At 33.8% G+C, this 115454-nt stretch overlaps 9 protein-coding genes across 12 annotated transcripts; 3 read left to right on the top strand and 6 right to left on the bottom strand.

Annotated features, from left to right (window-relative positions):
* Nucleotides 1-20167: 20167 nt before the first annotated feature.
* Nucleotides 20168-32078, top strand: LOC110735656 (carboxypeptidase SOL1-like). Its single transcript, XM_021915846.1, has 15 exons — nucleotides 20168-20459; nucleotides 20702-20738; nucleotides 20902-20997; nucleotides 21269-21299; nucleotides 21380-21436; nucleotides 21605-21700; nucleotides 23760-23882; nucleotides 24660-24764; nucleotides 25860-25906; nucleotides 29292-29417; nucleotides 29567-29669; nucleotides 30311-30373; nucleotides 30463-30546; nucleotides 31299-31362; nucleotides 31570-32078. Exons 1-15 carry the CDS (start codon nucleotides 20348-20350, stop codon nucleotides 31881-31883), a joined length of 1458 nt encoding a protein of 485 aa, XP_021771538.1. The 5' UTR covers nucleotides 20168-20347; the 3' UTR covers nucleotides 31884-32078.
* Nucleotides 32079-32122: 44 nt separating this feature from the next.
* LOC110735657 (tryptophan aminotransferase-related protein 4-like) lies at nucleotides 32123-36872 on the bottom strand. The gene is made up of 5 exons (XM_021915847.1): nucleotides 36452-36872; nucleotides 34196-34496; nucleotides 33139-33434; nucleotides 32541-32821; nucleotides 32123-32413 (listed from the first exon to the last, which is right to left on the bottom strand). Exons 1-5 carry the CDS (start codon nucleotides 36742-36744, stop codon nucleotides 32184-32186), a joined length of 1401 nt encoding a protein of 466 aa, XP_021771539.1. The 5' UTR covers nucleotides 36745-36872; the 3' UTR covers nucleotides 32123-32183.
* Nucleotides 36873-42107: 5235 nt separating this feature from the next.
* Nucleotides 42108-45833, top strand: LOC110735585. Its single transcript, XM_021915775.1, has 3 exons — nucleotides 42108-43257; nucleotides 43646-44554; nucleotides 44728-45833. Exons 1-3 carry the CDS (start codon nucleotides 42108-42110, stop codon nucleotides 45831-45833), a joined length of 3165 nt encoding a protein of 1054 aa, XP_021771467.1.
* Nucleotides 45834-47430: 1597 nt separating this feature from the next.
* LOC110735655 (tryptophan aminotransferase-related protein 3-like) lies at nucleotides 47431-49499 on the bottom strand. Its single transcript, XM_021915845.1, has 2 exons — nucleotides 49089-49499; nucleotides 47431-48451 (listed from the first exon to the last, which is right to left on the bottom strand). Exons 1-2 carry the CDS (start codon nucleotides 49330-49332, stop codon nucleotides 48234-48236), a joined length of 462 nt encoding a protein of 153 aa, XP_021771537.1. The 5' UTR covers nucleotides 49333-49499; the 3' UTR covers nucleotides 47431-48233.
* Nucleotides 49497-51977, bottom strand: LOC110735584 (tryptophan aminotransferase-related protein 3-like). The gene is made up of 4 exons (XM_021915774.1): nucleotides 51850-51977; nucleotides 50780-51077; nucleotides 49731-50026; nucleotides 49497-49569 (listed from the first exon to the last, which is right to left on the bottom strand). Exons 1-4 carry the CDS (start codon nucleotides 51975-51977, stop codon nucleotides 49497-49499), a joined length of 795 nt encoding a protein of 264 aa, XP_021771466.1.
* Nucleotides 51978-53327: 1350 nt separating this feature from the next.
* On the bottom strand, nucleotides 53328-60660 carry LOC110735583 (probable S-adenosylmethionine carrier 2, chloroplastic). Its single transcript, XM_021915773.1, has 12 exons — nucleotides 60634-60660; nucleotides 59316-59450; nucleotides 59085-59156; nucleotides 58906-58988; nucleotides 58619-58709; nucleotides 56562-56615; nucleotides 56388-56483; nucleotides 56136-56225; nucleotides 54876-54927; nucleotides 53918-53979; nucleotides 53729-53809; nucleotides 53328-53570 (listed from the first exon to the last, which is right to left on the bottom strand). The coding sequence occupies exons 1-12, from the start codon at nucleotides 60658-60660 to the stop codon at nucleotides 53466-53468; spliced, it is 948 nt and encodes a 315-aa protein (XP_021771465.1). The 3' UTR covers nucleotides 53328-53465.
* A 4429-nt stretch (nucleotides 60661-65089) lies between these two features.
* Nucleotides 65090-69063, bottom strand: LOC110735654 (probable choline kinase 1). The gene is made up of 8 exons (XM_021915844.1): nucleotides 68847-69063; nucleotides 67608-68027; nucleotides 66924-67045; nucleotides 66596-66791; nucleotides 66388-66505; nucleotides 66181-66228; nucleotides 65728-65828; nucleotides 65090-65594 (listed from the first exon to the last, which is right to left on the bottom strand). Exons 2-8 carry the CDS (start codon nucleotides 67953-67955, stop codon nucleotides 65463-65465), a joined length of 1065 nt encoding a protein of 354 aa, XP_021771536.1. The 5' UTR covers nucleotides 67956-68027; nucleotides 68847-69063; the 3' UTR covers nucleotides 65090-65462.
* Nucleotides 69064-71152: 2089 nt separating this feature from the next.
* Nucleotides 71153-75702, top strand: LOC110735653 (dehydrogenase/reductase SDR family member 12-like). Of its 2 annotated transcripts, none has more exons than XM_021915841.1 (10): nucleotides 71153-71391; nucleotides 71499-71560; nucleotides 73447-73566; nucleotides 73681-73780; nucleotides 73952-74032; nucleotides 74172-74221; nucleotides 74315-74465; nucleotides 74550-74606; nucleotides 74892-75013; nucleotides 75284-75702. In XM_021915841.1, the coding sequence occupies exons 1-10, from the start codon at nucleotides 71335-71337 to the stop codon at nucleotides 75492-75494; spliced, it is 1011 nt and encodes a 336-aa protein (XP_021771533.1). In that variant the 5' UTR covers nucleotides 71153-71334; the 3' UTR covers nucleotides 75495-75702. The 2 variants fall into 2 exon arrangements, with proteins under 2 accessions (XP_021771533.1, XP_021771535.1); XM_021915843.1 differs by having other exon boundaries at nucleotides 71354-71391; nucleotides 71499-71578.
* Nucleotides 75703-76066: 364 nt separating this feature from the next.
* LOC110735652 (type IV inositol polyphosphate 5-phosphatase 3-like) lies at nucleotides 76067-96269 on the bottom strand. 3 transcript variants are annotated; one of them, XM_021915838.1, is made up of 12 exons: nucleotides 96053-96269; nucleotides 95888-95941; nucleotides 85719-85764; nucleotides 85321-85555; nucleotides 83811-83883; nucleotides 83620-83724; nucleotides 82470-83331; nucleotides 81031-81215; nucleotides 80740-80848; nucleotides 78359-78501; nucleotides 77498-77732; nucleotides 76067-76615 (listed from the first exon to the last, which is right to left on the bottom strand). In XM_021915838.1, exons 3-12 carry the CDS (start codon nucleotides 85752-85754, stop codon nucleotides 76592-76594), a joined length of 2007 nt encoding a protein of 668 aa, XP_021771530.1. In that variant the 5' UTR covers nucleotides 85755-85764; nucleotides 95888-95941; nucleotides 96053-96269; the 3' UTR covers nucleotides 76067-76591. The 3 variants fall into 3 exon arrangements, with proteins under 3 accessions (XP_021771530.1, XP_021771531.1, XP_021771532.1); XM_021915839.1 differs by having other exon boundaries at nucleotides 85321-85465; nucleotides 96053-96268; XM_021915840.1 differs by lacking the exons at nucleotides 95888-95941; nucleotides 96053-96269 and having other exon boundaries at nucleotides 85321-85465; nucleotides 85719-86481.
* Between the last annotated feature and the right edge of the window lie 19185 nt (nucleotides 96270-115454).

Genomic DNA, 115454 nt, shown 5'->3' with positions numbered 1-115454 from the left:
CGTTCGGCCATGTAAAACAGTCGGTCTAGTGAACAATTGGATATTAGATATGGAATAGTTAGACAAATTTGAAGCAAAACAAAAATTCATTTAAAATAAGCCGGTCATTAAAGACCAGCAAAATATTCAAAGCCCCGGCCCCCTGGCCGGGTAAATACAAAGCAAACGGCACGCAGGCCGTGGAAAGAATACATAAAGCTTAAGAAGGGGGCAGTTCAGTATTAGCAGCTGCCGCCTGGTCAGCACTCTTCTTGCTGGACTCGGCTTCAGCTGCATCCTTTTTTGATGCCTTACCCCCAAGCGGCACAAGCGCCACTACCGGCTCCTCCTCCTCCGACGCCTCCCCCAACGCCTCTTCTTCAGCAGCCGCCAGGATCTCTTGATTATATGCATCCGAAAACTGGCGGTACGTTCTTTCCCAAGAGGCAAAGTCGGCACTGGGGAAGAGGCGGCCCCAGGTCATGCGCTGGATTTGAGCGGAGTCTTCCATCATCTCCCGGACCAGCTCTTTCTTCTCTTGCTCGGCCTTTTCCGAGAGCTCTTGGGTAAGACTGTTCTCTTGGCTCACCAGGCGTTCTTTTACGCTGGCCAAGGATTTCTCCATGGCTTCGTAAGAGTACATTTTTAGGCGAAGAGGTTTCAGCTCGACCTTAAGATTTGTGATGGTCGCCTCCAGCTCGTCATTCTTCTTCTGGGCCGCCTCTAACTGAGCCCGAACAGCGGCGGTAGCCTGCGCATGATAATAAAGAATATCAATGGTCAGTACTTCATTTTGGGCAATTTGAAACATTGCCTTATCACAGTCAGAGGCGGCCATAGCTTTTGCAGCCTTTACCTCTTTGTTCTTCCGATCAAGCGGCTTGCGAAGGCCGTTAACTCGGAGCAGGGCCTAAGTACAAAAAAACAGGCGTCAGTTTCCAAACAAAAAAGAAAACAGGCGTCCAGAAATTCAAATACTAAAAAATATGCTAAGTATACCTCAGCAAGGACCCCTGCAATCCCGTCAAGGTCAAGGGTGCCGACACCCCTGACCGCCTCCCTTTCAGCTGGAGGAACTGCCCTGATCATAGACTTGGCCATCTCTACCAAGTCAATCTCCTGGGGGCCGGCTGCATCAAGCATAAACAAACGGATTAGACTTAGTAACAAAGGGAGCAAGTCTAAAATTTACAAGGACAACTTCATACCTCTAGGCGGCCCAGTTGGAGTTTTAGAGGAAGTGGCCGGCTGTTTCTCAGCCGCCACCTGTTTCCTGGCAGAACCAGGAGAGCTCCCAACAGTCGTCTTCCGGGCCTTGGGGTCTGGCTGTTGAGAAGATGAAGCTCTTGGAGCACCCGTCTAAAAAAGAAGAAAAAAGTCAGTATATGCATAAACACTCTAAAAAGAGGGTGAAAGGTTCGGAGCTCACCAAGGGTGCCCCCTTCTTGGGGGAGTCGGTTGAAGCTTGTTGCATAATAGAGGCCCGCAACATGGCCGCCGCAGTCTTGGAGGCGGTGATTTTGCTCATGGCGTCAGCTGCAAAAACAAACAGCAAAGTTAATAAAAGATAAACAACAAATGTATGAAACAACAGAGTATTCGACAGGCCAACTACCTCTTGAGCACCGACTGCTGAGGCCGCAGGCGGCCAAAAAGTACTCGTCATAGAGCCACTTAAAGCTCGGGACGCAGTGCAGGGGTACTTGCTCTCGTACCCCTGAAGTAGAGTCGACCCTCGACTCTACTTTAAAGAGTCCTTTATCAAGGATCTCTTTCTTAGCCTTGGGGGGAACAGGCGGCATGCTACGGCCGCCTGCAAGAAGGGGCGGATTCCTGTTCCACCTATTGAAGCGCTTGTTCTGCTCAATGTCAGAACTCTCAACGATGAGGAAGGTGCTCCGCCAGTCCTTCCACTTGTTTGCTTTACCTCTTGTCATGAGGTAGCCCCTGTGGCTTGTCAATTGATACCAGCCGGTACCGCCTGTCTTAGGGGTCCGGCTGAGATAGTTCATATGGGCGAAAGCCTCAAAGCTCGGCTCTACCCCGTGCAGTTCGCATCCGGCCACATAGCCGAGTACGTTGACCCAGGAGTTTGGGGCTAACTACCATAACCCCAACTCATACCCATCCAAAATCCGCTGAACAACCGGATGTAATGGGAAGCGAAGCCCTGCCTTGATGGCCGCCTCGTAGCAGCCAAAGCAGGAGCTTTCATAACTGGAACCAGCCGGCCAGACGACTGTGTCTTCTGGATCCGGCACAAACACTAGAAAGTCGGGGCCCATGGTGTGGTTTGCAATAAAGCTCTCCACTTTCTCTTGCATGGCTGTGATTCGGCCCCGAGGTACCGTGCAGTAGTAGGGGGTATTTAGCTCTCGGTAAGAGGCGGATGGTTCCGCCCAATTGTCCCCCTTCTCAACTGCGTGAGAAAGTCTCGCCTCTTGCAGGCGGCTGTTTTTCTCTTCTGTACCCAAAGAAGCATGGCCAGAAGAGCTTGACTCGGAATCGTCCTCCGACGAGTCTGAAGAGGACGACTCCTCCCCTCTCCCGGAGGGGCCCGCCTCCTCTCTTTGAAAAGGAGCAGATTTGTTAACTGTTAAATGAGAAGGGGTCACTATGACTCCCCCAACAGAATTGCCGGCATCCAGGCCGCCTTGTTTCACTTCCACATCTGGCGCCTGGTCAGATGTTTCACTAATCGGCACCCTGTGGGAGGAGCCGTCTGAATTTGAGATCCTAGCTGTCTTTTTCGTTCTGGCCATCCTGCTCTGCATAGACACAGATACAGTCGGACTTTGTATAAAGGGCAAAGATGGGTCCGGAAAAGGGCAGGCGGCACTCCTAGTCCTAGATTCAGCCGTCCCCGGTGACCGGCTGATCACTAACCTAGGTCGTGTCGTGTGCTTCCGTGGTGCCATTTCAGAAAATAAAAAGAAAATTAAGAGTAAGAGAACTGAGTTACCTGAACGAGTGACGGTTGATGAAGTTCTGGAAATCCGGTGCAGTCGGCTTGTCAGAACAGGCGGTAGGCAGAAAAGGTCCAAAATGTCAAAGCAAGTTCAGGGGTCCGAATGTTCTCAAAAAGTTCTCAAAGTGTGAAAATGACTCAAGGCAACTCTCCCTTATATAGGCGAAGTGAGAAGGCGAAGGGTCACTTTCAGAATTCAAAATTTGGGCGGGAAAATCTCTCGTCCTTTCGCCGACTGACACCTGTAGCAGGCCGTCGCCTGTTACAGTGCGACACCTGTCACAGGTAACACGTGACCAATCACGTGCCACCTGTGAGGGGCAAATGATTAGGGGATTTTGCTCCCACCAATCGGAATGCGCCACGTGGGCCAATCAGGACCTGCCAAGTGTGCCCTAGTTGGAACTGTCAGGGCTTGCCACGTGGCACGCGCTTATTCGTCCACCTTGGACCTGTTATGTCACGACATGTGGCATACTCCATGCCTAATGGAGAAACCGGCCACCCAGGCCCAACTTCCGAGGGAAGCCCAATCGGCCCTAGGTTAACCTAAACCTAGGATGGGCACGTTTCCCAAGGTTATAAATACCTCCCTTAATCCTCATTAAGGGGGATTACGAAAAACATTACGGAACAAACACATTAATTACACACAGTAATAACCGGCTGATCTCGCTAACAAAGCAGATTACCTACATTAAACACTCTCACCTAGAGAGACCTAATCACTTTAATTTCCGCATTAATTACTCCTTAATCAGGTACTAACTTGACCGTTGGAGGCGGAGCTCACAGGAGTCTCCGTTATTTTGCAGGTACAGGCGTCCGGTTCCAGTCTCGGAATTGTAACTCTCCCGCAGGACATCAGAAAACCCCGAAACAGATGTAGTAGTGTTGAAGTGGGGTAAAAGTATAAGTTTTAGAGAGATAAAGTTGACCAAATTTGTTTTTCATAAAAATCTAGGCGGGGAGTTTAATTTTTTGGGCCAAAATATCATCCCGCCAAAATTACATGGAAAAGATTAGAAGAATCACCTCTATATAAGCATTGACATTCCAATACAAACATTATAAAGTAGATTTCACAACAATTCTCCATAAATATACATTAAACTAAACCCATAAGAAAAAAAAACTTATGATAAAAAAAAAAAAATAGAAAAGAGATTTTGGAGGTTAAATGACAGCACTAGGAAGTGTCACGTGTCACTTCTTGGTGTTTATTTTAATATTATGTTATTGATTTTTTCCTAAAGACGAAAAGTAGTTCTCTTAAGAGAGAAAAATGTTTTCCTTTTGAAATGAAGATATGCTATATTTTTCTCCCTACTTCTTATATCTCATACTTCTCCTCTCATTTATCTTCTCCATTTCACTTTTATTTCCCTCGTCCTCTAAAATTTTTGGGAAATTCTCTTTGGTACCGTAACACTCTGTTTTATAAGTTTCTCTTTGGTAAATTGTAAAAAACTTAGGAAAAATACACTTTAATAATCCCAACTATGGACGATTTACTTGTAATAATCCCAACCAAGGTTTATTATCTAATAATCCCAACTTCCTAAAAAAAAAAATTCTAATAATCCCAACTATGGAGTCAGTTTGCCTCCAATAGTCCCAATGACAGGTAACCTGTTGAAAGAGGTTTTTTTTTTTTTTTTTTTTTTTTTTTTTTTTTTTTTTTTGTAATAGCCACGTGTCAACATGTTATTTTAAAAACCATAAAAAAAAATTAAAAAAAAAAACACAAAAAACATCCCAAAATTCTAAGCCACCCTTTCCCCATCGTTAAACCCTAACCCCACCCCTAACCTCGCCAGAAACCGGCCAGCCACCCCCCTTAACCACCTAAACCGGCCGGCCGACCCCCTTTGACCAACCCCCGACCCCTGAAACCACCTCCCAGCCAACCCCGACCCCAAAAACTCGAAGGATTCAAGCTTCCTCCAGCGACGATAATGTCACCTCTGTCTGGGACTTCGCCGCCTACTCCAATGCCATCGCCAAAGAACACGCCCGCCGTCACACCACCTCCGTCGACCAAAAAATCGTTGCGAAGGTGTGACTACAGATGGTTTTTGGGAATCAAGGTTGGTTGGGTAGGTGGTTTTAGGGGTCGAGGTTGGCTAGGCAGGTGGTTTTGGGGGTCAGGGTTGGCTAGGCAGGTGGCTTTGGGGGGCCTGGGTTGGCCGTCTGTTTGGTTTCGGCGGCTAAAAGGGGGTGGCGGCCGGTCCGGCGAGGTTAGGGGGTTAGGGTTTCACGGTGGGAAAGGGAGGCTAGGATGTTTTATTTTATTTTTTATTTTTTTAAAATTTTAAGGACCTTGACACTTGTCATGGTGTTGACCGGTTGGGACCATTGGAGGCAAACACAAAGCATAGTTAGGTTGGGATTATTTGATAATAAACCTTAGTTGGAATTATTAGAAGTAAATCGCCCACAGTTGGGATTATTAAAGTGTATTTTTCCAAGAACTAATTATCTTCGGTAATCTTAAACTTATTGTACTTATTACTTATGACATTAATGATAATTTTTTTTATTAACTTTTAATTATAACTGGGTTATTTTTTTAATTTACAATTAAATTATTTTATAATAATAAAAAAATTTAAAATAAACCCACCCCTGCCATCAGCCCTCTGCCAGCAGGCCCCCTCCCCTTTGCTGCACTTGCAACCGGCCCACTCTCCTTTGTCGGTCGTCAACTTGATAAGTCTATTTACATATATATTTATTCCCCGTCCCAATGGTCACAATTGTGTTTATTTGAGCTCTATGGAGCTACTTTTGTTACTAATATGCATTTCTAGTGTTTTCGTAGATTTGGTATTGTTTTATAGGAAATTGCAGATTTTGAGCATTTTACTGGATTTATTAGAGCCACTACGAGCATTGGAGTAAGGCCGCATTTATATGACCACATTCCGAGGCCCAGGACCGGTAGGAGTCATCAAAGCGGTGATTAAGGGCTCGGCGAAGAAGAAGAGTCTGGGGCAATGGACCATGTATGTAGAACCCAAAGAGGAAATGCGAATTGGACTAAGAAACGGCCCAATTGAAAAAGTCCAAGTCTGCCGGGAGCTCGCTCGGAGGCGCGACCGGCAGGGCGAGCACTCGCCCGACCGGGTGCGTGTTTTTATTAGGATTTTTAATTATTTTATCTTTTTCTTTAATTAGGATTATTAGTTTAGTATAAATACTTTTTGTTGCCAAAGATTGTTTTACGTTTTTACACATTGACGATTACGTCTTTTCTCCCTAGATTTAATTCCAGATTTTGTTTGAGCTTGTTCTTGATACTTTTATTCTCTCTACACTCCTTGATTTATGCAATTCATTATTTCCTTTAATTTTGGTAACGATTTCTTCCCTCTTTACTTTCAGTAATTTAATTGCTTTGATTTAATTATGTCTTGCTTTATTGCTTTGATTAGTGGAGATTTAATTATGTGTGAGTAGTTTAATTCTAGGGTTTGTGGGGATCCATAAATAATATGAAGGGGTAATTTATATTGTTGATTGTTAATGTTTTGGTTAATTTCCTATTGATTGATTTACTGCTATGCAATTAGATTAGCGCTGGTTTAATTGTATGAGTTATGCAATATTGATTCGAGATTCGAGAGATGAGAATTGATGTTTAGGCTTAGTTTCAATAGGCAGGTTAATTTATAAATGGTTAAGTCAAGATTTGAGAGATGCGATTTAATACCGGTAGATTAATTTTGTGATTATAATACATTGCGAAAACCCTTTATAATCTGATTAATTTATGCATTGATGATTGATTATAATGTTTTAACTTGGAGTATTATTTATTGGTGAACATATACCCTAGACCTTTTATTATTGATTATTCCCTTATTTAATTTGTTTAGTTTAATTATTAGTATAATTCACACAATACAAATTGGTTACTCGATAATTTAGATTTTAATATTTAATTAGGAATAAAAAAAACATTGTTTCCTTGTGGATTTGACCCTACTTCCCTATCTACTTTAGTTAGAAGACTTAGGAATTACTTTTGATTAGGTGATACTACTAAAGCCTGTCACAATTCCTCCCCCGCCGGCGAGATTAATCCCGACAACCCCCAGCCCCACTACCCCTCCCCTTTCCCTAAATCGACCCCCTCCTCTTTTCCCCACCCCAAAACCCACCCCCAACCCTAATACCTCACCGAAAAGTCCGAAACCACCTAAACCCTAACAAAATTGCATTATCGTGAGGTTTTTGGTGGTTTCGTGTAGGGGTTTTGGGTTGGGGGGAGCGGCTCGAGGTAGGGGAAGGGGAGGGGCTCATTTTGGGTGGGAATTTGGGTGGCGTATTTTGGGTGGTTTCTTTTCTCTTTCTCTCTCCTATTTCTTCCTTCTACTAGTTCAATTATCAAAGAGAGAAACAAACAAACCTTCGAAACCCTAGCAATGGCAAAACTACATTCATCTTCTTCCTCATCACAAATTTTCTGATCATCTACCTTTTAGAAAACCATCAAAACGACACAAAATTGATTCGTTTAAGTACCCTTTTTTCAACGGTTGGTTAATTTAAACTGGCTATGGCAGACACTGTATTATCGACAGCTTTCTTCTTCTCTGCTAGGGTTTCGACTTCGTTCGTGCGCACATATCTCTTGTGTTCCTACATAAAAAAAATGTCATTGAAAATCGTTTTTTTCGTTAATTTATTTAAATTTATTCAGGTGTTCTTCGAATAAGGTAGTGGGGGTGTCGGGATGGAGGACGTCGGAGGGGTAGGGGGATGCTGGATTGGCAAGGGAGGGGGAGGGGGAGGGGTGGGGTTGGGAGGGATGTTTTTTTTTTTTTAAAAATAATTTTATTATTAATAAAATTAAAAAATTACCATGGTTAATGATTTAATTAAAATAATTATTATAATTGGTAATCAATAATACAATGTTACCAAAGATAATAATTTATTTACAATTCACCATAGAAAAACTAAAGAATTTTATGTTACCAAACAGAATTTCCCAATCTTGTAAGGATACAAGTGAAACAAAGGAAAACTATTTTTACAATTGTGTTTTCTCTTTAAAATTATTATACATAAAAACTCAATATTTTCCATTAAAACAAATAGAGTCGTAACTCTATAAGTTGATACGGAGTAACTCCTTACAAATCATACAATATATACTACGTATAAATTACGCTGAATATGTGAGTTGTGACTTGTGAGATCTAAAAAGTAATCTAATACAGTATACTTATACTTCTAAACAAGCCAAGCCCAAACTTCAATGAGATGGACAATATATATTCTAGTTTATTTAGCCCAAACAAATACTTTAACCCACATCATTACACGTCTACATTAGTGAAGTGGCAAAATGACCAAAATTACCCCTTGGCCCTTACCATACCATCTTACATCCCACGGATCATCAACTTCACCCCTTGTTTCTTTTACATATATAGTTATATACCAAGCAGGCAACCACCACCACAGCACCGCCGTCGGTCTGTCACTTCCCCACCCGAGGAGCTCTCTAGAACTAACACTTATAGAATGTCTACATGTATAGGCAATGTAGCATTACATGATCACAATGCTAGCCTAGTAGAGTAGTAGCATGGTCCATATAGTATATGATGTCTTTGTAATTGAGATAATCAATTAAGGCAGAGGGTACGAAGGGGTGTAGTCACCTTTATTGAACTACACTTCTACCTCTGTCTCTAGGGCTATATAGTTTTATTTTATTTAAATTTATTTTTTTTCATTTTTTTTATACTTAGCGTATTTTTTAAAAATCTTTTTTGTTTGTTTTAAAAAAAATGTTTCTTATTTAGTTGACACATTTTTATTGTGATTTTAACACTAGTTACTTTAGTTGGTGTGTGATTTCATGTTGAGAATTTTGCCCTGGATTAACAAATAGAATTAAATGTTGTGATTATATAATTTGGTTTTGAAGGATATTATGAAGGTTGCATTCTCTCTAAATATTTAAAAGATAACATTATATATTTTAACTTTGACTTCATATTGTGATTTATATTTAAAAATATAGTCGTTTGTGTCTTGGTAGATTTGTTTTAGTGTATATTTTCAAAATATAAACGTGACTAACTAAATGTGTCAACTAATCTGATAAAAAAGGATACTAGTGTCTAGCTATGCAATCTAGCATGACCACAGCAACCGCTATTTAGTGTATATTTGGCCTTGTCTTTATCTTGGTGTAATCCCCCGTAATTTTGTGAAATTTAAAATTACATTTTAACATATTTTTGTGAATATTTGATTATAGTTATTTATTTACATAAATTATTTTACTATGATTTAAGCAAATAAATTTAATGTTTATAAAACTATTTCATTAAATTATTTTCCTACCCATATTGTAATCATGCATTAATATGCAAGCCCAACCCATAAATTACTAAACCCATTCTTTTACCTAAAACCCACTTACACTTAGCCCAAACCTTAATCTTAGTTTTATTAGAACTAGAAAAACTAAAACCCTTATTTCCCCCTCTAATCTCACGTTAAAAAAAAAAAAAAAAAAAAAAAAAAAAAAAAAAACCCAAGCTTTCCCCCTCATACTGCATTCACGAACAAACAAAAAAAAAAAAAAAGGTCAAAGCTTGTTGCCACCATAACCACCACCGCATCACCGCCCAGGACCCTTGTTGCCGCCTGACCACCGTCGCCTAACCACCAGGCCGCCGGTTTTCTTTCTTCCTCCTTCCTTCCTTGTTTCACCTTCTTCCTTATTATTATTAAAGATTGTTATTTTAATTTATATTGTTAGTTTTAATTACTTAAATCATGTTTAAATTCTGTAAAAACATGAGAAATTATCAAGCTTATAAATTATGATATGTAGTTTAAATTTTCAGATTTACATAATTTGTGAAATTAGGGTTTAAAACTTGATTTTCATGATTTTAGGGTTTAATAACGTGTTGCTAAAGTTATTCAATTTAAGCATGATTTTGTTATGATTTTGCTATGAATATAATGATGTTTAATTCAACAGTAAGTTCTAAATTTTTCGTAATTAATTTCTGAATTTCGTTCGAAATTTCCCTTAATCACGTTTTAATCACGTCTTGACTCTAACTCGTTGGATTTTTGCAAACAAATAGTGTTTTTCGTGTGTAAACGATGCTCTAATTAAAACTCACTACCTTAGGTAGTAAGCACCACCTTCTCGTGGCCAAATTTAGCCTCTAAATATGATTTTTGGACAGTTTTAGATTTTTATCGAATGATTGATGTTATAAATAAATTTTCAGATTATAATCCTACTTTAAAGTTGCTGAAATTTTATGCTACAAGCTGTATTTTCATGATTTTAACATACAAATTTGTAATTGAACTTTGAATTATTAACTTTGATTATTGTGAGCAATTTAAAGGCATTAATTCAATAGTTTAAGGGGTTTTAAAGTAGTTTGGTATTGCTGTAAATTATGTTGTTTGGGTATTAATTGAGCTATTGTTGTTTTGTTTAAGAGAGGACTTCGTAGAAGATGACTTCTAGTCTTAAGGTGGCCAACCAATTTGTGTACTCAAGGTACGTACAAGAATACGAGAAACCTTGATTTTAGGAGCATGTTTAGGGACTTGGAAAAACCTAGAATCATGCTAGGGAACTTGTGGATTGGTTGAAATTTTTTGGTAATGAGTTGATTGATGATAAATGTGATGATTGATTTAATTTATGTATGAGAAAATTTGCATTGATTTTCCTTATGAGCATTATTTATGCAATAATTTGCAAAGTGAGCTTGGAGGCAAAGCTACAAGTATACATATTGAATGAATCATTTTAATTACTTATTCATTTGTATTGAAATGGAATGAGTAAAGGAAGAGTTAAAGTCTTATAAGACAAGATTGTGGATATGAGGTGCCTTATGCATTAAGGTGTTTATACACCGAGGTAGTTAAAGGATTCAATAATAAATGTTGTTTGTCACTGATAAATTAAGAATCAAATTGGAAACTTGAATGATTTGAATGATTGATGTATGATTGGTTGTGTTGTTTGCATATGAGTCATCACAAAATTTAAACTGGTAAATCACGTAAAGTGCAAGAAGGATGAGCAATAAAACTCTGGATTTGTGCACATCTAGAGTAATGTCAAACAGGGGTTGGGGTTCACGGGGTATTAGCCGTGTACTTTTCAGAGGCCGTCTAATCTACGAGTCTCTTGTTTTAAATTCTTTTAAGATTATAATGAGTTAGATGAGATCTCATACTAGCTATGGCCACGGAGTCGCGCCCGTCTGCCATTGGATGTTTATTAATGTCTTCCGAAAGGAGGCATAGGGTTTTCTTATTTGATGTTCCGAAATGGAGCACAGGGGGACAACCAAGTCTATTGCTTAATCCAATCAAATTAATGAAATGATCAATGCTATTTAGTGAAGACTTAGTAATGATCGACAATTGAGTCATGTGTTCGAGTCAATGATTATATTGTGAGTGTATGGAATGCTTGATAGTATCATGCTAAGACTCTTTACTTTATTTCGTAGCTTGTATGTACTCAGCGTTGCTGATTGCGTGCTTTTGTGTGTTTCTCTTGGTCATGGCCTTCGCCTTTAATGACCCTGTAATGATCCAATTCTTACACTTGTAATATTGGGGAGCAGACTAATCACAGGTTTTTGCATAAACTGACTTGCATCGGGATTTGAGTGGAGCGTTGGTTGATCACTTAGCTTATTTCATACCATAGATTGAATTTTATTTTGGTTCTAATTCCATTTACTTCCTATTTTACTGGATTTTGAATAAGGGCCGTTATGGTTCCAACTTGTAAGACTAAATTGAGTTTTGACTTTTAGTTTTGAAACTTATATTCTTTTAAAACTAAGTTAGTTTTCCGCTGCTGATTTCTGAAACTAGCCTTAACATTTGAACACGTGGCGGTAGCACGCCAGTAATTCTCTCACAGGTTATTAAAATTATTTACAGGTTACTACAGGTTATTACAGGTTAATACAGGTTTTAAAGAGAGAATTATTGGGGTGTTACACTTGGTCCTACAACGACCCATTTCCAATGGCGAGTAGTGGGGACAAACTAAAGAGAAGCTTTTCAGGTGATGAAGCACATTCATGATGGCATGAGTGAAGAGCAAATCTTGTTTAGTTCCTATAAGGATATGATGTGTTTATTTGCTTTGATTATTATATATATTTGCTTGTGAGACTAACGCAATGGTTTTAAGTGGTTATTGGTTTTAAAAGGGCCTACAATACCTCATAATTGTAGGTTGACTTTGTTTGACTTTGGTTTGACCTTACTTTCGTTTGGTTGACTTTTGAAGTTGGTTTTATTTTGAATGGTTTTTAAAACAAGTCTTCCGCTGTGTGTCTTTGATAATTGCATTAGTCGTTATCACGGTGACGATAATGTCTTAGAAGTTCCTAGTTCGTATTTTAAAAAGGGAAAAACAGGTATTTTAAAGGAAAGGAATTTCTAGGGTGTTACAGGTATTGAGCAAAGTGATGTGACATTCTTTCCAAAGCAAACAAGGGCTAGCTTAGGATTGATAGGCATAGGCTATGTTTAGTTCACTTATGTTTACATTATATATTATATATATATATGTATATATATATATATATATATATATATATATATATATATATATATATATATATATATATATATATATATATATATATAAGACAAGCAAATCAATGTGAGGATGACAAATGTCACTCTCTCATTCACTTGTCTTATGTGTAGAAAAAATCACTTTATTAGGAAAAATTCATGGGAATAATCCCGCCTTTGGGCCATTCGTTTTTAATAATCCCACCTTTGGATTATTATTTAATAATCCGACCTTTGGGTGCCTTTAATTTTTATTGGTCCCAATCGGTCATATAACCTATTATAGTAGGTTACATGACACGTGGCGGCCTGTGATTGGTCAAAAAATTAAAAAAAATATAAAAAAAAAACAAAAAAAAAATGAAAAAACAACTGCCCTTCCCATCTTGCTTTTCCCTCCCCTTCCCTTTCCCCTTCCCCTTCCCCTCCTGCTTCTCTCTCTCCCCTCTCTCTTCCTCCATGCTGAAACCAGAACAGACCCCGACATCCACCCTTCCCCCTACCCCACCGCCGAAACCACCCTCCTTCCATAGCCACTTGACCAGAACAGACCCCCTCCCCAGCCCCACCCCCAAAATCGCCCCTAACTCAAACCCCCCACTCCGAAACCACCCAAAACCCTCACCCTAGTAATCCACCCCCCTCTCTTTCCCCCACCCAAAACCTTTCCCCCACCCCTCGAAACCGGTGTTTTAGTGGTGAAAGACCACCAGATTCGATTGGTTCGATGTGTGCGACAAGTTTCGATTGAGGTTTCTGACTAGTGGGGTGGGTTTCGGTTCGAGGTGGCGGGTCTTGGGGTGAGGTGGGGTTTTGGTCTGGTGGGGTGAGGTCAGGTGGAAAGGGGTATGATTTTGGGGTGGCAATGAAGGTGGGGTGGGATTCGACTCAGGTGGTCGTGGATGGTGGGGGTTGTGGCTAGTTTTGTATTGGGGTGGAGGTGGGGACGTGGGGTGGTGATGAGGTGGTGCTCGGGGTGGTGATGGAGGAGCTGCAGGGCTTTCGGGGGGAAGGGGCGTGGTTGAGGGAGGAGGAAGAAAGAAGGGGGTGAACTTTGGGTGGTGGTAATGGAGGAAGTTTTTTTTTTTTTTTTTTTTTTTTTTTTCGGTGTGAGGGTGGCTGGATGTGATGGTGGTGAATTGGGTAGGAGGGAAGCAAAGAGGGCGGCTGGGTCTGGCTTTTCCGGTGGACGACTGGGTCCGGCTGGTCGGCGACGACTGACCCTCCCCGCGAACACCTAGGAGGAGGTGGCTGGCTGATGGTGGTGAATTGTGATTGTTTTTGTTTTTTTTTTTTTTTATTATTTTGTTTTTTAATTTAAAATTTTAGACAAATTGTATAGTGACACGTGTATTTTAAACAAAAAAAAAAAATTACCTCTTCAATCGGTTACTAGTCATCCGGGACCAATAAAAATGAATGGGGGGTAAAGGTCGGATTATTAAATAATAATCCAAAGGTGGGATTATCAAAAACGAATGGCCCAGGTGAGATTATTCCCATAAATTTTTTCTATTTATTATTTACATATTTTACTGTAATGATTTTTAATAAACTTTAAACTTAAATCTAATATATCAATTATTTAAAAGCAAGTTTCCTTACATTATAAGGTTTTCATGATTTCCTATCAAAATTATTGATTTCATTGTTAACAAAAAGATATATATCGCAATTCTAGAGCAAGCTTTTATACATAAGATTAAATCTTTATGATTTCCTACCAGAAATATTGATTTCATTGATAACAAAAAATATACCTTTATTTTTAACAAAAAAAAATGCTACATGTATTGTAAATCTTACATATTAATATTAATAATGTAACTAGCTATACTCAAATACTACAATTAAATTATAATTTCTTTTCAATATTTAATTTACCCCGTTAATAATTTCAAATATCATCAAGTTAAATTAAAAATAATTTTAAAAAATAGAATAAAGTCGCACAAGGAAACTAAATATTTTGTATAGTAAAAGTTTAATATTGCTATTTTGTTGAAAATTATCAAAATTACTTTAATTTAGTTTGAGATTAATTGCTAATATTAATGAAATAATACGGAGAATCATTACCAAAGTAATCAATAATATATTTGTGAAAATTATTTCACACATTATATTTAGTACTGATTATTTCCCTTTAATATAGAAAAAATGTATTCAAACTTTTAACGCAAGTACGTTTTACTATAATTCATTAAATCAACATTAATTAATAATTTTTTTTTTCTATTTTAAAAATTATAAAGAGTGAAAATCATTAAATCACCACTGAAATATACGAAATAAGATTTTCATTTCAGTATATTTTTTAAAGTAATGATAAGAAATAAGGAAGACTTAATTGGTTATTATTTTATTAAGATTAAAAATTGATTATAATAAACATCTTACGCATAATAAAAAAAATGATGGATGTCTAAAAAGTAAATGCTAAAGCATGCATCCAATAGAAGAGTTAAGTACGAAGTTAAAAAATATTGACCTTAATTTGTCAATTTCTTTCGTCAATTTAATACTACATTCACTTTTTTTTTACATGTCCTAAAAACAAGAATCTATACTATATAAGCTACAATACTAGAAGCTATATTTATTATTAAAGTATTATTTCCTCTATATTTTCCATATAGGTTGTTGCCTTTTTTTTTTTTTTCCTCTTCTTTCAAAAATGTAGAATTTTAACCCTTAATATTGTTAGTTGTTTATTAGTAATATTATAGAGAGTTGGTGCTGTATTTCGAAACTATACTACGCTATTACTATTAATATATAAATTTAGCTTGGTGAAAACATATTAAAAATACTTAACATTACACGGGTTATGAATAAAATTATGCATATTTCTACAGGATAATTTATAATTCCCATTCAAGAAATTATATGCAAGCAAAATTAGATGTTAATGAATAAGGTAATTTACAATATTCTTGTGTCATTATATACTTCCTCTGTTTTTTTTTAGTTGCATCACTTTACAAATTGCGCACTCCTAGCTACTTTTTGGAGATCGGAGAGATAAAGAGAATAAAAAAATGGACCCATGTGATAGGAGAGAGATAAAGAAAGTTTATTAACTAAAATGAAAAGTGAAACAACTAATTTAAATTTTTTTTTTAGGCCAAAGATGCAACTAAAAAGATACGATGGAAAAATATTATTATATGATTAATTTAGATATATCAATGAGGCAAAGTTATAAAAATAATTGTCTCATACTTGTCCTTCTTAAACAGGAAGAATAAAAGTTAAATTAGGAGGGTGATGAGAAAAGATAGGAGTAAAATGTACTACTCGACAATTTTTTTCTTGTATTGAAAAAGTCATTTCTATAAATAATTTTGAGATAAATTAATATTGATTTAAAGTCATGCATCGCACGGGTGCTGTGCTAGTTTTAATTATAAGTAATAACTAATAATTCAAAAAAGCTTAGAGGGGAGGGGGGAGGTCGGGCCTTGCCCGTCATGCTATATAGCCAAGATCCAGTGAGGCAGTGACCCCTAAATTGAATATGTACCATTATTCTTTATGCGTTAACAATTCACCTATTTTCGATCTATGGCTTATGATTTAAATTCAAAAAACTATTGATTACTATTCTAGATGTAGGCCAAATAGACTCTTAAACTTTTCACTCGAAAAAAAGTAGCTATTCATGCGATATGACTATCTCATGCAAATTGAGCAAACCAAGTATACATTGTTTTCACACAAATTGGACAATGCATGTTGCATGTAGCAAACACTATTTCACGCAAGTAGTATTTGTCCTAGTAAGTTAATTATATGAAAAGGTATGATCAATTCCTTCAAACTGCATACAAATTGGATAGATTACCTAATAATGGTGATAATGGCAGAACAAAAACATTTTTTAAAGAATTATTATGTTTAATTTTTGGTCAATTTCTTGCGTACATCATATATTTTAAGTTCCTGATACGCAAATAGTATGACCAAACTGATTTCAATATCATATTGCTCGCATGACACATTGCATGAAACATAATTAATAAGCAACATATACAATATTCAATACATAATACGTGTTGTGAATTATGCATTTGCTACACTTTTATGATTTTAATTGTTGGTCTTAATTTCCCTTTTAATAAAAAATTAAAAAAATTAAAAAGAAGAGAAAAAAAAAATGAGGTTCTTAGACTAATATTTAACACTTTTATGTATCTAACTGACCACTTTTAAAGTGTAGTATAAATTAAGAAAGTTCAAAAAATTGTCTCAATAAAAAAGACAACAAGAAGGTTTGATGTACTATCATTAATAGTGTTTGAATCACAAGGTGCAAGATTTTGTGTTAGCTCAATTTGTAATTTAGTATCACACATTATAGGTAGTTTGTTTTATTTTATTTTATTTACACGAAGTAATTTTTTTAAAGTGTGAGACGGCTTCGATAATGTAAGGCTAAATGTTATATAGCTTTATAAGGTATTATGTGGTCTGGCTGATCTTATGGCGACTTTAGGTTGTCTCATATAAACGAATTTAGAAACAAATCAAACAATATCATTTAGCTTAACTAATAGTTCCTCCTTTCCTTTTAACTTGACCAGTTTCTTTTATCACGCTTGTCAATGCACAACTTTAACCATCAATAACTTTACTTTTCTATAAATAAATATTATAAAGTTATATATTGTGGTAATACTTATTAAGATGATTCCCACATGAATATGTTTTTTTTACATATACTTCATAAAACAGTCAAAAGAGGGATGGTAAATAGTGTAAAAATTAAAGCAGATCATGTAAAAAAGAACAAAGGAAGTATAACATTGGAGATAGTATCTAGGAGTTTGAAATTGATTGGAAAATGCACAATATTGAAATTGAGCTCAACTGGAACTTGAAAATCTAATTCGACTCAATTCAAGTTAATTTTGATAGATCAACTATCAACTATCATTGAAATTGCTACAAAATTAAAATAATATTTCCAAACATAATCATATGTTTTCAATATAATTATTAACATAGAAGTGTCAGATTATATAAAACTCCTTAATTAGAGTGATTTCCATTGATCAATATTTATAGGGTTACATTGAGAGTCCTAATCATATTAGGTAACTAACAAGATATGTAAAGATATTATAAAGATGTTCTTATACAAAATATATCCTAAACCTAAGAGAAGAATATTCTACAGATATTCTCTACCACACCCCCGCAGTTGGAGTGGGAGAAAATCGGATGCTCAAACTGAATCTAAATTTTGCATCGAACGACGAAGGATATTATGGTAACCCACGATCAAAAGAGAAGCAGCCAAAGAGTGCCGGTGATGACGAGGAGAAGCAGTAGCCACAATCTACGCATAAGATAGAAGAGTGCTGCTAGACCAAGGAGAAGTTGAAGGGCCGTGCACGGATTGCGAATTTAGTCCATGTTGCAGATCTGGAGAAAAAGAGAGGATCGGACCACCGTCGAAAGAGAGCACTAATGCTGCGGGAAATCACAATTGAATAAAAGCAAATAAAATTGCTAGGGAATATACTAAAATCCCACCACTTAACCAGTTGAAAACATCTACCTCTAAAGAAAAAAATGACCACACAAGGAGATAAATCCTACCAAAAACTAAAACAAAGTAGTGGCTGCATTTAGAGAATGACAAAGCCCACCACATGGATTAGTTAGAAAATTAAAAACAGATTAAAAAAAGGTCAAAGTTTCATTGGCAATTTGAGTAAAAATAATCATCTCCCAAGTCTTTATATTGTATGTGAACATAGCCCCTAAGAGGAAAGATGGCCACTGTCTAAATATCTTCGCTTGAAAGGATGGCTTGGAGTGTGACGACAATTAATAAGGAGATGGAGGGAGACTCTGCTTTTGCTGATGTCGTTACTGAGGAAGGCGTTGCTGCTGCCGCTGCCGATGACGTCAAGAAGAAAAAAAAAATTAAAAAAATGAAGGGTGATTCATCTCAGACTATTATCGGTCGTGATACGTTATGCAAGATTGCAAGTCACTCACAGATTTGGCTAAACAAAGAGGACTATGAGTGGGCTAGGTGACGTATTAGGTGGAGAACCAAGAGGTAAAGGTGGTGCACAAAGCTCCTGTGTGTGGTGGGAAGTTGGAGCATAAGAGGGGTTGTCGGTGATGGTCAACCATCGTACCCCGTAATTAAATTGCGGAAACACAAAAAAGTGTGTTTTTTTTTTTTTTTTTGTGTAATCGTTTGTGAATCACGCCGGTGGGTTTAATTTCTAACCCACCGGCAGGGGAAGAGAAATTTTTAAATCTAAACAATCCCAAGATCTAACCTAAGCTGTGATACCATGTTAGATAATATAAAATTCCTTAATTAGAGTGATTTCCATTGATCAATATTTATAGGATTACATTGAGAGTCCTAATCATATTAGGTAACTAACAAGGTATGTAAAGACATTATAAAGATATTCTTATATAAAATATATCCTAAACCTAGGAGGAGAATATTCTATAGATATTCTCTATGAAGAAAAATCTCAAAGAGAGTTTCACCAAAGGTTTTTGAGTGGTAGGAACTTCATCGTATGAGGTACAACCATTTTTTTTTAATGTGTTCACAAGGTATAAGTACATGAGTAAGCCTGTTCTTGAGATTTAGCTTAAGGATAAAGTGAAGGATTTATGTCTTCGTCAAGTGCAATTACAAGATGTATCATGGATCAATATTATGGAGATAATAAGTTCATTCTTTTGGGTCGTCATTGTCTGTTGCTAGATATGATAAATGATCTTTGAGCTAATCAAATAGTCCAAAACCTAATAGAATGGATCCTATGAGGTCATACAAAAGGGTGATTGATTGAAAAAAGTAAGAGGCCCACTAATTGGGCCTCACATGGATATGACCGATCACATGGAGAAATAAGGAGAGAGTGGTTTGGGTTGGATTAGGAGTTTGGGCTTCATTAGGATTCTAATTATACATGAGATGTATAAATAGACATCATGCCTAGGTTAGGCATACACGACACATACATAACACTAGATCAGTGAATTGTGAAGCAACCAACCAAACCCTAATCCTCCCTCTCTCACACGCCTCTCTCCTTTCTCCCTTTCCCGTTCGTATGTCCGTACGGACCACCGGCACACGGTGGATCGTGGTGGTTTGTGGCTCGGTCTTCTCCTTTCCTCTCCGTAGAAGGTGGTTCAAATCATTCGTGCCCAACTAACTAGCATTAGTGGACGTTCAATCGCAGCCCATGGACCAAGTAGAGGAATCGCGTTTGAGGTCCTTATTCTCCCAAATTGTTCTTGATCGATCACTCGTGGAATCACGCTTCAAAAGGTATAATTATGTGTTTCTTTATGTGTAATGCATATATGCTGTTTTAGATGCTTATGAATATGATTCATGCAATTCCGCTTAGAGTATCTAAATCCCTATAGAAATTAATAAAAGAGCCCTATAAATTTAATTGTTATAATGCATAGTCGAAGTTATAAATTCTCAAACAAGCATATTGAAAAGTTATGCAGAAAGATAATGAAACAAACAAACATAGGGAATTTCTATTTGTAATGTATTGAGTCCATCTTTACCCGATTTTACTTGTAATTGATTTTGATCGTGTCGAACTTAGCGACTTTGACCCCCAATGCACGGCCGCATGGGCATGGGGGCATTAACTAAGCTACAAAATGGCGTTACTTGTACTCATTGCGCTTTCTTTTTTGAAACACCGATCTGTTTAAAACTTTAAACCCAACTCTCAATGAATCGAAAAACCGTATGAACTAACAAACATGAAATCCCTTTCTTTGTACCTACTTTCATTCATCACTATCATTCTTACCTTCTTGTGTTTCATCGACCTCGCATTTGCTAAAGGGGGGGCTCTCACCTCTGAAATCCCAGGTAAGATCTTTCCTTTTTTATTTTATAATTTTGGGTTTGTTTCAATTTTTATACTTGTATATTTTTTGAGTACATTTTGTTTTTGCACTACTTTAGAAATATATGAAATGGGAGCAATTGTAAACTGTGAATTAAGATTAATATGATCCTATAATATGAACTGTAAAAAGAGGTGAATTATTTATTTATTTTTCATTATTTATGAACTGGGTTTTGATTATTCTAATTTCAAATTTGATTAGGTAGGAGATTGTTGGATGATGACTCCTCTAAACCCAGGTAATTTGAAGTATCATAGTTATTTTTTCTTCAGATTTTGATTATGTATTGTGTGATTTGGTTGTAAATTTTAATTGATGGGTTTTTTTGCTGCACTATGTCACTATTATCAATATTAAAGAAAGGATTTTTATTTTTAATTATTTTTTTAATATTTATGTAGGATTGATGTAACTAAGGGATACATGAGTAATGAAGATTTAGAGAATGCTATTATGGCATTTGGTGAAAGGTGCAGTAACATTTCGAGGATATACAGGTGATTGATCGGGCTTTTTCCGCATTGATTTCTTTGTATCTTGTATTGTACATGATTGAAATTGAAAAAACTAAACTATGATCATAAATTTGAGTAATGGTTCTCTCATGTACAGAGGAAAATATTTTTTTTTGAACAAAATCTTTTTCACCAAATCATTTTGGGACTAAGGCTTTGTTGTTGTTGTTGTAAATCTTTTTTCCAACCCAAAGTTGAATTCACTGACCTGAAATCTTTCTCTCCTTGAGGGATTTTACATATTGCTGCTCAGTATTGGAAGGAGTGTCAATGGATTTCCACTGGTAGTATTCTCTCTTGAAGTGGTTTCGTTTTGTAGTGTGTTTAGCATTGACTAATGCCTGGTTGGTTTGGTTGCATACAGTGGGTGATAGAAATTTCTGATAAACCAGGAAGCGAAGAGCCTGAACCTGCATTTAAGGTGAGTTGTCGATGTTTAGAAAGAGAGTTTTGAATGGAAGTTGGTCTTTCTGCTTGCAGTCAACAATATTTGGTGCATCCTATCAAATGTATTGAATAGCGTGCAAGATGAGGGAAGGTGCATCTTTTTAACTTGCTAATTCGTCGACCTATTATGTCATTGATGCAGTTCATTGGAAATGTTCATGGAGATGAACCTGTTGGACGTGAGCTTCTAATACGTTTTGCAAATTGGCTCTGTGATAATCATGTGAAGGATCCACTGGTATTTCTCCTTACATTCTCGGGTAGGCAGTTATTCGACTTATTATCTTCACTTACTATTTAGCTGTGTATTTTTCTAAAAATATGCTTTTGCTGTGATAAATTTCGCAAGATAAAAAGTTCATTTAGATTATACTGAGTCATTTAAATAAAGCCTTACATAAGTGAAAGATCCTTGGAAAATTCTTAGAAGAGCAGCACCAATTGGATGTAGGGTAGTAAGGAACACCTATTCTAACCCACAAATCCTATCTTACTTCCAAATCCAGCTATTTTTTTTTTTTAACAATAAAACGCTTAGAACACCCAAACAAGCTCCTGCCTGTAAATATTTCCTCTCGAATTTCTTCCTTTCAAATCTCTCATAAGAGGTGTGTTAATGTGATGAAAAAGGTGGCTAGGTCAAACCTACTTTATAAGCTTATAACCATAATTCCAAACAATCTGCCCCAATAATATGCAACCACCTCACAATGCAAAAAAAGACAAGTCTTTACCTACAAACTTTGATGGCACGATATACATACAAACAGGTTTTTAAGTCTGCAGGTCATCAATAATGTTAATCCTCCCTTAGTAAGTTGTCAACATAAAGGTTTGATCTTTTCTGAAACACCTGAATTGCAAATGTAGCTGGCCTTCCTTTTTCATTACGGAGTATTTTTATATGTGATCGAGATTTTGCCCCACAGATGCAAAGGAGATGCATGTGGAAATTTTCTCTGAGTGATTATAGACGATATTTCCAAGTATACAAGCCAGCAAAATACCCCTACCACATCTTGATGAATGTCTCCTACTTTGAAATTTCTAAAGAGGATGTCACTATATTCAAGAAGAAAGTCTGGTGTTAAAGGGAAGGGAAATAGACAAATAGATACTGCTTCCTATTCAGTCTCCTCCTAAGAGCTGTCATCTAGTTGGGTAATATACTGTCTTAATTTGAGATTTTTTTTGGCAGTTGAGCTTACAAAAGAGTAACTGGTGTAGGATATTAAACCAAATCTGGAGGCTGAAAGGAGAAATGTCTATAAAAGCTGGTGATAGAAAACAGAGACTTCCTTTAAGTTTCTGTGCGTTAATGATAATCAATTGTAGCCAATTTGGGGAATTAGAAAGTGCATGAAGTTTCTGTGTAATATTAAGAAAAAGTGCATGAAGTTTCTGTGTAATATTAAGACGCATATACTGCAATTTGGCAATCTATTTGACCTAATGTGACTTTCACATGTATAAACCATGCACAAATGGAGATGGTAATTATCTATTCAGGAGAAAAATAATCTTGGGAATTTGGTTTAAAATTATAGATTGAGACGTGATGTTGATTGTAGGTTTAAAAAATTTAGTTTGAGGTATGTGAAGTTGGTTAAGAGTGAGATTTGTAAAGCTGACTATTGTTGAATGAGGAGATGGAGAGGGAAGAAAGATATTGAGTGTCTCCTCTTGTACAGCTCCTACTTAAATAATTAACCCCCACATGTAGAGAATCTCCGTTATAAAGAAAGGCGTAGGCTTAGATGTACAGTACATCTAGATGTACAATGGAAATCACCCTGCAGTAAGTTGCTGGAATTTGGACTACGGATGACAGTTGTTTTGCCCATGGATCAGGTGACTGCAAAACGTTTTTGGTCACCTTTCTATTTTGAATATCATACTTTTACTTGTCCATTCCCATTTCTTTTAATGTCTTCCATTAAGGGTGCCTTGTGAAATTTCCACATCTCACTTGCTATTTTTCATTGAAGAAAGGGAATGAGAGAAAAAGTTCTACAATACGCAACTTACATGTGTTTTCACTTTTCAGTATCTTTCTCTTTTACAATAAATTCATGAATGTCCAAAGAAAAGAAAAGAAAAGTATAAACATGGAATTTAATTGTGAGTGGATGAATAGAGTTGGACAAGACATCCTCTTAAATTGACAAAGTTTATGAGCAAACGTTTTATATGATACTTTCCGTGTTATATATATATATGTACCTTGCCAGCCAATACACGATAGAGAAAATAAAGAATGAACAGTTTGAAAATTCACAAGATTCTTGTGTTTTCAGGCAACATTAATTGTAAAAAATGTACACCTTCATATACTACCATCAATGAACCCAGATGGATATGCTCTTAGAAAGAGAGGGAATGCCAAGAATATTGATTTGAATCGAGATTTTCCTGATCAGGTATGTTTTAGTTTGCCTTTTTCATCCTCATTCTTGGGTTTGGAGTATGGACAGTTAGAGTTTTTTTAAAAAAGAACACCATGCTAATTATAATTCTAAGAGTCACAAAAATAAATTGTCTTATATTGGTTGTCAAAATTCCTGTCGTTATCTTTTTGGGGGTGGCGCATTGCTGTTATTTTAGGTAGAATCAACAGTGCTTTTTTTCTTTTTTTCCTGCCCAAAGGGATTCTTGCATGTCAATGTTTAGTCCCCAGCTCTTTGCCTAGCATCCTGGTACTTATTTGTTAGCTACGAACCTATGTTTACTATAGATAATCACAAGATACATGTATCTTTTTCATGCAAAGTTTCCAGAAATCAAATGACTTGCTTTCTTGTCTTTTTGCACAAGGACATGGAAGCAGTGGTTTTTTTTTTTTTTTTTTTTTTTTTTTTTTTTTTTTTTTTCCCCCTGTTAACCAGAAGTTCTGGTCTTCAAGGATATACGCCGTCTTGAGGAAGATAGTCAAATATATTGATGTTAAAGAACAAGAAGCTTCAGAATTTCATGATAGTTATATAGCCATTGCAGTTTGTTTTGGATTCTAGAAGCACCTACCTTATTCATATTTCCCTTTTTAAATAAAAGGTCTTTTCAGATAGATAGACTTTGTTATTTGAAACCAACTTGAAGGAAAGATGTGTTATCAAGTTCCATCTTGAGCCAGTTTACCTTTGTCTTTTCTTATGGAGCTACTGATGATGAAATTTTATGTTTAACATGGTATATCTTAGTTTTTTGCTATCAATGACTTGGAGGATGCAAGGCAACCTGAAACAAAAGCAATTATGCGGTGGTTGAGAAGGATACAGTTTACAGCCTCTGCCAGTTTGCATGGGGTAGTTCCTTCTTGCCTCTTGTTTCCTTAAATTCTGTCCATAATATCCTACTCTGGTGTGATCATTTTCATTGAACAAAAGAATTATATTAAAATCTCCCTGTTGAAAAGCTGAATGTTCATACCGCAGTTGTTTCAAATAGAGTACCATTAATAATTGTATGTTCATCGCTCTGTCGATCTATGGATATAGACTAGAATTCAAAAGTTGTACCTTTAATTCTCAGTTGGTCTAGGGTTATAAAATTTTGTGAAGAGTTTGAAAAAGGTGTACATGTTCTATTCTCAGTTGATCTAGGGATATTGATTATAATTGGAAGCACGGATCTTTATAAGGTTTATGAAATTTGCTTATTGCTTAACATTTGATAAGAGAAACTTGAGAAATAAAAAGTTAAGAATCTTCTGGTTAAGAAAAGGAAGGTAAAGGGTCTTGTGTTGAAAACCAGTTTTAATTTGTCATTAGTTCTTTGTTTGTTTAAAATTTTATATAAAGTCTCAAATCTGTCATTTCCAATTACCGATAGACCCTGTCAAATAGTATGAAATAATTAGGTATGTATTTATGGCATCTTCTGTGTTGGCTTGGCTTTGATTAGCAAAATATTAAGATTTTAATCATTTATTAGGTGTAAAGTAATGCATCATTTCTGACTTTCTGAGAGTCGATGAAGTGCAGATTGTTGGTTCTTTACTTCAATCGTAGAGTTGATACTGATCTACTTAAAACTAAACTATGTCCAACATCTCCTGGCATGTCATTCTCTTTCACTATGTGTTGTGCGTGTCTCCACTTTCAGGCGTTATCTCTTGTTACCAACAATGCCACTCTCACTATTTATTTTATTATTTATTAATTCTTTTTTTTAATAGATTTGGGCGTCAAATTGTTGAAAACTATTAAGAAATGACTTAACTCTGGTTTGCTTTTGAACTCAAAATTTTGTGACACATACTCACTTGTGCTCTCATTAAAGGATGGAATTCGTTAATGGGGGTGATGATGCTGCTGCTTTCAGAACATTATATGTGGCTTGCTGGATGGTAGACTACAGTAGCTGTTTGATTTATGATTTGTCTTTCCTTGATTTTGCAGGGTGCTCTTGTTGCAAATTATCCTTGGGATGGCACTCAGGATAAAAGGTATAGAGTAATGTTTTTAAACTCCTTTATTGATAGATAACCTGTATTCTGTGAGCACTGCTTGTATGTTTAGAGAGAACCATAGCGCCATATGACCTACTTGTGTGTTTAGAGAACCATAGATAACCTGCTTGTGTGGTTTTAATTTCTGCAGTGAGTCAGTTAGACATCTTTTAGAAACCCTAGAGTACCTGATTCATCCATTTTCTCCTGCAATGAGTAGCTTGATCTCATTTATAGTTTGCTGTTTTGTTATTTATAGATGTACCTTCATGGGGCAAGGTGGTACTTTCTAGATAGATTAAGGGTCAATCTGTAATAGAATAATTATGGGATGATTAAGGATAATGAGCTGGAATATAATAAGCTTGACCCTTAAAAAGGGTATTTTCGCCATTAATCGTGATTGGGGGTGTTAATATCATTAAGGGTCAAACACTAACCAAACGATCCAAATGTTCGGCCATCCATCTTTTAAGCGATGAAGAAGCCGAAGACAATGATGATACATAGACTATTAGGGCTCTCAAAATTAGTAATTATATGTAATGTCTGGCCCAACTTAATATCAAAATCTGATTGTATATAATTTAGTTAATTGCTCATATTAATGGTTTTTTTTTTTTTTTTTTTTTTTTTTTTTTTTTTTGTAAACCCCATACTACATGATATCCTAAATGAATGAATGCAATTCTTACACAAAATTAGGATTTAGCATATTAATTTCAAGGTTTACAAATTAAGGGGGACATTTGTAACACTAAGAATTGTTTAGTTGACTTTTTAGAATGCAATTTGGGCTAAAATGGCGATAAAGTGGATCAAAAGCCACATTACATTACTAGTAAAGCCATAGAAAGGCAAACAACACAATGTGTATGCAAGGAATCAATATTAGGGGAAGGGTATGTTAGTCATAGTCTATTAGTAGTAACTTGGGGAATAAGCTAGAGGTTTATTAGGAGGGATTTTCTATAAATAGGTCTCATTAGGAGGGAATAGGACATGTTGAATATTGAGTGGTTTGTTATTGGGAGAGAGTGAGCCTCTCGAAAGCTCATATTAGGAGAGAATCCACCTCTTGAAAGTGGAATTATCATCCAATTCACTGTAATTCTCATCTTAATACTATAATCATCGTTTTCTTCTTAATTTGCTACCATTGTTAGTGCTGGAAGCTATGTCAGTTCCTAGCAGTGTAACAAGGCACATGCCAAACATAAGGTATTCAGGTGTTGTTTGGTTTTGAAAAAAAACAATAGGAATTGAAAGTCTTTTGTGGTGTTTGGTTGGCAAATTCATGGGAAGTAGAAATTCCTAGGAAATTCCATACAAAATCAATGAAATTAAATACCTAAGGAGACCTAGGTAAGTGTATATTCTCATGGTTAATGGTTAACCAAACACTATCTAGCATTTCCTAGGAAATCCATAACATGGGAATATAATTTTCTAAGGAATTTGCTATTCCTTGATTCAGCCAACAAGGCATCAATTAAGAGAGGATAGTGCCAAAATTTATTTGGACGTGGTTAGAAGATCCTCAATTTCTATTAGTAGTGGCAAGAAAAATGAACATCAACAAAAAAGATACAACAATTGCTCTTTTGTAGTATTCTTTATTGTTTTTCTTAGCCTCCCCTTGGCTTAGTAAGCAGGCCTTAGTTTAGTAAGTTTTAGTAAACAACAATAAAAGAATCAACTTTCCGATTCCTTGTAACCTAGGGGTAATTTTCTTCTCTCGTTGAATGCAATTGTGAGCCTGATTTCTATCTTTTCTCAATGACTATTGCCAGTTCAATAATGCATGTATCATTTGTTTGATTATGCTTACGATTATAGAACTACATCTGTTTTTTAAGTGACATGCTAGCTTCCGCACGGAGTTTTAGGAGAAATGTATAGGGTGTAGGGTGATTTGTTGAAGAATTTATTGTTGGGCTGTGATATGAAAGAAATAGTAAAGATTGTAAAAGTGAGGATCATGAGAATTGTGAAGAAAAAAATAATGTAAGATGAAGTAGCGGGAACCAAAAGAAAGATATAATAAAAAATAGTATAATCTTTCCAAAAAGGGAAATTGTTTCGCTTAAAAAAACCGAAGGTTTAAGGAAAGTGTGTCGCTTAAATAAATGGATGGAGTAACTGCTTTTATATTAGGGAAAAGTTCGTAAGGTCACTTAACTAGTAATCGACAGCTTTAAGGGCAATACGGGCACCTTATATCCACTTGATAGGGTATTACTTATTTGTTTTTCATTTGCACTAACGAGCATGGTTTAAAAATGCAAATGTACCGTATCGATGTGAGCGAATTGTGATGGTTTTCAAGTTTACTGTTATGAGATATCACAATTTGTAATGGTGCAAAACAATAAACCGCAAAATCGGCCTGTTCACCCGATAAGTATGACTTAGCTTAGATAAAACGCTATGATTCCCTAATTCGCAATTTTTCCACCTGACTTCATTGGAAACCAAAAAAATGAGATATAAAAAGTGAGAGTAGAAAGAAAGAGGCTGGAAATGATGTCTGAGTGTGGTAGGTGAAGCCGTGAAGGTGAGGGGTAGGGAAAGTGGGTGTGAGACAACTGTCTCTGCTTTTTTCCCTTTATTTTCTTTTCTTTTTAAATTTTATTTAATTTTTTTTCAATTTTTTTTAAAGAGGCAGCTTAACCAACTGTTCGAATTCCCACATGTTTAAAATTTTCGTGTTATCCTTTCTTATTCGAATTTCCACATATTTTGTTACATTTTGGGTTGCCTATCTTTGTTTCGGCTTATATGGTAATGTCATGTGGCTTTTGATCCACTTTGTTGTCATTTTAGCCCAAATTACGTTATAAAAAGTCAACTAAATAACTTTTAGTCTATTAATGAAATAGTGTAAGATATAGTGAGAATGATATTAGTATTCGAAAGTCGTGTAATATCGTGAGTCTAGTATTAGGGAACTTACATAACGTGGTGTAATGTGATTAGGGAATGTCATTGTTAGGAGTGTGATGGATGGCACTTTAGGAAGTCTTGTGTTGCTATGTTAGTCATGTGTGTATGTATAAATGTGTGATTGATTAATGATAATTAATTGTGACCAATATTGTAACCTTGTAATGGTTTCCAAAAATCTTTTGTGAATCTAACAAGATGTCATTTGATCTGCATGGAAACATGTGGAATTGGTCTTCATTTGTTTAAATGTTTCTTAATATGAAGCATTTTATTCTTTCCTTTGCACGGACAGTGTATTCTTATCATGTTTGTCAGCATCTTGTTATTATTATTGTGTTCAAAAGTTAAGTGCTATCAGCTTGATCTTCGTTTTCGATCTTGAGCCAGCTTTTATATAAGTTTTGGGATTGTACTCATTATAATTTTTATTCAGAAAGGAATACTACGCAACCCCCGATGATGAAACATTTCAGCTTTTGGCTAGTCTGTATAGTCATTCTCACTATAACATGTCTATGAGCAAAGAGTTTCCTGGAGGAATAACCAATGGAGCAGCTTGGTGAGCCTTTGTTTGACTTCTTAAGCTAGTGGATCACATCTGCTAATTAATTTAATCAGCATTTTTTTCTGCTAATTAAGTTAATCAGCATTTTTTTTTTCTTATATATACATGTGTAATTTGACCATTTTAACTAAACCCCAATGAAGGTATCCCATCTATGGAGGCATGCAAGATTGGAACTATATACATGCTGGTTGTTTTGAGCTGACATTGGAAATAAGTGACAATAAATGGCCTAATGCTAGTGAGGTTATTTATTGTTTTTTTCCCTTCTGACTATAAATCAATAAGATTTACACATTAATTAGTATTATTATCTATAAGTGTGGTTTTTCTATGCTCTTAAACTATTGTTTTTTTTTCTTTTTTTTTTTATCATGAAATAAATTATTGTTTTTATGTAATTTTCATTCCATAATTTCTTATATTCTTGTATAATCAGCACTACTTTATAAAGTTGGATTCAAGATTTGTGGTGCCTTGATTCTACTTAATAACGATCCTGCATGGCATGTTTGGGTAGTATTAATATATGGTGGTAATGGGAATGAATTTTTTATAAATCTGTAAAAAGAATAAATCTTCACTTTGATGGTAATGGTAGCTCGCTCCAATTATCTCTTTTTCTTCACAAATTTACATTACCATTTGGGAGTTGTATTGGACATTTATGAAGACACAAGTTTGGGGATAAGATTACATTATTATGGACTTAATATGTTATTTAGCTTGCCAACTTACACTTAAATAGTTAAATCCATTTGTATTGCCGCTATATATAACCAATTACCAGACGGACCATCAATGGTTTTCTATGTATATTTAAGTGCTTACATTAGACAATATGAGTGACAAGCTTCCTGATCATGTTGGTTTACTCTGATGTGCAGCTTTCTACAATTTGGGAGTATAATAAAATGAGCATGTTAAATCTGGTGGCTGCCACTGTGAAGGTATTTTAATATTTTTTTCATAATGTCTAATCCTTGCCCCCTTTCTCATATCCAGTCATATAACTAATTAGAATTGTCATATTTGACAGACCGGAGTCCATGGAAGGATTTTTTCATCAGATACTGGGAGGCCATTGCCAGCCTCTATCAATATCAAGGGATTTAATCAGACGGTGAGTTCTTTGCTGACTGTTTCTGTAAAAAGTTTTAGACAAAAAAGCTCTAAAATCAGGAATGGTGTGTGTTTTTTAATTAATTATTTTTATATCCTCTCCTTCAACTGCACCTGCTAAATGTTTCCTGTAAAGTTTACCAGTCCTAATTTTTCTTCTTTTTGAGAAAAGGGGTGTGGGGGAGTTGGTTTTCCTTTCTTCCACATCTGTACTGGTGAGGCAGGGTTGCTTATCTTTAACATTATCAGATTTTGCTGACTGTGGACCCATATTAGCCTATTAGGTAATTGTTCGTGATGTTGAGAAGTACTGAAGTTCAATTTCAAACAATATAGTCCATGTGATGTTTGAATTTTTTTTAAGATCATCTTCTGAATTCGTGCTTCTGTCTGTTTTTTCAGATTAAACTATAAATCAGTTCAAAAAAATTCCTGTCTCACCTATCCTCCTCGTGACAATTGGTCTAATTTGCTTTCGCTCTGAATGAATTAACAGAAGTCCCTTGCCCTATGATTTCGGAGCATTTAGTGACATGTGCTGTTTTGTCTTTGCATCTGGCCTCTTTTTATATGTCTATTGGTAATATAGCAGCAATTATTTATTTACGTATTGACTTTGCCTGGATGAAACTCATATGGCTCTTGCTTTTGTAATTCATCTAGTCTGCCCATGACATGTTTTGCCCATTTATAGTCTCAGAATTTGAAATGAGTGATATGCTTTATAATATCCTTTCTTTTTCTTAATCACAGGTGAAAGCTGGACGCCTGTTTGCTGACTACCATCGTTTACTTGTACCAGGGGTAAAATATCAAGGTATTTTGTCTGGAATCTCTGTCTTCCTAGTGATTATATTTTTCCTGTTATCCACTGTTCACATACTCTGCTTTTTATAATTTTTACTTATTGATCTATTAAGCAAATAGTGAATAGAGTAATGGCTTCTTTCTGTATCCCTTGTATATTGGTTTTTTTGTGTTGGTGAAGCTACTTAAGTTATACCCTTCTTGTTGTTTGTTACAGTTACAGCCTCGAGTCCAGGTTATAAGTCTAAATCGACCACTATCTTTCTTGAGGAGGGAGCCACAACAGCGGACTTTATTCTTGAACCAGAAACCAGTAATGTGGGGAAAATACTAGAAACTGGTTGCCTTTGCTCTGGCAGCAACAAAAATAGGCTTGAAGTGGTTGATATACTTGCTCACCCTCAAATGGAGATTTGTCTCGTCGTTGTTGTTGCATTTGCGTTCCTCTTGCTTTTGTACAGAAGAAAACTCTGTTTTAGCCTTCCAAGACATAGACAATTAGCTGGGTCTAAAAGACCGATTGTTGTATGAACCTTATCTTGCTCTTTTTGACACATTAGGAAACTGTAACCTATGTTAGCACGTTACCATAGCTTTGGCTGCCACAGAGCATTACCACAGGCAAGAAAAACAGCTTCGAGCAAATACTGTATAAGCGTCATTGTAGAAACACTTCGTACATTGTAACCTTTGTATACTAATTTATCATATGTTGTTGTGAGCCCTGATTTTTACTCCGTATATAGTTATAAACGATTCAACAATAAAAATGTTGGTTCCCGAAAATATGATTCCAATATGTATTCCAATGATGTGTAGCAAACCAATTGATTATAACAAACTTGTATGGTATTTGGAATGATTCCCAAATTTAGTGGAAACCAACATTTGACAGTTGTACAATAGAGAATCGAAATCATCTTGGCTTTTAAGCATGCTAAGCCGTACATAACGATCTTCAGCTCCGAATAATCGACCCCTACGACCAAGGATTCCGGCTTCTTTTAGCACTTGATAACAATCACCATCTTCTTCTCGTTCGCACTTCAACCATGCATATGCTGCCATGGTCCAAGATCATTCATAACAACAAAAAAAAATAAACATAAAAGTCATAAAAGTCTAACTGTTGTAATTTTAAGAAAACAGAGGAAGTATATGTAGACGAAAAGTATCTGAAAATATTACCAGGGGAAGGTCCTCTAATGCGTTGATAGAAAGAGCAGAATTGAGGAGGTATATGTTGGAGGGAGAAGCGCAATGAAGTAGACAAGATTGCGGTTAGTCTTTCCCATCTTTCCTTCATTATTTCGTGTCCGAATTCAAATATTTCTCTTCCACCTTCATCAACGACAGCTTTCAATAGCTTCAATACTCGCAATTTAGTATCATGAGACACACCTATCGTATTATGCATCACATAACTCTCCATTTTTTGATGTACAACCTCGTCCTTCACCAATGCCCAACTACATATCAGAAGAAAATATGGAGTAACTTTTCTTTATTTTCACGTTCAATTCTAAGTAGAAGAATATAGGGGATTCGGCTGCTAAATTAGGATTTGTTCGATTCATCTTAATGTAGTTTATTTTGGCTTATACACGAAGTACCTACATACAAATACACGAAGTATATGACTATATGAGTGTCAAGGTTCCCTAGTCTCAAGTGAGTTTTATCATCCTCACGTACATATGATTTCAAACAATATATCGATTCAAATAAATTAATTAAGCTAGCTAAAACGCGGCTAATATGGATTAGAAGGAGTAGATAACTGTACCCGAATCTGCTGCCAGCATGACCAGTTAACTTGGATACAGAGAACAACATGAGATCTTCAGCAGCTGGGGTTGGAATAGCAGTGTAATGAGGCCAATAATAGACACGATCATGAATAGTCTTAACTGAGGGTCCTTCAAGAACACTATCTTTAAATTGACCATCTGGATTGTTTGGGGATGTCACAAATTCTATAAATGTAACATTTTCATTGCTTGTTTTGTTCTTCCATAAGGATGTGTCACCTTTAAACTCGTATGCACGAGATTGAAACAACTCAGTTTGTGTTTTATATATCTAAAAAAAAAAAAAAAAAAAAAAAACAGACAGATGTAAGTGATTAAAGGTAAATAAAATAGAATAAGTGATGAATCTAAAAATAATACGAGTATTTAGTGAGGATTAGATTAAGATCCCCAGATTTCTATCTGGATTATAATATTATATGTTCATCAATTTTATATCACAATCTATACAAATCATAATAAATTGTAAGTTTGGGTTAATTGACCCTACAATCTTTAATGTGGTTCCGTCCATCGTACCACAACAAACATTATGCTTATAATAACATGCCAATCATGTTAGTGATGTATAAATGATCACATAGAATAATGATATATAAATGCATGGTACTGGTAAAGTCATTTTTTTTTTTATGAAGAAAGGTACTTGTAAAGTACTCATTGAGGCGTGTTAAACTTTTTTTCTAATCATATTGAGGTAGCTATTTTTCCCCCTCGAATATATACTACAGTACGTAAAATTAATCTATAACTTACACTATTATTACTATTATTATTATTATTATTATTATTATTATTATTATTATTATTATTATTATTATTATCTATAACCACTTTAATTAATAGTCAAAAAGTTAAGGAGCAGAAAAAAGTGGTACAAGTACGTTCTAAAGTTGTAATATGAGTCCATTGTGGTCTCGGGTGTCTAGACACAACACATAGACTAAGTTACAGATGAGCTCAATTTATGAAAAATCAGCACGACACGACTTTTTCTTAATAAGTTTCAAGTAAAGTAATGTGAATACATACTGGGTAAAATGGAATTGAAGCAACCACAAATGCAGGACTAGAGGAATTAGAGGAAAGAGCATGAACAGCAGCATTAAGTAGTTGAGTAGAGCCAGTCCCAAATACAATGTGCCTTCCTTCAGTTTTTGCATTTCCAACCAACTCATGCAGTTTGCGAATGTATTTCTCTAGCTCCGTTGACAGCCTCCGGCCGTTGTCAACGGGTATATATGTGTATCCCATTCGATGCCATCCTGATATCAACGCTCCACTGCTTTCCTTTTTACTCATCCAGTAAGGCTCCATATATATAGGATTCCCGCTGCAAAATATAACAAATAGACATATAGTTGAGAAAATCCAGGTTAATACCCTTGATAAACGTTTTTCGTTTACCAAGTGGCATTGATAAAATAGACTCCATATACTTACTCGTAGAATGAAAATCTAATAAGTTCTTTCAAATAAGGTGTGATAAGATAAAATAAGGGCTAATAAGCTCTAATACTATAATATACTTGAAATATATTTTGAATAATATAACAAATAATCATTATGACAAATTTGCTACTTGTTCGATGTAAATAATGTTTTATTTTACTTATATTCTAACCCCTTAACTTGCTTCAATGTGATATTAACCCTCTTAACTTTTTAGCGTAGTAATTAAACCTCACTACTTATATCAAAACTAACACCTGCCCTAGTCCAATTTTCTTCGCAAGTTGCTGATGTGACATTTTTAACCATGGATGCTTTCTTAATTATTTGTAGTGGAATCTTATGAAATTCAATCATAGAACTCATTAATAAGATTGTTACATGAATTAGAAATATTGATCGGAAAACTTGAAACATTCACTTTATTGAAAGTATTTTAGAAAGCTCAATAATTAATTTATTCACATTGTCATACTTAAATGGTGCAAAAGATTACAGTACTATTTTATTTTATTTTTTATTTTATTTTTTTTGACACCTGAGCTAAGGAAAAGTGTAACTTAAAATAGAGTATACACTAGATACCAAAAGTTATACAACTAAGGAAAAGGAAAAGGAAAAGGAAAAGGAAAAGGAAAAGTGTATTCCCTATTATAAAGAGTATTATCAATCACACGAAGGGTATTGATTTATGCTACAATTAAGAGCAATTTCTAGATTGGCTAGACAATTTTGATTAAATAATCTGATTGAGTATTGTGTAAAAAAAGGAAAATTTGATTCTGATAATCTCATCTTTGACCGGTTCGCTACTAATAATCCCACCTTTTGATTATTATCTAATAATCCCACCTTTAGGGGGCATTCTCTTCTAATGGTCCCTAACATGTTGGTGACCGGTGTAATGGGTTAATATGCCACGTGTCACTTTGTGATTCGTCAAAATATTTTTTTATATCTCTTTTAAAAAAAAAAATTAAAAAGTAATTTTTTTCCCTTTCCTTCTTCCTTATCGTTTTGAAAACAAAAATAATTTTTTTTTTCTAACCTCCTGGTGGCCAAGGTTTTTTTTTTTTTAAAAAAAATATATATATTTTTATATTTCTTTTTTAAAAAAAAAATTTTAAAAGGTTTTTTTTTTCCCTTTCCTTCTTCCTTATCGTTTTGAAAACAAAAATAAAAAAATTAATTTTTTTCCTTACCAACTGGTGGTCAAGGATTTTTTTTTTTTTTTAAAAAAAAATATTTTTTATATTTCTTTTAAAAAAAATTAAAAAGCAATTTTTTTTTTCCTTTCCTTTTTCCTTATCGTTTTGAAAACAAAAATAAAAAAATTAATATTTATTCTTACCTCCTGGTGGCCAAGGAATTTTATTTTTTTTTTTAAAAAAAAAAACTTACCCAAACAACAAGTTACCGGTCATAAGGGACCATTAGAAGAGAATACCCCCCAAAGGTGGGATTATTAGATAATAATCAAAAGATGGGATTATTAACAGCGAACCGGTTAAAGGTGGGATTATTAGAATCAAATTTATTTACTCTTAATTGTCAAATATGTTTGTTGGGTTGATTTTGCTTGATTTGAGAAGAGTTGTATAAGATTAATTATTTTTTTGTCTTCTAAAAAGATCTTTAATAAACAATTTAAATACGAATGGAAGTGCCTGTTAGCTAGGCAAAACATAGTTTGGAGTTTTTGGACATCAGAATCCTCTTGAGTTGACTTATAGAGTACTATTACGTATTTACGTGGTTTGTACATGATAAATGTACATAATCGTGGTATGTAAGATATATTTGAACAAGGGAATTAAAGACCAAGAAACTCCTTACTCATCAACATCTGCAACGCATGGCAATGAAAGAAGAGAGCAATCAGGGGCAGTGTAACAACCGTAGCACTCGCACACTGGTTTCCCATCAACAACCAACCCATCCAAGAACGCCCTTCCATGTCCCGAACACGATATAGCCGCCACGTCCTCCGCCTCAATTGCCGCCTCTTGAGACCAACTTAGCTGAGTACTTAGACTACTTACATCACCCCACTTTACATTCAAGTATAAACCACTAAACACAATATTTAGGATTATTGAGCAAAGCAATAAGCATAAGTGCTTAGCCATGAGCACCTTTAACTTGTGAAAAGCTCCCTTTAATTGGTCTAATATGGAAATTAGACCCTCATAATTGAAGATAAATTCTACACTCTACCCCTAATTGTTATAAGCCAGTCAAATAAAGCAAGGAGGAGTTCTACAAATATATATATATATATATATATATATATATATATATATATATATATATATATATACAAAATTGATATTATATTACTACTTTTGTTTCATATTATTTGCAATAATATGACATATTTGAGTAGAAAATGTCTAATCATTGCAAATAATACGAGACGGAGGTAATATTTTCTTTATGCACAGACAAATTAAAGTGGAAAATGACGTTATGGACTTTATAGATCAATTATCAATCATTAAGCACCCCCATCTAATATCATTATACCTTTGGATTCCATAGAAAGTTTGACTAGGTGGTGACTGATGACTATTTATTTTATGTAGTAATATTAAAATTCTAAGAACAATAAAACATATTCGATCACGTTAGGTGTTACTCTTATTTTATACAAATTCTTAAATGAATTTGATTCACACAAATTTATTGTAGCCACTAACATCAGAGATACTATGATTGTTTTATTAATAAAAAAAAGTCACTACATTAAAATAAAGGTTATTATGTTGAAATAAAAGCGATTGTGACATTATAAAAGCTATAAGAGGTTAATTTTTTTGGGATGTAAACAGAATTAACATTAAAGGTCATACAAGTTTTAATAAAGGTTACTATGTTAAAAAATAAGGATACTATGTTAAAATTACGGTCACTATGTTCCAAATAACGTTAGTTTTGCGTGTATATAAATCTCAGGTCCACAATAATATTATTGTGGACCAGGTCTACGCAAGAATTTCTGCTTATTTTAATCTAGCTTTGCTGATGCATAAAAGATATGTTACTCAAGAATTGGACCCCCGAATAATGCATTGTTGATTGCTTACCAACTAATCTCTACCATTTTGTAATTTAATCATATCAATAATATCTTGTTCCCACGTGATTCACATGCATGAAACATTACAAAATCGTTAATCAATAACGATAATAATATCAATATCTTTCTCTATCTCTTCCCCTTCCCACATATGATTTTAACTTCGTTTTAAGTTCGACGTACTATTTCGTAACTAAAGTCTTGATTTAATTACTCACAAAATAAATGCACGTGTGCGTAGGTGTAAATGTTGATCAATGGAAATTACTTTGATTGAGGAGTTTATATTATCCTACAAAATCAATAAACAATATGTATGTTGCTTTAAATTAAATATTTTGTTACCATGTATGTTTAACCAATGTAGTTAGACAGTTGCTGTGATTATACTCTGTAAAATCTAGAGTTGCAAAATCAAAAATCTACTTATTATATACTATGTGGAAGGCGTATGGTATGAGCGTATCTAGGATTTAAAATTTTACTGGGTCAACGGGCAAGCTAAGAAAATTAAAAGCAAAAAGTCTTGTATAAGGCGGATTTACGTTAGACAGTCAATTTAAGGGTAATTTTAACATTTTTTTTGATAACTCTAATTCGATCCCTTTAATGAAAAACTGTTAACTTGTAATGAATTTGATTATATTTTAATGTGTAACAAGTGTGTGGCTCGGGCGATGCCTCGAGTTGCTAGTTTGTACTTATTTAATTTGATAATAATGTTCGGTTGTTTTTTCTTAATGTATTGATTATCGTCTTGAAATTTTAATATTTTGAAAAAAGATTTGTATTCAATATTTTGTACCATACTCTCTATGATTCAAAGATATTCAACTATTGACTACTTAACAAAAAATACTTATTTTTCATCAAATTGAAAAACAATACAAATTTTCAAACAAATGTATAATTAAGGACTAAACATCTAATCCAAGTTAAATATAATTTGGTTGAATAAATTTACACAATATATATGGATAGCTAAGGTGGTAATAAGACTTGTATTGTAATACTTGTTGGTGTCGAGTTCAAGTCTTGCTATACGCATTTTTTAGATGTTGTGACGTGACATGTTTATAATGCTTAAATAGGTGACATGTGGCATATATTGATAACTTGACACCTTTATAGAGCTAAAAAGGATAACACGTGACACATATTTTGTTTTAGGAACGCTTTTTAATATATAAGTATAGATATAGTTTTCTAATGGATACGTGCTATGAAAACTAATATGATTAATCTAATACATTATTAGTGTTTTTTAAGAGTAAATTTATACTAGGAAAACAGTAACTTTTGTAGAATATAAGAGTAATTTTAAATACTGTTAGGGTAATGTTTCCACAAAAAAAAAAAAAAAAAAAAAGAATTTAAGGTAATTTTAACCCGTTTTATATTAAGTTAATGAAAATTCGCCTAAATTAATAATTTGTGAATTAAAAGCAAAAGTATATATTCAAAATATACTTCAAAAACCAATGTCTCCAATCCACTTAAGGTGTCAATTCGGATAAACGGGTCGGGTTTGAGTCGGGTTAGTGTGGGTCAGGTCAACTCGGGTCGGGTCAATTCAGGTTAATGTCGTAACCTATGCGGGTCGGGTTCGGGTTGGATCATGCTTGAGTCGGGTCATACATATTATCGGGTTTGGGTCGGGTGTAGGTCGGGACAATAACAAGTCGGGTTACATTCGGGTCGGGTGAATTATAGGTCGGGTCTAATTCGGGTTTTAACAGGTTAAAACAAGTTAGGGTCATTCTCGGTTCGAGTCGGGTTCGGTTCAAGTCAATAATTTGCGGGTTATATTCAGGTTGGGTTATTTTCCAAATCGGGTCATGAACGGGTACGAGTTTCAAATATTGGGTTAATTTGGATCTCGAGTTGATTTTAGGTCGGGTCATATAGGGTTTGGGTACATTTTTCGAGTCGGTTTGTTAACTGTTCATGTATTGACGTTTACGTTTAATCATTATCAATTTCTTCATTTATTACATTTTTTTTCACTTATTTTAGGATAAATAATTTTATATAAGTTCAAATTCGAACTAATGAGTTCATGTAAATTTAAGATAACATATATTAAGTTCATATTAATTCCGATAAGATAGGTTTAGTTAAGATTTTTGAAAGATAAGTTTAGACCCTTCAGGTTAGTTTCAGGTTGGGTCATACGGGATCGGGTCACCATAATCAGGTTCGAGTAAATTTTTCAGTTTGGTTTAGCTTTTGACAGCTCTAGTTCGGGTCACCATTTTCTCGAGTCCAAACAAGTCCGGTCATGATCAAATTCAGGTAAATTATTCAGGTCAGATTATCATCGGGTCATTGTCATATACTAATGCTCGCATTCAATCATTATCACGTTCAATTCAATCATTATCTGAACTTTTTTTTTTTTTTTTAATTTTATTTTATCTGAAATTATTTAAAATTATAATTTTTTTTTTTTTATAAAATATAAGATAAAACAAAATAGCCTAAGTTCAAATAAATGGAAATCAATACATAATTGAAATTTAGAAGTGTTGCAATTCATATGAAACGGATGTAAAAGGAAAGTGTTGCGATTAATATGAAACGGAGGGAGTAGTATTCATAAAATTTTATACATTTTTTTTTCTGACATAGAAATTGTAATACATTGGATAATAAAGAATTTAATTGAAAATATTTGAATAAGCTTAAATAGGAAAATAACTCATAAAATTAGGAGAAAAAAAAAGAAAAACAATAAAAGGAAAATAAATGATTTGACGTAATCCTGGAATGATAATAGACAAACTTACGCGGTTGCCAATATAATCCGGCTCTTAATGAATATTTTTCTTGCTTATCATTAAGAGAAACTGCATATATACAATGTACACGTCTTCATAAATCATCATATGTTAAACTCTAGCTAACTATATGCAGATAGTTATCAATATATTGCCTTATATATTGACTATATAACAATATATAAGGCAATATACTAGGGAACTATAGCCTATAATTTATGAAGCTAATTATCTCCTTTGACCATACAACAAATATATACAATATTTAACACTTAAATTTGGGGATGATGCTTCCTTCTTTTGCTGAACCGACTTGGTCTTCCTGCATCCAAGACAAAATACTTTGATCTATATTAACATATAGTAGTTTTAGCCTTATGAAGTTATGACTTTACAAATAGCTTAGAATATATATATATAACATATATTCTTGTTTAGCTAGTCGAGTTGATTTCAGGTCGGGTCAATAACAAGTCGAGTTGATTTCGAGTTGGGTCAATAACAAGTCAGGTTGAATTGGGGTCGGGTCAATAACAAGTCGAGTTGATTTCGGGTCGGGTTAGTAACAGATCGGGTTGAATGTAGGTCGGATTAGTAATAGGTCGGGTTGAATTCAAGTCAGGTTAGTAACAGGTCGGGTTAAATTCGGGTTTTGACGGGTTAAAACAGGTTTGGGTCAATCACGGTTCAGGTCGGGTTTGTTTCAGGTCAATAATTTACTGGTTATATTCCGGTCGGGTCATCCCCAATTCGATTCATGTTCGGGTTCGGGTCTCAAATACTCGGGTTGACTCGAGTTTAGGGTTGGTTTCAGGTCGGGTCATATCGGTTCTGGTCACCATTTTTTGGATTTAAACGGATCAGTTAATAATCGGGTTCAGATAAATTTTTCAGGTCGGATCATCTTTTAACAGCTCTACAATCCACTTATTATCAACGAAGTAACATTAAACAAATTCCCCAAAAAATTTATATATCAAAATTTACTAATATGTACTCCGTACCAAAATTAACATCTATACTATATATTAAAAGACGTTCCTTTTAAAGAAACGGTGCCATGTGGCACTCTTCAACGTATATGGCACCATGTCACTATGTCACGTCACTATTCAAAGTATATGCGACACGTAAGCTTGCAACAACGTATATGACACCATGTCACTATGTCACGTCACTATTCAAAGTATATGCGACACGTAAGCTTGCAACTTCATTTAACAAAATAAATACATTATGGTTTGATCTAGATTCGAACCTGTAACCTCCAACAAATAAAAGTTGTACAGTTACCATCTCAACCAACTTTTATAAGTGTTTTAAATTTCACATAATTAACATTATATATTTCTTGCAAATTAGAGATTATTTAATTTATTTATTCTTCACAAGATTAGAAAATAAATACATATAAGGTAAAAAAAACCGTAACATCCGAGGCAACGCCCTGATCACACACTAACTATATAAACAGTTGAACATAATTATCAAATTAAAGAAGTACAAAGTACAAACTGGCATAAAAAACTCCCTTGAAAGAGAGGAAACCCTACCTTGAGTGAAAGGAAGCCCTACCTTGCGAGAAGGGTAATTACTCCCACTGGTTTTTCCGGTGGCTTGCTCTGTGTTTCCGATGGCCGATGATTTAGCGAATAGATATGAGAAACTTAATCTCAACGAGAAGGAGGTAGCAGTAGTAGATGTGAGTGAGGTTGCCTCAACCGAACAAGAAGAAAAACTTTCCCTGATGTTGGTGGGTAGATTGTTAAGAGATAGAGGAGTGAATTTCGAGGCTTTCAAGCGTACGATAACTCAATCATGGGCGATGAAGGGGAGGGTTGTAATTCGAAGCACTGGAAATAATCTATATGTATTCCAATTCTTTCATTGGAGGGATAAGGAAAAAGTGATGGATGGAAGACCGTGGTGCTTTGAACAGAATTTACTCTTGCTCAATTCCATTAAAGGGGATGAGCAACCAACTGATGTAATCCTTACTCATTCCCCTTTCTGGGTTCGTTTAGAAAACCTTCCTTTTAATTGTCAATCTAATGAGCATGTGAGAGCAATTGCGTCAACGCTAGGGGAAGTGATGGAGATCGAAGACGAAACCCTATCAATATGCAAGAATAGGAGAGTGAAGGTGGAATTGGACGTCCGAGAACCTCTGCGCAGGATTCAGAGCATAAAAACCAAAGAGGGTAATATCGCTCGTATAAACTTAAAATATGAGCGTCTACCATTCTTTTTCTTCTTGTGCGGGAGAATGGGACATAGTGAGAAGGATTGTATCACTGCCCACGAAGAGGCTGAAACGAATGGTTTTGGGTGGGGACTATGGCTGAAAGCCTCACCTATGAAGGGGAGGAGAATGGAGGGAGAGGAGATGAAGGAACTCAATTCTGGCAAAAAGCTGAATTTTGTCGTGAAGGAAACGATAGATAGTGGACATAAGGTAGTTAATCCGGTTACAGGGGAGCAGTTTAGTGGAGGGCCACTACATTACCTGACATCAAATGTGGGGGACCAAGATGGAGTTGAGGGTATTGACAGGATGGTGGGGGTAGAGGAGGGAGGAGATGTGGAGCCTCTGGGTAAGGGCTCCATGCTTTCGGAGGTGCAGCAAGGCGTGGGGGGTGCACTGAAGTGGAGTGAGATACTAGCAGGGGCTGAACTAAATACGGGGCTAGGGGAAGGAGCTATGGGGAATAAGATTGGTATGGCGGTTTTGTTTAACATGGGCACAGTAGGGGAACAACAAAAGGTAGTGGGTGGGAAGAGAGGTAAGGGGGGAAATAGTAGGCAAGTAGGCAATGTAAAAAACTCAGGGAGGTCTAAGGGGGAGTGTTGCAATGATAGTGGCAGTGTGATAGGGGGAAAAAGAGAAAATTAGAGCATGATGCAGGGGGGGTGGGTGAGAACTCTGATGGGAAGGAGTATGATGGTAAAAAGGAGAGGAGGCTTATGACTGAGGGCTGTAATACCGAGATATCTATGAAAGTAGCGGAGGTGGGTGTCAACTCACCCCGCGAACAACAATGAAAATTATAAGTTGGAACTGTCGAGGAGTCGACAATGCCTCGACAATTAGTGCTCACCGGGAAATGTGTTGGAGAGAGTTGCCAAATCTTGTCTTCATTATGGAGACAAAATTGGAGTCTTGAAGACTAGAGCGAGTTCGGAGGAAATGTGGATTTACAGAAGGTGTAGAGGTAAGCAGTAGTGGCAGAGCTGGTGGTCTTGCTCTTTGGTGGAGAGATATAATGGTAAATATGATTTCTTTCTCCCAGAACCATATAGCGGTGGATGTTGTAGGAACTGACAATAACCCTGTGTGGAGGGCGATTGGTGTATATGGGTGGCCGGAGAAGGAACATAAGCACAAAACATGGAGTCTGTTAAAGAATCTGTACAACTCCTATGAGTATCCAGTGGTCTTTTTTGGCGACTTTAATGAAATTCTAACAGAAGATGAGAAGGTGGGAGGTGTTCCGAGAGCTGAACGGTGTATGGATGGGTTTCGCGAGGCAATGGATAGTATGGGTGTGAGAGACTTGGGATTTAAAGGATGCAAATTTACATGGCAGAGAGGCTTATCGGTCTCAAATCTTGTCAGGGAGAGATTGGATAGAGGCTTGGCTAGTGGAGGTTGGTGTACCCTATTTCCTGGTGCAAGTGTCATCAATTCTCCTATTGTTGTAAAACTCTTTGATCATGGCCCTATTGTCATCAAGGTGGATGGTAGTACAGATGGTGGAAGGGACAAGAAGTTATTCATATTTGAGAAACACTGGCTTTCGAGAACTGAGTGTGAGGGTGTTGTTAAAGACTACTGGAGTAGCGCCTACAATGACCCAATACAAACAAAAATTGCAGGGTGTGCGGCTGCTCTCAGCTCATGGGCTGGTAAGACCTTTGGTGATATTAAGAAGAGAAAGAGGAAGGCGGAGGAAGAGCTCAAAGAAATACAGAAGGGTGTAATGGATGATGTTGGGCTGTCCCGATGCAAACGCCTATCAGAAAAGTTAGCTGAACTTCGTTTGATGGAGGAATCGTACTGGTATAGCAGGGCTCGTGCGTGTGAGCTCCGTGATGAGGACAAAAACACAAAATATTTTCATCACAAGGCTAGCTCTAGAAGAAGAAAAAATATATTAAGGGGCTTGAAAATGAGGAAGGGGAATAGAAAAGAGGCAAGGAGGAGGTACAGGAGATTATAGTGAAATATTTTTCAAAAATATTCAATACTGAAGGGACCTCAGATGGAGAAGAGGCTTTAAAGGGGTTGTCTTGTATGATTACAAAGGAGATGAACCAAACACTTTGCACTGTTCCCACAAGTGAGGAGATATCTAAAGCTCTATTTGAAATGCATCCTAACAAAGCTCCTGGGATTGATGGTTTGCACGCTCTCTTTTATCAGAAGTTTTGGCATATTGTTGGCAATGATATCATTAATTTTATTATTGATTGGTGGTATTATGAACTGGATATTTCGGATATTGGAAAGACTTGCATTGTCCTTATACCGAAATGTCATGACCCCCGTAAAATTACAGAATACAGACCAATCAACCTTTGCAATGTAGTGTATAAAATAATATCTAAAATGTTGGCCAACCGTCTGAAACCTCTGCTAAAAAACATCATATCCCCACAACAAAGTGCCTTTGTCCCTGGAAGACTTATCACCGACAATGCCCTTGTTGCGTTTGAAATTTTTCACTACATGAAAAGGAGGGGTGATGGGAGACATGGGACTATTGCTTTGAAACTTGACATGATGAAGGCGTATGACCGGGTGGAATGGAGCTTTCTAGAGAAGGTTATGCAAAGACTTGGTTTTTGTGAATTCTGGGTTCAAAAACTAATGAGATGCCTTTCTTGTTACTCTTTCCAAATCAAAGCAAATGGGGAGATTTTTGGGAATATTACTCCTACGAGAGGTCTTCGGCAGGGGGACCCTATATCACCATATTTGTTCCTGTTTGTAGCTGATGCTTTTTCTAGATTCTTATCTTACAGTGCAGACGAAGGCTTAATTCATGGGGTGAAGGTATGTCATGGTGCTCCTCGTATATCTCACTTGTTTTTTGCGGACGATAGCATCCTTTTCTCTAGAGCTAACACAAATGAATGCTCCAAGATTGCAAATATTCTCACTACTTTCGAGTCTGCGTCTGGTCAAAAACTCAATCTCAGTAAGTCGGAGGTGTCTTTCAGCAAGAATGTGATGCTGGATAAGAGGAAAGATATTTGTGAGTTACTTGGTGTTGGGGAGGTGGAAAAACATGAGAAATATTTGGGTATACCTACCATTATCGGCAAATCAAAGAAGATTATCTTTGCAAGTCTATAGAGTAGGATTTGGAAGAAGTTACAGGGTTGGAAGGAAAAACTCATGTCAAAAGCAGGAAAGGAGATTCTCCTAAAATCTGAGCACAACAGCTACACAGCCAAGGTATGTAGCAGGCCGAGCACTAGAAGCTTCTGCTCTACTTCCTCCTAGACGAAGCCGAGTGAAGGGATGGTCAAAATAAATGTTGATGCAGCCACCTTTAATGGAGATGGTATTGGGATTGGTGTGGTAGCAAGAGATTCACAGGGAGGTATATTGTTCACGGTTGCAAAGAGACAAACGGGCTGCTGGGATCCCGGTATTGCTGAAGCTGCAACGGTGTTATATGGGATTCAATTGGCCATCCAGAATGAGTATGCGAAGGTATGGATTGAGAGTGATGAAGCTAATATTGTGCAGAAGCTCAACGTCCATGTTCAGGAGCTGTCGTACTTGTATTTATTTATTAAAAGGATCCTACTGTTAGTTCCGAATTTTAGCTACTTTAAATGTAGTCATGTGAGGAGGAGTGGTAACACCGTGGCTCATCTGTTAGCCAGGTCGTGTACCCGTGATGTACCTGAACAATGTTATTTTGAGTCTTTTTCGGAAGGTGTTCTTCGTCTTGCGGAATTGGACATTATTTAATATATCCTCTTCTCCCTTTCAAAAAAAAAAAAGTACAAACTGGCATTGCGGGGCACCGCCCGGGACACACACTAGTTGTGATATTAAGACATGTATATACGTATGTTAATGTGAATTTTTCTAAAAATTATACGGGCTATCATAGTTAAGTGGACTATCATTTACTCCCTGCGTCCTTTAATTTTTTGGCCAAACCTTTATAAATTTGACTAAAATTCTCATAAATATATAAAATAATACTTCCTATATAATCATGTTAAACATTTTTTATATTTGTCTCTCAATGTATAATTACTTTTGTAGTTTTGTCAAAGGTAAATCTTGAAAACTGTGTAAAATGAAATAGACACGTGATATAAGGAGGGAGTAACGTCTAATCATATTTTAAATGTTTCTCTCTAACATTCAAATCCCATTTAATATTTATGAACAAATATAAAAATCAATATCTTCATTAATATACTCCCTCCGTTAATTTTTATTTGCAACTTTTGCTATTTTAGTCCGCTAATCATTATGTGCAACTTTATATTTTCTTTCTATTTTTAGTAAACAAAAACCCTGAAAATTACAAATTTACCCTTACTTAAAAATTCAGATTTTCTTAATTTTACCCTTATCTTATTTTTAATCACAATAACCTTTTTAATCTAATCTAAAATCATTAATCTAATTCTACCCACCCCATTTAATCATCTCCTATTCTACCTACCACCCATTCATCTCTTTCTTCAACCTCTCTTCATCTCCTTCACCCCCTTCATCTCTTTCACCTTCAGCCTCTTCATCCCTCCTCCCTCACGAGTCACGACCACCGCCCCTCCCACCACCATTCTCTCTCCTATTACAGTAAGCTAGTCTGTACTCTACTACACTCCACTCTTCTTCTTCCTTTTTAAATTGTTCTTTCTCTCTCCAAAACAACCACCACCATGAAATCACTCGAAAGCCGCCATTAACCCACTCTCTTTCCTCTCAAATTTCTCTGTAAAACTAACCCATAAAAATGGGGTGTACAGCTTCAAAGCTCGACAACGAAGACAACGAAGACACCGTTCGCCGCTGCAAAATGGGATCTACAGTTTGATTTGTTTCGTTTTTCGTTTTTGTTTCGTGTTTTTATTGTTGATTATTGTAGATTTACAATTTTTATTGTTAATTTTCTGTTTTGTAAGCTTATTGTATGTTTTTGTATTGTATTTCTATTGTTAATTTTCCTTGTTGATTATTGTAGATCTACAATTTTGTATTTTTTTTTCGATTTTTTTAGGTGATTTATTTTCGAAAATTCTAGGTTTTTTTTGGATTTTGTTTGATTTTTTAGGGTTAAGGTGGTGGTGGTTTTGTGGGGGCGGTAGTGGAGCTGCCAGATTTTTTTTGGATTTTGTTCGATTTTTTAGAACCAGGGTGGTGGTGGTTTCGTGGGGTTGGTTGCGGTGGTGGTTTCGTGGGGGTGGTAGTGGTGTTGGTGAAGGCGGCGGTGGTGTTGGCTGGTCTTGGTGGTGGCAGTGGGTGGTTGATTAATTATCCAAACATTCACTTTCCACCTTAATTACATACTCCTATAATATATTAATCACCATTATTCTTCCTCTAATATTTGCCCCTTAAGTTTTGCCTCGTGAACCGCAAAACACTCTTAAGTTGCAAATAAAAATTTACGGAGGGAGTATATGATTCCAAACAAGAATTATGCCCATACAATCTTGTAGATGAGTCAATGTAATTCTTCAAACAATATGTATGTATAAGACCAATTCAATTATTACAAACTCATATGGTTTTGGAATGATTTCCAAATTTAGTGGAAATCAATATTTCTAAGTTATACAAAAGAGAATCGAATTCATCTTGGCTTCTTAGCAAGCTGAGGCGTACAAAGCGGTCTCCAGCTCCGAATAATCGACCCCTACGACCGAGGATTCCGGCTTCTTTTAGCACTTGATAACAATCTTCATCTTCTTCTCTTTCACACTTCAACCATGCATATGCTGCCATGGTCCAACACCATTCACAATTCAATGTATTTATAAAAATGTGTTCAAGTTCCAAAATTTGTACACATGTTAACTAGAACATTTATAATACTTTAAGCTACTACTATTGCGGGATATATTTTCGTAAATCTTAGGATATATTTGATTAGTTTCTTTTGATATCTTTTCCTAGTTTTTTTAGTTTCCTAATCCTATCACATTAGGGTCAGCTTGTATTATATATGTGTTTGAACATCATCAATGAGAATTAAGCCATTACGTTTATTCAATTTAGCAACTACCGAATTGCAACAAACCTTAAAATCAGTAAATTCAGCTTTGATTTAAATCCTTACTCATTAAAATAAGGATATGTAAAATTTATCATAGAGTTGAACAGTTACATACATACATCCAACTTTATCTAAAGTTGTAGCAATTTAACTTTTATACTATTTTATAACTAATCTTGAACACATTTTTTTATTTCCCATATATAGACAAAATTATTATGTAAAATTTGTTGGATTAAACCCATTTTCTCTTCGAATATGATCAATGTTAAGAGATAACAAATGTAAGTCAATGCAAACTATTGTAATTATAAGGAAAAGGAGGCAGTATATGTAGTGAAACGATCAAAGTTTATTACCCGGGGAAGGTCCTCTGACTCGTTGATAGAAAGAGCAGAATTGTGGAGGTATATGTTGGAGGGAGAAGCGCGATGAAGTAGACAAGATTGTGGTTAGTCCTTCCCATCTTTCCTTCATTATATTGTGTCCAAACTTAAAAATATCACTTCCTCCTTCATCAACAATTGCTTTCAATAGAATCAATACCCGTAATTGGGTATCTTGTGACACACCTAACGTATTATGCATCACATAATACTCCATTTTTTGTTTTACAACCTTGTCCTTCACCAAAGCCCACCTGCATTAAAAATGAAAGTTTATTTTTGTCTAATTTTTTTAATCTTCATGTTCAATTCTAATTCGAACAAAATAAGGATTTTTTTTCATACTACATCCGTTTCAATTTATATTCGAACAATTTGGCCCTATAAGGCTATAAGTAGATGTACCAGGCAACTAAACAAGGGAAATGGGAGTAGTGTAACATGTAAGACGTACCTGTATACATAAACACGAAATTATATGACAATATGAGTGTCAGAACTCACTAACCATAGGTGAGTTGTAGCATCACTTATATGTGACATAAAAAAATAATCTAAAACAAATAGTGTAAGATAAAATGAAGCTTAATGTGAAACAGAGGGAGTAGATTGTACCCGAATCGGCTGCCAGCATGACCAGTCAACTTGGACATAGAGAAAAGCATGAGATCTTCGGCAGCCAGGGTTGGAATGGCAGTGTAATGAGGCCAATAATAGACACGATCATAAATAGTCTTAACTGAGGGTCCTTCAAGAACACTCTCTTTTAATTGACCATCAGGATTGTTTGGGGATGTCACAAATTCTATAAATTTAACAATTTCACTGTTTGTTTTGTTCTTCCATAAGGACGTGTCACCTTTATACTCATATGCTCGAGACTGATACATCTCAGTTTGTTCTTTGTATGTCTAAAGAAAAACAACATAAAAATGTAAGCGATTAAAGATAAATGTTATGTAGTAATACACCAGGATTAGTTGATTGTCAAAGGTAATTTAATTTACCTAAAATTATATGCCGGTCAAAGAATAACAAATTAAAAAAAAAAAATATGGACGGAGTACCCATTTTGACAGTTAAAAAAAGCAAGATTAGAATAATACAGTACTTGTAAGTTCAAAAGTTGTGATCTGAGACCATAATGCTCATTAAGGTCCATCATGGTCTCATCTCTATCGAATTAAGATTGTAGGATGAGGAAACCAGAGAAGGGGGTTCATAGAACCAAGCATGGGTTTAGCCAGCACAAAAGCTAATCAAGCACGACACCAAAAAAGGTTGAATCTGGCATGAGCATGCCACAAGCCTTACACGGCTCAATTGGCACACATGTGGGCCTTTAGCCATGCATGAGCCACTACATGAGCATGACAAGGCGACCCGCTTATTATTTATCAATGTACCAAAAATTTAAAAAATAATAATCAAAAACATGTTGGCTCAACACAGCCCCGTATGACTAAGTCGTACATGGGCTCCATTTATGAAAGATTTGCATGAGCCCATGATGACATAGCTTTTTCGTTGCCCATTCTAAACAAGGCTTAGCTTGTTGGCATGACACATGGGCTTACATTGCCCAACCTTTGTCTAATTTTAGGAGTTTGATTAAGGGAGCTTTAAATCAAAATAGCTCAAACAGAATTATTGTGAATACATACTGAGTAATAAGGTGTGGAAGTGACCACAAATGCAGGATTGGAGGAATTTGAGGAAAGAGCATAAACAGCAGCATTAAGTAGTTGAGTAGAGCCAGTCCCAAATACAATATGCCTTCCTTCAGTTTCTGCATTTCCAACCAATTTATGCAATTTGCGGATGTACTTCTCTAGCTCTGTTGAAAGTGTCTCAGCATATGGGTTTATATATGTATATCCCATTCTATGCCATCCTGATACCAACACTCCACCACTTTCCTTTTTATTCATCCAAAATGGCTCCATATATATTGGATTCCCACTGCAAACAATTTCAAAATCGGCATCACATTTTAGTAATCAGAATAACAAATTGTCTTATGTTTATGACGATAGACCTGACAAAACTGACTCATAAATGTGGGTTATAACTTTGTTAGAATATAACATTGCAAGGTGATGTTTATGACTTATACAGTTATACTGCCTCGTCGCTAATTATTTTCACCTTTTAATTTCATTATTGTAGTCAAATTCCATCATTGGAGATTTGTGTATGTTTTTTTTTTTCTTTTAAAATACAAATTATTTATGGGTGCTGACGATGTACCGAGTTATTGTATGAATAAATTTTATACTGTTGTGCACGAATAGTTTCATGATCAATCATTCATTATTTCATATATTTATAATTCATTTAAATGAATTACATATTTACATGTACTTGTAAAAAAAAAAAATATGGATTACGTGTATGTATGTAACATACCATAGTCCCGTCAAAAAAAAAAAAAAAAAAGACATAAACATACCATAGTCTAGTGCCTATAAGACTTTACATATTTGAATTTGAAATCGTAGATGGACCCTTGAATGTTATAGAACCCATATTTTCAATTTAGTAAATACATGAGGGTGTTTTTGGCAAAGCATATTTTTTTGGATATTAAACCACTCATAAGTTGGTTATTGAATTGAGATTTGGAGTAATATTAGATGGTTTTTCTAATGTAAATTTAAATTAAAATATATATTATGATTGTATAATACTCATATTTGAATAAGGAAGAGATCTAAGACCAAAAAACTCTTACCCATCAGCATTTGCAACGCATGGAAGAGAAAGAATGGAGCAATCAGGGGAAGTGTAGCAACTAGCAACCATAGCACTCGCACACTGGTTTCCCATCAACAACCAACCCATCCAAGAACGCCCTTCCATGTCCCGAACACGATATAACCGCCACTTCCTCCGCCTCGACTGCTGCCTCTCTTGACCAACTTAGCCGAGTAATTTCATCACCCCACTTTATATTCAAGTATAAACCACAGAACACAATATTCAGGATTATTGAGAAAAGCAATATACATAAGTGCTTAACCATGATCACCTTTTAGCTTGAGAAAAGTTCCCTTTGATGAGTCTACTATGGAAAGTCATACCCTTATATGTATTTAAAAATTAAATTAACTCTTCCAATTAATTATCTTGACTAAAACATAAGCAAATGCACGTTGGGGTTCTTCTATATATTATTATAGATTTAAATTTTATGAATTCAAAATCTGAAAATTGTCATTAAAAATCAATTGTCAATGTTAACACTCCAATATCATACCTTTTGGATCCCAATCAAATTGTCATTAAATTATTTTTAAACCCAAAAAAAGCTTGAGTACGTCACGCACGTGACAACATCTACGCTTAGCATTCATTTCACAATAATTTATGTAATGTTCACGTTGTGTGTTACTCTTAGTTCAATATGACAGCACATCTTTGCAGTCATGAATCCATTGATACTTTCTTGACTGCTTGGATATAATATCGATTCTTTAACCAAAGAAGGTACGTTTCCATCCCTTCAATCTCAAAAAGAGACGATCAGATTCTTGCTCAACAAAAACCTATCATGTTGCCTAACTCTAAGACTGGATCATTTTTGGAAATTAGAGGCGTTATAAGGAAGAAACCGCATTATAGCAAAGTGGAGCATGGACATCGATGTACAAAAGATTAGCGCCTCCATCTCTAACAAAAAAAAAACACACACACAACACACATCGGCATCTCACACTTATTATTAAAGCCAAGAGCAAGCTAGGAAGGAAATTATCCAATATTGAGTTCTTAAACAAATGGCGTCTTCAACTAAAGAAACCAAGAAGACTGGATCGGTATCTGTACAAGGATGTATCTTTTTTGAGTTCTAACCCAAATTTGAATGCAGGTAACAAAAAAAAGAAAATGTGATTCTCCCCTGCAGCGAATTGGAAAAGTCACTGAATGAAGAAATTTTAATACCATAACCACCGCAAATGGAGACTGCTGTCATAGTCCTAAGTCATAAATGAACGACAATCAACGCCACCACGAGGCCAGTTAAAAACAAAAAATTAACTGACTTTTTTGCTCCCCAGAAAACAGGTCATGACAATATAATACAGTAAGAAAATGACAATTTTTTTAAGCATGTAATGACGTTATTTTATAAAATGCTATGAAGTACGAATTGAACAAGCTTTGATCTCAAGTCATGCATGATACAATTGCTAAGACTATACCAGCTAGATGAAATTCACTAGACCATAAGAAATTGTAAATTGCCAATGTGATGTTCACAAATAGAAACAAAATTTCCAAAATTCCATAAAATAAAAGAAAAACAAAGCAGAGAAAGTAGAGATGCTCATTTGCAGTTTAAGCTGATCAATTGTTGGGTTGGCCTTGGGATAACACTTGTTTTGTCTTCTCCAAGACACCAAAAAATATCGAGCCTCCAATTCCAATCCATAAAACTCTTGGTCCAATGCCCTGCAGTACACAACAAATACACAGCTTAGAAATTCTTTTTGCCTGTTCTTTCCAATCTTCACAACCAATTTGATAATAGTACAACCTAAATCACAATCCCCCTCTAAAAAAAGAAGAAAAAAAAAAAAGTCAAATACTTGTACAAGATGAGGACAAACCTTCATAAAGACATGGCCTCCTTCTTCTCTTGGTATGGTCCTCACGCAGTCATATACGCCCTTGTACTGCTTTGACGACCCCTGCAAAATTAAGTCCAATGTTTCACACAAGAGGACAGGCAACAAAATTAGCACGTCAAACTTCAAACGAAAGAAGACTTGAGGCAGTAAAAATGGATCACTGTATACCTGAATCATCAGTCGTGTCTTGATCACATCAAGAGGTGTTGTTATAGCTCCTGTTATAGCTCCTGTTCAAGCAATGAAATGATGGATATAAGTCCAGCAAGTACTAAATAGACCAATCCGTTTTGTCTAAATTTCTTTTCTCAAAATTTATTCTCAATATCTTGCATGTGTTATGTTTTTGAATATCCTGAAAGCGATTAATCAGCCTAATCCATAGAGCTCAGCCCATATTGCAGTTTGGTTATATTTGAAAACATACTACACGGTCAAGTGGTCAACACAAAACAAACTCTCCCAACAACTTAATCTTGATTATATCATTACTCTTTCTCCAGAATAGGATCGTTGGAGGTTTTAGGCATGAACACCATGGCTAAGGTTCAAGCCCTAAAAGTTCACTGGGGAGTAATAGTGGAAAGTTTGTATCCGGGCCTGTGTTTGGGCCCTTATAAAGGGCCAACTCAAGATCGTAAAGCAACCCTAAAAATACACTGCACCCTAATTGACACCAAAGACAGGTCATATATTTACTGCAGCAGGTCAAGATTTTATTTATGTATCGCTATCTCAATTCTTTATCCAGTCTGATACGAAGTATTTTGTATCATAAGCTCATAACATTACACAGCAATATTCATGTTTCATCTTAACAGCTTCTCATTCATACTAGACGAGCCATCAACTCAATTCACAAGAATCTGTATTTTAGATAGGCCAGTATTTTACAAAGGGTATATAATCATAAATTCCTACTGCCCCCAACAACTTATCTCCCCCAACAAAAGTAATTGAAGAAAAATGATTATGGTTGGAATAGGTATAAAATTGGAATTGCTTACAAATATCAGTCATGATCAAAGCACAGCAGACTGCAGCAAGCAGCTGTTTGACATTTTTTGTTTATCAAGTAGTTTTAAGCATTTTTTTTACGGGGAAAATAAGAAGAGTTCTTTATTACCTGCAAAAGCACCAATCAAAGCATTTTCAGGGTCATTTAGTTCCCTCTTAGCCTGCCAAAAAAAAAGTTGTATTTGGTCAATGGACATGTTAACCAAATATGTTACTAACCATCAAACTTTCTACTTCAAAAATGTTAGAAGGAAATGAGCAGGTTTTCACCAACATATGCTGAAACTGGTAAACCTAAAACAGACAAAGCTGAGAATCTATTTGAAGATTCTCAAAGAGGTTGTACGTGTCTGTATGCACTATGAGCCTATGACAGCAAATCATGAAAATTATTCTCAAGTTTTTTAAGATCTCACAAGTGAAACATCAAAAAGATGAAACGACAACCAGTTACAGCTTACAGAACATGAATATTTTAAGAATCATGGAACATCAAAAAGATGACTCCCTCTTCAAACTTTGATTTGGCACAGAATCAAAAGTAAAAATAGTACTTTGTAGAGAGAATAATTGTGTAGGATATAAAAAGAAAAATTATTGATGTGATGGAATTAGAAGAGTGATAAACAATATGTATTGTTTTGAATTCAATTACGAGGAGTTTATTTGGTGACATAAAAAATACTACGTAGAAAGTAAAAAAATTATATTGAAATGGAGAATATGTATAATAGATGGGGCACTGAATAATCCTATAGTTAAGCAAATATCACAAGATACCCTTACATAGTTGCATATCTCTTTAATATTTCTCAGGAACTTTTAAACAAAGAAATTGAGCGTATCAAAAAAATTGGAATGCAGATGAATTTTTGCAAACATACAACAGCCTCTGTTAAATTTCCAAAATGTTTATACCATGCCACTACATTCATAGAAACCTACTGTTATTAGATGCTCTCTATACCAACTTTTAGCCATTCCAAAATGGACTAAGTTTTTTTTTTTTTTTAGGATGAGCTATGAAAGATGAGAGAATCTCACAGAATTACAAATACCTACGTTGGTCTGAAATATATCAAGAACTTTGTCAAACATTTTACACAGAAATTCGCAAGGGTATTCTACAAAAAGAATAGCCGGTAGCAACATTAATTGCTACTTATGTAGCTTTTGGAACTCTGACGGTAAAAATTACAAAAACAGCCTTTTCAGATTATAAAGTATAAAGGTAATAAATTTATCTTTTACCCTCATAAGCCTACAATTTTCAATAAATAAGCCATATATAATTTAGCTCACAAAACAGACAAGATGAAATATCTTAATGAATATAAAGCTCTTATCAAGAGAATATATATCAGCTCACTGCTAGTTTATAACCAATCCTTATTTGCTCATAGATACAAAATTGGATGGCATCGAAAGGCAAATCGCGCAGTAGAAAAGATCCATAACCCTGCAACAGAATCCAAAATTTTAAGATTGAAAAGCATCAGTCAATAGACAGCATTCCTCACAAAGCTACAATTAGAGAAATCATGGAGCACATAGCCTACTAACCAACTTGACAAACAAAAGATTTTGCTATCTTTACTGCATGACAGAAGATCTCACTTACCGCATAAAGTCCTCTGAAGCCCTCTTTAGAAACAATCATACGCACTGCATTAGGGGCTGTTGCAAATTGGCCCATCTGCATCCTTTGTTTCACAACCTATAATATTGTTCAGGATGACAGTATATTTTATAACACTTGTAAACCGAAAATGACAAATGGTATAAATCTTAATACCTCCGTTGGGACTCTGACAATAGAAGAGGCAGCTCCTGCAATTGCACCTGCAGACTAAATGAAGTTTAAAACTGGCTGCATGTAAAATCTCTACAGCTCAGCAATGAACTAAGTTGTTACACAAAAGCTATTGTCATGGATTAATATATGAACAGTAAATTGGCAATAAGAGAAATGCCTTGGACACATTCAACCCCAACACCCTTCCTTCCAAAAAGAAAGAAGAGGGACAAAAAATTAGGCTACAGGAAGGCTTCCACCTCAGTGTTCAATGAAAATCATAATAGAAAGACCTATGCAATGGTTAGATGCTAAATTATTAAAAAAAAATAAAATTGAAAGATGGTTAAATACTTACAATGTCAGACCATCAACTTAAAACTTCCTCTACACAGCGCATAATAATGAAGGGAAAAAATCCAAATCCTTTTCCTCAAACTCCGGACTCTAAAAGTATGTGATACATTAGGCTTAACAATAAGGGCAAAGTAAGTAGGATCAGATTGCCATATGACGAGGTCATTCCCGCAAGACACCCATTGGAAAACTATAGCTTGCTATTCATTTCTTTTTAGATGCATCACTTTCTAAATAAGGAAGTTTCAAAATTAGATGAATCACTTTCCTTTTAAGTTGATAAATTCTCTCTATCTCTCTCATATTACATGGGTCCTCTTTTTTTCTCTCTCTATCTCTCTCATCTCCAAAAACTACCTAGGAGTCCGTGTTTTTGCAAATGATGCAACTAAAAAAAGCGAAGGAAGTAAATAAGTACAGGATAGATTAGATAGAGATTTGATAACATCTGCCAGAATCCAAAGTTAGTATTGGTGAGTAGTCACTCTTGCCTTCTCCCCTCCCCCCTCCCCCCACCCCCCGCCCAATATATATATATATATATATATAGGGATTTGCTAGAATGAGAAATGAGAATATGAGAAAACCAGTTAAAAACTGCCACGTGTCCCATATAAAGTACAAAGTACATAAGAAAGGAATATTTGCTTTTTAAAAAATTAGGAAGTGGGACATGTGTCAACTTATAAGTGGTTTTCTCATTTTCTCATTCTCATTCTAGCAATTCCCTATATATATATGGATCCGATGAGAATATGTTCATATGTGAGAAATCATACTTATATGAAAACTGATTTAAAATTTAGAACACGTGAGTAAAAATTTAGAACATATGAGTAAAAATTTAGAACATATGATTAAAAATTCAGAACACGTGATTTTGAAGTTTTAAACACATGAGTAAAATTTAGAACATCTACGTGAGTAATAATTTAGAACATCTTATTTCTAATTTAGAACGTGTGAGTAAAATTATAAAAACATGATTTAAAATTCAAATCATATGAATAAAAATTAGAACATCTGACTTAAGATTTAGAACATGTGAGTAAAAATTTAAAACACCTGATTTTAAAGTTATAACATATGAGTAAATTTAGAACATGTGAATAAAAGTTTGGAACATACAAGTAATAATTTAGAACATATGATTTCAAATCTTGAACATATGATTAAAAATCTTAGAACACAACTTACAATTTAGAACATATAAGTTAAAATTTGGAACAAATAATTTAAGATTTAAAACTTGTGAGTAATAATTTGGAACATTTGATTTAACTCATTTAAGATTTAGAACACGTGAGTAAAAATTTAGAGCACAAGAGTAAAAGTTTAGAACATGAGAGTGTTCTCACATATGAAAGATTTCTCACATATATGAGGTAATCTCACGAGAGTCTTCCCCTACATATATATATATATATAAAGTGCAAAGTGCTTCAGCACACTTTTAAGTACTTAATGATTTATTTATTTTTTAACAGTAAAAGTACATGAAGAGGACACAATGTCCCTGGAAATAAAGATAAACAAAACTACACATTAGCACATTTCCTTTGCATGACTTCAAAAGTGTAATTTGGGAATGATCTATATGATTATATCACCACAATTAGTCTGTCTACCACGAAAGTTTCATATTGCATCTTCAAGAAAATTCAGTTGGGTTACCCATTTTGCTTATTTATGCAACTTACAAGATGAGCCAGAGAACTGAAGTTCTCAGGAATAGCCTTTAACAATTTCTGCTTTACTGGCTCGTACACACCCAAAAATATCGCAGAAGCCCTGAAAGAAAATAATGAATTTCATCTTCATATAACTTTGCAATGTCACTAATACAAGCAAAAGGAAAGATATAACAACTGACATACTATACAGTTAACAACTATACATGGGCAATCAAGATATAACGACTGTAATATTATTACAGTGGCAATGGTAAGACTATTGCCTAAAGCAGGGTAAGGGAGGATTTATAAACAGAGTATTACTCTGACAATGGCAAAGAGGCTCTCTCAGCCTTACTCCTTGATCAAAAAGGCAATTACCGGTTGTTCTTTCAGCCTAAACCATTGCAAAACAATGGAATAAGCAATGGATGAAATGTTGTGAGACCCTGAAAGTAGTCATCGATCTGTCCTAAATCCTGAAGTTTCTTACAGAAAAGGTATCATAATTGTGTACATAGCTATGTATGGCCAGGCACAGACCATCAAGGGGTGCACACTCACACTAGTCACACATACATAACCAAGAGAGACAGAATCGGATGCGCCTTGTGCGCTTTTGGTGCGCCTAATCAAAAACGCCTCGGCCAAATTAAGCGCTTACCCCCTATTGCCTTGCGCCTTAGGTGCACTTTTTCAAACACTGGTTCCTCCACCAGTGTACCAAGTTTTCCTCACTCACATCTACATCTACAAACAGAGGTGGCTTTACTACCTTGGGTGTAAACAAAGCCACCCTCATAAGTACAGGATAGATTAGATAGAGATTTGATAACATCTGCCAGAAATTCACTAATGTCTGAAACAAGAGGAAAGAAATTCAGTAATGTCTGAAAAATAAGAGGAAAGAAATCTCAGCCATACAATTTGATGAACGGCTCAGATTAAAAGTTTTCAGTTTTTATTTTAACACTTGTTTTTACATGATCCTATTGATAACCAAGGCTTCATTAAGGGTATAATGGTAATCTCCCGTTTTGAATGACTACCGACTTCATTCTAAACGCCTTTCATTTTCACTTTCTCTCTCCTCCTGCGTATTCTCTCTTCCTGCGAATTTTTGCTTTCTTGTCATCTTTGCATCGATCTACTTTTCATCTTTGTCTTTCGTTGCAGCTTGAACCTGGACAAGTAAGCTAAGTGATTGTGTTTTTCTTTGTTGTTATTTATTCAATTGGATTTTAAAGGAATTTGAGTATGAAATTAGGGTTTTCGTGATTTTTAATTTGAGCAACTTACAATTTCATTTTTAATTTTAGGATTTCTTCGAATTAGAGTTTCGTTGAATTATTTTTTGTTTCAATCGGATGTTTTTCCATGAGTTTTGTTTCGAATTATGTTTTTGATGAATTTCTATGGATGTATTGTCAGCTTCTAATATCATCGAATTTTTATCTTTTTTTTTCCTCATATTTTCATCCGAAATTTGGATTTTGATTATTGTTGTTTTCTTTGATTTAATTTTATTATTTAAAATCAAGATTATGCGATTTCGATGCGAAAATTAGGGTTTTCACAATTGTTCTGTAGAATTAGTAATTGTAAGTTCTATATCATAATTTGGTATCAATAATTTATTTATTTGAAAATTAGGGTCTCTTAGTCTTTTTTGGTAGATATTAAGATTAAATGATGAACTTTTTTTTGAAGTGGTGGAGAAAGACTTTCATCTCATGGCTATCCATATTTGACTTACGTGCCTTGTGACCTTGACTTAGAGTATATGACTTTTCTTTTCCCAAAAGGTTTTTAATATTCTCGACAGGCAAGTATTTGCGTGAGACGGTCGTAATATAACTTATTGTGGAATGAAAATGACTTGTTGTGCTTTTAAAGAACTTATTATCATACACTCAAGTGTATACTTCGTATAAACATGTACAATTTAATACAATTTTATGTAAAACAATTAAACATGTAATTGAGTTATATCATAATTTAATCTCATGTGACCATTTATTGCATTAGAAGGATATACATACATTGGACAAAGTATAATATAGAGCCATTTCGTAGCCTACATGTGAAGTGGAAAACGAAAACAAAGTAGGTGAACATGAGATTTAAGTACAAAGAGCCATTCCAATCAATGATTTAATTGTTAGGGTTAGGTTACCATATGCATGATTGAGAGAATAACAACGTTTAACAAACTTTGTCATTGTTATTTTCTTGGTTTTTTTTTTTATTCAACTTATTTTATTTTCAAGGTTTTCAATATAATTCGTGTATATATATATTTGACCATTAATATCAATATATTAAAGTATGAGGTAATGCTATATGTAGCCCTAAGGGCTATATATAAGCATTAAATACACTCTTGAAAATTGTATAAAATTAGAAATTCATGACAAAAACACGCGTAAATCAGTATAGTTAGTGTTTATCTTTTTATGATTTCCTAACTTTATACGATCTTCTAGTGTGTATTTAATGCTTATATGTAGCCCTAAGACTCTCAGAGCTATGTATAGCATTTTCCTTTATCATAATCCAAAAACAAAAAGGAAAAAAATATTATGTACTCCCTTCGTTTTTTTAGTGCAACTTTTTTAATTTTTGCATTATCAATTTAGTTCACTATAGCTAATGTTGGTGATTTATACGAGGAAAAAAAAAGTTTTGTGGTGTTGGAATCGTCTCAAAATGTTAGTGTTTTATATATATATATATATATATATATATATATATATATATATATATACGGGGAGGTTCCGCTGAAAACAGAGCTTATGGTGAAAACTAAAAACAAGCAATCTTAGCCATTGAATGTTCACTAGATCATCTGATGGTGTGAAACAACCTAGAGGTCACTATATACAAAAATAAGGTCATTATATCAAGTTATATTAATTTTGATGACACTTACACCGAGGTCACTATATATAGAAATAAGGTAACTATATCAATTTTTACAATATTTACTTTGAGATCACTATATACAAAAATAGGGTAATTATATCAATTTTGACTACATTTACATAAAGGTCACTATATGCAAAAATAAGGTAACTACATCAATTTACAGAGGCCACTATATATAAAAATAACGAAGGTCACTATATATAAAAATTAGGTAATTATATCAATTTTGACAACATTGACCACATTGATATAGAAGTCACTATTTACAAAAATAAGGTAACTATCATCAGATAACTTCTCTTTCTCCTCCTTGTCATCAGATAACTTCTCCTGCTCCTCCTTGTCATCCTACTGCTCCTTATCATAAGATAACTTCCTGCTCATTAAAATTTACACTAAGAAAATAATTAGCTATTATTAATTTTGACTAAATCACACTATGAACTACCAAAAATCAATTAACAACTAGAGCAATCAATGTGAGTAATCAATTAACTAAAATTGATCCAATGCGACAAACTTTAGATTAAACTTTAGATCCATCTGCTGCCTATATATAGCTGCATGGTACTGAATGATGAGCTTCTCTTCTTGTTCTGTGAATTCTTCATGCTTAAGGTCAGGCCTCAGGTAGTTAGTACACCTAAGCCTGTAACTCTTACCACGTCTATTAAGTCCTATAAAAACAACTAATTCATTAATATGCATAAACCCTTGATAATTAGTAAAAGAGAACAACAAAAACCTAAGCAAAACAAAGCATATTATTTAGATCTTAAAACACAGCATGAGCTGATAATGACATATAACGACATTAGCCATTTACTGCATAACACAGGGTGTTGTTACTCACAGTAAGATTTTTACTCGCCTCTATCATGTACCCCTCTCACAGCTCCTAAGGGGAACTGTTGGAGTCACAATAAATTAATGTTGATTAAATCACTTTTCATAATATGGTGATCCCATAAACATGGTGATTCTATAAACAAACTGAACAAGAGAATTTTGGATCCAATCTTAAATCAATCTACTGTAATACCAAACTATGTACAGTAAATCAACTCACTTCAATTAATTGTCACAACATCACCAAAGGGTTAAAAAAACAACACTCCAATTAAGCGCGAGTTTGTAATTATCAACCAAATTTACAAAATCAACATTAACAAATCATACATTTTCTGACCTAAATCAAACATTTAGAATTTCTAAAAAAATAGTCATCACTGAAACTCAAATCTCTCATATACAGAGACAAATCAACATTAAAACAATCAAAACTCTAGATTAAAAAATCAAAGATCTAAAAATCGAAAAACAAATCAATGATTCAGACAAAAAAAATCATTAATTTCAATTGAACAAAAGTAAAATCCAAAAACAAAACAATTGGACAATAATTCATCACTTAATTAAACAAACAGAACCTCATATATGAAGAAATTATAGTAATTAAACAAATTATAGAACAAATTGTTGTAATTACAGTGTCAGAGGAGAGAGAAAGCGAAAGAGAGAGAATACCAAAGAGAAGATGAGCTGCGAGAGTGGCCATGGTGAAGGAGGCGAGAAGGACGAGGAGCGAGAAAGCGAAGAAACGGAGGACGAAGACGTCGACGATGGAGGTAACAGCGGGAAGAAATCGGTGAGAAAGGCGGCTGATGCTGGTGTTGCTGTGGTAGAGGTGGTGGTGGCGCCGCCGTTGATTCGCCATGGGCGCCAGAAAAAAGCTTCAACAACACTGAAAAAATCATGAAAGCTATAGATCTTCTTCTACTTAGATCTCTGTCTCATCTTTCGGCGCTTCCTCTTCAATCTCCTCATACGCTTCTTCTTCCACTGCAAAAATCAATCAAATCAACAAGTTGAACTTCAAATTAGTTAACAATGGTGGAAAAACTCGACTGAACCGAACAAATCAATGAAATTAAGGAAAAAACTAAAATTAATCGATTAGTAAAACAGGAAATCGAACTAAATTGAACAAAATCGAACAGAAAATCGCAAAATCAAACAAAATCGAACAAAATTGATGAAAATTTCAGAAACCTTAAAACCTCAAATCATGCAAAATATAGCGAAATTAACACAAAGAACTCACCTGATAATAGATCGTAGAGCTGAAAAATTGCTGAAAATCAAAGTAATTGAAGCTGAATTTGAAAAAAGTAGCGTGAAAATTGGGGAAAAAAATGTCGAGAAATTAGGAGAGAGAAAGTAAGAGAGTGGAGGAAGAAGAAAATAACGGAGGAGAGAGAAATTGTTTTCGTGGGAGGAGAGAGAAAATTAGTATATAAACGTTAGACGTCATCCGCTAGATTATAATCTACGGCTAGGATGAATCGTTTTCAGTTTTCACCCTAACATTTGTTTTCACATGATCCATACTCTATATATATATATATATATATGTATGTATGTATATATATATACAAGTATAATTTTTTACTTATTGATAATTACAGATTTTGTTGGTCAAAGTTTTAATTTAACATGTATGTATGCCCAACAAGGATGGGGCACTTGAAAAAAAAAAAAAAAAAAAAAAGGGACTATCGATCAACAGAACCAAAATGCATAGTTTCGTATACATTTTAATTTGCCAAGAGCCAATTTAAAGAGTAAGGGACAATTAAATTAGAAGGTCAATGATCAAATTATTCTAGTTAGGGTCAAGGAAAGAACCTGTTCTGTAGCTATGTAGCATAATATGACTAAGCTTTCCCTATACCTGTTTCCATAATTAAGTGAAACATATAAAAAAAGTATCTTGATATTCTAAGTTAGAAAGTGTGTAAGTCATAATCATTAGGTGTAATTTGATATGTTTACTATTTTTTGAAGAGATTGTATACTTCTGGATATTTATAATTGTAAGATGTGACAATGACATCATACTAGAATTTTAAATTTCAAAGGTATTTTGTACTGTATTTTCTAATGCAAAGGTACTACTTATCTTTCTTATGCGGTCTTGAACTCTTGTACAATTGCGTTTACAATCAGTATATATTGAAAAACACATGTTTGAAGATAAGATTGCATTATTATGAACACTGGGATAATGTTATTAAGGTTTCAAATTACATTTAAATTCATTTTTACTACTGTCATTTATAACTGGCTACCAAATAGACCATAAAAGATATAGATTGGACAAGGCATTGTATATGTAGAGTATAAAAAGAAGTATATCGTGCAATTTTGGTAGCCTAATTGTGAATGGAAAAGAAGGTATAGATGAACATGAGATGAGTTGTAACAATATTAATAATGTATTAATGGATTCCATAAAGCCATTTTGAACCATGATATTAAGTAGAACAAAGTGAACGAGGTAGTAATTTTTTATGAAAATATGAAATACTACTTCTATGTGAACCTTTCTATATACCTCTTTTCATGATGTAGTGTGAAATAAACCAACAAGGGTAACACAATTTTGAGAATTGGACCAGTGTTGAGGTTTTTGTGTAGTGTTAGAAAAATTTTGGTTAGAAATCTACTAATTGTTCTTCTACTGCTACTTAACTGTAAATATATTTCAATGTATCAGTAAAAGCCCAATAGTGTTGTATATCTTGAGTTTTTTTCATTAATTTGAGTAGCTATATTTTATAGCAGGCTAAAAATGAATTACATATGATTGTTAAACTAGTAGATTTCATAAGTATACAGCAATGCGAGAACACAGATCCTTCGGCGAACCAGATAAGTACTGTTTCCTCATAATCAGGGTCATTAGAAGATACATTCTAAGACTCTTGAGACAAGGTACAAACAAGTACTTGGTCGTTTACAATTTACAGCAGCAGCATCACAATGCTTAAGTGATCTGATGCATTTTGAAGATCATTACATTTCGATTTTACACCGCGCTTAATTTACAAAACTTTGGGCATCAAGAATAAGCTAATCCCTGTATCATGTTCTGCAAGTTTCAGAAACCATTTTCGCAGTCATCACGAGGTACTGCAAAGGGACCGAGGAGTTGAGGCTTCCTTAGCCAGTACTGTTGGAACCTCTGTCGCGCATACTCCTTGTAATCAAAGTCGATATTGTTCACATAGGCCTGTCGTGACAAATCAAATACTCATTAGTAAAACTTATTTTTACTAAATATTATGTCCTAAAATTCTACTGTCAAATCCAAAAACACGAAACAAAGATGAGAGATAGCGCGAATGTAAACAAAAATTGCTTACCGAGATGATTCCCCACAAGCCCCAAAATATATGATTTGCTAGTGAGTATTTTTCAGCATTTTGGAGCAAGCTATCCACTTCACTATCACAAATATCATCACCTGTATGTGGACCATATGAAAAACACATTATCAAGCTGTTGTTCGAAAACACAAATTGAATCAATTGATTGCGAAAGTTGTACAACATTAGAATATATGCAAATTTCCAAAACATCGATTTGATGGATCAGCAGAAACAAACATAAAATATCAACATGAAGAATCTAAGTTAATACAAGTCGATTAGATTCCGAGTCAGCTCCAGATAACACTTATTTTGTTCTCACTTAACAACTGGCCAATTTTTCGACATTTCATTAAGCTTAGAGTTGGAAGAAATAATTTCTGAAAAAGATCTCTCAACTGCTTGAAAAGGGTAAAAATTACTGAAATTTTACTGATTAACACTAACCTGATGAGTTCAAATATGCAACAACAAATCTTCGACGTTCTTCCTCATCTGTCATAAAATGCAACAGAAAATGTTAGTTTAAACTGTCACAATAGTACTCCTTAGTCCATTCATCCTAATTTAACAGCCACGTAATTACGTAAATAGTATAATTTGAACTAAACATTCTAGAAAGTGGTAAACATTATTTATATGACTAACAATTACCTGGATATTTAGTGTAGTCCAAAATATGAGGTTGATCAGTATGATAATTGGCAGCCATTTCAGAGAAGTGATTAGCAAGATCATACGCAATAGGATTATAACTCGCGTACTCATAGTCCTGCAGAAGGTTATTAATTCAGTCAGATAACATATTACGAACATAAGCTAATGAAAATCAGATGTTTTAACCAAAGTCATGGGAATTTACAATTAAAGTGACTAATTTAGTCTCTTCGTCCATCATTATGTTGCCATATTGAAGGTCATTGTGACAAAATCCAATCTCTTGATCATCTTGTGTAAGCTCCTTTTCTAGGAGCTGAATTTCGTCGTCTAATGTATCTAATCCGTACTCCTTGATGTCTGCAAGTGAGCATAAACTCTTTGCCTTCCTCAGCCAACGCCTATGTAACGCCACGAAAAAATGAACAATATTAGGTTAACTGTTAAAACAATCAGTTCAATTTTCGGGGCTAATTAGCTAACTGTTAGCCACCTAATACTCGATAAATCATTTTTTAACTCGAGTTCAGTACCTCAGTCTGTTCCATAGGATGACAGTTTTAGTGCCAGGCATATCAAGGCCATGAAATTCTCTCATCTTGGCAGCAATCAGAGATGATATTTCAGGGTCACGTAGATCCTCTGCTGTTAAAGTCTGTAAATCACCCAATAAAGAAAAATAAATGATAAGATTAAGGAATAATTCCGTATTTATTAAGAATTAATGTGATTGCTTTTTACAATTGAATTGTAAATAGTAGGTAATCTCCATCAATCAATTTCTAATAAAAACATGATTGCTGCATTCACCTACTCAAAATATATGAATTCAACTAGCCGATTTTGCAACAATGGAAAAAAATAATCGTATTTTAAAAATGTTCGGCTACATGAAACAATAATTTATCTTCAATGTTCGTCCACATATATACTTAATATGATAAAACAAAAAGGTGTTATCCAAATATAATTATTTCTTTGCTAAAATATTAAGAAATGAACGTGTTCTTGTTTACCATGGCGTATACAATGCGTAACAAAATTCTAATTTCTAAACAAGCATTCACTTCATTCAAAATTGACATAATGACATTCATGCTAAAATAAAATAATTTTGATATTGATTGTAAACGATTTGATTTAATTTATAATATTTATAGCATGGGAATTAAATGAAAAATATAAAACAAAGTATGTGTTCATACAACCATACATACCCTGGCATGGAGGAACTCTTCAACGCGGCCATCGGAGAACCGGCCAAGAAGCCGAGGGCCTTGACCGTGGTGTGACAAGCTTTCGAACGTACGAATTTCATCGTCTCGATTGAAGAAGACTTCGACACCTTCACCATAAATTCTGACCAAAACTTTTCTATTCAGATCATTTTTATCATTAGGCCAAAGAATTTGAAACACTTCATTAGTCATGGCACCACTTAAACGTTTTACTTGTATGTAATTAGGGTCATTGACATCTTCCCATGTTGATGCCAATGTCACCAAAATTTGCATCAATTCCTCGGGTAGCGAACCGTCTACGAATCCGTTGGTCTTGATCGCCATCCTTGTACTAGAAATCGAATTTCGGATAATGAAAATAGGGTGTGTTTAGGCTTGTTTTAGAGGTTCTTGTACCTTAAGACAAGGGAAACAGAGCATTAGGACTTGGTGTTGTATAGAAATGAAGTAAAATAAAAGGTAAGAATATTATATTAATATTATAAGGCTACAACTAATATTTGACTAAGAAAAATAATGCAAACTTTAGTGGGTATAAAACAAAGACTTATTTTCAGTCTAATTGTACAAGTAATTCGACCGAATCTAAAGCTGACAATCTCTAACATGAAAAAACGATATTATTATCATCAACTTTTTGCAATATGCTGTGAGATTTTACTAAAACTGAAAGTACATAGAATAGTGACCAATTAACTTAAAATGCAAGCCTTTAAGAGAATCATTATAATAAAGTAAGAAATCAGAACAAAAAATTTGATTCTTTTTCTAATCAAAATCGTCAAATACAAGCAATTTTGCATCAATCAAAGTGGAAGATGAATTAGTTGACTGACAAAAAAAAAAAAAAAGAAGGTAAGAATCAAAATCTTTCTTTCAATTATAACCGTTGCTTTAATGTTCTATACTTCTATCCATCCATCTCTTTCTCAAGTTGGCAAAAATTAAAAAGTTTTCCAAAAATCATAAGAACCCCAGAAAGTGAGAAATCTTTTGGTTGGAGAACAAACATTCAGATCTTCTCTTTCTTCTATCTTAATAAATTCTCGGGATTGAATCCCGTCTACATCATCACCCTTTATACGCCAAACACGTGTGAATTCACATGAAAACATTACGAACAAAATTAAGGATTCTTGACAATTTTAGCCGGTTTATATTAAACCCATTAATCAAAGCAGAAAAACCCAGAAATTTTTAAAAATTTGCACTTACCAATAAGAAGAAAAATGAGAGGAGAGAGAAAATGAGGGTTAGTTAGTTGCGATGACAGAGGAAACAATTGCGGGAAGTTGGACTATTTATTCTTGAAAATCAACCAATTTAGATTTTTTTTTTTTCATTTTTTAATTAATGAAGATTTGTGGCACGCGTGTTTAAAACGCGTGAAAGGTGGGAGCGAATGGAAATTGGACACGTGGATGGATTTGATAGGAACTAACATCTGACTAGGAGAGAGAAAATGAGCTGAAAAGGTCTTGCTCGGCTTAACGTGAGAGAAAAAATAATAAAATTAATTAAAAGGGTGGAAATGAATAGTGCAAGTGGGTGATTGACACGTGTAGGTTGTCTCCCAGTTGGCGGTTATGACGGTAGAGACTAGAGAGTAGTGAGGGTGTCGGTTAACGAAATTACCAAAATGGTTCTGCCCACCTTTTCTAGTTTTTCCTTATCCATTAAGCTTTTAATATTTAATTATTTTTTTTCAATTTTTTTTTTAATTATTTACAAAAAATATTGTATATAAGGTAATGTCTAAACTACATTTAATTTGTTTCTAAGTTAAGTTATTTGCACCCGTCAGAAAAAAAAAAAAAAGTTATTTGAATTTATTAATTCTTATTTTATCTTATTTGAATTTATGAAAAACAGAGTAAAGTATTAAATTTTAAATCTTATGATATCTTTTCTTATCTTATATTTATAATGGCTGATTTTATTAGTCAGGTGCATTATCAACATATTTAAAGGTCTGTTTTGTTTACCTTATTTTAGGAAAGAAATTAACAACTTAATAATTTTTTTTGACACAACAACTTAATAATTAAATTATAAAAAAATGGTATTTAAATATCATTTTAATTTTATAATGTGGAAATAATATAAGTCGAACATCATTGGTGTGGCATGTATAATTGCAAAGATAATTGTGTCAAAATAGGACAAGTCTGGTATCCGAGTGTCCAAAAACATATATAAATTGAACACTATTTTTAGTTGTTTAACACGTTTAGGTGTGTTTTACCTGTATCGTTATCGGACATTATGTTTAGAAAGAGTGTAAGATATGACAATTGAATGGTGTGTACGTTCTTTATTGATAATAGAATTACGTACTCCATAAAAGTTTGAGTACTGTATTTCTCTTAGGCTCTTTTTAGATAATTTATTTTAATAGAATGTACTTTGACTTGATGTTTGTCATGCTCACAGCTTTGCTATTACGAGTAAGTGTGAAAAGTGGTATGAATTTAATGAGCAACCCAAATTTGACTGGTGAGTCTACAGCTAAGAGTATCTCAAGTCTAACCTCATGCTTTAATGTTGGATATCTTTTTGACCTTATCATGTAACAAGTAGTGATGGTCAATAAAGGAAATCAAGATAAGACGAGAAGAAGAGGATAGAGAGAGTAGAGTGTGAGTTTAAGGTAGCCCAATTAATTTTTCTTTATCCATTAATTTCTTCTTCAATAACTTATCTTTGAACGACTGCTATATAATATATCAAAAATACTATATACCATTATACACTTCGATTTTTATGTTTAGAATTTCATACCCTTGTTATTTTTCTCTCAATGTCCCTAACGTACCAACTTTATAGTATTAAAATCAAAAAAATCTATAACTAAAAAGTACACCTAATACATGATGTTTTTCTTCTTAATTTTTAATTTTTAAAAAGGATAAACCAAATATATGTGTTGACCTTGGCTTTATCATAACTTATTCTCTTGACAATTTTGAATTTGGAAATGAGCTATGCACAATAGGATTTAAGCTCTACTCTAGTCTAGGAAAAGATGTAAAGTTCAAGAAAAATAAGGGTTATTCAAGTTTGATTTAGGGCTAAAAGAAGTTAAGATTTAATTAGTAAAAATAATTATATGAAGTAAAATCAGACAAAGTGAAAATGATCGTAATTTATTTAAAAAAAATCATTTGGTAAAATTCAGGAGAAGAGAAGAGACGTTACCAGCAATATGATGGTGGAGACGTGTGCACTGTGCTCACTATGCATCTGTTGAACATCAAACCTAGTACCAGATAACATGAATATTAGGTCCAATGAACATAAGTGTTATAATTAAGATTATGATATATTCTTTAGAGTTTATATTCTTTTTTATGATCTTTGATTTTATGCTTGATATTCATCGGATGCGTTAAGTGCACTATGCGTATGCCTTTACCCATCCTATTATTGGACATACCTACTTAAACATGAGGTCTTAAGTTCTTGACACTTCTACCAAAAAAAAGGCCTGGTATAACCAAAACTACTTGGTAACAATGATGGGCTGCTCCAAAATCTAAAGTATTCAGTATCGGGCCTGACTGGCCCATATGCTGGGTAACCCAAAATAGGATAATGGTGGCAATACTTGTTACGTGGCGTTTTCTCAAGCCCCTTATAAATTCGTACATTTTCATTGATGAATTTATACAATTTGATGTAAATAGAAGTACTGTAAAAGAGTATGATACAAATTCATATTCATATTTCTCTTACACATTGCATCATGTTTCTCCTCAAGGTATTTTCTTTTTAAATGTGCAATTATTTTCCCATTTGGCTTTAATTGTTCAAATTTTTAATCAATTAACTGATTTAATTTTTTTAATTTTTTTTTGGGAAATGAAGGCATGGAGATTAGCAGCTTTTGGGACGTATGGATACCTAAACTTCACCAAGGCTGGTTTCATGTAAGTCATAATTTAAATGTGGGACCTCCATTTGTCAGTGTTTTCCCTAATATTTTTGCATGAATTAGGTGTCGTACATTGGTAGAAATTGTGTTTTTATTGTGATCTGCTATTATGTAAGTCATAATCTTTCGCTGTACTTTATAGTTTATGATTGAATTTTCTAATGTGCCGTTATTAAGTTTTGGATGGGTTGACCAGGAGAGGTTCTTTTTTTTTTTATATAAATTATGTCATATTCTTAAATACGAGGTATGGGAGCTTAATGCTTAGGAAAATGTGAGAAATAGTTTAGGACCTAGCTACCTAAGTTACTAATTAAGTAACAATAATTTATTTTAATTTTGATAGAAGCTTTTGGTTATTTTGTTGTGTGGTTGATAGTAATTTGGGGATGTCATAAAGGCTTAATTTTGAAATGTTGTTGGTTTTTAGCTATATAATCGTCGATTGTCTAGCCTAAACTAGTAATTTACATAATCTTGTAGTTGAACAATTATCTTATTGGAAATACATATTGAATTTTCATGTTATTCAACAGTAAGCTTATCTATCTATCTATATGCTTGTTTAGTTGTTTGGTTGACACAACAATATATGCGAAGTGGAAGTTCCTAGGAAGTGTAAGCATGAGAAATTGTTTAGTTGATATTTTCATAGGAAATTTTTTCTTCCCACAAAATAGAGGAAGTTGCTTACCTAGGTATCATAGGACATAGGTAAGTGGAACTCTCCTTGGGAAATTGGACTTTCCAAGATCAACCAAACAAATTGAAAATTTCTAAGAATTCCTAAGAAATGACACTTCCTATGCTCAACCAGTTGGTCACATATTTGTTGGCTATAATCTGGTGCGGACCTAATGTTTACTGTGTAGCATGGAAACGACTTGCGCTTCGGTAACATTAATGTTTAAAAAAAACAGAAAACCTCAAGCCTTGCCCATTTCTAGGCTGCATTAGCACGAAAACAGTGGATTTTCATAAATGGGGGATCTTCATGTACCAAATGTTTCCATGCTTCCTAGATGATATATTTAGTCTAGTGGGATCAAATTCAATTCTTTTTGTCACTAATCTTGCATTATACCATGAAACCGATGATAAAATGAAAAAAGGTGGGATGACAGGCGTAAGAATCCATGGGAGTGTCTGAAGGTTCTTCACTGTTGTCCAATATACTTGTCTTGATCAAAAGCTGTGTAGTTAAGAATTTGCAATGGACAAGAAAGGATACATACATGAGGGAGATAATAATTTATATGAAGGGGAAGTATTTGCACTTAATCTTTGGGATGTCCTGGGCTGATTAGTGGGAGTTTATTTGCATCATCGTTCTAAGGTTTGATTTGCAGGGTTTTGTTTTTGTTTTTTTTACTGATCAATACATTAGACCTCTCATTGTCCCCATATGCAGGTGATATTTGTATAAGATAATAATAACCGAAATTGATCACACACTAGAGAGGTATTACCCATCTAAGCTAAAAGTTGAGTCAAAATTTGATTTGTTTCATTAGTTATCATCAGAGAATGTTAATTAATATGAAGGCCTGCATTATGAGTGAAGTCTGAACTCTGAAGAATAACACTCATCAAATGTTTAGCTAATTGAATATCTGATTGTATATCTGCAGTTAGAGTTTCTCTTGAACTTTTGAACTTCATCTGTGTATAGCTGAGCTTATTTGCACAATTCCTGTTCTTCCTTCCTCTTATATGAGAAGAAAAGAAATTTCATGTTGTATATCATGTTCTGCTGTATAATCAATTTTTACTTTTAGAAATTTCATATCTTATGTTCTGTTAATTAATAATGTTATTCTTATGATTCATCCTAGTGATTTTGTTCTTCTTAAAGTTCTAAAATCTTTGTTTATCATTTAGAGAACATTCTAAAAACTTTAAAGCCGAAGATATGAAAGTAAGATTGGACGGAAAGAACTGTATTGTTACTGGAGCGAATACTGGCATTGGGTTTGCAACTGCTCAGGACCTTGCTTCAAGGTATTCCCTATGCTTTCAGAACTTTGTGCTTATCTCAATAATTAATCCAGAAAGCCGAGTTCTTATATGGAAACTAAGATCTTTTGGTCATGTTATATCTATTATTGTCAACAAAGGAGCGTCTGTCTACTTGCTGTGCCGTAGTAAAGAAAGAGGAGAAGTTGCTCTTTCTAAAATCCAAACTGAAACCGGAAACCAGAATGTTTACTTGGAGGTGTAGCTCACTCTCTATATAACTGTTATTTAGAGACTGTAGGGTCAATTATTGATCTTGTTATTTTCTGTTATTTCCATGAACTCCTTGGGATCTCTTGATTGTTAACTGTTTATTAGACAATAGTTGTTGCTCTGCTGATTGCAATTGTCTTCTAAATTACATGCGTAGATATGTGATCTATCTTCTTTGAGTGAAATCAAGTCGGTCAGTGCAAAATTTGCTTCAAAGGGTACCCCTCTTCACGTTTTGGTAAGCTCAATTTCATGTGAACTAGGATCTCTTTTAGTGTTTAAGATCTTATACCATTTGGGGTTTATTGCACTATAACCTTTTCGCTTTCTTCATATGACTCTAAATGCTACTTGTCTAATTTGCTTAACTGCTACAGGTCAATAATGCTGGCATTCTTGAAAATAATCGTATCACAGCTTCTGAAGGGTAAATTTATGCTTCTTCTGGTTAACAGAAATGCTACTACATTTATTTTTAGTTGCATTGCTAATAGAGCCTTTTCAATTGGTATCCTTTCAGCTTTGAGCTAAATTTTGCTGTAAACGTATTGGGAACTTATGCCATGACAGAGTTGATGTTGCCTCTATTAGAGAAGGCTGCACCTGATGCACGAGTGATTACAGTTTCTTCTGGTGGGATGTACACTTCTCCTCTGACAAAAGATTTGCAGGTGACTTGTCTTTAAATTAAAGAGCAGCTTCTTTTGTATGAACAAGAACCAGGTGTAGTTTGTGACTGTTTCTTTCTAATGAAGATCAGTGAAGAAAAAATTGATGGGGTGATGCAGTACGCTCGAAACAAGCGAGTTCAGGTCAGTAAAAGTATTCATGCAACATTTTATCTATTTTCTTATTTTTTAGCTAATGCGTTACTTCACCACTTGTAAAATCATCCTCTCCCTGGTGAACTTATCAAAGTTCTATCTGTCAAATACCAAAACATTGTGGTGAAGAATATTGTATACATATTCTTATATTCTCTAAAATGCCGGTCCTTTCAACTAAGATGATGTACATTCATGCGTACATATCTCTTAATTTTTGTTTTGTACAGGCTACATTATGAAATCAGTATGTGCATCATTTGTTTGTCTCAGGTTGCATTAACAGAATACTGGGCTGAAAAGTACAAGGATAAGAACATTGGATTCTATACAATGCATCCAGGTTGGGCCGAGACACCCGGAGTTGCAAAAAGTTTGCCAAGTTTTTCAGAAAAGTAAGAGCCAAAGTCTGTTGTATTCTGTTTACTTTGGCAACCCTTTTTTCAGATTAGTTGGCCTATTAAATATATCATGAGTTATGATAAAATAATGATATGTTTGGGAAACTAGAGTAAAGTCAAGTTTAATAGACCATTATGTTTTATGCAAGGTTGATAAATGTGGATCACTTATTTTATCAAAAACAGTTACCAGATCCAATTAATCAGAAATTTTACTTTGACACCTGATAGATTGTCTTGATAACATTTATTGATAATTGCTAGGTTATCTGGGAAACTTCGAACATGGGAAGAAGGTGCTGATACCATAATATGGTTGGCTTTACAACCCAAAGAGAAATTGGTCTCTGGTGGATTCTACTTTGACAGAGCTGCAGCACCTAAGCACTTGCCATTTGCAGCTACTGCTGGATCTCATTCTATTATTGATTCAATCGTTGAGAACCTTCGCTCTTTGTCCGGAAATCCATCATAATTCAAATAATTGTGTGCGCGAGCATGTGTATTCATTTCCTGTATAGACCAAGAAGTTGCATGTACAATACAGTCTCTTTTTTTTTCCTAATCGGCTCTTTGTACGCTTGATCTGTGTAGGTTTATGGTCTAACAAATATTCAAACCATAATGATGTATACATATTGACTATTGAGTTTATAATAAGATAATGTTACTCCCTTCGTTCCTTCTATTTGTTACATTTGGTTGTATTCGTTAGATTATTGATGTAAGTAAAAATGCTAATGCTAATTCCCTTATTTTTATCTTTTTCTACTCATTGCATTTTCCAAAAACATTATTTACACAATTACACTAAAATAAAAATCAAACATTGATTGCTTATTAGAAGGTTGTGAATTTCATTTTCAATGAATACAAAGTAGGAACATTGTTGGCTTAATAACTTATGTTGAAGATAAATCTGTGCAAAATTTATAAGATATATAGAACAAATTCCTTGTGTAGTGAAAGGAAACACCCAAAACAGTATACACAACAAATAACAAGGAACCAAAGGAATAAATAATGCTTATTTGTAGCCCTAAGAGATGCACATATCATTGCCCTAATTATTATAGCATATTAATGAAAAGCTGGTAATTTGAGCTAATACAGTTTGACAACAAAAGTGATAAATGATTCCCCTTTGGAAAATGAATAGCTGAAGATACTATTTATTGCTTATTCATAGACCATCATAGGCATACACGTTACTTAATTCATCCAACTGCAAGAGCAAATGTCATCTGAACTCTGAGCTGTTAAGGAACATACAAAACTAGAGCCGCATAGTGATAGTGCGAACTATGATTACAATATATGGAGTTCTAAAATTAGACAAAAATTTATACATAATATGGTTGTTTCATCAATGTACAATTATATCAATGTTTAAATGAATGATGATGCTCACAAATTCATGCTTTTGCCTATTTGTCAAAACCTGTACAAGTATCACAGATCGATGGAGGAAATGACCTGCAATTTACTATACCATTGAGGGATGCTGAACACTCGAATGGTACACACGAGACAGGCCGAGTCACTGGATCCAGTTCAAGTGCGGTCACCAAGTCAGTGGACCAAGCCAGGTATGTCCTGCAATAGAAACAATATAACCATTAATGATCTGAAACGTTATTATATTGGATTGTACTGTATATAATTTTGCATGTGTTGCTATTCATGATATTATATACTACTTCCATGGACTCATGCCATATAGTTCCTATGTTGCAAGGAAGCACAAAAGAGACATCCACATAAATGGAGCCAAACTACTTCGTTACTGCACTGTCCCAAACTACTAAAGGTGGATCAAGCATAGGGTTGATGACGTTGTGAAAGGATGTTGCTCTACTTCAATTTCCTTTTCTAATTGTTTGTATCAATTGATTTGCCTTAGCCTATGTCCAAAAAAAAAAGAAAAAACTAAAAAAGGAGTACTACATCACTGTGTCTATACATCGAGTTTTCTCCTGCACTTTAAGCATCTAAAAACAACGAGAAAAGGAGCAAGTGAAGAGTGGTGGACAATACAATGTCACATGTAAAACACACTCTTGATCATCTTCCGACATTCAAGAGGATGCAGCCTTTTCTTTCTATTTACCAGTGTTACACAATATGCAACATGTCGATGACTACACGGAATTATCACTTTTGGTTCATGTAGCCGACCCCTCTTATGGGATTAAGGCTTTGATTGATTGATTGACAGAATATGCAACATATTAGTGTTTTATTCATTCTAATATCAGACTAACCAGCTGCCACCACAACAGACCTAACATTTGGTAAATAGGTACTTAATAAATGTTTGTGGTAAGCATTATTGGTTAACATCAGCGACAACTCTAGGCTATGAATATTTCTCTACTTGAAACACACAATAAAAACAGAGGTGATAACCACACTAACAACCTACCACTAAGTATCCAGGGAAGATCTCTACATTAGAAACAAAGCTTTTTTACTTGCCTCTTTCGGTCTCAAGTGGCTCAATGCCGCATTCATTCTCTGGTCAAACACAATATCTTCATTTTCCACTTCTGCATTAGTAAATGTAAGGGCGCGCTGTAACTTTCTAGGAGAGAACACCTCCACCTCAATATCATATGTTGCAGTGACAGGTCGATGGTCAGACAAAATAAGTTCAGATCTTCTATAGTCGAGCTGCTTTATTCCTTTTCCGAATGAGAGAACGCGATCACACCTGAAAATAATTATTCATAGGTTTATTATTTTTACCCTACATTTCTTCACCACAATCTTCTACTTTATAAAATTAAAACTTTAAGATTTTTTTATAGTACTCGTCTGAAACATCAATTTTTTTTAACACGACCTAAAACATTGTGATAGATACATCCTGCAGGCTGCAGACTACAAAGTGTAGCACCATACTAGATTGTACTTCTGTTAGTTTTTTTTGGTGCAGTAATTTTACAATCTGTATAAGATTAGTTCAACTAATTTATTTTTCCAATTTTTGTTGAGACATGATTTCTAGAATAACTTATTTAACAAATCACAAGAATACTTACATTTGCAAAACGAATAATGTAACAAAACAATATAGAAGGAAAAGAGAAAAAAGAAATATAGTGGCGTTGGGGGGCTGGATGAGCTTTATTAAAACATTAGATAATCCTTCAAGACGAGGAAAGGTAATAGAAGAACCTAAGAAGATTTGGAGGAGAACAAAAAAAAACACACACATTCCAGATAAAATGGGGAAAAACACGAAAAAAGAAAAGTGGAATAGAAAATATAAAGCTAAAAATAGCAAAATTGTTTAAGGCACCAACTTATTTAGGAAAAGATAATACAATTTCTTACCATGCTGGATTACGCCTCCCCACTTTCAGGTCTTCTCCATAATAATTATCAGAATTCATCTCATATTTGTAAGTCGGTGGAAATTTTAATATGCCTTCAGACCATCCATCAAATACATGACCTTTTCTGAACTCTTTCACAAGCTGCAGTTATAAGTGTCACCAAGTTAATAATAATGACACTATAATGGGAAACCTGTCAACAAAATAAGTTATTCAAAGAAAGTTATCTTATCCTAAGTAGTACTTTCGTCTTTGGAATTACATGATTGTTTTCTTTTGAACACTAAGTGACAAATTCTAATTTACATCAATCAGGTTCTGTAACTTAGTACTACAAATTGCCACTCAATATATTTCGCATTCTTGATGATTTTCATTCACTTGTATACAACGGTGTGGAAGTTGACAAAAAGGCAATTATACATGACTAATTATGTTTCAGTTAGAAACTTGCATCTTCTATCAAACAAGAGAAGATCAAATCATATTCTGTAGAATCTACAACTCTACTTCTCTATCAGTCACATTGAAGGAGTTGCATATTCATGAAATGGCATATGCAAAAATTAATGAGAAAATAACATTAACATCTACAATCACTATCTAATATATGCAACTATCAACATCTTATTATTGGGATGATATTACTTTAGCACCTCAAATGCTTAACATTTTGCTAGAGTGGTTTTTTTTTTTTTTCCCCACTTTGATTCTCTTTTGGATATGTTATGACAATATTCTGTAGTTTGGAAAACATGAATAAGCATGCACTTCACACGAAAATTATCAGACAAATAGGAAACTAATATTTAGCCACTGCGAAGCAGCAGACAACCATTCCATGTCAAAGTCAAAATAAAGTTCAAGAAAATATCCCCTCCATTGTCACAGGGAGTAATCTGCATGAATCCGCTCCAAACCCTCACTCATCCATTTCAATACTTAAAGACTAGGGGTATGAATGACACATCGAATAGGAATGTCGTATAATGAGCTTCATACAAAATTAAAGCTTCTTTTAGGATCAGAGTCGAATCTTTATTCAATGTTTCTTTGCCAAAAAATAAAAATATAATCAACAAAGTTTAAGTGTGAAATCACCAAGGATAGGTCTCGCCTCTCGTTTAACAAAACTCATACAAGAGGTTTGAGCAAAATTCCCTTGATTGGCTCATTGGATTTGTCAAAATTTTAATTGTGCCCTTTTCTTCTAATTTTTTACTCCGTAGTTTGGAATTAAGTGAGCATTAATGTCTTCCAAAAGTAAGTAATTACCTGTTATGATTGACCAGCAGTAGCTCTAGTAGTTCACTTAATTTATTATAGTGCCAGTCAAAAGAGTTTGAATTTTGAACTATACAGCCTATACCATATCATGATATCCAGTAACACTTAGCTGACTTTTTTTGTCACTAATTCCAATCCCATTCTAAGGAAGCTGAAGATAAGCCTACAAAGCTAAATGTAGAAAACAAAGAAAAACTTATTTTTGGGTTAGGGTTGTAGTATATTAACTACATAAAAGCTCTTCAAACCAGCACCAGTAAAGATAATTCTGTAGTTTGAGATATGTCTAACTACTAATCCTTGTGTTTGCCTCTCACTCTTTTCAAGGTAGCCCCAATATGCTCTCATCGTTTAACATGGTGTGACATATCCCTAATGATAAACACCACCAACAAAAACATTAATTACAATGGTTATCTTCTTGACTGATGTAACATGGTGTGACAGGACAAGTTCCTCTGCCTGGAACCAAAGCTACAACTTATGGTTATGCAGATTCAAAATTAATGAAATGATTATGCCTCCAATTCAGAGAGTTGAAGAAAATTGGGTTCCCATTTTCACTTCTTATATATGCTCAACAACCTGAATCCTCCAACAGATGTAAGCTGATTAGTTTACATAGCTAATGTTACCAAAAGGTCAACAGATGATGCAACCTTACTGCACATTCAGCATAAAGCCATTCACAAATGAGTCACTATCAGATGCCACAACCGATCTTCACAGTGTACCAAAACATAAAACCCTACCAACCCAAAATAAATCTAAAAAGTCAGAATTCGGCACGCTCACGAGTCACAGTCAATGCAATGCATGGACATTCTCGTCAGGATAAAAAAACACTTGCACAAACAAAAAACTAAAGAGCTAGACCTCATAAAATAATGTTCTTGCATATGTAAGCACTGGAAGCTAGAGCTAGAAAAGCTCAAAACAATAATATAAAAACATGCCAGATGAAGGCTAAGTTCAAATTCCACGTGATTTTAGATGTATGGAAGATTCAAACAGAAATTTAACTTTGCTAGTGATTGAGAGAGAACTTTTTATTTGATTCTTTTCAGAGAGTAATATGTCTTTAGCTCATACCTGATCACATTCAACCAACTTGGACCATTCTTTTTCGGATATTAGCTTCCGTGTCTCGTCATATGACATACTGATGCGATAGTTCAAATCACCAAGCCAAATTATTCTTCTGTAAAGATGAACACATAACAAATGCCATGTATCAGATCAACCAATATAGTTTTTGCAGCACTTTTTCCCTAACTCCCCAGATCTCCAAATTTGTGCACCAATACAACATACAACTACAGGATAAAGAAAATATCACTTGCAGAAAATTGAGAACAAGAAGTGTGAATAAACTGAGCTTACTCGTGATCATAAATGCTTTTAGGAACTCCAAGACCTGAACCTGTGCGAAAGTATGTTCTTCGGTGTATTTCATTCACATCAGCATTCCGTTTTAGTTGGTCAGCTTCCTTTTCCCCAGATGTCAGGTGAGTACATATGAAGCAGAAAAGAGTCTGATATATAGACATGCTGATAGAAACTGCTCCCTGTAAATCAAAAATAAAATTGCACGAGTATAAAAGGTACAGTTCATGAGGCAGAAGATGCAAGTGGAGTGTTTGTTCCTTTTATATTTATATATATACAGGAAAAGGAATTCCATCAGTAGACAAAATAAATAAAACAGACATATAGAACTCCAAGGTTTAATTTTTTTACGTGTGTTCAATTCACCTGATTTCCCTTATTTGAACTTATCTGACCTTAATTGAACTTATCTGAACTTATTAAAACTTATTTAAGTTGTAATTTGAACTTGAATAACCCTTATCAGAACTTATTTTTCCTGAACTGAACTTATCATTGGACAAGTTTAAAGTCAAAATTCATACAGATGATCATCTGGAAGTCATGACTAACTTTATTCAGATGAGTTTTTGTTATCAAAACAAATAACGAGAAACTAGACAAGTTTCATAGTAAAAAATGTTTTTGTCACATGAAATTAAGGAAGAAACGATTGAGATCCAATTTGGTAAGATTCTCTTAATATAGTTCATGGACCAGTCAAAACTGTAAGCAAACTAATAAGTTCTTGTTTATTTATTTAAACAAGGAACAAGCAGAACCAGAAGTGGTTAAAAGGAAAATCATGGAGCAATGCTGATTCTCAGAAAGTATAGCACCATGGTGTTACCAAAAGATTAAGAATGCATAGAAATGTGAAATGAGGTTCGATCAGAATCATAAATAGGCACCTATCAGCAAAAGACTTATATATTCATGTGTCTATCCATATGCTAACTTTACACTTACCCTCAAAAAAGCTTCCCATGTAATTCACCCATAAATACATAAGAGACTTCGACTGAGATGGAGACATGGAGAAAGGGTATCAAGATATAGCTCAATATACAATTTTTTGATTGTATAAGAACCATCTCATTGTAAACTACTCACTAGTTACATTGGTATCATAAGGCAACCTCTAAAGATGGAACACCTTGATTCCCACTCACCATCTAAATTTTGGTATGGGCTGCATGCTTAGTATTTAAGAAAACAAACTAATAAAGGAGCTCTTTGAATATATTTCTGTGCACCTGAGCAATTACTCCAAATCGAGTAGGCTAGAAGAAGAAATAAATTTATGTTTAGCATAATTATGTAGAGAGGTGACTCTATCAGACATTACCAAAATCAGAACTAAGCTTCTACATACATAACTATAGAGTAGAAGGTCAAAGAAAGGAGGATGTAAAAACATGACAAGATAAGAAAAGATTTGGAAAGAGACAAACCTTGTTACCAATATAGCCCATAACACCAACACCAACGGTAGACACCTTTAAGTTCTGTATATGTTTGCGCAAGTCTTTACGAACCCATATAGTGAGGAAAATTCCAACCATTTGCTTACTTGCTATCCTCACATATTCTGGTCTTCTTTTCCGTCGTATAAGTGTTTCAAGATCAAGTTCTGCAACCGTGGTAACATCTGGCAAATTCTTGTAGTCACCGTTTATCTTAAAAGAATTGTATGCCCTAAATGATTTAGACATCTTACAAGATTTTCCTGACTTAAAACTAAGCGGTCTCTCCAAAACACGTTGAGCTAACAAATCTAGGGGAGGCTCAGGCCAGCTCAAACCAATCCTTTCCGTTCCACTTAATGTCTTAGTTAATTTCGATGTCATTGGATTGATGGCGAATACATCACCTGCATTCAGAGGACCTGACTGAAAGCTTTGTAATCTCTCAAATCTCTTGGAAGGTACTGTTTGCCTTTTCAAATCCTTCTCTACACAAACATCTGAATAAGGTATCTCGTCACCTCTTGAAACTCCAGGGTCTTTATACATTCCATCACCACTGACCAGTTTGTCTCTAACTTCATAAAATCCATTGAGCTCCTTATCCACAGGATACACTTCCTCCTCCCCTTCGCTATCAGAACCAAGTGATATCTCATCCTCTATATCAGGAACATCATCTGACGGCTTGAACTTTGATGGAGAAGGGGGATCACTGTAGCTTTTAAAGCCCTTCTTAACTGTAACTCTACTAAGTGTCTCTCGAATAATACTTTCCCATTGCAAGGCTGGTCGGTTATCTTCAGCCCCAAAAATGTTACCAGCATTCAGTGGTACAATTTCCTGGAGACTATTTTATATATTTAAAAATGATCAAAATCAATATTAATTTTAAAATGACTGAGAAAGAGGGTGGAAAATCATGCTATTATATAGTACAGCAAGCCAAAGGAAAAGAACATAACACTTTTGAACGAATTTTTTGCATTTGCCAAGGCATGCATATGGAGGAGTATGCAAGTGCTTTGAAGGCAGCCTCATAGAAATAAATAAAGGTGATCACACTATTAATAAAATTCAAAATATATGAATGGGAACAGATAGGGAGATACTTTAAGAATTACAACAAAGATCTTACCCTAGCACGTAAATATCAGATGGTTCATTGATGTTTATCCAATCCTCAATATCAAGATCATCAGGCGGAAATTTTCCACCAACATTCCAAGTCCCAACACATACTCTACAATATAGGAAGAAAGAATTCAATAAACATAGCTCAGCAAAAGAAACAACAGAACTTTTCAGTATCCAAGATGAAACAAGTACCTGATATCCTTCGTATGTATATATTGAGCCCTGAAAGTTTCAGAGTTTCGCCTTCTCAATCGTGGTAGGTTGTCTGAAATTTAAATGTGCAGATTTATGAGAGGACATATAATGTAAGGGAAAATATGCAATGCATGGACATTATCCATGGACAAAAAAACGAAAGTATAGTTCACTGAAACTCTCATATTTAATTAGATTTACAACATTGCATAGAATAGCTCAACTATATATTCTGTCATCACAGCAACTTCTACCAAAATACAGAGGTACTTCTTCCAACCATTTTTACCTTTTACATAGTTTTGGAAAAGAGAATACTCATGAAAAGTTGATTAGCAGCACACACTTATATAGTTTACTCATCAGAACCAGCAATATTTATCTATCTCACTTTCGATACCTACTAACACACAGTCAAGTAGTCAACCATATAAGACTAGGGTCTCTGAAAAGGTGGATATATCCATCTTGAATATTCATAAATGGGTGTCTAACAAATGTAACAATCATGAAGAGCCGGAGCAATATAGCTCTAGAATACAATGATTAGCAGCATCGAGTTTCATGAAATCTTGAGTAAAAGGAACAGTGTATAATCATTAATTTTTAGCAGTTTGCTATTTGGTTATGGGAAAAATGTGGACAATTGGGTACTGTAAAGTTCAGATTTTGATTAGTTTTCCACAGTTTTTCCAACGCCTTTGAAGGATAAACAATGGATTAACAAATTTGGTAAAATATACATAGCTTTAAACGAGATTTACTCATACTTTCCCAGATATTTTTTTCCATAATTTTCCTCTTAACAACCAAACATTGTCAAAGAATTTCTCAAATTTATACGATTTTGCCTAGAAGTTTCTCATTAAAAACTCTGAACTTCCAAACACACTGTATATAAGACCATTAACTATGGCAACACTACAATCAATATGACCGATATTCTCGTGTCTCTTTCATTGTACAGAATAATTCCTAAGTATTTTCTGTACATTGAATAAAACCGAATTCGACACTGTTGATTCAACTAATTGCATAAAATTAGCACTCTAACTAAAACTCTCACATCTCTTCCAATTTACCATCGTCTTTAGAGCCAATAATTCCTAGCCGAAAAAAACCAAATTCGACACTGTTGTTGATTCAACTAACTGCATAAATTTAGCACTTTAATCTCTCTAATCACCTAGGCAACTTGAATCTTTCTCACATCTTCCATAATAAAAAAAAATTGCAAACTAACTTCCTTAATCAAAAAAAAAATCACTAAAATTATACAACTCCCAAAATAGAAAACCAAATTCTAAAACATAATTAGTATACCCTGAATCCAAAGTAACTGTCACTATCAAAAATCAAACTTTACCAATTCAAACAAACAGCAATTAATTAATGACGCCAATAAATACTATTTATACAGTAAAAGTTACCAATCATGCAATAAAATGTTCAAATTCCATGATCCTAAATACAACTTGACATAACATAAAAAAAAATATATGTATACCTTCTTCATCAACAGAAGCAAGAGAACCAAACAAATCATCGTCGTCTTCATCATCAATATCTTCTATATCCGTATCGGCGCTGTAATCGGAATCCTTGGAAGAGATATTAAGCCATTTGCGCAGAACAACTCTAGGCCACAACAGCTGCAGGCAGGTGCAACCCAAACAACATAACTCAGCCCAACTCATCTTACCATTACCAGTACTTGAACTAGTACTTCTTTCTCCATTTCTCTACAATTTTATTTACTTCCAATTGTAAAATTTGATCAAAAAAAATTCTGGGAAATTTTTTCTGCTCTCAAATTTTATGTTTTTTGAAAATATAAAGAAAGAAAGTTTACCCTCCAATAATTTGAGATTGAGGTTAATAGTGATGATATTAAGACATAATTACCTCTAATGATCGGCGGCGAGTGTGACGTGGCTGCATCCTGGATAATCTAGAAGCGTAAAAAGTGAGTTTAGAAGAGAGAGACTTAAAAGCTGTATTTGCTTGGTGGATGGAGTTGAGATAACCACCACTTCATTACTAATTAACGGTATTTTTTTATGTGTTTAATTAGTTTAATTTTTGTATGATCAACTAATTCATAAGTCATTCGGGTCATCGGGTGGTCCTGTAATTTATCTTAATATTAACCCGACCTGATTCGAACCGAATGACTTGTAATCTAGATTTGGTCAAAATCAAACACAACTAGGCTAGAGCGGTAGACTATTAAGTGCTTCACTGCTTCTAGTTTGACACTGAATGAATAAGATAAGAAATCTTGAGACACTTCTTTTTGAATCAATCATTTATGATTCTGTTTTTGTCCATTTGTTTATGCATTTAGGAAAATAAAAATACCTTCTTATTCTTTTCCATTTGTCTATGCATTTAAGAAAGAAAAAAATACTTTTGCGTATACAGAGTACATTGAAATCAACTATTTCATCCGTCCCACTAAAAGTGCTCCATTTAAAATCAAAAAGTTATACGAGAACAACAAGTGATCAAATGGGTCAATTTCAATGGAACAAAGGGAGTATTGTTATTTCAATCCTACTACTTGTATCTAACATACAACCACGAAGTATTGCCAAAGTGGAATTGAAAATCTCTCATAATAATTTATTATAAGATTGTGATTTTCAACACTTTTTTTTAGTATTTTAGTTTGACCGTTACATTTGTTAATGCATAATTTTAACCAATAACTATCATTATGTATAATTTACTATTTAATGTTGATATTCAAAAATCATACATTGAAACATAAGACGGTCTCACTTAAAACTTGATCGTTACAAGTACAAATACGCCTACTCTATAGGCCGTACCGAGTATAGTAGTAGTATCAGTATAGAAATTTGCGTAGTCGTACTATACTAGAATTGAATAGTGACCACAAACAAGGGGGAGGGGTGGTGAGGTGGGACCACGCGCCATTGAGTAGAAGTGGAAATGAGTTATGTCCGTATGCCAAACGTCAATTAAAACTTTGTAATAAATAAAGATTAAAACTTTGTAATAGTCGACCCACTTGGCCACTAACAAGGTCAATGCTGTATAATTAGGATCGTCTGTCGACTGCTAAATGCTAATGCATTATGCAAAAACTTTACTGTTTGCACGCCATGCTTCTGCTTCACCACTTCGGGATTTTTTTGGTTATCGTTTTTTTTTTTTTTTTTTCAGTTTATCCGTTTTCAGATTATTTGAATTGAATATTGAATACAGAAATCAAAAGAAAGATACGGGTGCGAGTGATGAGAATCGATCTCATGCTCACCTAGAATTGAAAGAGAAGTTTTAATCACTTGAACTATCTCTCACTCTTCATGAGATTCAATGTTCTACATGTATAGTATTTGTTTGATTTATAAAATACAGTTTGCATAACTATACATGTTTGTAAATTACATAATATACTCGAAATCACAATTTACTATATACAACTACTTCCTCCGTCCCCAAATGTTTTTTTCCATTTTAACTGTGCATATTTGTCAATGCAAGACTTTGACCATAAAAATCGTTAGTTGCTCATTAGTGAAAAATATAACTATGTTATTATGTCTTATATATTAAGAGTAATTTAAAAGATTCTCCCATTATATGAGTAGTGTCAAAATACCAAATGGGAAGAATAGTAGGAACGAAGAGAGTATTTAGAAATAATATAGCACACAAATCGTAGTAATTCATTTTTATGTTTTTATTTACAATTTTAATTTAAACTACTGGAGTATAATTTATTATGATATGAACCTTATATTTTTTGACAACATGATATCCATCACGCTCTCACATATATATATATTACACGTAAGATACGAGAGTGTCCATCCTATCACATGAGGGGTGGGGTGAGAATCGAACCCAAGTCACTCTTGGGGGAGATGGAGGGACAAATTATCCCTCCATTCCATGTTCCTCTCTCACATGTACAATATAGGCTTGATATAAACGTTGCATAATGATCAATTTGATTTCTTATGCATATAATTTCGACACAAGCTGACGAGCCCATACGATAACCCTATTTTAGCTCTTCCTTTTACTTATTCATCAACTGCCATCTTTATAAAAAAAGCCTTGCACCAACCTTAGACGGTGGCGTCATAATTTATTAATTCATCACGTATTATCCAAATTTCCCTTATGAGAAGGGCTTCTTAATATATATTTTTCTTATCTTCTCTTTTCAAATAACAACAAAAAAATTAAAAAAAAATATACTTTGTATTTTACTAGTCCAACTTTTTCTGTTTTAGTGTTTTAATTTACTTACTCCATCGTCTCTCAGGTGTGCTAGGTGAAATAGGAGGTAACAGTTAATGGGTAACAATTATAAGGTTTCAGTAACCTTATGCCTAAATGAGAGAAAATGTTTGGGCTCGAAATTTTTGCCCCCTAAATAAGGGTAATACAATACCCACCCACCCCCTAGTGTAATTATTTCAAGGTTAAAAAAATTTCTTCTTCTCCATTTTAGTCGTCATTCTTTCTCTCTCATCTTCCTGGACCAGCTTTTGGATTAATTTTTTTTTTTTTAATCATATGAGAATTTCTGGTAAAATTGTTTCTCTTTTTTTTTTATTCGGTTTTTTTTTTTTTTTTTTTTGAGAAGTTTTCCATTCGAATGTTAGTTTATGAATCTGCATCGAATCTCTCTAATCTTTGGTAATATTTTGTTTATTAATTTTTTTTGGATTATTTGTTTGAAATTTCAACAAAATATAATATATAATTGAAATTAACTTTTTGTACTGTAAAATTTCAGTAAGACGAAGTTATCATGCATAAATATTTTGATCCAATAAAAATTAGGCTAATAACACCCCTACAAAAACTAGGCACTAACAACTTACACATTTTATATATTAATTCTACATGTCGTTGGTTTTTGATATTTTTTTTTTTTTCCAAATATGATTAGAAGAATTTTTGTAAATTTGAATGTGCGGATGATATTAGAAGTAATAATGAGAAGTGATAGTATTTTTTGAAAAAAAATAAAAATAGAGAAGTGAACAAAATTTGAAGATTAAGGTTTTGGAGGTTTGTCATTAAAAGTTGGAAAAATGACTCTGCATCTATAATATAGATTGTCTTTATATTCTACTCCACAATATTTATTGTTTATAGAGTTTTAAATTGTTGCTTATTATAGTAGTTGATCATTCAGAGCCAAACAATTGAAAAAAAAAAAAAAAAAAAAAACCCTACTAATGCTCATACTATTTAGATCCATTCATTTAGAAAGAGAATCTTTGGCAACATTTCTTAGTACAAAATTTTCATAATTGAAATTAATTGTCTAACCAAAGAATAGCAGGAAAAAAATAGTAGTGGTTGGTAATAATTATTTAATTAAGGCTGATTAAAGTAGAGATGAAGTAACCCCAATAGATAGATATTTTAGAAAAAATAAACAACTCCAATAGATGAGCTCTTTATTTTATAGGACTTGTGTAAATGTCATTAAACAACTAAAAAAGAATGGACTAACTTAGTAAAATATAGGAAATTATTCCTTTTAATTTGTCTCATTTAAATCTATTATTTGAAGAGAGATGATATTATGAGTATAATAGTTTTAATCGTGTTGAATGTTGTTAATTTATCTCAAGTGGTGTTTTCGAAATATTAACTACTAATTGAAGATTTTTGTGTGCTCAAATGTGTGCTTGGAAAAATAATGCAAAAAAAACAAAACTATTAACTATTACTAAAGCAAAACATTGCTGACATCATCTCTCCTCAAAACTGTATACATGTCGCTTTCTTATGAAATTTTTTCTCGCCTAAAACCATTGATGATGTCATTTTTTTGTGAAAGTTTTTTTTTTCTGAAAGAATTTTTTTTTTTTCTTTTGTGTGATACTTCATAAACAAGCTAATTAAGTTCTTTCAACAACTTTAATCTAGAAAACCGGAGTATAGTAAATTGAATAGCAACTGTATTCCTTTCTTTTGATTTAAAGATCTATCATTCCCTGTCCTTAATTCCTTAACACTAATATTCAAACGTTCAGAAATTTCCTGAAATATTCAAACTGTATTTCTTTTAAGAAATCTCCTTCCAATGAATTTATGACAAAATTGAAAAGATTCATTAATACGAGTTCTATACTATAATTTTTTTATTAAAACCGTGTATTGTACAGGGATAATCTAGTGAGACAAATAAAAGAAAACAAAAGGAATACTTAAGAAAAGAAAAAAAAAGTACTAGTAGAATATTAGTGCATATTCTCAAGCTAATATGATAAAATGGTAGGGAAATTTAAATATAACCATTGCCCAAAAAAGTCGACATTATACTCAATGACCCTACTAATTTCTTTATCCTTCCAATTTGCCTAATGACCCTATACGCATCAATTAACATGTAGATCGAGATGACCAGAAGCAACAGTTAAGATCAATAATAACGGATCACATGCACTATAAGAATGAAGTGGGACTATTTTAGCTTAATGCTAAAGCAATAACTAAATTGCTCCTTTTTTTTTTTTTTTTTTTTTGAGTAAAACTTGTGTATTTTTCGTATCATAATTGGTTAGTTGGTAGAATTTTAGAGGTGACGAGAGGCTAGCCACATCCACTTAACATCTATAGAAAGATAAATTCTCAACTTCCAAATTGATCAGTATCAACGAGTGCAATAGAGAAACCATAGATGCCCTAACCAACTAGCTATCCCTTGTCGACGAATTATATTGGATATCCATTTCGCCTATACAAACATCCACATGCCCTCCGCGACAATATAACACTTTATATCGAAATATAATTGTGGAGATTGCTTTATATTTAAAGACAATAATTGTAAATTATCAAATGGAAGGAGATTTTAAAAAGAGGTTGAATGTTCAATTTGTTGTGGAATCAACTATATATATATATATATATATATATATATATATATATATATATATATATATATATATATATATATATATATATATATATATATATATATATATATATATATATATATATTGGGCTTCATTGTGACTTGTGAGGTTACTATTCCACTTCCTCCCAAAAAATAGGATTGTATATGATAATATTGGATTAGTGATTAATCACTATGACTCGTCATATTTTTATTTATTTTGAAAGTTATTAAGTAAGATTAATAAATTGATTCTCATGTGATAATTCATGTACAAAATAGCTCTTCGTTAGCTTTTCGGACTTAAAACTCATTTCTTTGTCTCTCTATTGTCTTTTATTATAACAAACTAATTAATTTGTTCTATATAAAAGACAATAGATCAGAGAAAACGAAAGAAATAAGTATAAGTGCGCGGGTCAAAATTGCCTCCTATATGAGTAGCACTACATACATCATGAATTATTTCTTATTTCACGACCCTCCTTTAATATTCTATAGTGTATATAATCCATTTCTAAAAAAACAAAATTCATGTAAAAATATCCTCAATTAAGTTAAAAAAATGGTGGGGTTTTAAGCACAAGAGTTGTTGATCTGACTATAACGTGCAAATGAGAAATAAATACAATATACATATGTAGACATAAGATAGAGAGCTAAAGATAAGATTTGATCAATTGGGAAATTCTATTGTCGGACCAAAATTTTATGGAGAAGGAACCATTTCCACAAATAGTAAGCTTTTTTAGGACGGTGTTTTAATATTATACCGCATATCGTTGGAATCTATATTTAAATAAATTAGGGATTTGTCTAATTGGCTTTTTTTTTTTCTTCTAACTTTCTCTTTTTGTTATGAAAAATGAACTCAAATGAGAAGCCAGAGTGGACTTTAAATAATATACTCTCTCTGTTTCCTGATACCTGTAACACTGGTATTTATTAGATTAACTAAATTAGTGTCCATGCGATGCATGATAGTATTAATATTTTCCCATAATTAATTGTGACATAATAAATAAATGAGGCAACTCATATGGAATAAACAAATGCAATACATATAGAAAAATAAAATAATAAGACAAAAAATTTAAAAACAATTGAGAAAAGATAAAATTATTGTTGATTAGTTGTGTTGAAAATATTTAAAAGTAGCATATTATTTTCCAGTAAAACTAATATTAATCAAACAAAATATCAAATAAAATCTAGAGTAAAATTATTAGCACAACATACATGTAAATATATAAATTCAAATAATATATTATCTTTATATCGAATAATAAAATAATTTCAGTGAAAATAAATACTATTCAAGTCATTAAAGACAATAATAATTTACAATTAGGCAACACTAACCTATATTATTAATAGTTTATTTTTTGTTTATGAATTGATACTTTACATGATATCATCGCTCTTTGTTATGATATAAAAATATGTTTGAAGCTATCCAATAATTGTAGTTTGATCATTATTTGTTTATTGCCTTAAAAATTTATTTGTAGATAATAACTATTTATCGAAAAAAAAAAGATACACAAGAAGATGTCCCTTGTCACTACATCCACATGTCTTTTACTATGCATCTTGTTTATAATATCGAATTTTATTATCTCAATCAAATGTTTCAGCAAAAGATAATAATTTTTTTGTATTTACTAAGATATTATTTATTTAATTACATAATAACAAAAAATTGATTGATATTTCACATTTTCCTAGAATTAGACATATGATATGATATAGTTATCAAACACAACATTTATTTTATAGTCATATCTAATACTCCATTAGTCTAAGAAACAAAATATTAGAGGTATTTGAAAAAAAAAAGATGATATTTCAAAGTAATTTCTTTAATATAAATTATATGAATCATTTTTATTATTACTTTTTGGGAAAAATTCAATAATACTTTGTCTAAAAGATGTTCCGACAATAATGATAGTATCTTGTGCCTAAACCAATGGCTCACTTTTTCTATAATTAAAATTATAGAAAAGAGTTGGAATAATATTTTAGGTAAATGTGTATGGAAGAATTAAAAACACGAATAAAAAGAAATATATTTTATGTAAAGATAATACATAAAATTTGAAATAATATTATTATAGTTGTATTATACAAATATTTCAAAAATAAAAGTTTTCTTTTTACTAAAAAGGAAGGGAAGTTTTGGAGGGAAAATACAACACCAGAAAGTAACATGTGTCATTCCTGATGTCTGTTTTAGTATTATGTTATTGATAGCTACTATTGATTTTTTTTTTTTTAATTTGATGTAATAAGTTGTTTAAAACAACTTGTAACCCCTAATTGATGGTATTTTATGATGGAGTTAGTCTACCTTATATTAGAGGCTACTAAGTATCCATTTAATATTCTCTAATTTATTACTTGTATATATTATTGAATTGATTATAGTAAGACTTTGTACATTCTTTTTTTCGGTTACAAATAATCTTTATTTTAAGTCATTTTCTGGGTTGTTGATAAGACACGAGAATATTGTTGCACTGTGTTCTTTTTAACAATGTATTCCAATATTGAGCAAGAACTTGTGTGATTCCAATTAGAGGGGGACTTTCCATTGAGCCATTTGGGGGCCAGCCCCAATAAATTATTTTAATTAATTAGTTAATAATTTTAAATAAATTTATTTTATTCATAACATATAAGGACATAGTGATTAGTTTTGAGTGGGAGATAAAAAATTTAAATTCCGATCTCTTTAATATTTTTTTTTGCCAAGGTCCACCACTGATTCCAATCCCCACCCAAATACACAAGTGTGAAAGTGATGATGTTACTTGAACGGGTCTAGGCATATTGACTTAACATAATAGTTTAGGTGTGGCATTTCAGTTATTTATACTAAGTATTTTTTTTTTTTTTTTAAAAAGGAATGTTTAAAAAAATTATATAAAAAATGAATTTTATAATATCCACAAAATCATTTTTTTTTTCTTGATGTATGAATAATCAATTAAGGACAACGATGTGTGTTTGAAGTCCAAAAGGTCAATAACCCCATATAGTAGAGGATCAAGGAGTGGAGGGATGGTTAGTCCCTCCATCTCCTCCCAATGTGACCGGGGTTACCAGCACCCTTCCTGTGATAGAAGGGGCACCCCGTATCTTACCGTAAAAAAAAAAAAAAAAAAAAAAAAGTACCTTAGTACTGTTAATAAGAATACGAAATTTCTTGAAAAGAAAACTAACTTAAAAAAAAATAGGACGAGTTTACTCTGTCCTTAGGATAATACTAGCCCTCCCATATAATGGTGTTGGGAACAATTATGCTAATTTACCGCAAGATTCTCCTATTACTTAGAATGAAAACACTGCCAAAAGCATATATTTATAGAGATTAATATTACTTTAATTAGTTAAAAAATAAAAATTAAATAAATATAACCGGCAATGTTAAGCTGCTTAATTAAGCGCGCGCATGCCACGTGTATGATTAGTAAAAGCCATAACCAAAGCCCAATCAAACATGCCCAAATCAATTATATATAGCACACTCAAGTTAATAAAGACATCCAATAAATCTTAATCTTTCCATGTGGGAAAATGTTTCCACTTTAAAACTCACATATTGAAGAATATACATAACAAGTACCTCTACCAAAAAGTCAATAACTAATACTCCGTTAACGTTAGTACTTACAATTAACAAGTCGGCCGATTTATTTATTTTTATTTGCTAAACTATTTCGTACAAGTTTTGTGTATGTGATAAATTTCCATGGCATAATTAACTGTTTAAAAAAAAAAAAAAAAAAAAAAAAAGGAAGAAGGTATATGGTAAAAGTTGGTGTTAAGACTATGCAGGTACATCATGAAACACATAATTCAAACGTGTAGTCACATTCATACGCCTTTGATCATTGCTACCTCGGAGAATAAATACATCCTTTTTTTTGTTTTAATTTCTTTTGTTTCTTTGTGCTTCATTTCATCTTTTAAAACCATTACATCACACGAAATCTAACAACAAAACATTGCACATTAACTGCTCGCCAGTTTTAATAAAAGCATTGTCTATAATTGTTTATCGTCGACTCATTACTAATAATTCCTCCGTTCTTTTAATATCGCATCACTTGTCTTTTAGGGAAGTTTCAGAAATATTGCATCAATTTCATTTTAGGACAAAAAATATCTATGTTCACACTACAAATACCCAATATACCCTTACTTTTTCACACTTACTTTTTATTTTATCTTTACCTTACATGGACAATTTTGTATTTTTACGTTTCCCTCTCTTACTTTTTTCACTACCAAATTTTGCAAACAAAACCCTTACGATGCAATAAAAAATAACAGAGAAAGTATAATATATAACTATATAAGGCATAATCTATACGAGTAATTGTGTACAGTAATTATTTGTCACGTCAAATGGATAATCTATACTAATGTCATTTGGAGCCATCGCCACTCTATGAGTGACATACTTATGTCTTAAATTTCGTAAAATTCAATTTTAATAAACTATTTTCATTACTAAGAAGTTTTAATCAATTTCAATCATAAAAAATCAATTTCAATACTAGTAGTTAAAATCATTTCCATCAAGGCATCAATAATAAGTGGTCAGCCTAAGTTAACGTGTACTTGTACTATGCCCTGTTCGTTGTTTATTGTTTATGTGAATGCGTTGATTATAGTTTTAATTAACTCATACTAGTATTTGCTTTGAAAAACGATTAGTCATACTCATACTTCAACTTCAAATGATTATCTCAAAAACGAAAAAGAAAAATATAGGACTCGTTTGGTATCATTGTGGATTTTGCTGACAGCAAAACCCGGAAAACACCCTTTTTGGTTTCACATTTACGTAAAACACTTGCTCCTTTATCCTTAGATTGAAAAATTTCTAACAAAACTTTGTCCAATTTTAGAATAATATTACTATAAACAATTAAAAATTAAAAATATTACATAAAAGTGGGCTAATATAACTTATTAATTGATGCAGAAAAAGGTGAGACTGAATGATTCTTTCATAAAAAGGGGTGAAAAAGAGAGGAATTATTCAGGATAAGATCTATTAACAATACATAAATAATCTAGCTTAATGTATAAATAAATGAATAAATAAAATTATACTAATTCACAGTTAATGGAGTAAGAAAGAGTGAGAAATTCACACCTGATTTGCTTTAGCTTTGCTTGAGATCAAGTCAGTCAAATTCGTCTTCAAATTCTGCACAAACATTTCTAAATTAGGAATATAATAATGAAAAAAATGTTAAATTTTTTCAATTTTAATGTTGTGGCTAAAAATGAAGAGGCAAAATGTAGAAGAAGAAGATACCTAAAAGAGGAAAGAAAAAGAATAGTGAAAGTTAAAAAGACGGCTGAGATTAATAGTAAGAAAAACAGAGTTTTTGGTTAAGGAGAGAATAATGAATGAAAACTCCTGTTAAGCGTGTTACTATTATGAGTTTGACTTTGTAAGAATAAAATTGGTAGTTGGATGGTGAAGAAAAGAAAGAACAGGGTGTTGATTGAAGAGACTGATCGGTGGACGAACAGGACGGTGCTATATATAATCACTCACGCACATTTGTAATTTCTCCCCACTTGACAAAATTAAAGTGTACCAAATTAAAAATTGAAGTATACCAAGTACGGAGTAGTTTGTTATGACTTATGAGTATTTTTATAATTCGTTTTATTTAGAAAAATGTGACATAAAGATCTTTTAAAGTGGTTTATTTTGTGGTATTATTTCTATTAGTAAAAGTAAAAAATATCATCAAAGGTTTTTTTTATCTCATCTGGCTGTAAAAAGGGTCCTTTGATCGAATTCCGGTCTAACTAAGGGAAGAAGGTTTCAAATCACTGTAGTTCGAGCCTCGAAAGAAGCAGAGCGGCGACTCAAGATTGGATTCCCAGCCAATAGGCAAAAGAAAATCTTTCGGTCAAAAAAATGACCTCCTAAAAACGGTTTTTTTTTTAAAAAATTTCTTTTTCCCCTTTTTTTTTCCTCCAACTCAACCCTAATTTCTTCTTCATCCTTCATCGATGAAATAGTTTGTACACATGTCAATGCACTAGTTTGATTTTATTTTTATATAATTAAATATTAATGAAAATTATTTTAAAAATTATATTATGAAAGTTTATATTAATACCTATCTAACAAAATATTTTATGATAAAAATTGTTTAATTGTGTTAGTAAAAAATTATAGTTAAGACTAATACATGAATAGTGAAAAAAGTCCAACGTTGGACGAAGGGAGTACATAACTAACGAATATAAAGATCCTTAAGAAACAAACGTAATACTATTTCTATTCATTGATGGTTAAGGATTATGCTTAATGTCGATTACGAAGTATTTATAAAACTAATGGAGTAATAACCGATATACAATTAGTCAATTTTATACAGAAGTTGCAGGTTAGCAGCATAGTGATAAGACAAAAGCTAACGAACGATAAGATAACTAAAACTAAAAATATTAAATTAAATTAAATATTAATTACACTGATTGACGCGTGATTTTGTCATATATTTTTAAATTAATACCACTTAGGTAAATTTTAAATACTTATCTAACGGTATAGGGGCGTTCATTATCAGATTCTAGCAATAAAAGGAAAGTAGCATGGAGAAAAATGAAGATGGGAAAATCGGGAAAGAACCAAATTAATTAAAGGAGTTGGACTCGACCATCAAGGTCGCACCAAAGTCTTGCTCATCTTGCCAATCTAATTGATTTCGATGTTCCCTTCTTTTACTACTTTTCAATTTGTCTTTGGATTCTCAAACATCCAAAAGTCGACTGATAATTTGTATTTCAAAATGTATACTTGCTCTTTAAGAATTTAAGACAATAGGTCCTATGTTTGGTGTTGTCAATTTTTTGTAAGAGAAAAAAAAATGATGCCCTTTAATGATGGATTAGTTGCACTTGATGAGGTATCATACGGAATATTGCTTTCAATTGGATTTTAAATATATTTGATATGCTTATGCATTCTTAATGATATTGACATCTTGTTTTTGAGTATGTGTTACAGTATGATTCAAGTTTAGTACATAAATGAATCTTTGAGCCTTATCAAACCATCAATTTAAGTTTTTGATTAAGATGGTCCTCTAATATGGTATAGGAACCAACGTGACTCAAGGTCATGAGTTCAAATCTCATACATCCCTTTTTTTTAAGTGGAATTTATTACGTGCTGGCCTAAGTATGAGAAGTTCCAAGTTACATCCACATTTAAAGCGCAACGATAACTAAATTATCGAGTAGTCATCAATTCGTTTCAAGTAGTTACTTGTAAATAGATGTATATAGTGCAGAGTACATAAAATATAAGAGGAACAAATTATCCAACACTTGACTCAAATATCAATTTACCACCCCACTTACAAGAAATTTTAATAATGTTATAACTTTTACTTTAATTTTAACCACAATCCTCCATACTTTAATCCTCAATTTTCATGCATAATAATATACTGAGTATTAGAACTATAAATCACAAAAAGGGTGGATTATATTCAATTGATTTTTACCAATGTCAACTTAACATAACTTTTTAATTACATCTGTTAACGGTGGAAATTCCACGCTCCGACAAACTTGTCCGACGGAATTTCTGACAGAGTTACATCTATCAGAGCGTGGATAAACTTAAATTGGATATCCGTCGCAAACTTCCGACGGAATGAATTTCGTTATTATTTACACCCTTTCGACGAAATATTCCATCGTAAACAACTACGCTTCCGACGGAATTTCCCGTCGTAATTTCTGTATATTGTGAGGAAATTTTAATCCGTCGGAAATTTACGATGCAGTATTCTGTTGCAATTTTTCGACGGATTTATCTTCCCTCGGAAAATACAGACTTTATGACGGAATTTTCTATCTGAAAATCCGTCGCAATTTTCCGACGGATTAATTTTCCGTCGTAACAAAAGGAGTTTCCGACGGATTATCCATCAGAAATTCCGTCGGAATTTCACCTGCTAATTTAACAAATTTATCGATTTTTTTTTGGAATTACCACCACATATATATATATATATATATAAATATATACACACACATACATACATACATATATCACATTGTATCCAGCTATAAAACATAATCCTAATTAAATTCATGTACATACTACTCAAACTAAAGCTAAGCTACAGCCAGAGTACCCTGCCCTGCTCCGCCACTACTCGGGTCGTCCCTAGGGTCTCGAGGGTGAGGTTGAATGGTGGAACATGTGTCGCTGGGGAAACGACTCATAAAATCATCCCACCTCTCCTAGTTTCTCCTCTCCATTGCGAGCATTTGGGCTTGAAGTCGGGCTTCCATCTCGACTTCCAATTCACTCCGGATTTCACTGCAAAAAGCCTGCACCCTATGCTCCATCTGATCCTGCATTTGAGAAACAATGGAAGGCGTGTACTGTTGTGAAAACTTGGAAACTCGACCCATCCGACTGCCATAGTACAACTCTGCACTTTGGCCAAGTCCCTTCACACGACCTTTCTTGTTGCGACCACCCATGGTCTCCCAGTACAACTCATTCGGACTCTTTTGAATCCCTTGAGTGCTTTCCTCTTCAACCTTCTTCTGGTATTGCCTCCTACATATGAAAAGGAGCAACTTACTAAGTTTAAGGAAGCATTTTCAACAAAATAGAACCAAGTAAGGCCTAAGTGACTTCTACTTTGCCCATTTTCTTCATTTCTTATCAAATGAACTCTTTCTTTCTCATAACATGTCAATAATAGGTAGTTTTAGGAATACAGGGCTTGAAATGACAAAAAAAAAAAAAAAAAAAAAAAAAAAACCAATTAACTAAGTTTTGGGAACAATTTTCATCAAAATACAACCAAATATGGCCTAGGTGACTTCTACTTTGCCCATTTTCTTCATTTCTTAGCAAATGAACTATTTATTTCTCATAACATGTCAATAATAAGTAGTTTTAGGTGTATAGGGCTTGAAATGACAAAAAAAAAAAAAAAAAAAAAAAAAAAAAAAACAATTAACTAAGTTTTGGGAGCCATTTTCATCAAAATAAAACCAAATATGGCCTAGGTGACTTCTACTTTGCCCATTTTCTTCATTTCTTAGCAAATGAACTATTTCTTTCTCATAACATGTCAATAATAGGTAGTTTTAGGTGTATAGGGTTAGAAATGACAGAATAAACCAATTAAGTAAGTTTTGGGAACCATTTTCATCAAAATTCATCCAAATATGGCCTAAGTGACTTCTACATTGCCCATTTTCTTCATTTATTACCAAATGAATTCTTTCTTTCTCATAACATGTCAATGATAGGTAGCTTTAGGTGTATAGGGATTGAAATGACAAAACAAACCAATTAACTAAGTTTTGGGAACCATTTTCATCAAAATTCATCCAAATATGGCCTAAGTGACTTATACTTTTCCCATTTTCTTCATTTATTACCAAATGAGCAAATAAGTTTAGATTCTAAGTTATATTGAAGTTGTTACCGCAATTTGCTTTGCTTTGGTGTTGGTTGGCACTGTGCCTTTCCCAGGCACATCCTTGAAGTGTGTCTTCAGAAAAAGCTCAGGAGCTGTTGGTAGCTGGCCTTTATTCTTCGCCGCCTTTGATTATACATGCAAAAAATCATCGTTATAAAATGTCACACCACCATTACATTGTAATACACAAATGCCTTCTATTTTACTTGCCTATTAAACGAACTTACCATCCTTTTTGCATATTGGACAGCTGACATGGAACCCTGATAGTGGGTTGGTTCGACCACATTTTCCATCGAACCACCCTTTCTGTTCTTCCTATTTTGGGCCGACCTCTTCTTATACGTCGGATTTGCGGCAACAATGTCCATCATCTTCTTGTGGACTTCATCATTAAGCCAGCCTGGTTTGGCACCATTCATCTTGTGTGTGACTGTGTGGAACATGTCACGTAGGCGAGTTACAAACCTCCTTTCAAAAGTGACCTTCACATGCTCGTTCAATTGAGGTGCCCATGTGAATTGTTTCCGCGAATGATAAGCTTTAAAAGTTATAAACTCAACTCAATCAATACAATTAATAAAACATGTATTAACTAAGTTAAAAATAGTATACGCTGAACAAGTTCCACCAGTGTTGTTTCGTTCCTTCATCTACCTCTCCATAGTTCCTCCAAGGGTCTCGATAAAATTCAGTTAGCGTACTGGAGACAGCACTCCTCACCTTGTTATCATCAAACCTACAATAAACGAGAAACAACAATGTTAGAAGTAATAAATAGGTTAAATTTTCGAAAATAAGAACATAAGTCCAATTCATTAAATGTATGTACGTACCAGAGCGTAGTAGGGTCTAATACTGGCAGCTCTGAATGCTCCTGTGTCTGATCCTGTGGATGGGTTAAGGGGGGCTCTAGAGTGGTACCCAAATCATGTGCCTCTGCATCCTCCATTTCTTCATCATGGTCGTCGATCACAATGGCAGGAGCTTTCCTTTTCCCCTTTGTTTTCCTTGACGATTCTCCATCTCTACCCCCCGCCATGACCACCTGAAATAGATGTTAGTAACATGACATGATATTATAAATTACAAGTATAGTGCAATGTAATAAAATTTTATACAAACAGTACAAAGTTAATATAAGACCAAGTCATATTTTGATTTTACAATAACAAGCAAATTCTTAAAGGAGATTAACATATTCTCCTAATCAGTAATCTCATCACTACTATCACTACTAGAATCATCACTACTATCATCTAATAATACATCGATATCATCATCCTCATCACTATCATTAGAGTCGATACTAGATTCATCATCTTCATCGCTTGAGATAACAAAGCCACCGTCATCATCTATGGCATAGTCTGGAATGTCATTCGGTGGGAAAAGCGTTGCATGTACTTGTGGGGATGGTGCCTGAAAAAACTCTAAGTCCACCGGAGCATCAACCACTGACCTTGCTTGTGTTTTAAACACATCCCACCATTGAACTCAATCCCGTTTCAGGCTAGGGTATGATGCGTAGTACACTTGAGTCACTTGGTAAGATAAAACAAAGGGATCATACTTGGGGTATTTCTTAGTATGATTTACTTCGACAAGCTTGTATTGTTCATGTATGTTCATTCCCCTACCACAATCCATCTAACTACACTTAAACAAAATAGTCTTGTACACTTTTTCGGGACCAGTGTAGACAAGTTCAATTATGTCGTCTAAAATGCCGAAGTACTCTCCACCATCCTCACTTGATACACACACACCATAATTCATTGTAGATTTGTGTTTACCATGAGCATGTGTATGGAAATTAAATCCACCGACAAATATTTGCCTCCAAGTTCAAACTCGCTTGAAAGGACGCATGCACAACGCTCGCAGGACATCCGAATTTGGTTTCTCTTCAACCACCTATGAACGTTTTGAATATCAACGTCACAGTTCATGAATTGAATAAATTGAAGTGCAAGATGTAAAATTCATAATTATGTCACGGTTAGACCGTTTATATCATCTTGTGATGAAACCAATCAGAGAATTCAGCTTTGCATTTCTCCATGACTTCTTCTCTACGCAGATAAGGTCGAGTACTAAGAATGTAGTCCTCAAACTTCCTACGAGGTCAAACACACGCGGTAAATCAACATCTCCTAATCATTTTAATTGTTCGTAACGTTGATTACAATTCATTCCTAAACATATTATACCTTTTGTATTCACCCAGAATGTCCCTGTTTCGTAAAACGAACAAATGAGCACTCTCGAGTTCCTTTTCATCTAAAAACTGAGTTTTACCCTCATTTGACACACGACCGCTATCCACCATGAACAACTCTGGCATTTCAACGTTGTCCACTGTGGATTCCACGTCGGCATTCACATTTCGGCCGAGATCTCGTGTTTTTGTGTCAACTGACGCCTGAAAATAATTAGAGCAGAAGTTTGCTATCTCTTCGGTGAGATAAGCATTGCATATGGAACCTTCAACTTGAGCCTTGTTCCCAATTTTTCGTTTCAAGTGATTGAGAAACCTACAATTATAGTTATATAAATGTATAAACAAGTCATGGCAATGAATTGGAAGTAAAAAAAAGAGGATGTGAAAGGGTCTTTGAGTTACCTTTCGAAAGGATACATCCATCTATATTGAATAGGACCACATAACTTGCCCTCATATGGCAAATGAATAGGTAAATGCTCCATGGAGTTAAAGAATGCAGGAGGGAAGACCTTCTCAAGCTTGCAAAGGATCTCAGCTATGTTTTTCTCCAATCGCTCCATGTCACTAACTGTGATTGTATAGCAACACAAATTGCGGAAGAATTGGCTGATTTCTGTAATTGCAATATAACCAGGGAGCAATTCCCTCAAAGCAATGGGCAACAACTTCTCCATGAACACGTGACAGTCATGGCTTTTCATTCCGTGTAGCTTACATGCCTGCAAATCTACGCGTCTGCTCAAATTGGAGGCGTAACCATCAGGAAACCGCAGCTATTTAACCCACTCACACAAAACTTTTCTCTGAGCCTTGTCAAGAGCAAATGGAGCCTTTGGCATGAACTCTTTTCCTCTATCATCATCCTGAAGATGAAGCTGCGGCAGTTTACAATATTTGACAATGTCATTTCGAGCCGATGGCATGTGACATGTATGCTGTTTCACATCCATTATAGTGTGAATTAACTGATCAAAGAAGTTCTTTTCAATGTGCATGACATCTAAGTTATGACGAATGAGCAGATGCTTCCAATATGGAAGCTCCCACAGTGTGCTTTGTTTGAACCACCCCTTTTTAGCTTTTTTGAGGCGTTTAAGTGCCTCGGGCCCATCTGTAGCCTTCGGAAGGTCTTTAACACATTCCCACAGTTCCTCTCCCGACATGATGTGTGGAGGTGCACCTTTTTCGACTTTGTTTTTACATAATGCAGTTCTACTATTCCGAAAAGGTGATCTGTCGACAGGAATTGGCGGTGGCAATCAAACCAAGAAACTTTACCACCATGTTCGAGCCAAAATGCTTTGCTTTTCTCCATGCAATATGGACAAGCCTTCTTACTAGATGTGGTCCAACCAGACAACATACCATAAGCCGGGAATTCACTAACGGTCCATAGGATGGTTGCTCGAAGATTGAAATTCTATTTCCTCGAAATATCGTAAGTATTTGCGCCAACTTCCCATAATTGTTTCAACTCTTCTATCAATGATTACATGTACACATCCAAGTTGCCCTTAGGATTTTTAGGACCAGGAATGAGCAACGAAAGGAACATGAATTGTCTTTTCATACACATTGGAGACAAGTTATAAGGGGTCAAAATGACAGGCCAACAAGAATATTGTCCCCCAAACTTATCATGAGGAGCAAAACCATCCATACACAAGCCAAGTCGAACATTACGAGGCTCGGAGGCAAACTCTGGAAAGCAACTATTGAGCTGTTTCCAAGCTTCACTGTCACTAGGGTGTGCCATTGTGCCTTGTACTCGAGGTTTTTTTCGAATGCCATGTCATTTTCTCTGAAATGTTCTTGGTTACAAAGAGCCTTTGCTACCTGGGTGTGATCGGGAAATAAAATAAAACATTCAAAGGCACTAAGATACCTTTAGAAGTCTTCTTGTATCGGTCGCTGCCACACACCCTACGTGTAGATAGCTGAGCATCATCCTTCCAAAACAACATACATCCTTTCGGGCATGCATGAATCTTTTCATGAGGCAGCTCCAAGCCCTTCACAATCTTCTTCACCTCATAGAATGTGTCGGCCATATGGTTGTTGTTAGGAATTGCTTCATTGACCAAAGAAGCAAACCCATTAACACATCTGTGGGGCAAATTATACTCACACTTTAGACTAGTAATTCTAGCAGCCATCTCTAACACAGACAATGAACTCCCTTTGTATAATGGTTATTCAAAAGCCTTCAACAAATCCAGAAAATGCTTGGCTTGTGCATAAGGCTCCTCCTTTTATGAAACACTAGACTGTTTAGAATGCCATTGATCTTGAGTATGACCAAAAGCATCGAAAACCATTTCACGATATTCATTGGACCGCACTTCAGGAACTCCTGGAAACCCTTCCCCATGGCACATCCACTCATAGTAATTAGGTACAAAACTCTTGTGAAACAAATGAATTTTAAACGTTTCCGCATCCTAAAGCTGTTTGTTCTTACACTTAAAACATGGACACCTAGCTAACTTCATTCGGGTTACTACTCTCGAGATGATCTTTGATGTACTGAATGAATTCATCAACCCCTTTCACAAACTTTGGATTAATAGAAAGCCCAACCTTCCTTTCATACATCCAGCTACATTCTATTCGTTTCATGATTACAACTTCTACACAACTCACGCATATGTGTAATCACATTAGTCACAAAGCGTATTTAATATTCATTATCCATCAAAGTGTTATGGAAAATGAAAATGAGATTTGAAATAATGTCCAGGGGTCCTTATCACTCCAACCTAACTCATCCTTATACGTTTAATCCCACTAGTGAATGTAAGCCAGGTACACGATTCTATGGAAAATCCGGCAGCATTTCCCTACAGTTCTCCAAGTACACGATGTAGGTGATTAGATACACTTACATATGTACCCAGAGAACATTGTAGAGAAATGAGAAGCCTGAATATTTCCTAGAATCAATTACAAGGCATACATTCACCACCTAAGTGAGAATAAGCGTACAAGGACAGTCCCAACCGGGGACTATTCAAGACATACTCCTAATGTGTATGCCTTGAACCGGTATCTAGGCATGTGATTATGCAAATGATTCATTTACAAAATATATAAAGTAAAGGACACATGCATTATACTAAACAAATATATCATAATTAAACTAAACTAAACTAACATATCATAATATCACAATATTAAAATAAACCAAATCAAACAAAACCAAGCTAAACTAAAATATCATAATATTAAACCAAAATAACATACATTATATAAAACTAAACTATACTAAGCTACATTAGATTAAACTAAACAAAACTAAACTACATTATATTAAACTAAAGTAATCTAACATACATCATATTAAACTAAACCAAACCAAACTAACATATCATAATATTAAACTAAACTAACATACATTATATAAAACTAAACTAAATTAAACTACATTATATTAAAAAAAAACTAAACTAAACTAACATACATTATATTAGGGTTTGTAATGTGACTAACCTTTAGATCTACACTTCTTTTTGACAACTAAACCAACTAATTGTAATCCTACAAAAAAATTAAAAATAAAAAATAAGTAAGGGTTTATTATTATACCAAAATAAAATTGAATTGAAAAAATGGGGAAAAAGAACTCACTATGGGTAGAGGACAACTCGGTGGTGGCTGCACGACAAGCTTGGTGGAGGTGGCGTCCGTGGTGGCTGCAAAATAAGGGTGGTGGAGGAAATTAATTCATTAAAAAGGGGGGGGGGGAATTAAGAGGACTTACCAGAAGTTTTAGTAGGGGGAAAGGGTGGTGGTTCTGGTCATGGCGAAGGAGGAAAGGAGGTCGAAGGCTGCGATGAAGTAGTTAAGGTTTAGTGCAGGTTAATTTTTAAAAATTAAAAAAAAATAAACAACAACAACACTAACCTCGCGGTGGCGTCAGGGGCGGCAAAAGGTGGACCTGGTCGCAGCAATGAAGGTGGAACGAGGGTGGCCATAGAAGAAGGTATGGTGGTTAGGGTTTAACCAAAAAAAAATTACAGAACTACTTACCGAGCGGCGGCCTGGGAGTCAAGTGGGGACGACGGTCAAAGGCTGGTGGTTGCGGTGAATGATCGGAGGTGGTTATGGCGGATATTCTGGTGGTTGTTGGGTCTCTTTCTCTTTCTCTTTCTCCCTTTCTTTTGTTCTCTCTCTTTCTTGTTTTCTCTCTTTATTTCGTGAAATATGAAGAACTAAAGCACCCTGGTTATGTTTTTATTGCTTCCGACGGAATTATTTTCTGTCGGAATTTAATACTTCCGACAGAAAATAATTCTGTCGGAATATTTCCGAGGGATTTTCCGCCGTAACATATCTTTTCCGACGGATCCAAATTCATCGGAAAATTCGAATTTTCCAACGGAATTTTAGGTCCGTCGGAACGATTCCGTCGAAAACCGGCCTATTTCTAATAGTGAAATTTAATTTAAATGAATAATCCTTACTAATCCATATTGAAACTTATTATACCATTTAATTGAATAATCCTTACTAATCCAAATTTATCTGAAGTTATCAACCCTTATCAGAACCTATTTAAAGTTTTGAAAAGCGTGAGATTAAGGTGAGCAAAATAAAGTCTAAATACAGATTAGTTTCAAATATAAAATTAGTAGCTGCTCTAATATGGAAATTAACAATCGAATTCATATGGTTAAGTTAGGATGGCAGTAAGATCTCCTTGGCAGTGGCTTTATTCAGAGCAAAAGTCAACATCATCCTTAGCTTGGGAAAATGTTTATGGCTGAGATTCTTCCATTACAGTACATCATGAAATAAACTTTTCAAGAAACCACTGCTAATTCGCCATTTGTTCCTAATCACATTAATTTCATTACCATATCATTATCTTCTCTATTCCTAAGTACGTCAACGTTATATTAATTAATTTGGTGATCAAACGCAATTACTTAAACTAAGTTGGCTGAAAGCTGTGTTTTGTCACTATATTAGTGTTAATATATATTTCATCTACGTGACAGATGATCATTTCTTTTGTCTTCTTATAGTTTAATGTATAAATTAATTGTACTAATCACCTAAGTTTAAGGCATAATCTTACAAATTGATTATTGGAACATTATAGAAAGTACAATGATGTAGCACCTCCACATGTCCCTAGGGTAGAATTGCACAATTTAGTACATTATACGAAATATTATATTTCCCTAGTGTTGATCCTAAATTTGTGCTCTAAGTTTGTTTCAATGCGAAGATTGCGAATTAAGTTAAGTTTTATGTTCTTAAAATAAATATATATATATATATATATATATATATATATATATATATATATATATATATATAAAAGATGTGTGGAAATTTTATATAGAAGATGACATATCCTATGTATCCAATAAATATTGGACATTGGCACTTGTCGAACACACCTTAATATGTGTTCGACACTCCAAATGATGTGTCCGACACTTCCCCTTTAAATGGTGTGTCTTATAGTAGTTTTATATAAACAATTATAGGACACATGTACTAAGATACTTTTGAGACATTTATGCCATCTTTTAATTTATTGCTAATTTCTATTTGACTAAGTAATGTTCTTTAACAAAAAAATGTTCATGACCTAATTACTGGTTCACAAAATTAAGAAAGCCAAAAACATTATTTTTATCCCCCTGTCCTTCAATTTTGGACGTCGTTTTTTAGTGTTAGAATCATATCCAACCATTTAGCCATTTCATAAATCTAGATACGACGTAATATCTAAGAAGTATTGTCGTACAACCTACATAAAAAGTTAGATATATTGCCTATCAAATGAAGCCATATTTAAAATGGAAGTGACATCAAATATATGGATCGAGTTTTGTTCTAGTCGCTTTTGGATAATAAGTTACAATATTCGGTTAAATTTTGAAATTTTTTAGATCTATCTAAATCTCTGTAACTTGTAACTTATCATGAACATTTAACCAACACTACTCATATCGTATCGGACGGCCAATCTAGCCATAGTACATGTCAATAATTTACATATCATAGTTAATATTTGGATATATCATTATTTTCTGTTAAAAATACATGATGGATTGATAGTACTATACAAGCCACACTGAGAGCTATGAATAAAGTCATAATCTGATCGATAATTGAAATTGGATATTCTGGTAATTTGGAATATGCATATCATGATATGCACCTGAAAAGAAAAAAAGGAATTTGAGAAACAAGACATGTGAAAATAAGAATCTATGTAAGTTTGTTGGGCTGCTATCATCATCCATTAACATGTGACAATGTGACATATGAAAATTATGCAAGTATGCAACCAACCACTTTCTCAGAAAGCCCATTTTAAACCTTCAAGCTCAGATCACTGATTCACTGCAGTAGTTTTGGTTACGACAATGTTTTTTTTTTAGTGTTACAATTTGATAATTACACATGTATTTATGAATTTTGACTATATTATAATAAGATATATTTTCTCCGTTTCAATAATATTATAACAATTGGATTTTTACACTATTCATTACTATTGTTTGACCATATAATATGATTCATACGTTAAGCAAAATATAGTCATGTGGGATCGTATTAGATTTGTCTCATAAAATACTTTCACAATATCAACTTTTTATAATTTTTACTCTTATATAATTAAAGATATTTAACATATGTGCTTTGGGATGCGTAATTTCATCATTGTTGTAATATTATCGGAACGAAGGAAGTAGTTAATTAAAAATAAGGGTATTTTAAAAGTTAGTGGTTCATGATTAGAGTTACTCCCTCCGTATTTTATTACTTGTTCCATTTTTCCATGTGCGGAGTTTAGGAGGAATAGTAGAAAGTAATAAAATATGATAGAAGTGGGGTCGGTTGAAGAATAACAAAATTTTAAAAAGCGAGCAAAAGTGAGTATAAGTGGGGAGGAGAGAGAACATTAAAAATATTAAAATACTAAGTTAGTACCCGTACGATGCACGAATTTAACCAAAAAAATTTGCGTAAATTTGTATATTGTTAAAATAGTTTCAAAATCAATACGTAGCTTAATAATAATATTTGATACTACAATCCTTAATTCAATGGTATGTAGGGGATGGGATATGATGAGATGGAATGAAATAGAGAAAAGATAGTTTAGCTCGATAGTCAAAGCAATCTTGGGATCATTTTGGGAAATGAAATTTCAGATTTGTTTAATTAAGAAAATTAGGGTTTAAACCTTGATTTTTAATGATTTTAGGGCTTAGAACGTATTAGTCAAGTTACTTGATTATATTGTGTTTATATTATGTTAAAACTTTATTTTTGATGATTAAATAAAATTTCAGATTTTAAGAGTGTTGATTTTTGGGTTTAAACTATCCTAAATTATATTTTTAGAGTTCTATTTACACTACTTGGCTATTATAATTAAATATGTTAATGGGTTGTTAAGATATCAAGTTTAAAGTTTAAGTAATTTTCATATTTTATATAATCAGAATTTTATTGTTTTAGAATCAAATATAAGAGCTTTTTTTCTTCAAAAAAAAAAAAAAGAAAAAAAAAAGAGCTTTTTATGTTCCTGCATATTTTGTTAGGCTACTACTTTGATATTACAAGTATAAATGGTTGAATTTCCAAAAGATATTAACAAACTAAATTTTGATCAATTTTTATTAGTAGCTTAAATATGTTGTAATTTCATGTATAAAGGTGTATTTTAAGATTTTTATGAAAGAAAATTTAAAGAACTATATATAAGATTTTGATTTTTATTAAAGGAAATATTTAAAAGCGTTGTTCAATTGGATTTTGAAGGTCTTAAAGTAAGTTAGGATTGCTGTGAATTTGATTGCTTATGTATTGATTGAGATTTTGTTGTTTGGTTTAGGAGAGGGCTTCATAGAAGGTGATTTCTAGTTGGTAAAGTGACCTACGAATTTGTTTACTCAAGATATGTACAATATGATTACGAAAATCTTGACTTTAGGAGCATGTTTAATGACTTGGAAACATAGAATCATGTTAGGGAATTTGTGGTTGATTGAAATTGTTTGGTAGCAGGTTTCATTGATGATTAAAGTGATGATTAGTCTAAAATGCATAATCTAAGTCATGTTCAACCACCCAAGCAAGAAAACGATTCAAGTACCTATTGTCATTATATTCCCCTCTCACTTACAAAAAAAGGATATCCTTTATCAAGCAAAAACCCTGATAATCCCATCATGTTGTTCCTCACCCTACACTAGTAGAAAATATGAAATGCGCACCGGTTTAAAACCCTTTTTTGCACCAGTTTTTGAACTGGTTTAGATTTGAGGGATGACAAAAAAAAAATTAACACCGGTTCAAAATCGGTGGCAATTCTTAGTTTAAGCACCGGTTAACCGGTGCTAATTAATATTTTTGGCATCTGTTAACCAGTGCTAAAAAACACTACCACGTTTTTTTTGGTATTTAATAACAATTGGCATGGGTTCGGTTCAAAACCGGTGCCCTTAATGCCCCAAAAAAATTAAAAAAAAAAAAACAATTGGCACCGGTTCGGTGCCAAAACCGGTGCCCTTACTGCCCCAAAAAAAATAAAAAAAATAGTTAATTTTTTTTTTTTTGCATTTTTTACACTTAACATATTTTCATTAAAAAAAAGGCTGTAATATTACAATTTTGGTACAACAATTGAGTACTCTCAGAACTTGAAACGTTCTTGATGAATATGACTTCATTTACATCAAATGACAGGGCAGAACAATTTTGTACAAGGATTCTTCATTGTCCTCAATTCCTTGGTCTTGATAGCATGTGCTCAGACTTCTGCAGTGAGAGAAAATGCAAACATGTTAATTTCGAGTAGATGTCAAACAACATATAAATGAAACTAATTCAAGCAAACTGGAATAGAGATAGTATGTTTGGAGTAAAGTAATAATATGCTCTGTATCAGGGAATGGCAACAAAAAAATTAGTGTAATAGTATAAAACTAATGACAGTGGCCAAATTTGCAAGTTTATAATCATTTAAACCCCCTATTTGTACATAATTAGTCTTTCCATCTAAAAAAAAAAAAACTAAATTTAGTATCAAGCTACAACAAGAAAGGTATTTGAATGTTTCAAACTTTCAATGGAACTTTTTGTAATCGTAAACAAAGTGAATATGATAAATCCAAATGACCTGCTCAGTGTATGGCAAATACTTCCCATTAAAAATAACCACAACTCTGTCCTTTCCATCAACGCCTTTGACCTTATTGACCGAGCAATAGAAATCTATGGCAGACATGCTAAACAAGCAAACAAGATTTAATATTTCCAATATGGAACACAAGCATGGAAAATAACCCGTGGCAATTCTTAGTTTTAAACCGGTTAACTGGTGCGAATTAATATTTTGGCACTGGTTAATCGGTGCTAAAAAACACTGTAACGCTTTATTTTTGGTGTGGTTCTTCGGTACAAAACCGACATGTTCAAACACCTTCACATAGTACTCTTGTATGATTCAGAAGTATACAAGTAAACTAGACTTATCATAACCAAAATAATTTATTTGCTCAATTAGAGAAAAACTAAGTAAATGAAAAAGTGTTCAAGCAACTGCTTTGCACGAATTTGAGAGTGTACAACATTCATTCCAGATAATCAAATTTGAACACTTGAGAGCAATTAAACACTCAAAAATTCAATAAGATATTTCCTTTAGAATAGAGCACACTTATCTCTTAAATTAAGTGCTGAAACACCAAGAAGAATTCCTTTTCATATTACTTCCCAAGGAGATAATCTATTACAAACAACAAGATTATTACCTTCCAATCCTCAATTTATATATCCTCATAAGCAATAATAATAATTCACTCTTGTAAATATCCTTCAAAATCAATTCAGCCTAATAAAACCTTATTCAGGGTTACTAGTGTAATACCCTGTATTTTTATATGTATTTCAAATTTAAATAAGTATTTCATGAAGTATTTAAAGAATACGAAATGAATTATTTAGGGTTTTCTTCAATACACAAAGAATGATTTTAATTAAAAGTAAGTTTTATTATTTAATAATCTTGAAAGTATTTGATTTCATGATTTAAAAATATTGGGGCATATTATTTTATAATTTAAAAATACCACGGAATGGGCTGGCTGGTGGTGGTGGTGGGCTGGTGGCAAGCTGGCAGCAGGTTTTGTTTTGTTTTTTTTTTTTTTTTATAATAATTTTTGTTACTTTTTATTATTTTTTGGTTTTTATTATTTTTATTTGATAATTAATTAAATAATTATTCTAAAATTAAATAATTTAGAAGGGAACCAATCACAAGCTGCCACGTGGCATTATTAGCCTTAATGACTAACGGTGATAACGTCCGTTAGTCATTAATGGTATGTTGTGACATTTACCAAAAACTCAGTGGTATTTGGTGTATTAAAAAATTTTGTGTGGTATATGGTGAATTTTTGAAAAACTCAGTGGTATTTCATGAAAAATCCGTTTATTTTAATGGGGTCAAAAGTCTAGTTTGAATAGAAAAGAGATTATTAAGAGAAGTAAGTAGGAGTTTAAGAGAGAGGGTATAACTACCCATCATATGCCTAGGGTGGAGTGCACCCAAAGGTAAATTCTCTCTCTCCTCTTATTTTATTTTTCCTTAATTTTTCCTCTTTCCCTTTAATTAATTAATTTAATTATTTATTGTTTAACCACCATCACACACGCCGGCCACCACCACCACCAACCTTCGCCGGTGGCAGCAGCCACCAGGCAGCGTGGTAGCGGCGGCCCAGGTGGTTGTGTGTTGCCTATTCTACGTTCTTAATTTTCTTAATCACATTTTAATTACGTTTAGATTATAACTCGTCCGATTTTTACAAAAAAATAGTGTTTTTCGTGTGTAAACGACATTCTAAACCGTGTGTGCGAGGGTGACGTTTGTGGGGTGAGGGGAAGGGGGAAATAATGAGGAAAATAAGAGGGAAAGAGGGAGATAGAGAATTTACCTCTTGAAATTATCACCTTGGGGAAAAAAAAAAAATCAGATTTTTGCCTTTAGGTGAGTATTTATGCTCCTCTTTAAAACACTCTTCCACTTGAATTTCCTTATCTCCCCTTAATGATTCTCACTTCCACTAAAATTGGTATTTTGATTTTAATTAAAAATCCTTTTGACTTTAAACTGCTTTATAATTTAAAATATGCTCCAAAGTTTCCAAATATAAAAATAAAATATTTCCAAACCATATTGATAAATAACGAATGGGTTTTTAATTGAAATACACCTTTTTAAAGATTAAAATACCATAAATAATTCATTTCAAATTATTTATATACGTCATAAAATAATACTTTAAATTAATTATACATGTAAAAATATGGGGTATTACATAGTACAAAGTTGGTTGTGGTTTAATTAATTACAATTCGAAATTTTGGAGGGTTTGTGTAAAGTGGATGTCTAACAAAATGATTGATATGGATTGGTGTGTAAGTAAGTTATGATGTGTTGCCTTTTGGGCTTTAACCTAAACACAACTACTGTTATAAGAGCATTAAGGTGGTAATTTTGTGATTAACTTTATATTATGAAAAAAAAGTTGAAATATGTTGCTTAAATTTATTAAACAAATGTTGATACGTTGTAAGGGGTTGAAATTATTATGTTACAACCCCGCCAACCTTAGGAATGAGTAAATAATGTAAAATAATTTGAAGTATGTATAAAAAAATCACTGTTATATATTTTGGGGAAAATAAAAAATCACAGCTACGATCTACTTGTCAACAACAAAGTATATATTAAATTGACATCAGTATATATTTTGACTTACATGTGTACATTTTGATGTACACGATGTAATAGTACTATTATTCAATGAGTTCAATTAAGAGTGTTATTTAGTAAACGAGTTCTCTATAAGTTATGCGACAATAAAAGTTACATGTCTCCACCTATTTGTTGTACAACTAAGACACACACCAAGATTGACTCGTGGTAAATTTGAGGTGCCCTTTTATCCCCTACAACAATCCTCCATTGCAATACTAAGGTTGAGGACATTAAAAAAATTACTTAGGAGGTATGATAGTTGTCTTGGAAAAGCATATGATTATGTTTTATATAATTCTATTTGTTATGCTTTCCATATATGAGGTATGTACTTAGGCAATTTGATAGAATTTAAGTACATAATCATTCTACGATTATTTAGGCTTCAGTATCAAGTAAAGTATCGTAATTCATGTGGGTTTTATAGGTTAGTGTACGTAAGAGGGTTTAGTGTTACTATTAACTTAAGATGGTTTATTGACAAGGAAAATCATCAAGTGGGTGATTGTCTTACATTTTGAATTATAATTGGATTTCGTACCAATTGTAATTGAAATCTTTTGCTATTAACTCAGTGAAAAGGTTTAAAAGATCTCTTTTGCTATTTATTGTATAATGTGTTTGAGGGTGAGTTCCCAAATCGTTTGTTTGCAAATGTCCGGTATGACACTAAATCAAATGTTTTAAAAGTATAATTAGATATTTTAAATTATAATTGGACTTCGTACCAATTGTACAGGTACATAGTGTTATCATATGGATTACACTATAATTTGTATACTATGATTTATGTTGTACCTTGGTTTACATTTTAGATTAAACTAGATTAGTGGTTGTACGATGCACGATAGTAATAATCTTTTTCCCCATAATTAATTTGTGATGTAATATAAAAATGAGGCAACTCATGTAGAATAAACAAAAATGCAATGCATATAAGAAAAATGAAATAATAAGGGAAAAAGTATAAAACTACAATTGAGAAAAAAAAATTATTGTTGATTAGTTGTGTTAAAATTAGTATACATTTTATTACTTAATGATGCATATTATTCCCAATAAAAATATACAATGTGGATGTTGTATGACTTTTTAATGAATTAATTTAGTTAAAAAAAATGTTGTACAATATACTTCCAAAAAATAAGCTAAATAGAGTATTTTTGTAAAAAATAAAAACTCTTGACGTCATATATTGTATTCGAGAATT

Source organism: Chenopodium quinoa, unplaced genomic scaffold (assembly GCF_001683475.1).
Source record: "Chenopodium quinoa cultivar QQ74 unplaced genomic scaffold, ASM168347v1, whole genome shotgun sequence".
In the NCBI taxonomy this organism is placed as follows: domain Eukaryota; kingdom Viridiplantae; phylum Streptophyta; class Magnoliopsida; order Caryophyllales; family Amaranthaceae; genus Chenopodium; species Chenopodium quinoa.
This window is presented reverse-complemented; position numbering and strand designations above follow the sequence as displayed.

What these genes read in the sequence shown, in the direction of transcription:
- LOC110735583 (XM_021915773.1), bottom strand. Translation starts at nt 60,660, where the DNA reads ATGGCTCTATATTATACTTTGTCCAAT. An exon ending in ATGTGAGTGAGGAAAACTTG is followed by an intron (nt 59,157 to 59,315) that starts GTACACTGGTGG and finishes ATGTGTGACTAG; the next exon opens with TGTGAGTGTGCACCCCTTGA. An exon ending in GAGGCCATGTCTTTATGAAG is followed by an intron (nt 53,571 to 53,728) that starts GTTTGTCCTCAT and finishes TGTGTACTGCAG; the next exon opens with GGCATTGGACCAAGAGTTTT.
- LOC110735584 (XM_021915774.1), bottom strand. Translation starts at nt 51,977, where the DNA reads ATGGAAGGGCGTTCTTGGATGGGTTGGTTGTTGATGGGAAACCAGTGT. An exon ending in CTTCCACACCTTATTACTCA is followed by an intron (nt 50,027 to 50,779) that starts GTATGTATTCAC and finishes GTTTTTCTTTAG; the next exon opens with ACATACAAAGAACAAACTGA. An exon ending in CATGCTGGCAGCCGATTCGG is followed by an intron (nt 49,570 to 49,730) that starts GTACAATCTACT and finishes TTATGTATACAG; the next exon opens with GTACGTCTTACATGTTACAC.
- LOC110735585 (XM_021915775.1), top strand. Translation starts at nt 42,108, where the DNA reads ATGGCCGATGATTTAGCGAATAGATATGAGAAACTTAATCTCAACGAG. An exon ending in GGTAGTGGGTGGGAAGAGAG is followed by an intron (nt 43,258 to 43,645) that starts GTAAGGGGGGAA and finishes CTTGAAGACTAG; the next exon opens with AGCGAGTTCGGAGGAAATGT. An exon ending in GTATAGCAGGGCTCGTGCGT is followed by an intron (nt 44,555 to 44,727) that starts GTGAGCTCCGTG and finishes TCAATACTGAAG; the next exon opens with GGACCTCAGATGGAGAAGAG.
- LOC110735653 (XM_021915841.1), top strand. Translation starts at nt 71,335, where the DNA reads ATGATACAAATTCATATTCATATTTCTCTTACACATTGCATCATGTTT. An exon ending in GCATCATGTTTCTCCTCAAG is followed by an intron (nt 71,392 to 71,498) that starts GTATTTTCTTTT and finishes TGGGAAATGAAG; the next exon opens with GCATGGAGATTAGCAGCTTT. An exon ending in CGTATCACAGCTTCTGAAGG is followed by an intron (nt 74,222 to 74,314) that starts GTAAATTTATGC and finishes GTATCCTTTCAG; the next exon opens with CTTTGAGCTAAATTTTGCTG.
- LOC110735655 (XM_021915845.1), bottom strand. Translation starts at nt 49,332, where the DNA reads ATGGAGTATTATGTGATGCATAATACGTTAGGTGTGTCACAAGATACC. An exon ending in AGTCAGAGGACCTTCCCCGG is followed by an intron (nt 48,452 to 49,088) that starts GTAATAAACTTT and finishes GGACCATGGCAG; the next exon opens with CATATGCATGGTTGAAGTGT.
- LOC110735654 (XM_021915844.1), bottom strand. Translation starts at nt 67,955, where the DNA reads ATGGCGATCAAGACCAACGGATTCGTAGACGGTTCGCTACCCGAGGAA. An exon ending in AAGAGTTCCTCCATGCCAGG is followed by an intron (nt 67,046 to 67,607) that starts GTATGTATGGTT and finishes GGTGATTTACAG; the next exon opens with ACTTTAACAGCAGAGGATCT. An exon ending in TGCATATTTGAACTCATCAG is followed by an intron (nt 65,829 to 66,180) that starts GTTAGTGTTAAT and finishes GTCCACATACAG; the next exon opens with GTGATGATATTTGTGATAGT.
- LOC110735657 (XM_021915847.1), bottom strand. Translation starts at nt 36,744, where the DNA reads ATGGCTAAGCACTTATGCTTATTGCTTTGCTCAATAATCCTAAATATT. An exon ending in TGCGTTGCAGATGTTGATGA is followed by an intron (nt 34,497 to 36,451) that starts GTAAGGAGTTTC and finishes TATATTTTGCAG; the next exon opens with CGGGAATCCTATATATATGG. An exon ending in CATTAGAGGACCTTCCCCTG is followed by an intron (nt 32,414 to 32,540) that starts GTAATATTTTCA and finishes GGACCATGGCAG; the next exon opens with CATATGCATGGTTGAAGTGC.
- LOC110735652 (XM_021915838.1), bottom strand. Translation starts at nt 85,754, where the DNA reads ATGCAGCCACGTCACACTCGCCGCCGATCATTAGAG. An exon ending in ATACATACGAAGGATATCAG is followed by an intron (nt 83,725 to 83,810) that starts GTACTTGTTTCA and finishes CCTATATTGTAG; the next exon opens with AGTATGTGTTGGGACTTGGA. An exon ending in GGGAGGCGTAATCCAGCATG is followed by an intron (nt 77,733 to 78,358) that starts GTAAGAAATTGT and finishes AATTATTTTCAG; the next exon opens with GTGTGATCGCGTTCTCTCAT.
- LOC110735656 (XM_021915846.1), top strand. Translation starts at nt 20,348, where the DNA reads ATGAAATCCCTTTCTTTGTACCTACTTTCATTCATCACTATCATTCTT. An exon ending in AACATTTCGAGGATATACAG is followed by an intron (nt 20,998 to 21,268) that starts GTGATTGATCGG and finishes ATTGCTGCTCAG; the next exon opens with TATTGGAAGGAGTGTCAATG. An exon ending in ATCGAGATTTTCCTGATCAG is followed by an intron (nt 23,883 to 24,659) that starts GTATGTTTTAGT and finishes GGTATATCTTAG; the next exon opens with TTTTTTGCTATCAATGACTT.